The sequence below is a fragment of the Metopolophium dirhodum genome, chromosome 5 (assembly GCF_019925205.1).
Source record: "Metopolophium dirhodum isolate CAU chromosome 5, ASM1992520v1, whole genome shotgun sequence".
NCBI classification, from domain to species: Eukaryota; Metazoa; Arthropoda; class Insecta; order Hemiptera; family Aphididae; genus Metopolophium; species Metopolophium dirhodum.
Genome location: NC_083564.1, coordinates 15,317,889 through 15,438,522, shown reverse-complemented (window position 1 = coordinate 15,438,522; position 120,634 = coordinate 15,317,889). Strand labels below are relative to the sequence as shown.

The 120,634-nt window shown below is 28.8% G+C and overlaps 7 protein-coding genes across 9 annotated transcripts in view; 1 reads left to right on the top strand and 6 right to left on the bottom strand.

The window, feature by feature from the left end:
* The first annotated feature begins 18,140 nt into the window (after positions 1 to 18,140).
* Positions 18,141 to 38,268, top strand: LOC132945082 (uncharacterized). Of its 2 annotated transcripts, none has more exons than XM_061014706.1 (5): positions 18,141 to 18,342; positions 31,932 to 32,183; positions 35,125 to 35,687; positions 36,633 to 36,769; positions 37,524 to 38,268. In XM_061014706.1, exons 2-5 carry the CDS (start codon positions 32,096 to 32,098, stop codon positions 38,047 to 38,049), a joined length of 1,314 nt encoding a protein of 437 aa, XP_060870689.1. In that variant the 5' UTR covers positions 18,141 to 18,342; positions 31,932 to 32,095; the 3' UTR covers positions 38,050 to 38,268. The 2 variants fall into 2 exon arrangements, with proteins under 2 accessions (XP_060870689.1, XP_060870690.1); XM_061014707.1 differs by lacking the exon at positions 18,141 to 18,342 and adding an exon at positions 30,848 to 30,871.
* A 2,148-nt stretch (positions 38,269 to 40,416) lies between these two features.
* Positions 40,417 to 44,406, bottom strand: LOC132945442 (1,5-anhydro-D-fructose reductase-like). The gene is made up of 6 exons (XM_061015186.1): positions 43,852 to 44,406; positions 43,457 to 43,645; positions 42,512 to 42,628; positions 42,254 to 42,442; positions 41,080 to 41,283; positions 40,417 to 40,759 (listed from the first exon to the last, which is right to left on the bottom strand). Exons 1-6 carry the CDS (start codon positions 43,930 to 43,932, stop codon positions 40,601 to 40,603), a joined length of 939 nt encoding a protein of 312 aa, XP_060871169.1. The 5' UTR covers positions 43,933 to 44,406; the 3' UTR covers positions 40,417 to 40,600.
* A 1,148-nt stretch (positions 44,407 to 45,554) lies between these two features.
* On the bottom strand, positions 45,555 to 56,154 carry LOC132945546 (uncharacterized). The gene is made up of 13 exons (XM_061015323.1): positions 55,799 to 56,154; positions 54,798 to 54,965; positions 54,625 to 54,741; positions 54,332 to 54,535; positions 53,897 to 54,256; positions 47,745 to 47,907; positions 47,580 to 47,671; positions 47,317 to 47,499; positions 46,714 to 46,830; positions 46,442 to 46,630; positions 46,014 to 46,220; positions 45,801 to 45,949; positions 45,555 to 45,713 (listed from the first exon to the last, which is right to left on the bottom strand). Exons 1-13 carry the CDS (start codon positions 55,871 to 55,873, stop codon positions 45,671 to 45,673), a joined length of 2,067 nt encoding a protein of 688 aa, XP_060871306.1. The 5' UTR covers positions 55,874 to 56,154; the 3' UTR covers positions 45,555 to 45,670.
* A 5,314-nt stretch (positions 56,155 to 61,468) lies between these two features.
* Positions 61,469 to 64,651, bottom strand: LOC132944925 (aldo-keto reductase family 1 member B1-like). The gene is made up of 6 exons (XM_061014481.1): positions 64,512 to 64,651; positions 62,772 to 62,939; positions 62,584 to 62,700; positions 62,294 to 62,497; positions 61,868 to 62,223; positions 61,469 to 61,775 (listed from the first exon to the last, which is right to left on the bottom strand). The coding sequence occupies exons 1-6, from the start codon at positions 64,584 to 64,586 to the stop codon at positions 61,733 to 61,735; spliced, it is 963 nt and encodes a 320-aa protein (XP_060870464.1). The 5' UTR covers positions 64,587 to 64,651; the 3' UTR covers positions 61,469 to 61,732.
* A 1,155-nt stretch (positions 64,652 to 65,806) lies between these two features.
* Positions 65,807 to 87,697, bottom strand: LOC132945844 (proclotting enzyme-like). Of its 2 annotated transcripts, none has more exons than XM_061015635.1 (9): positions 87,337 to 87,697; positions 77,214 to 77,279; positions 71,633 to 72,003; positions 70,765 to 71,045; positions 68,685 to 68,881; positions 67,194 to 67,386; positions 66,808 to 67,085; positions 66,602 to 66,741; positions 65,807 to 66,542 (listed from the first exon to the last, which is right to left on the bottom strand). In XM_061015635.1, exons 1-9 carry the CDS (start codon positions 87,362 to 87,364, stop codon positions 66,387 to 66,389), a joined length of 1,710 nt encoding a protein of 569 aa, XP_060871618.1. In that variant the 5' UTR covers positions 87,365 to 87,697; the 3' UTR covers positions 65,807 to 66,386. The 2 variants fall into 2 exon arrangements, with proteins under 2 accessions (XP_060871618.1, XP_060871617.1); XM_061015634.1 differs by having other exon boundaries at positions 65,808 to 66,542; positions 70,765 to 71,053; positions 71,629 to 72,003; positions 87,337 to 87,695.
* A 2,747-nt stretch (positions 87,698 to 90,444) lies between these two features.
* Positions 90,445 to 98,126, bottom strand: LOC132945845 (uncharacterized). The gene is made up of 8 exons (XM_061015636.1): positions 98,022 to 98,126; positions 96,238 to 96,326; positions 94,891 to 95,677; positions 93,727 to 93,866; positions 93,532 to 93,660; positions 93,379 to 93,470; positions 91,922 to 92,052; positions 90,445 to 91,481 (listed from the first exon to the last, which is right to left on the bottom strand). The coding sequence occupies exons 1-8, from the start codon at positions 98,036 to 98,038 to the stop codon at positions 91,463 to 91,465; spliced, it is 1,404 nt and encodes a 467-aa protein (XP_060871619.1). The 5' UTR covers positions 98,039 to 98,126; the 3' UTR covers positions 90,445 to 91,462.
* Positions 98,127 to 112,711: 14,585 nt separating this feature from the next.
* The window catches only part of LOC132945843 (protein masquerade), a 12,972-nt gene continuing 5,049 nt past the window's right edge, over positions 112,712 to 120,634 (bottom strand). The window contains exons 2-8 of the mRNA XM_061015633.1: positions 119,922 to 120,154; positions 119,176 to 119,236; positions 117,785 to 118,573; positions 117,345 to 117,578; positions 115,314 to 115,575; positions 113,789 to 114,221; positions 112,712 to 113,443 (exon numbers count right to left, since the gene is read on the bottom strand). Of these exons, the coding sequence (XP_060871616.1) occupies positions 113,276 to 113,443; positions 113,789 to 114,221; positions 115,314 to 115,575; positions 117,345 to 117,578; positions 117,785 to 118,573; positions 119,176 to 119,236; positions 119,922 to 120,154 (2,180 nt within the window). The 3' untranslated portion in view covers positions 112,712 to 113,275. The remainder of the gene's footprint in view (positions 113,444 to 113,788; positions 114,222 to 115,313; positions 115,576 to 117,344; positions 117,579 to 117,784; positions 118,574 to 119,175; positions 119,237 to 119,921; positions 120,155 to 120,634) is intronic.

Below are 120,634 nucleotides of genomic sequence, written 5' to 3'. Positions count from 1 at the left end.
GTGTAAAACATACAATATTACACTGTCGATCGGTGCCGCATTTATTTACCATAATGTATCATTAAACCGTCCAAGATGTTAAAACGAGTTTGTGAAGGCTTATTAAATACGCGCACAAGTACAAAAATGGTTGTTGAATTTGGTAAATTATTATCATCGGACACTTTTTAGTTTTTCCCACAACAATTAAACGTTATTAAAACTGTTCCACAATCAATCGTGTCTTACTGCATTATATATTATAATGTCTATACACTTGTTTATTTGTATTCCGATTTAAGGTAAGATTAAACAAAATATTTGACGTGTAAAAATACGCAACATGTGTTTGTCAGTGATGTATTATCAGTTAATCGGAAAAATTGACGGGATACTATTTTTTCCAAAAGCTTTAAATATGTCTTTAATTAAAAAAAAATAAATATATTTTATAATCATCATTATCAGATCTCCCGCCACAAAAATGTTCGGTTTATGTCACAAGGGGAAAAAATTTAACTTTAGAAATGTTTTTTTCTTAGTGATTATTATTAAAAGTAAACCATTTAAACTATTATTCAAAAAACCTAAGATAATAGTTTGATAATTGTGTAAGGGCTAAATATAACTCAATATATTATTAGGATTAAGGATATAAGCTTCAGGTGGGTTCGATTTTATTAAAAAAAAAATTATAAAATTATATCCCGTAGGCCATAATTGTTTTGTTTGACGTATGACGTATATACGATATACACATTTAATAAACATAATTTTTTTTTTCTTATAATATATTATTATTATTCTTATGTATAAAAACTCATTTTTCCAGTTTTCTGTTGAACATCAAACATTTTTTAATACTTATGAATTATGATGTATTATCATTCCAACCTTTTCTCACCCCACTGTTTAAAATACATGATTTTTCAACCGGTTTCATTGAAACATAAAATAGGTAGGTATACCTATACATCAGATATTTAAAAAATATGGATGCACGAAACGTTTTTTAACATGGTAGGTTGAGGTCCATTATATATTTATATATTATACATTTATTTTAAAATTTAAATTAAATAAACCTACGTTGAAGAAAACACAATACCTACATATACCCTATATATAGCATATACCTCTTCGTGTTAACTGGTCCTGGGGTGAGACCTGTTACATTAATCCATTTAAAAGAATAATAATTGATCGTTCTCGACTAGATATCGTTTTTTTCAAATATATATATATATATATATATATATATATATTATTATATGCGTACGCATTTCTTGTGTGTTCTTGTTAGGACATTATTCCTTTCCTTTTACATGATATTATTAGACCGATAAAAGGAAATTTATACACGTAAACGCGCGAGAAAAAACACAGCGCGTTATCGTAACGAATACATCAGTTGTTCAAGGTGGGACTAATTTTTTGTCTCCGAGTAGGTACCGAGACTGACTACCCGAGGTACAAACTACTATATATAACACTCGACATTTGCGAGCCCGGCCTACACGATCTAGTTTGAGGCTGTCATTATTATATTACTATTGGTCAATATATAATAATAATATATACTACCCGCCGCCGCAGTCCCGGTCGGTATACCACTTTTGTGCCTCTCCAACTACGTCCCGCACTGCAATATAGGTAGGTAGGTAGTAGCTATATAGTCGATAAAACATATTATTATTATTATTATTATTATTATAAAATCTGCTGCCGCAGTTAGCACTAAGTGCTCATAATATAGTAATTGATAGCTGCGGTGATGAATTCGCATACGGTTTCTCCGGGGCCCGCTGCAAGATACATCGCGTTGCCATATGGTCAGGACCTCCCATATGTGTGCGCGTGTGTGCAGTATATGTGCGAGAGAGTATGAGTTGATTTATATAAATATGAGTCGTCTGGACTCCGGGCAACAACGACACGGGTTTGTGAGTCGATATTTCACTGAATCTTTGTGTACAGTTTATATTATATATAAACGTATATGCGATATTGTATTGCAAGTGGCGACCGTACAATGTCGAAACCCCCCGGGAGATTTCAATCTGGACACTGATGTCTTGTCCCCTGTAGTTCACTGCTATTTCGCACGTATAATATGCGAAAGTAAATATTATTATTGACACCTCATTTTTCGTTTGCCTTTTATTTGATTCATGATATCAAAGTAAACACGAGATAATATAATAATATACGCGTATTGACTATAAAAATATTGAATAGGTACTGTGTTCTATAATACGGTCACATATTAAATTTGCTGATTTTTTTGGCGAGGGGAGGGTAGCATTATATTATAATTTAAAAAGCAATATTACCGAATAATGTTATTTATACAAAAATGTTCGTAATAAATATTTTATAATGAATAGTGCTTTAAATAATTTATACGGTGTTTATTATATACTACCCACTTATAAAAAAACGTTAAATACAGTAAGAGTATTATATATTTAAGGTTAAATTTAGCTTAGCTGCGTATTTGGGTATCAGTAATCGTAATCAATAATATTCATTATTCACTAAAAATCTAAAACACTTGATATCATTTTCAATTATCTGAAACTCGAATTCCATAATATGCATTTTAGAGTTGAATACAATTATTAAGTATAGGTACTGTTGCAGATTACCTAATAAAGAACTATAAGCTTTTATAATACCTCCTTTACGAAGATATAACGTTTTATGATAATTATTAATTAATAAACAATTAATTAATTTCCCCAACATATTTATAAAGTGTAAAATACGTATATCATTAAGAGTTAATATACAATTATTGATATCGTTATTATGAATTATTTAGTGTTTTTGCCATTTTGCAACACTATTGTGTATTGACGGTAAAAAAATACTTATTACTATAATAATTCGCTTATTAATTTTATTTAGTTTATAATAATAATAATCTTTTAATATTATCGTATTAAAGTTATATTGATGGACTTGCGTTTTAATTTTTAGGTATACCTATTGCAAATGCTGTGTTGGTTATATTAGAAATTGGAAGTATACAAAATAATTACAATTAAAATCAGCAAAAAATATAGTAGATTTATATACTTATTTTATTATGATTAACTTTGAAGTTATAATTTATTATTCAAATACTCATATTAAGCTTTAATTAAAATTATTATTAGGTATTATGTGTTTCCGGTATATGTTACAAAATCTATAGGTTGTAATAAAATTCTGAAAATTGCGTAGCAAAATATTTTCATACCTATTAAAGTTATATTTGGACTATGTTTTTGTATGCTATCTCTACAGACACTAAAGTCATATCAGTACCTATATCAATTGAGTACGTAGTGTTATTACTATCATATGTGATGAATATACATGTATTTTATTTTTATAATTTTTTACATTTATGGTCAATATATTTCAAATAATTTCCATAGTTCTAAAATATGTACAAACAAAATCCGTAAGACTGTTGAAAACTTAATTGAGATAAGATTATGTTTGTACTTTTACATTTATCACTAAGTTCAAATCGATGAATAATTTATTAAATATTGTAACTTTGATGATATATAACATGCAAAATAGTAACATTAGGTAGGTATATCGGGAAATTGTACCTACGTAGTCATAAATTATGTAATAATAATTCACCTATAAGTTTACTACGCATACGTAGTGCAATATACCATAATATATTTTCTATAAATGTGCTTTAAAGGGACTTTAACGCAATGGAGGCTGATTTCTCCGAATTCATAAGCGTTTAACGTTATCTCTCCTGTGGCGACACGAACAACGCGGTTTCAAGACCTCCGCCCGACAACGCCACTCAAGATACCGATCGATTTCACCACGCTGAGCAGCTACTCTCAACTCCTAGCTCCACCTCCCCGGATATGAGGGGCATAGTACGTGCAGTTTGTCGAGAGTACGGTCCAAGGAAGTCATGTAGGCAATGTTATTAAGTTTAATACAAATGTCTAGTTGCCACTCGTTCTGACTACAAACCCTCCATATGCGCAACCACGCATATACTATTATATATTTTTAAAATAAGGTGGTCATGTGATTGTATAAGAGGGCAATTCACCTACTACAATTTTAACTCTATGTGCCGGCGCAGAGTCCCGGCACTTGAATGTAGAGAATTAAAGTTTTTTTGTCATGTGTTCTCCGGTCAAACGAACACCCCCTTTAAAAAGTTACTTCGCTCTAAATATTAATTACAGCTCGTAATAACGACAAACGCACAACAAAACAACAAGCTAAAACGTATAAAAAGAATGACGATTTTTATGGCTAATAAAGTGTACAAATATCGACAAATTAAAAAATGTTCACGATAAAATATTATTAATTAAAACTAATATAATTGTTTACTTACTGCGATGAACTTGACTCGTGTGAAGCGTGGTAACCGTGAAATGTGATATAATTATTTGGTATCTGTTAAATAATAATATTCATTATAATAAATGTATACATAATATAAAAATATGTAGGTTATATTATTATCCTACGATATATGTAGGTGTTGTTTCTTATTTTAATGATTACAAGTCGATAAAATTAAATTTAAATTAAATTTAAAAAATAAATATTTTGTGTTTAAGTTTTAATGAGTATTTTCTTTATTTGAACATTTTTCAAATATTAAGTACCTACGCAATTCCACACCAAAAAATTTTTTTTTAATTACCTATTGACAACTATTTTTTATGGCTCCTGGTTGTTATTTTTTCTGAAAAAGTTAGGTTTGGTCTAATCATCAATTTTAGTTACCTAACTAATTTATTAACTCTCTAAAGTAGAGTAAACTCGTTAATCGTTTTAACTATTTGTTTTTTGTTTGTGATATTAACGTTGATTGAAAAAAAAATTTAATGTTTGTCCCTTAATTTGTTGGTATCCCAGCTAAGTTACATCACAAAAATGAATTAAATGTTTTTTTATTTTATGCTTCTTTAGATTTTCAATTTAAGTTTATAAAAAGATATGAAACTGTATTCAAAGAAAATTAAAATAGTTAAATATTATTTGGCTTTTATAATTTGGTATATTCCAATTATTCTAAATAAAACTATTACGCTATACACCACACCCGCTTATTTTGTTATCTCTGTCTTACCTCTTACAAGTGCGTAACTTAGCAAATTTAGGTTCAGCAGTTCAGTATAGCTTTGTTGGCTTTAAATTAGAATGAATTGACCTATTATAAAACTTAAAGATTACAACTGTTGTCCGTTAAGTGTTTTTTTCGATGTTATAACTTATAACCATGAAAATATTACAATTTAAAAACGCTCATAACTAGATTCAAAATTTAAAACAACGGACTATATGTTATTTTTTAGTACTTGTTAGACGTTGGTAATAGCTCAATTCATTCTAATATTAAAACATATTACAAGCTAAACCTGAACTACTGAACCTTAATTTGCTGAATTACACACTTGTACGACGGAAACAAAAAATACGATTTTGCCGTCCTCCTTAAAAAGTTTGCACTACTTTAGGGTCATAATTATTAAAGCAGCAAGCTAAAATTATTATTTAACCATTAAAATGTTCAGAAAAAACCAATACTTTAATCCGTTGAAAAAAACAATAGTTGTCAATATTTAAAAATAAAATAAAAATAAAGTTGGGTTAATTTTTTGAAATGTCATTCTATCTATGATCGTAATTACTAAAAAAAAACCATCAATATAAGTCAGTTAATAAAGTTCAAGTTCGAAAAACGTAGAAGTTACTAACATTTATTATTGCTAACATTTTCAAGGATTGTTTAACATTGGCTTCAACACTTCGTGAAGCTTAAAAATTAATTTTTAAATGTCACATCGTGAGATATTTTAACTATTGATTATTTACATCAAATAAAATATTCTAGTTTAGCTCGTTTACAATGAACACATAAGGTCATAAAATATCAGAACAAGTGCCAATACAATTCGACATTAGGTTGTATATTAGAGCCATAACACAATGTGGTATATTAGATGCAATGGATAGAAGAAATATGAAATTCTCCCAGTTCGTGATTCAACAAGAAAAAGAGTCATATAGTTATTTATATTTAGAAAAATTAACTATTTTGGTAGGTACTATTTACATTGGAGCAAGTAGAGGGGGTAATCTCTCAACTATGCTAATTCCCCCCCTCCAAAAAAAAAAAATCAAGTCCTTATCAAGTAAAAACAAAGTAAATGTAATTTTTTTCTACAATTTTGAAACTACACACATAAATATTATTGAAAAAAAAACCGATCCAAAATTTTGTTTTTGTATTTCTCAAAGGTGATATATAAACACGGACTATAAGAATTATTGTGTTTTCCATGGAAAATATGGTGAGAATAATATGACCACTGACCAGGCTGCAGGTATAATTGTAATATTTTATAGTCTAAAAATGTTTGACTATTTTTGGCTAAAGGTTAATTAATTAGTATTATACTATAATATTATGTGGTTCAATAATTATTTACAAGTGTAAACTATTTTATATAATATTATAGTTAGCAGTGTGGTTTTGTTTACAATCATTTTTACAGGTCACTTACCTACTATCTTATCTCTGTGGGCAATTTGTATCACCTTAAACAATACGTATCAATGATATGTTTATATGTACCTATTCAAATCATGCCATGTATTTCAATTATAAAATGTTTCATGACTTTTAACTTTAGGTACAAATAAGTTCATACAAAAGAATAAATTACTTACAGCTTTATAACCAGCACAATTTTTAAAAATATAAATTCATAAAAAAACCAACTATTTTTTAATTTTATCTCATAGTAAATAAACATAAAATGCTTATAAGTTAATGAATAGTTATAATAATTATAAACAATTATTAATTACGGTTCACAAATATTGTAAAATGTTTACCAAATGGATAATACCACTGCAGTTTCTATCACAAATTAATAAGGACGGATAGTATCTATATTGGTAACATTGCATAACGTCATTGAATATTACTATGGAGCCAAATATGCGGATAATTGCACTACGAAATCATCTACAAAAACTAGTCCTCACTTAAAACCCCTCACAAATTGATCGTTTTTTCATCAATAAATTGGAGCGTTTAAACGAAACACGCAAATGCAACCACGTCCAATTGCCGTCTCCTATAATACATAACTTGTATAATTACCTACCAAAAGTGTGGGATATAACGCAGATAGTATTAAATAAGTTTAAGAAACTATACCTAGTCAGTAGTCATGAATCATGATGTCCAATTAATTTATAAATTGACAGTGCCTATCAATAGTTTCTTAAAATTGTAGGAACGTGTAATCCGAATTAAATATACGATCATATTATTATAATATTAAATATACAATTTATATACATATAACATATTATTATAATAACTATTACAACAAGACCAGTAATGAACACGTTTTTCAGCCACGGTTTGCGTAACTACAAAATATTTACAAACGGTACTCTTAATCTGTGTACCTATAACACGATAAAGCGTTCACCTTTGATCTACTTGTAATATACGACGGCCAATCACTGAAAAAACACGAACTTTAACGGATCACCACGATGCATTAATTACGCACGAGCCTTCGATTGTACGCAGTTATATATAGGTACAAGAATATAACTCGACATTCAACTCGCAAAAGGAATACAATTTACGGTTACTCATTATAATTTAAAACGTCGTAATTTGGTATTATTATTATTATTGATTTGTTCGCGGTGAAAAGTTCTTACCTCGAAGTCTCAAAGGCCAATAATAAACGGTTAGGTATACATAATATAACAATATAATTTAGGTACTGTTTATAAAATGTTGCGCAATGTGATCGCTGGTATTGTTGTAGATTACCGATTCGCCTAAAATTACGTTTTTATGTACAAATATACTTATGTATAGTGTTTTACGTGGGTCATTTAGACGATTGTTCCTTTATTTTTCCTTGTTAGAATTACCCGACGTTGGTTTTTGTAACAAAAAAAAAATTTTTTAAACAATGAACGCTTCAAAATCGTTTTACACCCAAATAAGTTTCGTCGGGAGTACGTAACCTAGCTTGGTTTTCTGAGGTAAAAATGTAAAACAATCACCATGGCGTGTTATAATTAACTAATGTTCAATCGTCTCTCCGGAGTTTACTGATCTCACTCAAAATGAACTTTTTATAGAATTGCGATTTAAGTTTTTTTTATTGTGAACTACCCGTCGATTATTTTTAAAGCTAATTTTGAAGACATCTTGTTTTTTTCAGACCGGCGAGTGTACCCACAACATAATATATTACTATTATGACGCTAAACGAATTAGTTTGAGTAGAGTAGACATGTGCGCAACTATTATATATTTTGTACATTGACTATTAAATATAAATAATTTAACTGTCAATTGAGACTGTCAGAATATTTATACGATGGAATCGATTTCATTATTTTAAAACATAATCGTTCATAAAAAAAAGAAATAACATAACAAAATTAATGTTAATACGAAAAAATCAAATATAAGATATTTCATTAATTCCATATGCAAATGGCTTTAGGATTGTATTTTATTTTAAATTAGCTTTTTTCTAGTGAGTAGTGGTTCTATAAAGATTTAGAACTCTGCGAACATATACCTATACATTTTAGTGTTATTGGACATAAGATAAATTACAAAATGCATAATTTAATTATGATTGTTGTAATATTATTAGCTTTTTAATAAACCGCCTATATTTATTGAAATGGTATGAATTATTATTTTTCACGGCTATTAATGGTTTTTTTTCAAATTGTAAACGTTGATAATAATACCATAGTTAAATGTATATACCATTTTATATTTTTGACTATCGCTGGTTTAGTACGAGTAGTCTAAAATGGTACCATATATATTATAGATATTAGATACAAACATCATAAGCCGTAAATAAATAACCAACATACGACCAAATCCTCGAGGAAAGATAAAGATGTTTATGACAATGGATATACACAAAGGGGAGAGACAACTTTACAGTCACGCCGTATTAGTATATCCTTATTGTTATAGTATCCTTGACGGCCAAATATGATTATGACCGACTTGTGGGGGGTTAAATGTGTTACAAAAGATTTAGATAACTTGGTAACAAATATGACATTTAATGAATATGAATGAGCTCAACAATAATCCAAGTATATTTTCATACAATATTATATATTTATACAATACTTATTTTTAATATAACTTGGTTTTTATTTTAACATTCATCCTTAAACATATACGAAATGTAATTATAATTGGTTGCATTAAACATTAGTATAAAACTATAAACTAAAAAATGTAATGTCACATGTGAATCTCTTAAAGAAAGCCACCTGGTTGTGGCACTTTGTATATAAATACATATAACTAAAAAAAAAACTAATTCTAATATAATTTTTAAATAAAACATAAGAAATAATAATTATATACTACCTATAATTATACTTTATAATTGAATTTACACTAAAAAAAATTGTCTAGTCGATGTATACAATTACCTACTACCATTCATTCTAACGATACAAATCACAATGATAAGCATGACATAATATATTAATATGTATAATAAACAATAATTGTATGTACCTATATTATAGGACCTATACTCTTACTCAATAGCTTTACGTGGAGAGTGATTGAATTGAACAAATTAATCACATCTATTGTACATTTTTATGTTGCGTGTATGTTATAATATACCTACTTTATAAAAGAGAAAAGATTCATAATAAGACTTAATATAATTATACTATGGGCATGTCAAAATTAATCGGTACGACCAATGATATGTAAGATCGTATTTTTTAATTCCCATTCAACTTCTATTGTTTCTGTGCCGACGACATGGTTTCAAAGGTAATTTGTGACAGGTACAAAGGGTTTTCATACATAATGCAACATATTATTTAAATAAAATGTTACACAGATAATAATCATTAATTTACACATGGAATCCGTATATTCTTAATACCGACATCGTATAATAATCAAATTTGAGTAGGTATAACACAGACATTTTTATTTTTTATCGTCGGTGAACAAAATAATGTTGTAACTATAAATTATAATAAAAGAAAGCAATTTGATATGATTGTTATGAAATCTTTCAATTAAATGTCTATAAATTAATCGAGTCAACCAAATACCCACAAAGGTTGTTATTTAAAATGTTATATCTAAAAATGAATTTCATAAGTATTTAACCACCGTAAGTACCTATTAGCAGTGGTGTATCTGTTTAGGGTTGGTGGAGAAAGAGGAGAAGGATTTAAATTGATAATTATTTAAATTTTTACGCGTTTGAAATTTCATAATTGCCACGTTCAAAAAAAAATTTCATGGAAAATGGTTATATCAAAATACGGAATATTTAAGGTATGTATAACGACATTGTTTGTAAGTATTTTTTTTGTCTTAAACGATAGCTCAATTGTCTAACGTGTGCCTGTCTACAATTATTATTTGATATTTTACAGAAAAAATGTAAGCACACAAATCATTAAACCGGAAATATTAACCAACTCATGTAAATATTCGCAAAAAATGAATTCATTACACAATAAAAAATTGAAAAGGGCAGCTCCATTTTTATTTTTAAATACAGTTCTATTATCGTTGTTGTTGCTGTTGTTCGGTCAATAAACATTCCGAGCCCGGTACATTTTTTATTCGATTAGTACCTACGCACCGTTTTATGCAACGCACAATTTCGTACCGGCTTCAATTTTAGTACAATACGATGTAAGAGGACGAAGGCTATAATACTCTCGTCAGCAACCGCTAACCGCACATACCTGACACACCTCATCGTGTGTGTGCACCACATGTCACAATATTGTAGGTATTTGTGCTTTATATTATTATTATGTGCTACCTACCTACCGAAATGTCGCACACTGCGCCAACAGCACTGCACGCCGTTAAACAACACAATATTCATATTTATAAATGATTATATTATTATTATATAGATTTTATTATTTCAGTAAATCCGAATAAACTAAAAACCAATATAATAATATTGAAACGTAATAATAGATATTATATATATTTAAATGCATTATGCACGTCTTGTATCAATCGCATAACGTAGGTACCTAGATATTACTACGACGATGTGAGAATACCATCTCGGGAATCTGTAAAAACATTACTGTTTAATGAATTATAATATTATTATTAACGTGATGCTGACTGGCCCACACTTCCCATTATGGTGTATTGTGTATGGCGTGGTAGTATAACAATAAAATATTCATTATTTGAGTTGTCTATATATGTCTATCTCTATAATAATATTGTGGAATTGAATATTGGAACGTCCGAATTGCATTCTAAAATATATTCCAAAAACGTTATAAATATTATAATATTATGTTTAATACTTTAATCTTTTATCTAAATCACTCAAGCAGTGAATTTTTACACTGTTTAATATATTTTAGAATTAATAATTATCTTGATTTATTTTTTTGTATATTAAAATAAAAATAATAATATATTTTATCTTAATCCACTGAATGCCATAACTATTCAGTGAATGTATATATATATATATTTATAATTATGTCACAGCAAGAACCATTATTTTGATATTTTAAATAAATAAATGCGATAGTGAAATGATGGTAAGTAATCATTTTCTGAGAACATGGTCATTTCCAAATGTTGTCGGGGATGTAACTAGAAATCATCTGCATTTTCCTCCTTAACAGACAGCCACCGTATTCCGAAAACCTTAAAATTGTGTGAAAATTGTAATTCAACTACAATGTCGTCTACATTATAAGAATAAAATATATTAGTTTGTTCTTGTTTTTGCAATCTTTGATGAATTCTGAATTCTGATTATTGATAACCTACTGGCTACTATAACCATATTTGCCAATTATATTATGTATCTTGTATTTATTCAAAACATAAAATATCATTTTTTACTTCGATGAAGTATATCTATTATAATTTGCAGCACATCTTTAATACATTATATATTATATTATAAAAAAAATTTACAATTCGAGATTATAGTTTTATTATTTTGAAAAAGACTGTGATAGTAATAACGATCAATACCAAACACACAAATTAAGAGGGTAGCTGTACTTATGTGGAATCATTTGGGCTCGTATATAGGAAAAACGTTTACAGAAAACGTTAATAGATTATCATCATAGCCAATATTATTTGTGTCATGAATCTTAAACCTTAATCATCTGTAAGACCTATACGCGTATAAAGTAGCTGTTCGATAAATCAATTTGCAATTCCTTCAGCCCCTTAAAAATATACTACCATTTTTTAGTTGTGTGGGATCGAAGGTATTGGCTCACATTAGTATTAAAAATGATAGCCCCCCACCATTGTAATTTTAATGGATTTCCATAAATGCGCTGATCCTTGTACCTAGGCATAAGGTGTCACTTCGTTATACGTTGTTCAAAAGCGAAAAAAAGTATGCTTAGGTCGTGTAACGGCGCCACTGGGATAACGCGTGTTAGGGGTGTGGTTTTCATGTAAGTATCCTCAAGTGGTGGCTATAATTGCAGAATTTTTATCGCTGTTTTTATCGAAAACAACATTTTTTTTATTGCATTGCAACTGTGTTATGTTTTTTTTTGTTATGCTGTATAATATTTTATTCATGAAAACAAAAGTATAATGCTTTGGAAGTACAATAGGTACCTACCTAATGGAATTTTGTTCCCAAAATGTTCTGATAATTTTAAATAAATCAAAGGAGTAATAATATGTTCTATCAAGGCGTCGAAATAATATTATTGTATTGAAACATAATATATTAATATTAACTTTAATTAATAATTATTTTGATCATTTTAAGTATAAGAGTTTTTAAACTTATTTTTCATTAAATTCAAATATGTATTATACCACCAAATTGAAAGAATTTAAACTCTCTTGCTTTTTTAAATAATTGGATTTTTTTTTCAATATCATAAATTAGACCCCTGGACACAAGAGACAAATACAATTGAATTTCATATTTTTTACACAAAATAATATAATACTATATGATGAAACAATAGTAGGTATATATTAGAAGAAAAAAACTAAACTTTTTATTAACCAGTGATCTGGGGAGAGTGTACGAGTATATATGACCACTGGATGGAAAAATCTAAAAATAGTTATATATTTAAGCCTTAAGGCCTAAAGTGTAATAGACACATTGTCAGCTGCTGCGCGGGTTGTGCAGTGCTGACAGAATACCTATATAATTATTGTAAGTCGTATTTCTGAACTAGGGCACGAGAATCTTGTGATTTCATCGTAACTTCTGTCCCTACACATTATTATATATTATAACACGTACATTATCATTACGTGTATTATATTATATACGTATCATTCTGAACATTGTTAGTGATAAATTCTTAACTATACTTGCACTTTACAGGTATTATGTCACCGTTTAATACTTTTTAACTGTATAACGTCTTAGTGTGTTACTCAGTGATAACTCATCAAGACATCGAATTATTACTAATAATACATTAAATATAAACCATCAATTATTATTTTCAATGGCTACTAGCTGTCGACAATATTGTTTTATTTTCTATTATTTAAGTATAGTTATTTTGATTCAATTAAATCAAACACAAATTTTTATAATATGAGGTATCTTATTATAGAGCGCAATACCTAATTGTCAAGTATATATTATCAATATAGGCACAATGTATCTAAATAATGCATTAATATTTTGTCATTTTAAAGAAATATGAGTATCAATTATAAATTTTGAATTATAATTATAATGCCTATAATATAGCACATTTGCCTCGCATTCGAGAATTAACTTACTAGTGAAACATTTTTTGACGGGAGCTGTTTGGGTTCCACCGATTATAAATTATATTAGTATGTAAAACGTAAAACTGCGGTCTCGCGTTCATTAAATATTCCATAACGGTTGTTGATAAGATGCTATCCAATTTGTATTCTTCATACAATCATAACGCTTATCAGTTATCAATAATTAAGTTCAAAGATTATCACGAACACAGTAACATATTAAATCAGTATGTACACAAATGTAATTTTTGACTTTCATGAAAATAAAATATTCACTATGCGTCATAATATAATGGTGTATAATATTGTATGAGTTAAACACTAAAACATTCTTATTGTTTGTGATTACAAAAATATATTTGACCACAATCATTAACCATGATAAACCTAATAAAAAAAATTGTTTTATATTACCCAACCAAACTTGAAAAGTTGAAACTAATATAAGTGCCTAAATTTATAGTTGATATTTGTATTAAATCAAAATCAGAAAACAACTATTCAAGAATACTTATAATTATAAAGTCATAAATTATAATGTAATATTGTTCTTTTATACGCATACGTTTCAATCAAGATAATATAAGATTATAATTTATAGTAAATAAATTTAACTTCATATTTTTTTAACGTATAGGTACCCTGGCACCCATACATAATATCAACTTATTTAACGTAAGCAAATGCATGGTAAATATGGTCATAACAATTAAAGGGCATTAAATATAATATTTTGTATTAATACTTAATATACAAATAAATTCTTACAGTTGTACAGTAAATAGATGTATACAACATATTTTCCATTAAATTCAGTTTTAAAAAGTACCTACCTGATAGATCATGAGAACATTTTAATCCTAGAATTAATCAAATAATTGTGGTTAAACAAAGTTCATTATTTTTATAAACTAAAACTTTAGGGCCTCGGGAGATGATCAAAGCAAAAAAATTAATACATTTATCTTAGATGGAATAATCGCGTGCTTAACACTGATAAATTAATAGTTAGACCTTAGACAGCACATCGATCATAATAAATGTGTGTAAACGATAATATGCTTTCCTCACAAAATATGTAACACGTATTTCGTAAAGTGACTTAGCATAAAAACATTCAATGGATATTTTATATTATTTATTGAGTGTGTTTCTCGAACCTCCTCGTCAATTTATTATTTCTATTCAAACTATTGAATTAATGTAATGATACTATGGCATGACTGCAGTCTATAATTAAACTTAATTTTTTTAAGTATCTCATTTTATCTATTTGATTAAGGTGTTAACAAAAAATATAAGTATAACTACCCAAAAATAATATAATAAATAATAATATAACCCAGACTGTATAATGTCATGAACAATCATGATGTTATATGAGGTTGTTTTAATAAGATGTTATTTAATTAATTGTATCCAACAAAGACTACAAAATTATGCAATGTCAAAAGTTAATAGTAGGTAGTCTTTTAAGTTTATAATCTATAAATATAAAATAAGGACAACGTGAATTTTTATGTGTGTCCACACTTTTAAGAACTGTTAAAATGCTTAAATTTTTAACTTCAATATCTTTTATGGTAGGAAAGTGAATCTTAATGGTACTATACAACAGACATTTGACATTTTCTAATTATTTTTGTTTTTAATTTTTTTTTAATATGTTGATAAAAATGTTTAGACTTATTAGGTAATAAACGTAAGGCTTGAATAATAATAAATACATAGATTAATAATCCTCAGTAGGACTTAAGTAAGTAATATTTCATTAACTTATACTTCCTACCTAGTGGCTAGATAAACCCAATAGCCAATAACCATTTATTTTACTTAAAAAAACTACAATGTTATTTAAATTAATCATCGAAATTTTAATAAAACAGTTAGACAACAAGACGTATAGTGTATAATTTTACTTTACTATTCTGTTGCAAGTTGACCTCATTATTTCAAAATTTAAATAATATGTATAACATGACAATAATTATAATTTGAGTGTAACCATTTATATACATTCAATTTTACAAAATATTGTATTACAATTTAAAATATGTAATACTTAAAAAGTTAAAACTAATTTTACTATAGGTATTAACATAATATGATTTAATTAATTGTATCCAACAAAGACGATAAAATTATGCAATGTCAACAGTATTAATGATCGTTTATCTATCCATTGTATAATTTTGAGTACAAACTGTGATTAACGTTTCTTGGAGAACTTGTGTGTTAGAACGATATTTTGACAAACCAATATCTACTCTAAATTTGTAGTAAGTAGTCCAAAATACTTACAAAGAATAAATTGGCCAAAGATAACAGGAAAAAAATATATATCATGGTAAGTACAATATTGTTAAGTGTTAAACACGTCTTTTAATAAACATACCTACTATTTTATTGTTACTTGAATTTATTACTTTAAATGTAGATATTACTAATCTAAATTATTTACAGTTTATATCCACATAAATTGTGGTAGCATTGGTTCTAAACCTATTGTTATATCATTAAAATTACGTGTTGGTAATAAATTATAATAATATAACACAACATCGGTATAATTATATGTATATTGTATATTTTCATATAATACAATCATAATATTATTTTTATGTATTGAAATAAATAATACCTTTATTTTTTAAAAACGTTTAAAATAATAATTGGCTGCGTGTGAGAAATCATCGAATCTCGAAATTGGACAGAAATAGGACGGCTTCTGTAGTAACATCAGAGTTAAATGCAGTTTTGTCAGTGAACTAACCATCTAGTGAACGCACTGCAGTATATTACTGCTGTAAGGCCATTATTGCATTTTTTTCACAAAATAACATACAGTTTCCATGACAAGAGAATTTTGAAATGCAGACGCATACACATATATCATTGGTTTATTAGGCAAAAAAATTAAATTAATTGTTTCACCTAAAAGAGACCGCCCAAATTCGCAGGCGCAATTATTAATAAAAACAGAAATATCAACCGACGTTTAATTGCAGTTTAATTAGCCGTATCTCAAGTGCTGTTGCCGACCACCATGAAAGGAATCCCATTAAGGCATTAAACATCTCTCCAGCATGTCGCGAAAATGATTGCCACCGGCTGTTAAATTGCCTTTCCTTTTCGTCCAATCGTTTAACCTCCAAAGCTATACACACCAAAACAGTAGCGCCGCCATAGACAACCTATTGATAGCGTATATGATATGACAATTTATTGTTTGGCGCACAATGACGTATCCAAGTGAAATCGCACTGGTTTCCCTATAACGACACGGTCGCTTTACTATTATAAGCATTGTCATCAACAAATCGCTGAGGGCTGATGCTCAATATCGGTTGGATTGTAAACCGATCAACGAATGCAACTGCACTGTTTACAATATATTATATTATGTTTTCAACTGGCATCATCGCTCGTGTGATTGTATAACAGTACTGTTTGTTAGACAGCACCTTGTGAATACATGCGTGACTATATCCTTGGTGTTATTGAATTAGAATAAAATATGTATTATAATATTATGATTTATTGATTAATGCTCAACTGCCTCAACAACTGTACCCAGTCCACTGTATTATTATAAGAGAACGGAGGATACCTACGCAATATTGTGCCGCGTATTATGCGACTGCTGCAACTTTGCATTTGAAAAACACTACGAAAATAGGCCGAACGAATCGGTGACGGATTATTGTCAAAATATATTTTAAAAGCCCAGGCCCCGTCCAGCCTATTTTCTAAATGTTCTATTTGGTAAATAAAAAGTTAAGCTAGATTGCTAGGTATGTAGTGAGGTAATACTTTTACAATGTTATTTCAAGTACAAGTCTTACAATACTATCACGATTGTTACAATATTTCATTTACATTTTTAATTCGCTTAATATGGCATATCATTTTTGATTGTAGTTTTTGAAATTTATCAAAACAGTAAATACAGTTACCGACTTAATAGGTACATGTAATTGTATGAATATCAATACATGTTTAAAATTAGTCATATCTTATTTATTATAGGTAACCATTATTCACTATTTATTGTTAATGACTACCATTAGGTATAGTACAAAATAATGCAAAAAAAATTCAATACAATGACAAATATTTTCATAGTACATATAGAGATGCATACCAATTACCATGTCTCTAATGCAATAAAAAAATTATTCAAACATTCCAAAATATATGTAATGAGCTATGAGCAAATACATTCTAAGTACATAATATGTTTTATACTACATCTACACTAGCTGTAAATTAAATAAAATGTATAAATAGGTAACGTAATTTGAATATAGTACATTGCACAAGTTCCAACTTGAATTTATTCTTACCTACTTATACTATCGTGTTCAATTAAATTTTTTTTAGTTTTCACTTAGTTTTGTGACATTTTACATTAAGATCCTGCTTCGTTGATCGCCTTCATTTGTAGTAAATGTAGAAGACAAGTTTCTCTCTATACATATAAAATTAAATTTCAATTATTACTTGGATTTAACAACATTTTATCCTGCGCCTAGGTAAGTGAAACTAAAAGTCGAAGTGACAGCTATTTTTTTTAAAACAATTACAAAAAATAATAGATCTGCCAATATTTTGATTTGATAAAATTGTGTAACAATATTGTTATGTGATTTCAATAAAAATACTTTTATACTTAATAGGTAGTACAAACAAATAGTTGTTTCGTCATTAAAAAAATGTATAAATAATTAAAATACCGAGATATTTGAAAGATGATAAGTGGATCCCTTATGAAATTGAAATGAGGGAGATATTTAATTTAAAGATAAAACTGAATGATATTGTTAGAGTGAAACACTAAGTTGTACTAAATTATAAAAGATGGACGTATAGTATTGTAATATTATGAATAGTAGCAGACGAAAATGTGGTTACACCTACTAAAAATGTTTGTTGATCATCAGAAATTAATAACCACGGGACGAGAAATTTTCACTTTATATTAAAACGAGTATTTTCTAGAAATGGTAAGTATATATTTATAAATCAGTCATTTAAAAATATTATTGGCTCTCTTTTAGTTGTCTTTTTATAAAGATTTGAAATTTTCGAAATGTGCTGATAAAATTTTCATTTTTAATACCTACCTAAGACTTAACATTTAATACAAGGTTCCTCATAAGTTATTTTTACAGTAAGCTACAAATATCAGAAATATAAACAATAATAAGTACGATTTTTTTATAGCCTTTGAAGTTTACATTTTGATGAAATAAGATATTTAAACAAAAAAATAACAATTTTAGTTATTTTTTTGCAGCTCAAAAAATAATAACCGTTGAGGCTTCACACTTTTCACCATTATGCATACTATTATTTTCAGTACACAATGAAATTTCCAAAATATTTAAATCAATTTATAACATAAACCTGTTCACACGGTACGTCATCTGCAGTAAGACGGTATAATACTTATAAGTTAACAACAATAATAATACGTGATATATTGATAATATAATATTACCGATAATAATATAATACAATACATTATTATGTGATGTTTTTGCAAAAATTAGTTCAACTTAGATACCGTACATTAGTATTACTACCTAATAGTAATATAAATATAATATTATAATAAAATATCCTTACAAATATACGCTGACACACTGTCTCCGCACAAAATCGATTTTCGTGTACAATAATTCATAATTTAAATAAAATTTAACACATCCACTATAGTGACCTACTCAATGACAAGATACACCCCGTTGTTTCCTAACCTATTTTTTTTATCCACCCTACCTTGAAAAGGTTTAAAAAAATTGTATGGAACATTATGTTTATAATATAAAATTAAATGTTAGTATTGTTTTGCTAGTTGGTGGTTGTTTTAATTGTAAGGGTCAAATCTCAGACCCCCCCCCCCACTTAAGATGTATGCACTCATTCACTGCCAGTTGGAAAACATAATGACTCTAAACATACTGTCCTCCTGTTGTACTGTATATGTACAACTAATTCCCAATTTTGTTTTTTTGTTTGATTAAACAATTATTCGAATAATCTAGTATAGGTAGGTTACTATTCGCATTGAATAATATAATATATTTTAATAAAATTATAGTTTTTGATATTATGTGCATCTAATCATATACACGACGTTGGTAATACTAAAACATACAAATTTACGAAACCAACGCGAATTATGTGATAATATCCAGATTCGATGGACCTACTGCAAAGCATAAGAAATTCTTAAACGATATCTGATCAAAAATCGAAAAAGACACTAATTAATCCGATAAATTGATAAATAGGTGGTAATGTGGTATGTCAATTGCGTATTTTCTCTCAAAAATAGTGGTCAGAATTTTGGATCAATGAATAATTGATCAGCGTGTATTTTATATTTAAATATCCAGTCTCCTACGAATGAAAGATTAAATGACTTAATGAGTTATAAATAAACATGATTGTAAACTTCAATGCTTATAATCGTGTAATATGTGGTTTTAAAGCCTTCTGTTGCAAATATCAATAAACTACATTGCAAACAATAAATTACAAACATTGAATAATCATACTACTCTTTCCAAACCTATGCAGCACGTGTTTTTCTCTTGCATTATTTTTTTTAAAACATTTATTACATTAACATTTGTTTATGTTTTCATTAATACGACTAGATGTTTGTCTAGTTATTCTAATTTATGATAGTATGTGGAGTTTGAAACGGGCAAAATTGACTTGATTTAAAGAAATAAACTTGTAAGTTTCGAACAGAACTTGTTTCCGGCGCATAAAAATATACATTTATTTCCAGTTACCTACATGAATATTTTTTATTCATACAATTATTTCAAACGATACCCAGGGATAATAATAAAAATAAAAATAAACTGCGCCCGAGAATTAAGTTTCTCATTCAATTATTTTAGATATTACGATAATCTCATATTCTCATTTAATAATAATATAAATTATACAATATATGTTTATTAAAATTTATTGCGTCGAAATGTTGTTTCTTATATATAATACGAGGACATGTTTTCTATATTTTTCTCGTTAAGAGTACGTCGTACGCGCTTGTGTGTTGTCTCCGTCCAACTATAATGTGAAACATAGCAAATTTTACGTTCAGAAGAATCCATTTTACTCTGTAATTTTTAACATTAGAGCAAATTGAGCTATTATTAAATTGAAGAGTAAAAATATTATCCAGGGCTCCACGAAAAAGCTTTTGATGATATTTTAATATTTTGAAGCAAATTATGAACATTTTGAATTGCAAATGTTTTTGTACATTTTATCTTAATAACTCGTAATTTCAAAATTAAAATATCATAGAAAAACCTATAAGTGGCCTTGGGCAACATATTTTTACCTTTAAATTCGATAATTCGCTCTAACATCGAAAATAATATAGAGTAAAATTAATTTTTCTGAACGTAAGATTTCTATGCTATGCATTTTAGTTAGACGAAGGCATCGGTACACGATCCGTGGTGGATAAAAAAAACTTTCAAGGTCATTGATCGATTTCTCTCATCACTAAAATAATGTCAGTGTAACTTCTCTCCAGAATTTCAACTAACTGCTTTAGTACTGCTGCAACACTGCAACAGGTACCTATGTTTTTTATTGTTTTATTTTTGTATTATCCTTCTTACGCACGTCTCCGTATTATATATTATTATTATTATTATTTATTATTACTATTTGTTATTAATACGAAGTACTCCGAGACATGACGCAGAGAAAGTTTATAAACGGGGATGTTATAAGGACAATTAGTACTTATACCACGGAGTGTTCAGTAGCAGTAGAATCGACTGAGATCCGGTATCTGCGTACATCAATATTATATAATATTATGCAGGGTATAATTATTAATCCGAGATTTAATTACAATGTTTAATGCTCGAATAAATATATATATATAGTAAAATTATACACGTATACCTATTATAGTTTATTTATACATACAAATCTAGGTACCTGGTTATAAATTTTGAAACGCTTATAAAACATATTATTACTGTACATCAATACGACATATTAATGATACAATGTGTAAATAAAATATAATTTGTAGAACGAAGATGAGATAAAATTTTGAATTCATACAAGCTAAAACAAAGTATAAAAGCCGTTTCCATGTCGGTCGATAATTTATTGTCTTGACCATAATACATGACGTGTATTCACGATTAGATAGGTATCGGTAAACTTTGTAAATTATATTTTATTTCATCAGAACATATTTCGTTTTTAAAAAGGCACAAAATATGTTGTGGCTGAGACCACGCGTCGGTCTCAGTCAATAGTCTTCCTCCTCACATCTTGGCGCCAGAAAAGCATGTAACAATATTATTATTATTACTATTACACGCTTGAAAGTAACAATTAACAATAAGTCCTCACACAAAAAAAATTAAATATTTCTATCGTAGCTTGCGGTCAGTATACAGCGTCCAGCCGAGATTTCTTTGATATCTGTCGTCGGTTATCGGTTTGGTTTTTCCGCAATAAAGATAACGACATCTTTGAACTATAACAGTTGCAACTAGAGCTTTTTTGCTGTTCAATTCAATGTAGGTAACAGAAAAAATTACGTAAAATTGGAAATCCCTTCTACAGGTTCACTCAAAGCGATGTTTAATTTCCCGAAGGTTAAAAAAAACCCCGTTCAGTACTTTGATAAATCTTTTCAGTTTATCGTTAATTATTTTATTTTATCAATATTTCTTTAAATATGTATTATCGTAAGATTGTTGTCATGATAATATAATAAACATAATAAATTATGTTATTATTTACTTATTACCGAGTTATTAGTTATTACTTATTATCAATCTTTACCGTGGCTAATTTTGTGTTTATATTAACTCTCTAACTAAACTGTAATAATTGCAGCTGCAGTGCTTGTTAACAATTTGCTTACGCAGAAAGCTGATAGAAAAAAAATGTAAAACCTTAACATTCCTACGCAGTTTCTTTACTCAGGCCTACAACTGTAACAACCAAAATGTATACCTATTAATTTTATATTTCAAACAAATCACTGTACAGATATGACTGTCGACCCACTCAATCAGCTAACTATACATAATATTATTATTATTAATTTGGGTAGAGGTATTTATTATTTTTTATTTCGGAACACTCATTAAAAAAGTGTTCTCGACTACATGATAAGAATATTATTATCTACATACCAAATTACAGTTATTATTATTACTATATTAAACACACACGTATGATATTACGTCAACATTTCAATCATATTGGCGATACGCACACGCGCGGTATATTCAATATTGCTTATTCTTTATATATGTATAGATACTCGTTGCGAACGCCGTCCATTATCGCTCGTCGGTCAAACATTTTTCTACAGCTATACAGCAGCCAGAAGGTAAACTCTTTTTCAATATTTTTTGTGCAAAATAAATTAATTAATAATGTCGTTACGATGACAAAAAAAAAAACAAAAAAACTTTGCACCAAGCAATAATTGAATAATTATATTTCGCTCCCGATAGTGCTCGACACGATCACTGCAGACAATCATATGTAATTAAATATCCAAATACGGATTTTCACAGTACCTTTCGCGTCATGATGCGATACGATTTTTTCATCATCCCCCGTACCCCGCGCAACACTCCTTACTTGTGGGCGCACCCGTCCAGACTATAGTCTATATAACATCATAATAATCACCGAAGGGGCTTTTTTCATGTCTGTTTTTAATTTTGTTCGTTCACGTAGTCTGTATTTTTGGGAACGGTTAGTAGTTACTAATTATACATGTTATAGGTGTAGGTATGTGTGTGTGTGCGTGTGTGTGTGTGTGTGTGTGTGTGTGTGTGTGTGTGTGTGTGTGTGTGTGTGTGTGTGTGTGTGTGTGTGTGTGCCTATAAAATATATATAATGTATAATGGTCTGGTGAATAGAGACATAATTTGTCCGGCACGCACGCGATGCTATTTGCCGACTGCGGTTGTCGCGCAATTAATTGCGCTGTTCGCATCTGTCTCGCGCCTTGATATCGCAGAGAATTCCGTCTGAGAGAAGCGCCACCGCACTATCGTCTTGAGGCCGAGGCAGAGCAATAATGTGTGTGTGTCTACAGGCCGTTTCATCGCTTTTGACTTTGTAAATAAATTGTTTACTACAAACTCAAATTTATGAATGGTCAATGGTCAAAATATGATCTGCAGTCTTCAACTAAAAAAATAATAGTATTTGAGTCTCAATTCTTAACTTAAACATGTGAAAACTCAAAAAACCTCTTCAACAACAATGGGAAATTAATTTACTCGTTCATTTTTTTAGACGAACTTGAGACCTTTGATGGCATCTCATAGTATTGTGAATTTTCACGTAAAGTAAATTCTTTGATGGGACGATCACGGCAAGACATCCTGTATTGGATGTATACATAGTCAGGGCCGGATCTTAGCTTTTTAACACCCGGGGAAACTAAAAAAATACGCCAATCTCAGGGAGATTACCAGAATTAGTATTTTTTTTTACGGAAAATCAAGCACACTCACACAGTACAGCAATATACTGGACCAATAATTTATTTACCACAAATAATTTAAACGATTTTAAACTAATCAAGTAATAGTTTAGAAGCACTTCTTATAATGGTGTATTTAAAGCTAAAACATGTGGAAAATATTTCCAAGTTTCAGGCTTAGAATAAAAATAAAATTGATAATAATAACATGTATAAATTATTTATTAACAAATCTAAATTAGGTATCCATTGCTTACTTTTAATATAAAAAGCTTTATGTAAAAGAACAATATTTAATTTGCAACATAACAATGTTATACATTTTTCATTTTTAATATTTGTTACAATCAAAACTTAATATTATGTACCTAAATACGGAAAAAATACAATGAAACAAAAATATGATGTACTGTAAATTGTAATATAATGATTATAACATGAAATTTACTTTATCATGGATTATAACTTATCGATAAAATGTATATGTGACACTCGAATTGCCTCCTAAACTTAGGTAGGTGACCTTTTTTTACTTGAATTGCCTCCCGGCGTTTTCGGAGGCAATATTCGAGTATACCCAAATGGTCTACTCGAATTGCCTCACATGACACACCTGGAATATTAATTAATATATCGATAGTTGTACGTGTATTATCGATTATTATATTATTCCGTAATGGTCAAAAATAAAATGTTTAAGACAGTATAATTTACCAGACAGATTAATTTTTCGAATGCAATAATCTTATCTGCGATTAGTGATTAGTCTATCATCACCAGTTCAACACAATCAGTTTCGTTTTCGCAACCACGATAAATAACACGTTATTATATAGTATAATACATTTTTATAAAAATGAACGTGATAAGCGAGATCAGCGAAAAGGGTAAAACCATTATAATATGTGCCTAATATACCTAACCTAACCATTATAATATGTGATGGTTTTAAGTTTGGATACAAAAAATAATTAGCTATTGACATTAAACGGTGAACAAGTACGAAAAAATTGTACAGCCTATTTGAAAACCGATCAACGCAATAAAATCCAGTTCGAAAATAGTAAACTTAATCACGATTGTGCGAAAGACTCGGAGCAAAAAATTAACAGACAGATACTCAGCAACAAATTGAAACGAAAAGCTTTAGAACAGATCTCTGAACGACCAGCAAAATTATTTTTAATATCATCAATTATTACTGCTGTGTCCGTCTATTTATTACAATATGTATTTGTTAATTTTATTTATTTTTTTTTTTTGTTTATTTTATTTTATACTGTTTATATTATTTTACACTATACAACTTATATCATTATTATTATTACTGTTATACTATGCACCTGACACGAATAAAAAACAACATTTATTTTATACAAACTTAAGTTTTTGACTGTATGACAGAATGATATTTCATCTAAATTATGTTTGATATATTTTTTTATAAATCGATTAATTATAGCTATCGCAGGCGATTACAGTACAATAGTAGGTAGTGACCCTCTTAGGAAGCAATTCGAGTGAATAATATTTTTGAAATCGGCCCAAGTAACAATGAAATGTTTTTTACACGTTTAATAAATATTAAAACATTTCAAAAATAATGTTTTTAAAATATATATTTTTTTTATATTAAAAAAATGTTAGATTTAAAAGATTTTTAATAAAAGATAAATTACATATCAAAGTAATGTGTATTATTCAATATGTATTTCTATACATTTTAAAATTATTAATTAATAAGTTTCTTTTTTTTAATATTTTAGCGCATATTTATGCAATTTTAAGTGCTATAAAATCCCAACCCTGATAATTAATAATAAGAATAGGAAAAATATTTCATTAAAAGTTTCCTAAAGTATCATGGCTTTTACTTTGCCTTTTATTATTTAAGGTTTATACAATAACACGACTAATTGGGGGGGGGGGGGGGCTGTATCTAGTATCTACATAATATATTATATGCAAGAAAACGATGTAATTGACCATACTTTAATATGTCACTAATCGGAGAGTTTAACTAAGTGTAATCTATGAATCTATGATAGACTAAGGCGTGTCACTCTCGCGCGCTGACAGTTGCGGACGGGTATTTCCACGACACTGCGTATACCTATTTCATATTTGTCCTTTTTAATTTTTAAATCAATGTTATTAGATATAACTTAACTCGATTAAAAATAAAATTATTTTATTTTATTCGCATATCGGCCAATATTACACATTTTCTGTAAAATATTATTTGAACCAAGTTTTGACTTTTGTTTTATAGTCAATTTTAAAATTTCAATTTACAAATTTCAAACCTTAAAAATACGCCCACGAAAATTATACGCCCGGGGATAAATCCCTGACTTCCCCCCCCCCTAGATCCGGCCCTGTACATAGTATAGTATTATTACCTATGTACAAGGGGGGAAAGTCGAACTGGTCGATGGACGGATTTGACGGAGAACAAAAAAAAAAAACCAGTCGCCACACATTGCAACTCCGACTTCCGAGAACGTATATATTATTATATTATTGAGTATAGTCCGACGGGATTATTATTATTACCTATCGTAAGCGTGCGTTGTATACAAATGGAGTTTATTCGTCCGGTCGGCTGATAGTCGCATCGATCACAGTGATAGAGACTTGAACGCACGCGGTGATAAACGTACCCCGGCATGAACGAGCAGCGACGACGTGACGACTGACCATCAAAAAACTTACTTAATTATCAATACCCACAAAACCTTCTTAAATCAAAAACAATACTTATTTCATATTTACATACTACATAATATTATATACATTTACATACGATTTTATTATTGTTTGGGGTGGAAATATATCGTGGATAAAAGTCGTAGAAAGAGAGGTACGTAAAAAATATTTTTAAATGCCATTGAAAAATAAATAAACATTGAAAGTTAGACTTAACGAGTGTCTAATGAGTGTCTTACATCAAATCAATATCTATGTAATGCATGTATCATTTATCTTTTCATGTATAATAACTCTTTCGGTTCAATTATTGATAGGATTTTCGGTAGAATTTAAAGAATATACGTACTCAATGTTAACGAATCATTATTATTTAACTACCCGATGTTGTGCGTATTGAAACAACATATTTGGGCTAATATTTGAGCTTTTAACTTTAAAGTAAAAATAATAATATCATTCCTGATTTATAAATAAGATATAACCATATTTATAAGTACACACACATGTGTATATACATATATAAAATACCTTTGACTAAAATATATATACCTAATCTATGAATTATGATATAATATATCCAATGGAATTTTTATATTACAACATTAACTATTTATTATGTTATTGATCAATTCGGTAAAGATGTTTAGTTAAACTTTTATTTTTATATTTTAAAATACATATTATTTTATAAATAAATAATGGTGGTTATCAAATACAGTGTAACTATGTTTCAATAATATTTAATCACTAAATCCTATTGACTCACATTATATTATATTCATAATTTTCGTAACATCTATATTTTTTTATTATTTAATTGATTTATTATTATATGATAATTACCAAAAATAATATGCTAAACTATAATAAACATGTAAATTGCCGTTTGTAAATTCATATCATAACATCAAAATTAAATTGGTAACAACATGAATATATTCTTCTGGAGTTGAATCAAATCAATGTATAATGTGCAGTATTCTATTGAACACATCTTTTATCACCTTGGTACGCAATTTATTTCATCAATATTAATTCAATATAATATAATACTGTGGTATATTATTACGACATGCCATCAATATACCAAAACATAAAACAATTTGCCTACACGAATATTGTTCAAGGCGCTCGGCCTTCGTTTATTATTGAAAGCAATGTTTCGATTTCATGCATATATTTTTTTTTCAAAAAGATAATGGTTCCCACTTCCCACCATGATCTTAGATGATGATCTCTACTGAATATGTCCGTGTACTATACATAAGTATCCGTAAGTATTTTAAGCACTTTTTTTTTTGTTCTGTGCAGGCCCATCCAAATAGTTTTAAAATTAAAATATGTAAGTGTTGGAAATAAATCGTCACAATAGGCAATTACGTATTATTTCGATACGTAAACATAATATATAGGAATTTATTAGAGGTTAATCTTAATGTATCGTTGTTATTCAATGTTATTCAGAATTTACCACTTTTTGTTTTCTAACTGTATGCAAGTACCTACATAATAAAAGTAACTTTTTTATTTATTTATAATGCACGAACCCGTCGCATTCTGTCGAATATAACAACATTGAAATATATATGGAATTAAATCACGGAGAACGCTTGAAAAATATGATTGATTATAATATTATTGTTTTAATATTATCATTGTACGACCTGCAGCATTTTAAGGAGTTTTAAATAGGCAATTTTGTTGTTCTTTTAATAACAAAAAAAATGTCAATCTAAGTAAAGTGACGGTCTAGTACCCCTGCTCTGCAGACTTCTGAATATTGTAATGGGTACGCATTCGAAAGCCGACTGATGTGACAATAGTGAATAGTGTGCCTATTAGCTATATCAGCACGACGTTACGTAAACGGTTTTTACATTTATTTGCGAAAACGCAATGTTTTCACTTACTTAGTTACCTGTACCTACAACTCTACATATCATTATTATAAATTATAATAATATAATGATGTTATCGAGTGACTTCGAGCGTCAGTGGCATCAAACAAATCAAAAATAACCGATAATAATATGTACCTATATATAGTATGATATATCACAATACTGCTGTTAGGGCCGGCGTAGGGGTTAGGTGATCGTCTAAGGGGCCATTGCCAATGGACGCCAAAATGTCTATTTAAAATTTTATTTTTAAATAATATTGAAAATCTAGATTTAAATTATGTTCAATTACATCATTTCTATAATTAGTAATAAGAAAATACTTTTTTATTTATGTAAGAAAATATGTAAAATAATTATCTTTATTTTGACTTGCGTCGTCTTTTTAAAACTCTAATTTTAGTTAACTTTTCAAAAATGTGTTATTTTATCATTATTATAATATAACGTATAACCTATACTATACCTTTTTGCTTATATATATATTTCACAATAAATAATAGAATATTGACGTATAAAAAAAAGGCGCCCACATAACGGTTGGCCTAGGGCGTTATTATTATACCTCACGCCCGTCAACGACTGCTGTGACTGTTCGAATTTCCACACAACGTCTATTACAAGCGTAATATTATAATATTTTTCACAAGCTCTTGACGACGTCTTCGTCGTTGAGTTGCGTAGATTCGACACTGTAGCACGTGCGTCAATTTCACTCTTTTATTCTTACGTTATAAAAAAAAAGCCCCAGCTGGACACTTACCGCGGTATATTATGGTAATAATATACTAATATGTGTTTTTATTACGCATACACTGCTGACTGCAGGTGTGCATATTAATTATAGTATGGAGAAAATGCACATTACGACAACATATTTTGTTTTCCCTTCTTTTTCGATGAAATAATCTGAAAAATGTTCACTCGCCGCTGCTATATAACCGCGACAATGCGGTACAACGGTACGCTTCGGTATCCGCTCAAATACATTATTATCGTTTATTGAATATTATAGTTGCTCGACGTAGTCAACCAGTTCCGTTTTCACTCATTTCGATCGATCGTCGAAACCATCGCTGGTACACGCTGAAATACGGAGTTATATTATTATATACCGCGCATACCGCAGGATAGGTACCTACCTGTTCGATTTCGTCCGCGTGGTTGCCAAACAGTTCGTGACAATGATAATATTATTATTCTGTTACCCGCGACCAGTTTTATTAACTCGTTGATAAATTATTTTGCGTTTTTATAATAATATTATACCGTTCCGTTTTTCGTTTTTACGATTCACCTAACACATTAGCACGATATTATTATACCTAAATTTAATATAATATAATATTATGATCTTTGAGGCCGTACAACTGCATCGTTTTTATGGTCATGTAGTAAGTACAGCAAGTTTATGTTTATTCAAATACTGTCGTCCGTATATACATGTATACAATTATAACACGTCATCTGTCAGTGGTAGCAGGTACACTCATTTCTGCATCATAACATAATAACCGTAAACAAACCCGTTATTTCGAACAGAGCGCCGTGGACACGTTTTCCTAAAAAATATTGTTGTATACGGAAATACTATTTTATAGAGTGTGTCCGTATTGAAAACCTCTTATTGGTCGTATTATTGATCACGGCGGTTGTATTTTGAATGTCTATCTATTCGACAGCTAAACCCGACGTCGCCGTCGTGCAATCGATGCAGGTATCTGTCGCCGAGACGGCATCACATTTTTTTAAGTAAAAAACAATGTTTTAGAGTATACTTGATTACACTGCCGTGATAATATCCGTGATAATATTTCGGATTAATTATTATATACAAATATAATAGTATACAGAGTGCGTGTGTTCGTTTCACTTGTTATGGTTCTAATCTCTTCAATCGATTATTCAAATGACTCTATTTATTGTATACGATGGGTAAATATTAAATATAAAAAATAATAATATATAGTTATAGCTTACTGGAAAACATATAGATAATATTTATATACACTGTGCCATTCGGTATTTCTCTATTCTAACGATAAAACTAGATATTGAGCTGACGAACTTACATCACAAAAATAATTTATAAATCCACTAAAATTTAAATAAGACCTACCTATAATACATGTATGTTATGGTTCCCGGTATTCCGATATAATATTATAATTTATAATCTAACATTAAAGTATTACTAATATTGAAGTATCGGTATTGCTGAATTGAATTCATCGTCGTTGACACATTTTAAAATGTATCTTTATTTAATTAATACAATTATAAAACAAAAAGTCTTGGCATAATTTATTGAAAAAATTGTACATTTTTATGAAGATGCAAAATATAATAAACAATGTAACTGAGTATATAACTTTAGTTAGAACGCGTCGTACGATTACATAATAGTATGATCAGACTTTAATAAATTTTATAACGTAAAGGTACTTGACTCTATATTCAATTATTGGAGTATTTTGAGATGCAGTTAATTGTTTTAATATGTTCGATTAATTAATTATACACACTTATATTCGCTCAAATTAAAAACAATAAATACTGTTATATGTATTTATTCGTACAATTTATTTAACACATTTCTCGAGATATCCATTATCGGTTTATAAACATTAAAAAAGTTAATTAGTGAATACGCTCTGGAATAATTATTCAGGTAATTAGGTGCCTGACTAAAATGTTAGCACTTGTACATTTTTTAAATTATAGTTATAACCACTTAAAAGCGTGGCAGTTATAATATAAAATATACAATTAGAGCCACTTCTTGCACACGCATTGCTACAAAAGTGAATTGTTTCGATAATAGCACATCATATTTGCCAAATCACTTATGCCATAATTTATTTGAGTATCGTTGATTAGATTGAAAACGGTATGTGTACTTTGTTAATTATACATTACTCAATTTGAGTAGGCATAAGCACTTATAATTTCACATCAAACGCATACTATTATTTTACTCGCTCGTTGTCTGCAGTAAGGTTCAGTAGCTGTTCCAAGTGACTGCGGGAGACGAGACACGGATTGCACCGAGCAGAGGACTACAGAGGAGTATAGCCATAATAATATTACAAGGAGCAAACCCGAGGACTGTATTCAGACGTGTTGAATCATAAGACCTAATAACGTACACGCGCGAAAATGTATTCAACTGCATTTACTGCAGTATGTTTAGTCATTTGTTCATGTCTTCTTCCGACCATCTATGCCAAGAAAATCAATCGATCTGGTAAAGTACATTGTATACACATCACATTATAATATTATTAATTATAACACATTCCGAGCAGTGCCGGATTAACGTAAACAAACAATTTCCTAGAGTGCCAAATCTTTTAAATTCAATATTGATTTAATCTTTAATGTATATAATATATATACAGGTAGATAGGTACCTATATACTTGACAATTGCTTGTCGAAATAAACTATAAATTTGCATTTGTACGTGCTTATGCGCCTCATTTGAAAAAGGTACATATAAGTAGTTACTACACTTTTACTTCTTGGGTTAACTGATATGTCATATTATTATAATATCTAGATAATACTTTTGATGTATACTTAGGTACATTGAATTAGTTTCAATTTTAAAACTTTTCTGACTTTTTGAACTGTTTCAGCAGCTCTGGTTTTCCCACAACATAATATTACTCATGATATTCCGAATAAGTGATTTTTAAATTAAATTCACTTTGAACGATACTTTCTATTAATTTCTATATTATACTCTATTACTACTTGAATACGATTTTGTTCTTTGGTCCACTGACCAGTGAAAATATCCTTTCAACATTAACGTTATGCCCAGCAATGGCATAAATAAGTACTGAGTCACATTAAAATTAAACTACGTTTTCTATTCAATAACTATATTATATATTCAGTGGCGTATTTACAAGGAGGATCTTAGTGTACTTCTCCAGTACTCCAGGACGCCGAACCCCTGCCCCTCCAAGAACCCAAAAAGGAAACATCACAAAAGATATTGAAATATATGTCGGGTTATATTATGATGTAGTTAATAATCAATAGTTATACAAAAGACCCGTATTAGCTACGAGTACTGAAGTACAAAATAATATAGGTACCAGGTACCTAAGTAAGTATATTATAATGTATAGGAATATAGGCATAATACATGCATAACATCCTATATGTTTAATGCTTAATACCAGTTTTAATCGGTCATATAAACGGGGAAAATTCTATTTAAGATTTCGATTATATGTTATAATATTGTCTAATTGTGACGACCGTGGAATTTAATGTGTTAGAATAAAAATAATTGTTATGTTTTAGGTTTTCGTCCGTTGTTTAGAAATAAATAGATACCTATATGTATAAAAGATGAATGCATAATAGGTATCCAACTTGCTTTGTTGTACCTATACTTGCAATTCTTACGCACAGATTTCACATCGGTTACAACAATATGAACATTAAACGCGTTACCTTTCTAGCACCTGCTCGTCGATTATAATATAAGATGACCTTAAATAATATATAACATAACATTGCATCATATTATAAATAGGTAACGGCGGTTTCCAACAAAGGCTCGGCAATTGAACCGAGCCCAGCGGGTTAGGTTAGGTTAGGTTAGGTTAGTGATTAAAAGCTCTATTAACCCGTTTACTAATAGTGCCGCCGCGACACCGGTTCATAATAATATAATAAATGTAATATTAATGATATATTTATTATTGTTGTACTTACTGTTTTCTAAAACGTTAGAATGATTCACCCGATACGCGTATAGTATACCTAGAAATACATTTTAATATTCGATATGAGTAATTTAAACCGTAATTCCTCGATAATCGCATAATATTATAATATGTGTACCTTAGCTATATCATAAATTCGTAACATAATTATATATGTTCGTATATTATAATGTATATGCGGTGCGTTAGTGTATTGTCGAAATGAATAAGTTCCTGTTGAACGCGTTTCTTTATAGATAAGATGTCTTTCTGGAATTGTTTTTACGCATTAAAAAACACGCGGCATTATAACATACGCAATCTAAATTTCTGAAAACACGAAAAACATCGATATAGGTACATAATATTATACGTTTGAAATATAATAACTACAGAGGAGTCGGTGTTTGACCATTACCGCGATTATACGTTAAAATGTATTAACACTAAACAATATACCGAGAACCGTGTAGTTATACTATAGATGTTTACACGTATACGCGATAAATACCAAATATTACATTAAAGTTACCGTAACCAAAACTGTGGGCATACCGGTAATCGGTATAGTGCGGCGATTACCGATCAGTTTTTCGATACAACAAAAATATCATCACCCACCAACTCAGCGGAACGACCGTGTAAAAATAAATGTAGGTATTATTATTTTTAATTCGTACTACGCTTTTTTGACGATACAAGGACGTGAAATACCCAGCACACACTTTTTCGTGCCACTTCTAAATCGTATTATAATCAGAAAAAAATTGTCTACGATTTTTATGTAAGACAGGTGTTTAAAGTATTTTTTGCCAAATTTTAGTTTGGCGGTTGTTTAATTTTTATTTTTCATACTTAGGAAATATATACTCATGGCATACAATATAACAATTAACAGATACTCGATTTTATGTAGGGATATCTGATCAAAAACCTAATATCGATCCTATACTCAACTTTTCGTTATCGTTCTTGCTCAGGCATTCAAATTCAGGGCGTCATTTGGGTTTGCGGCCACTTTCACCACATTATATTTTAGTATTTACAACAGAGCGCATAATATAATATTATCATAATATGTGGCATGTGTGTAACACTATCTTCTAACATAATATAAACCAGAGATAGGTATTCAAACTGAGCGTCGTGGCCCCAAATGGGCGCTGCGAGTATTAATATTGTCAGAAGAGTTGTGGCACAGATGAAAAAAAAAATAATGACGATAACGATGAAAACGATTAATATAATATTATTTTATTCTACAACATATTCAATTTCAATTTTCAATACATAATTTCACATTAAAACATTTTCTATATGTGTATTTGAGAGCCACCGAAATGTTGTGAAGAGACGCGAAGGAGCCGTGAAATGAAAACGTTTAAATGGGTACCTCCGATATAAACAAATAAACTACCTATAATGTTATTTATACGATAGGTACATTATTATAATATTATAGTTAGAAACGAGGACGACTGTTCGTTATGGGTGGCCGAAAAAGTCGAGCCCAAAATGCCCATACCGTTCACGAGCAACGGCAAGCGGTACGCGATCATCTATCCGAACGCCAAGGGCCGGCTGGACGTGAAGAAAGGCCGTAGTTTCAAGCTGTCGTGCGCCACAGCCAAGTTCGCGTCGAGCGAACTGCAGCGGAACGGCACCTCCGATGCGTTGGTCACATGCGTCGGCAGCGACGTGCTCGAGTACCGTGGCCGGACGTACCGGTACGAGGACTTCCAGTGCGACGGCATGCCCAAGTCGGAGCTTCGAGTCACCGACGACCGGTGCCAGCCGGCCAACTACACCGTGGCCGTGGTCGGTTTCCAGACGGACCGCGCGTTCCTCCGGCTGTACGGCATGTGCTTCGACAAGTCCACTAAGAACAGTCTGTACACTTGGTACGACGCCCGGGCGCCGTACTACGACAACCACCAGAAGTACAGCAAGCGACCGGCGTTCATCAAGTCCAAAGAGCTGTACGGCAACACGGACGTGAACAGGAAATACACTTTCAAAGAACAGGTAAGATCTTCTGCGGCTGCAGGAATGCAGGATATCGTCCAGTCTTAAGCAGTTTTAAATCTAAAACATAATCAAAATCAGACTATTCTACGAGAGGAATGATCGTTTTCTCTGTAAGTTCATTTTTGATCGTTGAAATGATCTGATTTCGATTTTTCGTAGGCCTATAGGTTGTAATACATTACATGGTCACCGTGCTACGTACGTGTACGTAAATAGCAATTTCCAGCATTTATGTGCCTCTTAATAAATATCTGACTCCAAAACCATTAAGCCATTATCAGCCTAAAATAAACGATAACGATCGGCAGAATAAATTTAACAGTATTACGATATTGTATACAATAGACGATAAATATTTTATAATTTGCTGTTAATGCCATTTGAATATGTTTTATATCAAATCGATACAAATATGACAAGAACACAATTTTATTTGTAAGTATATAGGTAACTATAATATTATTTAAAAACTTGATACCATTATCCAAGCATTTTTAAGCATATCGCCTATTATGCCTGTTATACATTTTTGATACATATTCTTACTATGAATTTGTTTCTAAACGTTCTGGGCATAAGGATAATATGCATATTCTACAAAACATATTTTGCATAAAAAACCAGGTCCTGCAGGTTAATAGTAATTTCGACGATGATTTAATCAGATAATAGATCGACCGGCACCGGCTTCCTAAGCTGTAAGTCGTGGAGTGTATAAAAGTATAATCTTCTCAAGGTTAGATGATAATTGTATAAATGTATAATACTATGCTATGTTATGGGCTAATGGCATACCTGATATAGCCTGATAGTTGATTTAAGTCACCAACAATTATCCTAATCAATGCTTATTATTATTACTATTATTCAAACAAATATTTAAAAACCATTATAATTGAACTATAAAAATAATACTTACCATAAAAAAAAATGTTGGCTTAGAAAAAAACGGTGGCGAAAATACTCAGATCGGACGAACTTGCGGATAAGTACATAAGGAATGATAACCAACACTCGCTGTCCCGGGGCCATTACGCAGCCAAAGCAGACTTCTTCTTTGATTACGAACAGACTTCAACGTAAGTGATACACCGTCGCTACTTGCCTACTTAACTATAGATACAGCTGCGATACTATACGGCATATAGATACGCGTAGGTAGGTAATTACAGAGTTACGGCCAGTGGCGTGCAGATGAATTTTTAAGAGTACATGCAGTCAACAAAAATACCCACTAGGCACCTACCCTTTTTTATAATGTTATATGTAAAAACAAATTTCATTACAATTCTAGTAAACAAATTTACAATTTAGTGACGTTCTTTTTCTACCTTGAGCAAAATTAAAACATAGCTCATAATAGTCCCTATAAAAACAAACCGAGATAGGATTTATCAATATGTAATTATTGAATGGGGATAGCAAAGTTGCTCATCGTGTACTTACTCAATTACTTAACAAACTAACTGAAAAGAAAAACAAAAATAAATCATGTACCCAGCCCAAACACATACTACGTATGTTAAATACATAAGGATCATACCAATTAGCACAGGAATTGACTGGGGATACGGATCGGCCCAGAGCGATTCAATAAATAAGTATTTTTGAATAGACGAATACGTGTAATTAAGCTCTAATAAACTTCAGTCTAATACAATTTTTAAAAACAGTCAACAAAAAACTTAACCCCTCCTCTCCCACCATAATTATTTCTGAAATGATGTAATTTTTTGATCGGTTCAGGACACCCAATATTTTACCTACCTATTATTGTTCATATTTATAATATATAGTATTTTCCTATTATACGTGTATTTTGCGCACATGTAGGTTTTACTATGCGAACGTAGCCCCACAGTGGCAGATATTCAACGGCGACATGTGGGCCGATCTAGAGCAGTCGACCCGGACAAAGTTAAGCAGAAAAAACGGCACGTCCACACAAGTGATCGTCACCGGCACGTACGACACGTGCACGCTGGCCGACGTGGACGATGTCCAACAACCACTGTACCTCGACCTGCCTGGTGCCATACGAGTGCCGCTGTTCTACTGGAAGCTGCACTACGATGTGGACGCGGCGGACGGCATCGTGTACATCGGTCTCAACAACCCGTACAAGGAGATCGACGATAGCGTGTACATATGTCCTAACATATGCCCGGACGGTTACCACGGTCGCGGTTACCAGGGCCGCGATCACCGAAATAATAAGACAGAGACCGAACCCGGCCGCGGTGATCGGAACGACCCCGAACCCGACGCCAACGACGGGCTCATCTACTGCTGTACAAAAAAGTCGTTCGAAGAGGCTTACGGCGAGCTGGACCCAATCGTGTACAAACAGCTGATGTGAACACAAAAAAAGTCAAATTCCTAACTACAGCACCCCATGCTATATAGTTACCTAACTACCTATACTTACATTATTCGTTGGCTATGACGAACGACGTAATCCTAGATTCCTAGCTACATTCATTACCCGTCGGCACAAATAGAATATGTTAATAATAGCAATTATATTGTATACCATTAAATAATAAATTAATAAAATATATTTTGATATTATATAATATGTACCGACCATTTATTATAAAAATGATTGTGCGTTTGTTGGTATCCCGTAATCTTGGAAAGTACGGAACCAATTATTGGTACTACATTTTGAGACTAGGGGAGTGTTTATAGCTTCGTTTTTCCACCCATATAGAGTGGCTCACGAAAATCGAATATTTTTTAGTTATAGAGACATAGAGTTGAACTGGTACCTAACAGAAATAAAAGATACTTTTATATGCTCTTTATAATATTATGGATAAAAAAAAGTGGAAAGGCGGGTACCGATGTGCAGTATATGTCTAAACTCTAAAGGCGGTGCTACAACGGATGGGTTTAATTTTAATTCAGTGATATAAATCATTGTATATGTGACATGTGAGGTAAACAAAGTGGGTTTGAACAGTGTAAAACGATGAACAAGTACGATGGCCATAGGGGTGCAACGCTTGGATTTGTGGTAGATGGGCAACCTATGATACGTGCCTCTAACCTAACGTCCTAAACTTTTATGCCCCTGGAGTTGAATGGGTAGGCAATCTAACTACCCACGTAGGACAGGATTTGCATCCAGACATGCTAGAAATGTTTGATTCAAACTTCAAAACTTCGACTGGTGTCAGGTTCTATAGCAAATATTTTGCTATTACTACTCTCACATCAAAATTAGCGTTAGTAGTTGTTATGGACTCCGAGAGAGTATTGTTTTCGAGTAACACTTGTGAGGTAATGAATTCTGTACTAAATCTGTTCTATGTTAAATGTTTTAATAAATGCTCAGTGTGTGATTTTTTTAAGTAAAATTACCTACAGCATTCTCCTTCAGCACAATAATAAGCATCAAATTAAACTTTTCGCATAATTACAAGCGAGTCTCACGGGCAACCCGCGGGATAGCTTTACTATAATATAATCGACCGTGTCCGGAACCCTGACGGGCGTTATGAAACTCCACCAGAATACCGGTTGGATAAAAAGGTAATAAAAAGGTCTAATGGAAACTTCGCCAGTTTTAATAGCAAAGGAGGGGAGGATATGAGAAAGAACACGGACGACGACTACGGCAACACGGCGGCTAGAAGAGGTATCGGCGCGGGTGACGATTCCGCCCCGACGATACCAATGGTGACGACGGCGATGGTGACTCGATACGACTGCAGCGGCGGGGACGTATCTTTGGCACGGGGTGAGTGGTAGAGATGAGTGCTGGGAACACAGATGTCAGCGGTGACGGACCCGCGGAAACTTAACCGTTTCAGGGTCTGGCGGCGCGCGACTCCACAGCGATGGTCATTGGACGAAAACGCGGCTGAAGGGACACGGCGAAAATAATTACCGAGAGACGATAGTTGAGGACCGCGATGCGTCGCGCTGCGGTCCACTAACATTCGACCCGCGGTAATCCCACATCGGCCGGGTCGCTTGTCCGCGGTCACCGCAGATTCCACAGCACCAAATCTTGCTTCACTCGCTCTGTGTCCATTGGTAGCCATTGTCCGTCATCGTCAACGCGCACGACATCACGTACTAGCCGCCGCTCGTCGCCGTCAACCATCGCTCTCGGTCTAGACTCACCGGCCGGGCAAGGTAGTCACGCGTCCGAGCAAACCAGCCCGTGACACTCGTCAATCCACGGGACAGGTCGCGAGAACGTAGCAAAGGTGACCATTGGCCTAAGTGCCTTTACACTTATAGCATATCAGCACCCATCCCTCCACTCCTGGTTTATTGTGTCTCCTGTCTGACGTATTTTGTTTCCTTTAATTACTTCTTAAATTTTTCACTTTGCTTTATTATTTTATAATTAATTCTTTGTTCCAATTTTGTGTGAATATAAAATATTATTTTTCCCCTTTACGTATTGTTTTTGTTCAATAAATAATAAAAATATTTTTGTGAACACAAAAAACTATTGTTTCTTCTTTTTTTTTATATTGTCGAGTGTATAAATCAATTGTTTATCGACTAAAAATTGTTGAAACATATTTTCAACAAAAGACTAGTTGGTAAAATAAGGGGTGTGTCCCGTTTTAATTTTTACCTTTTTTATAGCCCGAGTGCGTCCTCAGTCCACAGCTGCTATAGGTACATATTTAAGATAAACTAATCGAATAAAAACTTTTAAAATGAATCTACTATTCGATTGTCAAACATGTAAAAAGAAAAATTCAATTCAATTTTATATTTCTTATTTCAAATATAACAGTATCAAAGGTCTGTTTTTATCTGTGTAGTTATGGTTCTTCATTAAATGGATAGTCTTTCAAGTGCATTGCTCTAAAAAAAATTATTAAAATTTAAATATTTGAAAAATTTAAAACATAAGTCATACAATTATGTTATTCATTACTTCAACTTACGGTTTTGAAAAGAACATAACGTAGATTTTTGTTCAATGACTCCAGTAAATCTATTTCCTCCTTGCTAATTTCAAAATCCCAGACATCAAAGTTCTCTTTTTGTCTTTCTGGATTAGATGATTTTGGTATAACTATAACACCTCTTTGAACCTTAATTTAACAATACAAGAAAGTTTAATAAAAGGATCTGTGAATTAAAAACATTAATTTATGCTGGCATAAATTAGTGTTTATTAAACATCAGTTGGCAACACTCATTCAACATCATTGGAACTGATATTAATAAGATACTCCTCTATTTGCAATATTTATCAAATATGTGACAACCATAGACTTTAAACAACACAGCTTGCCATATATGATATAGCAGGGACACATAATTAAGTTTTCTAACAATTTATGATAGAAATACAAATAATACAGATACAAATCTATACAAATCTTTAAAAAAAAACTCAGTATATCATTACCTGAAAACGTATTAATACTTGAGCATTGGTCTTCTCATACTTGTCGGCAATTTTTTTAATAATTGGTTCATCTAAAAGTACTAATCCTTCTGAGTTTGCACCTCTGTAAGGTGATCCTAAAGGTCCATAAGCAGTTAATAGAATTCCATTACTCTCACAAACCTCTTTAAGTTTATTTTGAGTTAAATAAGGATGATTTTCGACCTAAAACACAATAGTTATTAAATACAGCAAAACTTTCATATAATGAACTTCCCATTATTAACAAAATTTTGTGTTAAAAAAATATTAATTTACTCCTATTTAAAGAAATTCTCTAAAATATAAATTTTTTTTATTGCCTATAAGTCTTTATAATATGGAAGTTTTACTGTATATTATAATTTATAATGCATTACAATTTTAAAGGTATAAACACTAATATTATTTAATTTATTATTATACAAATTTATTTACTTAGCCAATATTAATTTCTAATTATTTGTTAGCAAAATGAAATTAAAGCAAAACATTGTTAATTTATAAAAGATTTTTTTTTTTAGTTTTTTTTAAACTTTTCAGTTACCAATCCTTTAAATCAATCACTACCTAATCAGTGGCTGTACAAGGTTTTTTTTTTGAGGAATAATGCTTAAAGTACTCAAAACTAATTACGGTTGATGGGCAGGTATGCAGTATAGACACAAACGAACCTTTTTGGGACAATTTATCCAGACAAAAAATTGGTGAGTGGATGGGTAGGTGGGTTGACATGTACTACCTTTTGTTGCAGTTGTCAGTTGTCGCAGTTTGACTTTTGGGTATAATATTTCAATATCAGTATTTTAGGACTAGGTGCCAGGTGGGTTGAACAATTTTTTGTGCCGTGAATAATAATTGTTTAGCTCTTATTATAGGCGCCTGCCTAGGAAATTAAAAGTTGTTACCTAGTACCTACCGAGATTCTTTCAACGGACGTCCCTGATGTAAAGTAAATAATTTAATTACTAGTTAATTATACAATAATCAGTTTGAGGCTACTAATAATAATTAAGCAGCATAATACAGTGACAATGTATGCTACATTAATAATTATTGTTTCAAATACTTTTGACAATTTTGGTTAAACTGTTCTGTATTAAAAACAATTTTTAAATGTTATGATTTGACCAGTAGTCTTAGTCTTAGTTATTACCTGATTAACAACTGGTTTTATTGTTGCTATTTCCAAAATTTCTTTCGTTTGTTTAATATTAAAATTTGAAATTCCTATTGATTTTGTGAGTCCTGATAGGACACATTGTTCCATAGCTTTCCATGTGTCTAAATAAGAATCATCAGTGCCAATGAATCTTCCTTCACTATCTTTCGCAATCGGATGTTCCTAAAAATTATAAAAAATGAATTACAATGTAACTGCTATACCTACAATAGTCAAAATTAAATTATTCACAGTAGTCGCAACTGGCCAATGAATAAGGTATAAATCTAGGTAATCCAAACCCAATAACTTCAAACTATTCTTCAATGTAACTTCCACGTCTTGGGGTTTATGGTTGTTATTCCATAGCTAAACAAATAACAATTTTAATACTAAACACATTCATGTAATATTTTAAATTATGTACAATAATTAATAATGATAAAAAATTATTTGTGTAAAAAATTATATTAACTTTACAAAAGTTAAATGAATTCATAAAATAAGAATTATTAAGAGGAATGTTCACATAAACGATAAGACAATAATCTAAAACTACATCATACATGCCATACTTGTTAAATAGTGAATTAATTGTCTATATGACCTAAATAATTGACATCTGGGTCAATATTAAAATTATCAATTAATTACCCTATTATTAGATGAGCAAATGATCTGTGATTCAAGCATTATTTTCTTGGTTTTTTTTTATGTACAACACTCAGCAGCAAATTAGCATAATAATTGTAAATGTACTTAAAAATGTACCTAATATACTAATATGTATATTATATACTGTATAGTGTACCAGGTACCTATACATTATATTATTTAAGTACAAAAACATATTATAATTATTCATGTCAAACAAGTGCGCTGCTTTTTATTTATAATATTGTAGCCTGTAGGTAGCAAAAAATGTTTAATTTGGTGGTGACTGAAATACCTTGTTTAATAATTGATATTATAATTTTCTAGACCAACATTTCCCAAACTATTCCTCCGCCAAACTCCTTAAAATATAGTAAATATTATTGCGAAAAATAACTGAAAGTAACCTAACCTAACAATAATAAATAATAATAATTTGCGGACCCCCCGCGTAACACAGTTTGCAAAAGCTGTTTTAGAGGATGTATATGGTATCTATACTAATGCTGTATTATTTTCTGGTAATAAGTTTTAAGTACATACCTTACTAGTAATATATAATTCTTCTCTTTTAATGACTCCTTCTTTAATTTTTTCAGCAATAGCCTTTCCTATGGAATTTTCATTATTGTAAAAAGCTGCACAATCAAAATGACGATATCCTATATCAATTGCACTTTTTACTGCATCGTAAATCTCTGTTTGTTCAGATTCTTTTAATTCAGGTGTGGTCTAAAATGTAATAAAATATGCATATAGGTATAATAAACATAGGCAACAAATATTTTCAAATAGATAGGTACGTACAAAAATTTAAATAGTTTTTCTCAAATAAGAACTTAAATAAAACGTGACTATAATTTATTATGATTTTTGTTGAATTAATTAATAGAAATAAAATATATATATATAAATAGTTTAACAGCATTTTATATTACCTGCCAAGTGCCCAAACCTAAGATTGGATACTGTTGGCCATTGTTGAACTTCACCATTTTCACTGATGTGGACGACGACATATCTAGTATAATTTATAATCAATGCTAGTATATAAAAATCACTAAATCGCAAGAAACGAGCGTGAAAGGTGATATAAAAATTAAAAAATAATGTAAACTTTTTTTAAAATAATATAATCACTACGAAGGCTAGACTATAATGAACAAATGTACAAATGGACGTCTATTATAATATAAGTAGTATCATGCTATAACAATTTTTTTTTTCAATGTTATATCATGGGTAGTATACTAAAAGTAGTATATTATAGAACTCTAGAATAACTAAAAAGTTGTGTAAGCACTGCGTTAGACTCTTCAGTCTTCACTCTACGAGAGTACAACGAGCTAAACACTCTTTTTATCTATGGTATGGTCTAATGTTGATTTAAAATGTTTAGTTATTGCAGTATGTCTAACGTCTGTACTCACTACTCACTACTCTGTGTAAATAATTCACGAACATAGTAAATTAGTAATTACTAATAATTTTGCCATATTTTATCAATTCTGATAAGGCAACTGACAAGTAACCGCAATAATCCATATTCTATTGCCTATGCATATCTTAAAAGGGGTTTTAAATGTTTTAATAAACATATTTATTTTTCAGACACAATTATTCAAGATTCAATATGGATTAATAATAAATTTTAATGTTTATTGAGATTATACATTTATACTATCAAATTTTAATTATTTCAGTAATATTAGAATAAGTTATTAAATTAATTTTCTAGATGATTTTTCATTTATCTTGAAGATAATCTTCTTCTAGATTAGGTAAGGCGACAATTTGATCTGTTTTTTCATTGGATACCTACTTATATTATGGTCTGTTTTGTAAAAAAATTAATTTTCATTAAGATCTTTTAAATATTTTGCTTTGTATCACAATGGTGTATAATTGTACAACTGTTTATTAGTAGACATAATATAATATAATATATATTTTAAACCTATTTTTGAACAAAAAAATATAATTGTGGTGCAGTGGCATATATAGGGGAAGATCCCCTGGGCCAGGGCCCATAATGAAATTTATTTTCAATTAACATAATATTGTATACATAACCATATCCCATGGCCTGTACGTACTTTTTATGTCATACCTTAGGTTTTTGATTTTTGTCTATATGAATTATGAAAATTGGAATTTAAATTGTGTACTTACTCGAAATAACTTGCCAATTTAAATTTTAAATTGGCATCAACGAGATTTTTATATGAATTTATACATGTCTATATTACTTCTGTCATCTTATTTGTGTGTGTTTGTATTTTTTATATGTATATTAGGTAGGTAAGTGGGCCTCAAAGTTTTTTTTTTACATACTTATTGGTCTACAAAACTATTAAGGGTTGGGAATCTCTGAAATAGGGTATACGCTAAATCAGTAAACTGGTGCTAAAGTACATCCCTGTATACCCTCACATCAATGGGTTCACACAGAAGACGGAACGCGATATAACTGACATTAGTTCTCATTACACACCAAATATTTAATTTATACTGCAATAAATAAATATATCCGATTTTAAAAATGTAGGAAAAGAAAACGAGACTTGTTCAGTAAAATTTTAGTTTTGAGATAGAATATATGGAGCAAAAAAATACAATTTACAAAACCAGAGTGTAGAAGTAAACTTGAACATTTTTAAATTTATTAATAAACAATATTACATTTTTAATATATTTATAAGCAGTATAGTATTAATTTTAGCCAAAATGTTAAATGTTTATCTCCAAAGGTTCAAATTAGGCTTCATCAAGGAATGGGTGGTCTTTCAAATGTTTTGCACTAAAAAAAGAAACAGGGTTCATAAGTCTTATAAATATTGTGTTAAAATATGTTATTTAAGAATGCAAAATCATATATTCAATTTACGTGTTGAATTCAAAATAACGAGCATTTTTGTTCAAGGATTCGAGTAGATCTATATCTTGTGTAGTTAACTCAAAATCCCAGACATCAAAATTTTCTTTCTGCCTCTCTGAATTGGATGACTTTGGAATGACTATAACACCTCTTTGGATCTAATTTTTTCAACACAATTCAAGTTAGAAACAAATTTAAATAAATAATTAGTACAATTATTACTTGGAACTTAATTAATATTTGTGCATTGGTTTTCTTATACTTATCAGCTAATTGTTTTACAATAGGTTCGTCTAAAATAGCATCTTCTTCAGGTCCTGCCCATGATCTTTTTGCTGATCCTAATGGTGCATAACCAGTTAGTAGTATACCATTACTTTCACAAAACTCCTTCAGTTTATTTTGTGTTAAATAAGGATGGCACTCAACCTAAAATAACAAACAATTCTATAATTGTTAATTAAATCAATTGTTTACATGTTTATTATTATTTTAAAACTTGTACATATATGAACATAATAAATATTTATGGACTAAAATAAAGTAAGACCCAGCTACAATAACTATTAAAAAAAATACAGTTTATGTAAAAGTATCTAACTTAAAACATAATTAAAATATAATATTTCCATGGTTTAACACTATTTTACCTGATTAACAACTGGTTTAATAGTAGCTATTTCTAAAATATCTTTTAACTGTTTAATATTAAAATTTGACACTCCAATTGATTTTGTGAGACCTTTTTGAACACATGCTTCCATAGCTTTCCAAGTTTCTAAATAAGAGATACCAGAACTTAATAACCGGCCTTCGCTATCAGTAGCATTAGAATCTTCCTAAAATATAAAACATGTTAATAATATTATAGGTAAACAAGTTTTGATTTTAAGTTTTGTATATTTTTAAAAATATTATTTACACTAGTTCCAAAAGGCCAATGGATAAGATATAAATCTACATAACTCAAACATAAATCATTCAAAGTATTCTTCAATGCTTCTTCTACCAGCTCAGATCTATGCTTATCATTCCAAAGCTTAAACAAATCAAATACATAAGTAGATAATATCTAAGAATAACAAATTCATTATATTATATGATTAAGCACAATTCAAATTTAAATTTTACAATTTACTAATAAGTCATTATTAAATATCTTTTGTAATGTTTTTTAACAGAATTTTAAGTTTGATTCATTTCTTAATTAGTATGTAGTATTTCTTAATCATAATATTATCAGAATTATAACCTATGTCATTTTTTCATCAAGATATTTGCAATATCTTATTTGTATCTTAACATTATATAATTAATGTATTTAGTGCTTTCAAAATGTTATCTCTAATTTTACCAATAATTGTATCAAATGTATTAGCTAAAATTAGTAATTATTTTAAACAAGATCTAAATCTTAGTCAAGTTATTTAAAATATTAAATTTATAAACATTGACTGATAATTATCTGATTCATATAAAAATAATTATAACTTATATTTTTTATGAATGTAGTCCCAAGACATACCTTACTAGTGATGAATAGTTCATCTCTTTTAATAACACCTTCTAAAATTTTATCATTTATAGCCTTTCCCAACAATTTTTCATTGTTATAAATGGCAGCACAGTCAAAATGACGATATCCTATGTCAATTGCATTTTTTATAGAATTGATGAGTTGTTGAGAGTCATCAATGATTGCTGATGCCTGGAAAAATGAATATTTTTAAAATGGCATGATAACAAGTAATAACTAAAAAACAGATATTTGTAAATATAATATATTACCTGCCAAGTTCCCAAACCTAAGATGGGATATAATTGACCGTTATTGAACTTTACCATTTTCATCAAATTTGATGCCATATTTAAGTATCTATCTGCATAAATGGTAATTATAAAAAATTACTTTTCAAAACAAAAATGTGGCAGAACAATTATTGTAAGACTTACTAGTTACTGTAACAAAAAAGAATAATATTTTAGCTGATGTAGTAGTTAGTGGCACTAGACTGGTTACTGCAGTTTTATACTTTTGAGTTATTTTATGTAAGACTGGCGTCTGGCAATATTCAATACTCCAGACGTATTTAATGATTTGTAATTTAGTAGTTCTCTAATAAATAATTGATATTAATTATAGTGATAAATGATAATTCATAATTGATAAGCCAGTCAACACGATTTAAGATAGTGCTATCTATCTATAATACCACAGAACAATTATTATCTACACCCATTAGAGTAATAGAGTATATTAGAGTAAGGGCTAAGGACAGTAAGGACTAGTTTAGGTTAGGTTTAGACGTTTAGTTATGGTTTAGTTTAGTTAAGGCTTAGTTTTAGATATCTTAGTCCGTGATTTGAGTATATTATTATTATAGAGCATAGAGTATACTCTATGACAAAGAATTATGATCATACTCTAAAATTGTGTTGCGTACAGCATTCTGCTGATATATATTTTAGCCTGTGGTACATTTAGAATATATGCTGCGTCCGGGGCAAAATAATTTCATTGCCCCCCCCCCCCCACACAAACAATTCACTACTCATTACAACCTTAGACCATGAAGACTAGAATAATATTCTAGGCTTCATAGTTCATGATACAGACTACCTACGTCATATTATTTTAACTTTAAAAAAGTCTAAACACTTAAGAAAAATTCTGATTCCACTAACGTTTTCAGTACCTACATAACAACACACCACATACGTAGGTACAAGGTACAACAAAAATTCGAAATATAGACGTACTTTAAACTTTAAAGATAGGTAAATAATTATTGACTATTGTGTGAACTGTGAAGCGAGTAACATTTACGCGTATAAGATATAGGCAATATTACCGCGAAACTAGCCTAGAAATGACGTCACACGATTTTTTCAATTCCACATAATTCATTGAATAATGTGAGTAGAAACGTTAAATCTATAACAATATACCATTAATCTTGAAATTGAACATTATTAGAAATTAAAAAAACCTTATTTTTTGTGTTGTGTGCTCCTTGGAAACTGGCAGTTCAAATAGTTTGACGCCAGTGAATAGTTCTATATGTCTATATGATTGCATTTGAGAAACTTCTCAAAGACTTAAGTGTTACCCACTGGTCACTGGTGGATCTTGAGCCAAAACTTTTGAAAGGCCAATAAGCGCCTAGTTGTTAAAAATAAATTTGTTCAATTAAATTCATAATATACATATAGGTATTATTTATTATTGTTTCTTTACCTAGGTAGGTACCTATATAATTTTTTTAATTATATTCTTATTATAAACAATCATTATTAAAGTAGGTTAACCTAGGTACCTATTTTGGTTTTTTTAGAACTATTATTTTTGGGTTGGTTCATTACATAATTTTGTACTACCTAACTATTAACTAACTACTCGTTTGATATTCAATCTTTATACATCAAAGTAGGTACTTAAGTACCTAAACAGAAAAATATTTTCTTCAGAATATGAAATTAAAATTGTAGATAGATGTAGATAGACATATTCATTCAAAAAATTCAAAACTTAAAATATGATAATGATGCCGATAAAAAATAGTAGAAATAATATAATTTTTTTAAATTTTTGTTTTGTGATGAATTCAAATCATGTAAAAAAATATTATTAAGACCGTTATTAATACTTCTCAAGAACCAAGATTGTGAATTTGTGAGTGTTTACTGTTGAATTAATCGCCCTGTTTGTGTATTGTGTATAATATTGTATTCAGTATTTCAGTGGTATATATAGTATGGCTACATATTAAATACAATTATAAAAAATATGAGTTTTTAATGATTTATTAGTTTCTTACAATTTTTAAGTAACTACATCCTATTAATTATTGTGGCTATTAGTACCTATACAAGTTATCAATATCATGAAATATTATAGATAAAAAATAATATGAGTAATTATTGTTTCATTTAACACAATAACACGTCACAACAATTTTACAATTTTACAGAATACTACCAATTAATTTTACCTACTGAATTGTTATTATATTTTAATGAATGCATTTCAACTTTCAAGGACTCTCAAGATTCATATTTAGAATGTATAATATGTATAATTAGTATGTATAATTATAACCTTTAGTTAGGTCGCAGGTAGATTCCTATTTTCTATACTAGGTATCTTATAATTATTTCCATATATTAATTATTAATATAAATATATGGGCGAATATAATAGTTCCCATATATGCTAGACCTAGCAGGTAAAAATACATATCTTAATATCGACGGTGTAGAATAAATAATATAATATATACAAGTTATTAGTTAATAGTTATTACACAGATGGAGATGTTTAACTATGAATGTTATGATACAAACTTATGCAACTGTCTTAAAAAATTATCAAAGATGTAAAAAGTTACTACATATATTATTAGATATAAATGTTCAGTTTTAAAATTCAGTACCTACCTAGGTACCTAAAAATAGAATTTTGTGATTATTTTATATTTAATTGGTAGACAATTATTTTTCCGCCATGTATGAACTAATATACCCGTATGTAATTTATTAATATGTAGGTACTGTACTATAGATACAATATTGTAAAAACTTATACATCTTATTTGTAGGAATAATAATTATTAACGTATATACTATGTAATTTTTTCCTATTACTCTCGTGTAGTCGTGTAGAAACTTTCTATTCCCCAAATATATAATACAACATAAAATAATAAAATAATATTATTTGGTATCGACACAAAAATAATTTTGAACATAGCTAACAATACTTTTGAATTTAATATATTATTATGCATAACTATTTCAATTTGATAAGTAATTAATGTTGTCAAAATTCGAACTTTTAATATTTAAAAAAAAAGTCGTGCCTGTGATGGATCTATTTATTATTTCTCAACTGCTATTATAATATAACTACTTATGAGGACTGTTGTGTTTTCCAAGTTTTTTGACCGAGCAAACATTTTTATTGACAATAATAATTTAAAAAACTCAAAATTTTCTTCTGCCTATAAATAGCTCAAAAATAGTCGCAGAAATTAGTATAAATAATATAAACATTAAATAAAAATGTCATGTATCTACGGTAACTTTTTTTAGAGTTATCTATACTAAATAACAAAATTGTTTTTTTTTCAAAAACTGGTTTTGCTTAAAAATCTCAGTTTTTCCTGACGCTTTTAAAAACTATTTTTAATTTTTTACTTTTGACCCTCCAAAGTACCAACTAGATTCACTTTCCTACCAGAAAAGGCGGTGCTGTTGATGAAAATCAAAGCATTTTTAATTGGCCCCAAAAGGTATTAACAATTTAAAAAACAAAACACACATTATTGTAAAGTCAATGAATGTATTGCTCCGCTCGGAATCTATAAAATGTATGATAATATTGATAACATTCAAAAAGGAAAAAACTTAAAAAAATATAACGATAAAAAATAGTAAAAATAATATATTCTTTCAGAAATGTTGTTTTTAAATGACTTCAAATTATGTAAAACAATTTTTTTTGAAATCATTAGTGTAGGCCATGAGCGGATAGGCCATTTTGGCCTACGGGGAAATTATTAAAAGGGGTCCCCCACATGAAAAAAAATTTTAAATCGTTGTAAATGAGAAATAAAACCAATTCGTTATATTCTATTTCTTATAAAAAATAATTTTTATGTAAAACGTTTTCAATATTTTTAGAGTAGTCCGCTGGTCAAAATATTTAATTTACGCTTAATACATATTAATATGTAGAAATGAACATGAATAAAACATATAATTATCATTGAATTATATGCATATAGCATATAATATAATGATTAGTGATTAGTGATAACTAAATAGTTACACGAAATACCAATTAATATGATTTGTAGGCTGTAGCCATTATTTAAATACAATTAAAAAAATATATTAATATAAATACTAAAGTACTATAATACTATAGCCGATAAAATACCCAACCGTCTTTAAAATATATCTCCTACTATTTATTTTAATTAGTTATTGATAATTCTACATTTAACATTTATATGAATAAAATAATATGAAGATTATATTGATTCTAGTTAGAATATTTAGCCTTGAATGTGTAATCTAGGTTTCGTGATTTCCAATCTGAGGACATAATGTATAATAGTTTCCATTATTAAAATTTAATTTTTTTTAACCTTGACAAAAGTTTTATTGTACCTTTATCAGCTGTATAATTTTTGAACATATTTTATGGTATGGGTTAGAATGGCCCTAGAATCAATTTGTTCAGCTTTATTAAGTGCTATATATATGTCATATTATGTATGAGGAGGTATATGACATACTATGTTAGGTTCAAACTTCAAAAGTTAAGTCCTAAAAAAAACATTTATGTACAACAATAGCATCATATGGACACACCCTCATGACCTGGCACTTTCCTTAAAGAGTACTAGACAGTAGACACTTAGTCTAGTAGGCATGATACTATGATAGAAATGCTAGTAGGTATGATGTGTCTGCCCGGCTAGGAGGGCTTACATTTCAAAGATACGATACTTAAGTCGACCCCTTGAGGCATTGCTGCTACCTGGGTTTCTCGGCCCAAATTAAATACTTATACCAGCGACTATACCTAACTGCATAAGAAATAAGAATAGAAAAACAATGTTATAAGCCAATATAACATGTTCAAATTGTGTAAGTATACCAACTCGCCAACTATTTGTGTGCAAGTATGCTAACCTAGCTACTTTTAAAGTAGCCAGTAGATACTAGATACTTATATAATAATACAAGGATAAAGCATAAAAATATAAGTATAAATTCAAAATAGGTAACTGTAAAATTAGTTCCTCAACATTAATAAGTTTGGGAATTTGGGTATTCACTTTAAACCATAAGCATTGATTTTACAAAGTTATATATAATCCACAAAGAATAGAATTTCTAAATTAAATTCTAGTCTTTATGTTATAACCAATACTATAACATTAAACTTTTTAAATTAAATAAGCTCTTAATAAACATATGATAGTAAACTCTTTAACTCTTCTTAAATCTATAGAAGTACTGAAAAATAAGTATTTAAATGCAATACAATATGCATAAACTTTCCAAATGTTCCTTTTATAAAATCTTAAATTAGTTGTATCATTCGACATTCATTAATAATATGCTAATGTTTTCACCTTATCATCACATCTTGCTTCCTTCTAAAAACTCAAAAATTTGTAAAAATCAAAATATAAAAAGAAGTTTCCAAAATATAGAGAGCCATTTAGATTAAAAGTAAAAGTAAAATATATTTTTAATTTTAGCTACTTAAATCATGGTTATACTTTACGAGATGACTTAGTCTCGAAGTTAAATTTTAATAATTGATTAAATAAGAACTGCAAATGTTATAAGTATTTGAAAGGTATACAATATGTATGTTTTAATTAGTGATTAATGATGATTATGTTAGGTTTGTGTGAATGGTTGTAAATGTACATCTTTGCAGTTTGAACCTATTTAATTGATATAACTTTCCGATTATTTTACATGTCATTCTGTTTAAATTATAATAATTAATAAATTATATATTTTACCATAGTTTTAAAATACACGCATAAGAATAGAACATAACAAAACTAAAATAATTACCATTTAGTTTTCTTACGCTAATTAAAATATTTTAATAGTGACTTCTGAATTGGTGTTATTTAAAAAACATATTATATATATATATATATTTAGTTTTCCTGACATTAAGGTTATATACATTTAAATCAATGAACTAAAATAATATATCATGAAAATAAATTTACTAATTTTTTTTTTTTTAATAATACGGTTTATTAAATAAATTAAATAACTATTGAAAATCAATTAGTTTTTACAAAAATATTACACATTATGTGTATTTTGAAAAAATCCATTAAATTGATTATGCAATTAAAATATGCTGTACGTTTGAATAGTATATTAAAAAAATTAAAAATTATTAGTTATATTGCAGAAACATTATTAATTAATATTAATATTCATCGTGGAATGGATAATCCTTGAAATGACTATTCCTGTAAAAAAAAAGGTATATGGTTGATTAAAACAATAAATAATAAAACCAGTTTAATATTTTTAAACAAATATTAACTATTAACATACCAGTTAAGATGAAGAACTCTGCCATTACAATCAAAAGTATCAATCGCATCAATATCACCTTGTTCTAATACAAAGTCCCATATATCAAAATTGGATTCAATGCGACTCTTGGTCACAGATTTTGGAATGACAATGATGCCTCTTTGTACTTGATATTTAATCAAAACTTGAGCAGCAGTTTTACCATATTTTTTTGCAATTGCTACAATTTTTGGGTCTTCCAAGAGTGACGGATCTTCTGGCTTAGCCCAAGGCCTGTCTGGAGATCCTAAAGGACTGTATGCAGTTACAAATATATTATTTTGTTCACAAAATTCTTTTAATTTTTTTTGATTCAAGTATGGATGGCATTCAATCTAAATATAAACAAATATAAAGTATTTTCATTATATTTTTAATTTTATATAATACAATTAATATTAAATTCATACTTGATTAACAACTGGCTTTATGGTAGCTATACTTAGAATGTTTTCTATTTGTTTCTTATTAAAGTTTGATATACCAATTGACTTGACAAGACCTTTTGTAACCAAGTTTTCCATTGCTTTCCATGTTTCTATATAAGAACCATTTCCTTCGAGTGTGACTCCATCAGCATCCTTTGGGAACCATTCATCTTCCAATTTACCTTCCTAGTATAATTATAATTTATAAATAATTAATTATTATAGATATTCAGTGGTCATGAACTATTTTTAGCTAATATATAAAACATAGGTACCTTAAAAGCCATAGGCCAGTGAATTAAGTATAGATCCAAATATTCAATTTGCAAATTAGATAATGTTTTTTTTAATACTGTTTCAACATAATCGGGTTGATGAAAAGTATTCCACAGCTAAAAATATAGTGTTTTAATTATTTTAATTCATAAAAATTAGTAAATATTCTTACTTTGCTAGTAATGAATAAATCTTCACGTTTAACAACACCTTCATCAATTTTTTGCTTTATAGCTTTCCCTATTTCATTTTCATTATCATAAACCATAGCACAATCAATATGTCTATATCCTGTATCTATGGCAACTTTGACTGCTTCTTCAACTTCACCAGGCTTTGACTGTAAATATAAAATAAAATTAGTTAAACATTTTATATTTTTACTTCTTAGTAATCATTAGTATAGTATCATTAGTAAGTGTTTTATTATTTAGTTGAATAGTTGATATATTATCGCCTCTCGATATTATAGCTCAACGAGTATACGGTATAATTTTATTGTTGTAAGTACCTATATATATGGGAATACCAGACTATATTTATAAAAGTTTAATATTTTAATTATATAATTTATTGTTTAGCATCTAGATAGGCGTGTCAAGACCTTTTGTGCTGGTTGTACAAGCTATATGATATGAACGAGAAACTGGATAAGTTAGTAAGTTAGTTTGACCTCTGAATTTTTAAAAAAATATAAAATTAAATCACTAAGAGGTATTATTATTTTCAATTTTCAGTATTGAAAACTGGCAATAATATAGGTACCTATATATAAGTAAATGGTATCATAATAACTTATAGGTAACTATTTAAAGTAATCTGTGCATTCAGGTGCTTAATTTAAAACATAAAAATAGGACTTACCTACCCATGGCTAAATATATAAATTTGGCCATGTACCTACCTATTACTTTGTACAGTATACAATAATTATCTAATATAATATTTATTTTTTATAGTTGAGAATAAAATTAAAATGTAATAACTAGGTAAAATGTTTGAAAAAGTTGAATACCGATTACTTCAACTTAAGTACCTAGGTATCTACACCTAATTTAAAATAACTTCATAACTTGTATATAATTAAAATTAGGTAACTTAAATTAAATTAAAATGTAGGCAAATACTACCTACCTACTTTTAATTAATTTAATATTATTTAGTAATATTTACCTTCCAAGTGCCAAATCCTACAACTGGATACTTCTGACCGTTATTAAATGTGATGAATTGATTTTTTGATGCCATTGTATTTGAAATTTATTTACTTTTAGTTATTATAAAATTATAAAGTGAATCAACAACGAAATATTTGTAGGTAGTAGGTAGACCGTAGGACAGAGTAAATTATAAAGTGGTAGTAAACCGCTGTTGCGCTATACTATATAGTAGTGTAGTAGTGTAACAATCACCGAGGTTAGATACTCAGATAAGATTATATTATTATAAGAATTTAATATTATACTATAATAGTTGATTTGTACTCTGTAGTCTGACGTAGTGACGTGTAGTCGTAGTGCATCAGTGCGGTGTGCGGACTCGATAACAAAAACGAGCCGGCTTACCCCCACTCCTGTTACTAAAGCAGTTGGTAAACTGTTGTAGTCGGTAATTTACTCATAAATCATAAAAATACTATAATAGCCATTTTGATAATATTATTAATATTCATTGGGACCCTCAGTATTAACATACCTATTTACTATTTATTTATTTAATATTATTTACCTTTTAGTTTTTACCACGACAGCAAACAACGAAACAAAGATATGTTTTGTCATGTTATTTACATTCCGTTCATCGACCATCGTTGTTACCTACCTTTTATACATTTATACAGTTATATAGTGTTACACAGTTAGGTAGTATTGTAAGTAGTATTTATAATCAATGGTAGTAGGTTCTAACTGCGTGACAGCATTTATTTTGTAGTAGTTACTAAAATAAGCTACCCACCTACCCATACAATTATATTATGCACTTAAGACTTAAGAGGACGTCGTACCCCTCATATTATGATGTTGTCTCCGTCTTACATGCGTACGACATTGCAAATTTTCGTTCACCAGTATCAATAGTGTCCTGTTAGTTTTGATATTAGAGTGAACTATTATACAATTTAAAGGTAAGATTATTATTTGGAGTACAACTAAGGCTTTTATTGATATTATTATTTTTAAGTAAGTTATGATCATTTTAAAATTTAAAGTGTTAAAAAGGTCATAACTTACTTAAAATAAATAAATAAATAATATCAATAAAATCCTACTTCGTGTCCTAGATAATAGTCTTACCTTCAAATTTTATAATAGGTCAATATTCAATCCACTCCAATATCAAAACTAAACAGCACACTGTTGAAACTGGTGAACGAGAATTTAATATGTCGTACGTGTGTTAGACAACTTAGACGCATTGGCGAAACTAGGGGGAGGGGAGCTAGAGGGGCTTAGCCCCCCTGACTAAGATTTAGCCCCTCCAAAAATATCCCTTATTGATTTAGATATAAGCCTCCTATAGGTTATTTTTAATAAATAGTTTTGTTAGCCCCCCCCCCCCCCCCCAGAATTTTAACCCTAGTTGCGCCTATGGTTAGACGGAGACAAGTAGACAACACATGCGCGTACGACGTCCCTTGAAGCCCACAAACATTTAAATACCAATCAGTAATCACAAATTGTTCACTTCGTTGTCAATAATTTTTCTCTAAAGATATGCCAAATTGTGAAGTCACTATACTGACTACTGGGACACTCAGGTCCTACTCACTAATCATCTCATGTTAATCTAATAATCTCAATAAACTCAATATCAATATAACAATATCTTAGAATTGTTCGATCTTTGATCTTTTGCCATATAGTGGCTACTGTGAAATTAGCCACCAACATAAAAAATATTTTCTTGGAAAATTAAATTGGTATGTCTATATTATGAAAATTAAATAGCAAACTATAGCAAATTAATTGCAAAAGTCTGGTTTCTGTAGCTTGAAGTTGGGGGCCCAACCATTTTATTAGTTTTCTATAGGCCCAACTTCAAGTGTCAGTTTTTGTTCATTATAATTTATGATCATAGAACATGGCGAGCTGGGAGCTTATAGTCGCTCCACTATTATAAATATTCATTATTGAAATAATCAAATAAATTACATATTATAATAATTATTTGTATACTTTACTTTACTTTTTTTTCGTTAATTTATTCTTGAGTACCTATTAGGTACTTAAAATAATTTATGGAGCAAAAGTTTTTATAATTTTTTTTTGTAAATTTAGTCAATATGAGCTATTATATTAAATGTATTTATTATAATAATAAGCTATCATATCACATATATTGTTCTGTGTTTCTGGTTTCTATTAAACCTATATACGACAATAAAATAATTATGATAATATTGACAATGTTTACAAAATGTCATGTAAGTCACAATGGTCTTATCGGTATTAACTTTAAATAAACAAAGTAACTACATGATAAAACAATTTATTACTACTTACAAGTTATATTAAAACAATTTTTAAATTATTGATGACCGAAAAATGTTCTTTATTTAGGAACGAGGAAAGGAACTAGTTCTTTTATTTAAGCCAGTGACGAGAAACGATTTAGTTCCTTTTTAACAAGATGAACGCGAACGTGAAGTAATTCTTTTTTTTAAAAGAACTTTCCAAGCACTGCATGTTTATGAATTTTATTATTTCTATTATAATATCATGCTATTGGCTATTATTCATATCTCTACTTCAGTGGTAACAATACGAACAATGAATATTATTAAAATCAAGTGGTAACGAGTAATACGATGAGTGATCTGCAAGAGTAATAATATTATAATATATGAAATACCAGTTACAAAATGGTTGTTATAAAATAACTCGTAGTCGTTTAAAATAATTCAAATAATTGTTGCCTGCAGGGCGTGGGCTGCGGCCGGATAGTAATGCGAATGCCGGCCGGTGGCGGCGGTCGCCGGCCGCATTCATCTCTAAACTATACGGTTGCCAACTTGGCGGATGCCGTTGCGGCGTTGCCAAGTACGAAGCGCCGGTAACCGGATAATAATTGCCATAGCCATGGCTAAAATTTAGCCGCTAAATAGTAAAATATAGCATGACAAAATAAATTATTAATTAATAAATAATTGTAATTATTTATGGTAAATGGTTAGTGTTTAGCCATCACTCATGGAGCCAGACTGCCTTATAGAGTTCTACACTATAAAAAATAAAGACAGTACTACAGAGTACACTATACAGTTGTAGTACTCTGTACACTAGTACTATAGTACAGCGAGTACGTGGTACGCCAATACTGCGGGCTGCGTGATTCTCTAATGCACGATGTAGAAAAGATCTATCTTCTCTACATCGTGGACCGTGGTCTAATGTCTGTAAAAAAAAACATTGTACTGCAAGCAATGCAAGCTGCCGTAACTCAGTGGCTGTCATTATATCATTGAACAGTAAACAATTATTAAATCAATGTTACCAAAGTTAAAATGTAAGTTTTGTTGTTTCTGATTAACAATAACAAACTATGCAACTAAGTCACATCTACGATTTACATCGATGCAATACGCCTTGACTCGACTTGACTGTTGAGACTCAAGTACATTATTATGCCTTTATGCGCCAAGGTGAATTGATCTACCTCGCATGCCTCCTTACACTATATAACTACTATAGACAATAATCATAATATTAGTAAATAATAAATATTAATTAACAATTTACTTTAACTTGGTCAATTTTGTAATGAGAAAAAAACGATTGTATTAGTTTTCTAATCGATTTCTGCCTAAGCTAAAATATTTTGTGATGTCCAAGTGATTAAGTCCAAGTTGACTGCTTTAAGGGACGATACATATTTAGAAATCGATTTTCGATTTAACGAATTAGAAACAAAGACTAACCATGGCGAGAATGGTTGTGTATATTTTGTAGCCTATCTACAACGCCGTATGATCATAATTTTACACAATGCTTTAAAAAAAACATAATCAGTTATCAGATTATAAGATTCAGAAACCATTAGTGGAGTTTGTACCCATTGCAGATACAAACACACAGAGATCGAAGACGTATTTAGAATTTTCACGTCCCAGCGCTGAAATATTATGAATGAACATAATATTATTTAAAAAAAAATTAATTTTTTACAATTTATCGTATATTTGAAACGAAAATACGAATTCAATAAATAAAAAGGTTTTTTTACAACATAAAATACAAAAAATTACTACCCAGATCCTTATGTAAATACATCTCTTTGCAAATCCCTGTGTACAATACATCATTTCAGATTTCCTAATTAACTTATTAACTTATTAGGTAACTAGTTTAATTGACCGTTGAAATAACTAAGCTTTTTGCAGTTGATTTAAGAGTAATCCATCAAGTTCAAATTAAATGTTTGATTTTATACATTGATTATTACTGTTCTGTTATTAATTACTATTGTTCTGTGTTATAACTGTACACGGTTTTAAATACAAATAATCTAATATACCTAGTAATATTTTCTTAATATTATAATAATAGTATTATCAATTCTATACCTAATTTATGTTCTGTTTCTTGATAAAATAATATCATATATAGATAGATACAATAAACACGCTTTATGTGATCTGTGTACTAATTTATAAATTAAATTAACTTTTTTTAAATTGAGTTATTAAGTTAGCATTTTTTTCCATATTAATTTTAAACTTCTTATTATTCTTTCAGCATTCACATCCCATTTAGGCTCTAACCTTTGCTGCTTCAAATACTTCTTGCCATCTTTCTCTATCTTTGCACTCTCCTCTAGTCTTGATCATGGAGCACAATTATGTAGGTCTGATTAGGCTGTATCTATCCACCTCTGCCTAGGTCTAAGTCTATGTCTTTCCCCATTAAACTTGGTGAGTTAAATTTTATATTTGTTAACATTAACTTAACTTGAGTTAATTATACTAATTAGGTACTTGCCCACCTTTGCCAAACACCGATAATTCGGAAGAGCCGTAGAGGGATATCTTAATGGATTAGTTAATATTTCATCTATTGTAAACTCTATTCACCTAAATAGGCTAAATATTTGGAAACTTATAAGAGCTCAACAAAAATAAGTAAAGCTAAATCATCTAAAAATGATTCAATGATGTACTAGAGCAGAAACCCCTAGAAAGTGGAAGAAAGAATATAACGACACCGCTGATAGAATCTCCAAAATATACCGATCATTTAATAGAAGAACATATGATGAATATAACAATATGTCAGAGGTAGCTCATAAAGTCATAACTTATAATAATTATTTTTTCGTAATAATTTATGTATTATTTTTATCATATATTTATATTTTATATAAATTTGCAATATTGTATTACACCATAATAATTGTGTGTGTTTTGTATATGTATGTAGTTACTTATATTAAAATATTAATATAAATATGTATCTAGGTCCTATAGGTACCTATGTCCTATAATGTATTACTTCTTTATTTGATGAACTTTACCAAACAGCCAATTTCAGGCAACTAATTTCCCAAATAGTAAATTATTCACTGTACCTTAGCCTTGTCGAACGCCCCTTAGTGGCCTAGCAACCTTAAATATGTCTCTGCCATACCTTAATAATAAAATAACTAAAAATCGTAGTAACATCGAAAGCATGCAGATAGCACTAGAGTCAAGAGCATAAAATTTGTCTTGATTAGGCACATTTATCGGATTGTATTAAAAATTTAGACGGCTAAGAAAATATTGATTTCTATAATATAACACAATATGTTTTATTTTTTGAAAATACATTATATTTCAATATATTAATTTAATTTAAAGTACTCATATTATAGTATTATACCAACTACTTAGCATACATTTTATATAGATGCTTAAAAAAAAAAACAAAATATTTTTTAAAAATGTACTAGGTAGGTAGGAATGTTGTTTATTTTATTTATAGGAGTATATCAAGTAAAATTATATTAGAAAGTATTTAAATACATTATTAATTATGTTTATATGGTGATAAAATGTATTCATGTCCATTATACATTTAATAAAATGTAGATTAACTAAAAAGTAACGCTTTTCAACTACATATATTTAATTCAATATTCATCATTGAATGGATAATCCTTAAAATGCATGTTCCTAAAAAATATATAAGTATAATCATTTTAAATATTATTGGTGAATACATTTGAAAATATACTTAAAAGTAGTAAATAATATTATATAGATACCCCTTCATGTGCACAAAACGACCATTGCAATCGAATGTATCAATTTGATCGATATCCTCTTGTTCAAGTTCAAAATCCCATACATCAAAGTTGGATTCAATACGACTCTTAGTTACAGATTTTGGAATAACCATAATTCCTCTTTGAATTTGGTATTTTATTAATATCTGAGCTGAAGTCTTATTATATTTGTCTGCGATTTCCATAATTTTCGGATCTTCTAAGAGAGTCGGGTCTTCAGGTTTTTTCCATGGGTTATCTGGACTTCCTAGTGGACTATATGCAGTTAATATTATATCGTGTTCGTCACAAAACTCTTTTAATTTTTTTTGGGTTAAATAAGGATGGCATTCAACCTATAAAGAACAAACAATTATTGATACGAACATTACTAATTCCAGATGAAATATAAGTTTATATAGTTACTTGATTGTTTACAGGTTTCACGGTAGCTACGTCTAATATTTCTTGAATTTGTCTTTTATTAAAATTTGAAACACCTATTGATTTCGTTAGGCCATTTTCTACCAATTCTTCCATTGCTTTCCATGTATCAATATATGAACCATTACCTTCAATTGTGGCACCATCATCGTCTTTTGGAATGAAATCATCATTTAATCCGCCCTCCTAATATGTTACAGTATTTTTACTATAGGTAGGTACGTATTTATTGGTACAAATATTTTTGGCGTTTTTAGACATAATATACGTACTTTGAAAGCCATAGGCCAGTGAATCAAATATAAATCTAAATATTCAACTTGTAAATCTGATAAAGTTTTTTTTAATACACTTTCGACAATATCAGGTTGATGAAAAATATTCCATAACTGAATACAGGAATAAAATTTGTAATTGTATAAATGTTTCTATATTTCTTTAAAATTTAAATTGTAATTACTTTACTAGTAATGAACAAATCTTCACGAACTACTACACCTTCATCAATTTTCTGATTAATAGCATCTCCTATTTCTTTTTCATTTCCATAAAACATTGCACAATCAAAATGTCTGTAACCTGTATCAATTGCAACTTTCACTGCTTCTTCAACGTCTCCAGGTTTCGACTAGGTACATTATAAAATTATAATATACATATAAATATATAATTCACATTTCATATAATATGTTAACCAATAGTACAATATAAATCATGAAACATTTATTAATCCTATGTGATACGTTTATTTTTTCTTATTGCTGATCTAAATAAAAATAATTATATGTTATACCAAAAATTACGTTATATCTGATTCACAGCCCACATGTGATACGTTATTCACCGGTTATTAACATTATTTGGCTACAAATGTGGTAATCATCGCGATATTTTAGTGAATCACGTTAAAACTGTAAGAAATGAGAAATGTTGATAATAATAATAAAGTTAATTAGATACGTGATATTTATAGGAATTACGATTTTAGTTTGTCTGTAACTGAACGAATCCAGTTTTTCATGTTATGTCTACACTGGTTAAATAAATAACTAAAAATACCTAATAGCTTTTCAAATTATATGAAGATTTTAATATTTAGGATATCTAGATATTGACTACAGTTCGTTATAGAATAAAACATATACATTTTATAAATATATAAATACATAATACTCTCACTCATAATACATTTTATTTGAAAAAAACTTTTTAAGCCACACACACCAGAATTTTTAAAATCTTCACCTCCAAATTTTGCTAACGGTATCTTTCTCGATTTCATCCATAGCACTCTAATTTTAATCTGTACCGATGATTTTGTTTCTGTTTTATCAGGTGGGTTTTCCTTTTAAATCGTCAAATTTCACATTTATTTGTCTAATATCCTACCACTCATTGCATATCCTTACATTTCCGAAAGAGCATTTTAAAATGTACAAACTATTTACAATTTTAAAAGTCTCATAAACACTTGAAAATTAAAAATATATATAAAAAACCTAAGAGATTCACTAGATAATATTCTTTCTTTTACATTTGATAATAGGTCATTTTGCCCAGCCTTCCAATATATTAATAAAAAATAACTAATTTTTTTAATATTAACTAAAGCTTTGATAACAACGGGTTTTAGCATTGTTTAAATTATATTAGTACAATATTTAAGTTAAAATTTACATTAACATTTACATATGAAATTTAAATTTGTTGGGTATTTTTACTCAATGAGAATGTTTAATTTTAAATTATTAAAGTCTGATCGAAAAAATAAACCAAAACTCATAGTTATCACATTGACGGACAGTGTGGATTATAAGTAACTATAAAAAGCATGCCTAAATTAATCAATTTTATTAATCGATTTAATAAAAAAAATAATCAATATTTTTTTAAAATTATATTTGCTTTATTTTGTCAGTGACCAATGTCACTTTATGATGTATATGGACAAGTTTACTTGGTCTCTCATAAGATACCATTGAAAAAAACCACTGCTGTAGCAGTAGTGTCCATTTTTGGTCGGTTTTTGAGAACTGCTTAGCAGTACTATTACATATGAATTCAAAAGTGTCCCCTGACATCACCAAACAAACATACTGCTACAGCAGTACTTTTTTATGATTGTCCGTCAGTGTGTTAAGTAATTGTTTTAAAATAATAATAAATATATTTAAATAATTTAATATAATAATATAATTACCTTCCATGTTCCAAATCCTAAAATTGGATACTCTTGACCATTATTAAATGTTACAAATTGATTATTTGATGCCATGTTGTTCAATACCAATGTTGAAAGTAACTATACAGTTTTCAACGAGTTCACAAAGTGTAATGTTGAATTAATGCAACGTAAATAACAGTGAAATGTAAAAGCTTTGATTTAGAGTGATGATAAATTGAACAATGAAGAGTGAATAGAGGCATTTTTATTGTTGCCATTATTCATTTTACAATAGGGGTGGAGCAATAAATGTCAAGTCTTATTAATATTATGCTGTATAACTGATATAATATATTACAATTTTTAATTTATACAAGATAAATATTAGAATTTGATATCTACTTATACAGAATAATGTTTTATATTTGCAGGTTTAGTCTTTGAAATAGATTTAATATCAACAATAATAATTTTAAGATAATTTATTTTAGGTGGAAAAAATAAAAGAGGGTTGTTAACAATTTAATACTATCGTCTACGGTAATTTTAAAAAGTATCAACTTAGCAACAGTATGTCAGTACTCAGTACCTATAACAACTATTAACATAGCTTGAACTAATGGTAGTAGAAATATTTATAATTAATACATAAACACGCCGAGAAGAAGGCCAATAACTTAATTGTATACTGTAATTTATTAATATTTGTAAAAAAAAATATTAGGTAATTTAATGATATTTATATTTTATTGTTGAATACGTCTGTATTCCAACATGAAGTTTTTTTAGCCACTTCTTCTATAGATTGATTAATAATTTAAAATACATCATATAGTGCAGTTCCATTTTATTAAGTGTGGCGGAAAATAAAAATATTTATGTATAATTTGTTTACAAGAGCATGTAATACGTTAGATTATTTTGCGTGGTTAATTTTAACTTTTCTAATTTTCTAATATTCATATAAAATATAATAATATGTTCTTAATGAAAGAATTTCCATTATGTTTCCATTATTATTTCCATTATGTTCTAGGAAAACATGGGGTTCTATTTAAATATTTTAATTTAAATATTCAGTTCAGTATTTCGATGTATTATGTAGGACGTAGGTATACTCTGTATGAAGGTATAGGTAGGTTGATTTCTTTATACTATGCGATTCTTTTCTTTTCTTCAATATTAAAATACTGAAACTAATTTAAATACTCATTTACCCACTTTTTACAAAAATAACATAAGAGAGGATTATATAATATTTTATTCAGTGATTTACTTAAATTTGTATATTATATAATATTACATGATAATATAAGTACACGTTTTATGAATAAATTTAATTTTTTTAAACGGTAAGGTAAATGTTTATTTAAAAAATGTAAATACATTTCGAAACTAAATTTTATATATAACTTACTATAAATAATTCAGTATAATATACAAATATAATTTATTATTCTATTAAATTATACATTATACAAGTGTAAGCAATTGTCTTATAATTTATAAAATATATTTTTAAATGTAATCGGGTAAATGTATAATATTTTACAACTCATAATATTATATAGATTTTAGACTACCTACTTATATGTCTAATAGTCTTGGTTACGATTCAATAAATAAATAGTTAATATTAAATATTTCTTTGAGAATTTAAGAACTTAAATCATGAGGGATTCTATTCATATATTTTATTTACAAAACGATTAACATTTAAAATAATTTTTAAATTTACTAACGACGAGAATGTCGATGGTGAAGAAAAATATTAGGTAGATATATTATGAATCTTGTAATATCTCTATTTAAAATATATGTATAAATATAGGTACATAAGTTTGGCATTTACGCTTACGTTAATTACTTTACATATTTTATCGTTGATGCTTTTTAGTTTTCAAAATATGATTAATTAATATTATCATTAATCCAATCCAAGTATCGAGTGACCCTTGTATACACACCCGGATAGCCAGGTTCACCACATTTGTTACCAAATGATACAATACCAATTTGTATCCATCTACCATCCTTTTTTAGCATTAACGGACCTCCAGAATCTCCCTGAAATAATATATTTTTTATAATACACTTTCTTAAAATACTTTCAGATTAAGATTTACCTGACAAGCATCTTTTCCTCCTTCTTTCAATCCTGCACAAATAAAGTCTTCATTGATTGGTTGGAAGTAAGTTCTGTCACAGTCGTTATTATTCCATACAGGAAGATCGACTTGTCTTTGTACAGTACTCTCTTTACCACCTGTATTATAATTAATTTTAATTAAATTGTATTATATTAATTACAATTATTTCAAATTCAATTTACCATAGTACGTAGTACCCCATCCTACAACTGTTGGACTCTGTCCAACAAAAGTATCTGACTTAGAACTTTTAGGAGGTAAACACAAAGGTATTGTGTACTTGCTCCTTTTGACAGGTCTATCTAATACGAGGATTGCAATATCATTATAAAAACCAACTCTGGAGAATTTATTATGTCCACGAACTTCGACAACATAATATGTTTCGGGAGACGAAGGCTCATCATCCCTGCGTAAGTCTACGTCACCCAGTCGAACTGTAAATTGTCTGGCATTAAAACTGAAAAAAAAAAATTATTTTAATCTTTCAATGAATTTTTTTTTTATTAATATAAAGTTTTCCCGACATGGTCATCTAAACTTAATTCTATCAACGAATAAAACATACGGCATTTGTCTATTATCTCGTGTGCAATGCGCAGCAGTGAGAATATGTCTAGGTCCAATTAATGAGCCTCCACACCAAAATTCAGTTCTCCTGGGACCATGTAAGAATATAGCAGCCATCCATGGCCATCGACCTGGTAAAGCTTCATCTCCTCCGACTACTCGGAACTTTGGTACTTCAGGTCGTCCACAGTCTAATTTTAAATTTAACAGGTATATAAGTAATCCATTCAAAAATTACATGAAATTATTATGATTGAATTTTATAGTTTTTTTGAAGTAAGTTATGCGACGATCATATTATTTATAATTTCAACTTATTGTTATATAATATTATTAATTAGTTATTCTTTTTTTACAATAAACACATCAACAATAAAATAAACCAAAATTATTTATTTGTTTGTTAATCTATTTGAGTTTATGTACCTATATGCTAGCATAATTCAGGTAAATAAAATATTAAATAATACAATAGTAGTTTTCTTAAATCTCGTGGAAATGTCAACATAACAGATATTATCACTGGAAAATATAGATTTAATCTATTTTTTTAGTTCTTATAGAATATAATTCAAAAATCATAAACTCAAAACCAACATTATATGGTCATTAATCATTATTTTAACTATGTATTTTTATTATATGCAGTTTTTTAAATGTTATGTTATATATTATTAGGTATTAGGTATGTCATCAGAAATGCTGGAGTTTGTTACAATTGTTTCTTATAACTTTATAACTTATAAAGTTATAAGATCATTTTAAAACTAAAATAATTGGAATACAATTTGAAGGCAAGTTTACAGCTAAGTTGATTGTCGTAGATAAAAACCGGTTGTAAATACTTAATATATCATCAAGGTATGCATGAAATAAACAAATTTACTGAAGCGTGACATTGTGATAAAAAAATATCAAAAATATCAACTAGGTACTACTAATTACTACATATATGAGGTTTAAAGGTTAATTGTTTTAAGTCCATACTAAATCTGAGTCTAATTCTATCACACACGTAGAAGTACCAATTGCTACCTATATAATAATATATATAGCGCATAAGTGCAGCATTTTATTTTGAATTATTTTGATATCAATTGTTTATAACTATAGTACCTATATCATGTATAAATAGTTTTATCGTATTATTAAGGAATGCAAAAACTAATTATCTTTTAATAACAATATGATATTGATTTTTAAGTATGCATTATCTATATAATAATTGTATTATAAATGTTGATTTTACACAGATCAGTTTATAATAAAAATTATAATGTAGGTATATATAAACGTATAAATGAATTATGCATTATTATAATCTTTAAATCATTTAATCATCAAACATAGATCAAATAAAACTCCCCATCAAAGCTATGCTTATAAATCGTTTTATTATTATTACATTATAATTCAAATGTGTAGTGTTTTGTCTTGCTAAGTATATTTTATTATTAATATTATTATAATATTTATTAATAGTTTATACCTTCATCAATAGTATTAGAAGATACCAAACTTGTAGTTGGTTTGGTTGCTACTTGTATTGGTGCTTTAGTAGACAACGTGATGATATTAGCCGGTGGTGGTCGAGTGGCCGATGGTGGCCGAGTATTTATCGGCGGCCTAGTGACTGCAGTTTGAGTCACAAAGTGTTCAGGTTTTGAAGGTTTTTCAGGAACAAGTCTACAAGAGAATAGAAAATATAGTTAAACAAATTATTATATTTTTTCCTATTATTATGATATTAAAAAGTATATAAACATTTTAATTGTTATTAAAATAATAAATATCTGTTGAACAAAGATTTGGTCAAATTGCAATTTACATGTGTTACATCGGATATAGGCATATAATATATTTTAAAATTAATGTTCTATGATAATTATTAATTACAAATTAGTGATGTTCTACTTAGACAAACGGAAAAATTCTTAATTTATTTTAAACGTATACAAAATATTAAATTTAATACGGTAATAGGGTGGATAAGATGAATAACATATTGTGCTTAAAAACACAGAAATAGAAAGTTTAAAAATTGATCATGCTTAAAATAATAAACGAAATAAAAATTGAACAACTATTATTAAAAATATTTAAAAGTACTTTTATTCGAAAATTGTTTGATAAATATCTTTAATTACGGTAGCTGTAAAATGAATCGTTGAATTGACCACATATTCGTGCTTTCATAAAATTCGATTGTTATAATATGCACCTAATACAGTGACCGCATAAAATGTTGAAACTGAAAACGCTATTACCGCAAACAATTTCTCTAAATTGAATACATTTTTGCTTGAATTATAATTAATAAACTACATTGGGGTACTTATATTAATTTTTGACCACGTACTAATTTCCGTCATTTACCTATTAAATATTGAAAATGAAAAATATTGTTCGTCGACACAATTACATTATCTAATATACTATATTTAAGAGTGAAAATGAAAATCATGTCAAACTCGATAATAATAACCACGGAAGTGTTTGCACAACAGAGGGTTTCAACACATACGTTACATATGCAGACTATATGAGAATTTCGTAATTTATATTCTAATACATTTTCACTGTAATTAACCCCTTTTATATGTGAATAAATAGTATATTTTTGTGACGTGAAAATGAAAAGTGAAAATCAATGTTTGATTAGATAGTCAAACACGCATAGACAGGCGTGTTAATAAACAAATGAAATTTATAGTAAGCGCGTTAAATAGAGCGCAATAGCGGTTACAAATCGAATAGCCGCGTATTGTTTTTTTGTCCTTTCTTTATCCTTTCGGTAATGTTCGGCATGTCGTGCATAGACGCGACTGTTCACTTGTATGTATCGTAATCGCAAGAAAGCGCGCGTGCGTGAGGACACGGTGAATGTGGTGGGCAAGGTCATCGGCAATTAAGTTTTACGCATGAATAAGACAAACGGACGAGATAATGGTCTAAAGAAGAATAATATATAGTGTATGTATGTATATATTATTAAAAATCGTTTTTCCCTTCCAATTGGATTACTTTCTACTCGTATGCTGTGTTAAAACAAAAAATGTCCATTGACGATTTCCAAAAAAAAAAAAAATAAATAACGTATAAGGTTATGTGCAAATATTATGAATTGTAATATAATACATATTTTACATGAAATAAATTATAAATAGCTTAGAAAATCAATTAAGAAGACAAAGTAAAGGCTGATTATATATATATGTATACCTTAAACCTAATCATCTGTAGAAATAGTTTAGGTCAATACATTTTATTTAACTATGATTAAGAAAGTATTGGAGGAATGACGTATTAAAATTAAGAAATGTATTAAGTCCAAATGTTCAATAATTGTGTTCAATAAAAAATTTTTAGGAGAGTGAACATTAATTTGTGTGTATCAATATTTTTTTATATTTATTTCAACTATCGTATACGTTTAATATTTTATGACTTCTAAAATCTTCTTTACATTGAGCATAGTTAAGTATCTCAAACATTTTTATTTTAGTTGTTCGTTTTTTAGTCCTTCTGATTAAGTTATTGATACTTACTAGTAAATAGTAGATACTTACGGTTCAGATGTCTTTTTTGGGCAACACACGCCTGGCACGAACAGATTCTTAAAGCATATAGATTGTCTAAGATGCCCTAAGTTGAGCAACAGCTGCGGGCAGTTGCTAAGGTCTTCGCAGTTTCCCTGAGAACCATCCGGTGTAGAGCATGGTCTATTGTCCTGCGACACCACCTTGCCTGAACCCAGACTCACTAGTGGCTTTACCACCATGTCAGTCATATTTCGACCAAGCACGTTCTTGCTGATAGTGAATATTGCAGTTGGCAGGTCACCTGGTTTCTGCAAACCTTCTCCTACATCAGTATTCGTCAACCAAATTCAGCTGACCCATCCGGTTTAATACGGAAGTCAATTTATTTATGTATGTTTATTAGTTACCTATTTATTTATGTTACGTTTAATTTGATAAATTATTGAATTAACCCCCTAAACTGTATATGCCAAATGTGTAACTGAGAAATAAGTTATATTAATGACTGTTTGAATGTTCATCATTGAGTTTTGAATAATTATAGGTAATTAAAATTTTTTTTTTTATTTTTAAATTCTTATAACAATATATATTTTTTCTTATCTCAAATGTGTAATAATTTACAATCTGTACCCTGGGACACAATAAGAATATTTGGTAATTTAATGTAAGATAGTGAAAAAGAACAATATCAATGTGAAAACCCATTTTCCTATTTGTTTATATGAAAAAAAAGACTGTGGTCAAAAAATATCTAGATAATCTATATAATATTTGCATAAGTTAATTCAAAATATTGTTAAAAAGTTTGATACATTATGCATGTATACCATATTAATTATATTATATTACGTGAGGTTATTGCTTTATTCTCTATAAAGATATACTTACTTACTGGATAACTCTGTGGGCTGTCAAGTCTGTCATCTGTGGTTCCCCTTGTATAATTAACTAGGTACCTTCCTACAGTGTTGATAGCGCCAAGAGTTTCTGAAATTTTGGCTATGGCTTGTGGAGATAAATACCGAGCTTCTTCCGAACCGACAGGTGGATATTCAGTCTGTTCCTCAGGTAGAGGTCCTTGGAACTCGGTTGGTAATTTGGCACGTCTACCTGATTTAGCGCTTCTACCTTCTTCTGGGTATGTAACATCGCTATACCCCGCATGATCCTGACTATCACTTGCAGGAAAGTGAAAAGATTCTCGGACAGTTTGTCTAGGTGGTCGATTTATATGATACTGATGTCTACCAGTAAAATCGTAAGCTGTCATAAAATATATAAAATATTAATAGGTAAATTACAAGCAATTCACAATATTAAACTGACAATGGAAAATGTATAGTTATTTAAGTCTTATATGTATTAAAAATCATAGAAGAATGTTATACAGTTGTAGGGGGAGGGCTGACTCTAAATAATGAGTGTAACATTTAAATATAAATATGGAATCATTAAATATTTTTTAAAACAACCAAAAATAAATATGTTTAAAAACTATATTGTCTTAGTTATATTGTAATATTAATGTGGAGAAATAACAGGGTGAGGTATTAAAAAAATTGTTTTCATTAAAAAAAATTTCAAATTATACCTCGATAAATAAACTTATCTGTATAGACGTTTAGTGTTTACTAATATGGTATGTATCAAAAACATACTATTGTTAGATCGCCCAAGACAAACATCATTAACTATAATAATGAAATCAAATCAACTTCTTAGTTCCCACCAAGAATCTGATGTACCTAACTAAATGTATTATTTGTAATTGGTAAATGGTAATTATAACAACTACCCATATAGTAAAGTTGGGAGCCAATGGCGAAGAGGAAGAAGAAGAATTGGTAATTCTACAAGATAATTAATAATTACCACGATTGTTTTATTAAAAATATTATTATTTGAATGAGCAATAATAACTATTATGATAACAATTCATATAAATGATTCACCATTTATCACTTTCTCCTCACGATGGTACCCAGTACCGACTAGTGACTACTATTATAATACTACAGTCTACAATACTACAATAGACATAACATTGGGACATGACATACGAAAATAAGTTTTATAGTATATGTATTTATAATAACTAATAAGACAGTTGGTTCATTAGGTTAAAAGATAAATACATTGCCACATTGGCCAGTTTATAGTCAGTCAAACTTGCAACAAGTAAGATATATTTAATTTAATAGAAATTAAAACCTTAATGGGAAATACAATTTTATATTGTAAATTGTATTTAATTATTCAAGTAAAAGTAGTGTTATATTCTTATATTTTTACACGAGTCTTATATCTGTTTTGACTGTCATATACCTAGGTAATTAATCACGGGTTATTTGTAAGACCTATACACTCTGCAATCTATACATGCTACTAAAGTAACCAACGGAGATCCCCTGGCCAGTTATTGTAGTAGGAATTAGTTAGATGATCGTGACCTAACCTAACATAACCGTAACGCGAACACTCCTTCTAATTCAGTTGATTTTTATTTTAATAAAAAATTCAAATTTTAATAAAATTGTCTTAAGTTAAAATTACTAAAAAAAATAATTACAAAATCCAAAAAAATTATATACCTACTACCTAGGTAACTTATACATATTTTTATTACTCTGTATAAATTATTATTTGATTTATAAATGTTTGATCAATAGTTATTTATTGTTCGCATGAAAGCCTTACAGCCTGCTGAAAGAATAGTTTTAATTAATCATACAAGTTATTTTGTACTGTAGAATTATAAATAGTTTCAGTAGGTGCTTCAATGCATCATTAAACATTTATTAATGATACGAATTTACATCATAATAACGATTAACGATTAAATGTAAATAATATATGTTGTTTATATAATGATAAGATAATATCATACCTAACGTTTAAATTTTAGTGAGAGCTACTTTTTTTGTTCAGATTTGGTGTACTGCTAATTATATGTATGTACGTAGGCGCTGCGCCTATGGTTATAAATTTGCGATCAGTTTAGGTAAGGTACAACAAGAATAAAAAAAGATAATAATAATCATAAATAAAAATAAATTCAAATAACTAAGTATTATACTTGACACATATAGAAAGTTATCTGTTTTTGTGCCCCCCACACACTTGCATAGGTATCATTATACAATTTTGGACGCCCTATAGTGTTGCAACCGCAAAACTAACGAAGAATGGGAAAAATTAGATGGAAATCTATAGTGTGAGAGTGAATTTAATAGTCGATAAGATAACGTCGGCCTACTTTGATATTAGAAGTAAATTAGCAAGACTATAGCAGGATACCTAACTAACTAACTAAACACCGACCAGTTCTCTGGACGGTTCCATGAAACGGAGTTGCATTTGTTATCCAAATATAGCTAGGCGCCCTCTAGTTTATTTATCAGCAATGTAACTTTCATGTGATAATTATTGTGATAGCCGATAAGAAATATGTGTTTGTTTAATCAGTGGGTGAAATAAGAAAACGGTTTTACACAAAAGTTTTCTGTGCGTTTTATCACAGTTTAAATCTATATTTATTACATACAAGAAACTGAGACATGTAAAGGACTTTTAAATACATATACTATAGTCTATAGGTACCTATCTCCTTATCAGTTTCAATTCTGATTTCACTTTAATGGGCACTTTTATATTGTAATAGATAGGGTATACAATTTTAATTGAAGTATAATATGTCAATGATAAAAAATATAACTTTCGCATTATTAACACTCATTGGTATAGTTTAGTTCATGTATACAAACAGTGGAGAAGTTAAAATTTGTAATATATATTACTATAAATTTATACATTGATTTAAATATTTAATCATATGTACGATACTATATTCAATCATTTTAGAACTACCTAATCATTATAATTTAAAAGCTTAAAATTATTGGTTTTTGTACGATACACATGTTCATTATCTAACATTTTTACATATCTTATTTATTGTATTTTATAATACAATAAATAAGATATAAAATAAAATAAATATAAAATAAATATACCTAAATATCTAGAACTAAATATTATAGTTTAACGTAGTTAATTCATTACCAGTTTTTAGGTAAACAAATTTTAACAGAATGGTAATAAACAATATAAGAAGTATTAAATAATATCTAATATTAATAAGCTTTAATTTATAGTAGTATTTATAGTAGTGATAGTGAAATAATGACTTGCAACTACTTATATAAGAAGTTTATTTTTAGAAATAGTAAATTTTGATTTTATGCGTACGACTGGAATAAATATTGCTCAGAAATAAACGATATTTACACCTGAAAAACTTTCACTCGTTTGGTTGCATCTGCAGAGGCGTGGTGTATATTTTCTTTTTAAAAAACAACAACAACCCACACTAATTAGTAGCCAGTTACATTATATTCTCACAAATTACTATAAATATTATATTACAAAAAAAAAAAAAACCCGTAAGCTAACTTTAAGTAATATTAAATTGTCCATTATATACTTGGGAGGGTATATTTACTAAGTACTTTTGGAAATTAAATTTCTTCTTCGTATTTAAAGTGGTTATTATTTTTTATAAAAAATATTTTATCTAATACTGCAAACATTCAAAGAGTCGACATTATTGTTAACGAGCTAATCAATCATTTATTTAAATGCGTCCTATCTGGTGATCATTCATTGCTACTGTTTACGCTTATAAATAGAATGTTACAAGCTAACATTAATCATGGCACAGTTTGACTCTGTAAATAACGTTGGTACGAATCGTACGAGTGTTTTGTATTTTTATTTCTATATAAAAAAGTCCTAATCGTTTTCGAGGAGTGTGATCCTATGCAATAAGTTTTACGCTTAAGATTAATAGAGTATATTTTAAATCATTTATAATTAGAAATTATTTTAAAAGGATTGAGTATTGAATACAAATTATATTATTATGATTCATTATAAAATAGTAGTCTTAAAAAAAAAATGGTTTCATAAGAATGACATATAATGGCTAAATGTGACAAGTTAACTAAAACTGAATTGTCTCATAGAATGTGGTTGATCAGTATCTGTATTAAAAATGTTCCGATTTATTCTATGTATAATATTATTTTTTAATGTATAATATCTAGATGTTTACCTGCAGCGTACCAATTAAATTAAATTAACTATATTAAATTGTATTTTAAAGTTATTTTCATTTACCTATAGTGATATTTAGAAATGTAAAGCACTCATACCATTATTATAGTTAATTTGTAGGTATGTTATTATATTATTATTATAGGTAACTAGGTATGAATTTAAGCTTAAAATGATGTTACTTTCTAGTACAGTGACTATATAATAATTTAAAAGAATAAAAATTACAAATGAACGTGTAGGTTAAAAATGTTTAGACACTAAACCTACGTACCTATATATATTGTATCAATACAAATAAACTTGGTTTAAAAATGTTATTCGTAGGTTGTTCAAAGTGAAAATTATGTACGACCAATTGAACTTGCCGAGCGTGTGGCAAACAGTGGACTTGTAACCTTTCTGAACATATACATACAAAATTAATATTATATTTCACCGACCCGACAAAACAGACTGCGTATAATATGTAAATCGGCGTGTTTTTAAAGAAAATATATTACGCCGCCCACACTCGTTTACTTTCCATTTTATGCACGATATCCGGGTGCTTTACCGTCAGATGTTCAAAACAGCTCAAGGTCTTTTGTTTTGTCAAAATGTAATACATAAACAAATAGTACCTATATAAGCTGCAAATGTAATAATAACAATATAATAATACACCGCAGCCAATAATGTTATTCTTTTGCCTTTTGCTAGAGGCTAATTTTTAATAGAAAAAAAATTAAAGAATAACTATAGGATAACAACGATTAAAATTGAACTACCGTGTTATATAAAAATCAAAAATTGCTTGGACACAAAAATTAATTCCTATGGGACATCAGAGAAAGTGCGACCACATAAAAATCGGAAATGCAGTTCCCGTATATCAATATAATAATATGTAATAGTACCTATATGTTCGGCCAAAATAAACATAATTGTTTTTCCTCTCACACGCATGTTGCTTTTTACTTTTCTCTCATCCAATACATCCGTTACATAATGTCACACATGTCACACACACACACACACACACACACACACACACACCGGTTGTGCAACTATTTGTGACTTCTTAGAAAAAAAAAACGCATACAGGACAATCGTGATAGGTGTGGAGAAAAAAAATCGTAGGTAACCACCTCATAGGTTTTTCTACCAAAACATTTTTGGTTGGAGAAAGTGCTGGAGGTCAATATAATATTACGCAACTATTATTTTTTTTTTGAATTACTGTCAGGGTGATAATGACCTAGATGGATGATGTATATTACATAGTCCATACTATTATTATTATATATATAGGTACCTATTATATGGATTATTTATGTACAATATACACGTATTAGGATATGAATCATCGGAATTACCTTGTGAATAACTGTTTTCAAAATGACGAACTGCAACACCAGCTTTTACGGTTAAGTAACATATCCCTGAAAAAAAAATTGTCATTGATATACATTTTTTAAAACTTTTTGGTTATTATCATCAATAATTATTAAAAATTATGATTGACGAAAAGATATAATTATGCTCTAATATGTTAGAGTACTAATTAATGTAATAAATAAAACATATACCTAAATAGTATATATAATATCATGTTTTATTTGACATATAAAACAACACATGCTTTATAATATGATATGATATTATGATAATAGAAAATGTTAAAATAATTAAATGTTTTTTAGCAAATTTTAAAATTTGTACTCTTATTTAAAGTAAATTGAGTATACCTATTACATTTTTTTAAATGTAGGGTAATTTACCAAGAGTTCTCAGAACTAGTCCCATTTTATCTTATAATAATATATTTATTCAAATTTAATAATTGTATTCCTTAAAATAGTTTTACATAAACTGTTGGTTGTAATTTTATTATTATAGTACTTATTATAGTGCCTATTATACTCATGACAATAGTCTATAATACAATGTTAATAGAAATCTATATAAGTACCTAAAATTTTTAAACTATCGTAAATCGTAATATTTAATAAATTTGCAATTATGGACTATTACATCAGCATATTTATTACAGATAGTCATAATTTTCAGTATAATTCCGAAAACTACTATCGTTTGAATAAAGACATAATAATGTCATAATGTCGAAATACATTATAAATAAAATAATCGGCTTAACAATTTACAGAAATATTGAGGGGAATGGGTTCACATTTGAAAAAAAAACTATTCAGAAATTTATACCGTCACAAAACATTCTTTTAATAGTACCTTTTAAAAAAAAATACTTGGAAGTACCAACCTATTTATTTAAAAATATAGTTTTATAAATATATATCTAGTTAAAAGTTCCAAAAATCAAAATTTAAATAAACGCACTATTAAAGAATGAAATTAGGATAAGTTAATTCATATTATAAATAATAATATTACTGTTTGGCTTAGATGCATTCATATGAATTATTTATCAACTACCTACTACTTAATAAATCGTACATAATATAGGTACGTGATTACTTTAATAAATGTATATAGTATACTGATGTAGTGATGTTATGTTGTATCTAATTGTTATATAGTAAAGTAAAAAGGAAATTAATAATAATTTAATAATCTCTTTAATATACATAATTATTAAAGGAATTTCAACTAATGGTGGTGAATTTACGAGTCTTAATAAATTATATATAGGTATATACTCGTTAGTTATTATATTATAATAGGAACCTAAACTATAATATAGCTTGAAGCATTTTAATTTAAGCTGCATAATAATTGCCATAATCATATACATAAGTACAAATTTAATTAAAGTGGGCATTGATCGTAAAGTCCACTTACTTAAGGGTAAAATAAAATGTTTATAAGGTAAATAATTGTGATCTCGCTTCAGTCTTGTAATTCATATAAAAAACGTGAAATATTAGATGAAATCAAATAATATGTGTGTTTTGTGGAATTTAATTTACGGAGCAGAGAAAATGATCAAAAATCCAGTATGAATATTGAATACATTATAATAGATGATGAATGACATGTAAATGTAAAATTGGAATATAGAATGACTTACCGAAAATCCATGTGCACAAGTTATTCATAAAAAAATTATCATTTTAATACAATCAGAAATATTGTATACGTGTATCCAACTTTGTTACTGTAACATAATATGGAATATGGCAACAAAGTAGGAAACAGTTTACTGAAATCGTATTACGGAACGTATAAGTTACTACTTATTACTTTATTAGTTTGGTGTTTTGATATTTTAAGACAATACGTTATGTATATGTGTCAAATATAAATATTATAATCCCACCCATGTTATTCATTGTGTAGGCATAACGTGTTGATCCTGTATGGCTGCATGTGTATTAAACTATTAACGAATGATTTACTATTGAGTATTGACTCATAGATATTTTTTTACATACAACTTTGATTTAAATTTAAATAATTATAGGTATTCAACTGATTCAATTGTATCTTCTTTTTGGGAATTCATTAATTAGGTAATACGAATTTGTTAAGGTTTATATAACTAAATAAAATATTCAAAACAGGTATCTTTATAATAATATTAGTATCTTTAAAATTAACGAAATTATTATTATAAAGTACCTAATAAACTAAAGGTAGGTAGGCATCATTATAATATTTCCAAGTAGGTATGAATGTATTTGGTTTAGTTATCATTATTTATAATTATGTTGTTTTAAATTATGATGTTATAAATTATGAAGTATAGAATGAATTACCTACATAATTACATAAAGATTATGATAAATTAGACCAATAAAAAAATTCAGTAAATAATGATATAAAAAGTTTAAAAAGTAGATACCTAATTGATTTATAGTATGATTTTTACAATTTACTTCAATATTATGTCTTACTATTATTTCTTTATAGAAACATATAGACATTAAATTAAGTGATTGTTTAAATTGCCCAAAATAAAAGTATTGGTATTTAATAAAGGTAATATCTAATAATAAATCTAGCTTATAAGATGGTGATTTCATAATGTTAATTATATCACTAATAATCACTATATAACATGGTCTATTACTCTTGTTATGTTATACCATGAATCATGATTATGGACGAATAATGGTTTTCATATAACAAAGTTACGTGTTTAATAATTGAAATTCGACTGAATATTGATAATATAAAAGCTTATTGTTAATTCACCTGACACTTGAGTATGACGACATCTCAATTGTACAAAAAAAAAAACCATTTGACGGTTTGAAATATATTTTGACCGAAAGTGATGTTATCGTTGAAACGGCTGGTGAAAACGAGATTGTCTGAAAGTCGAAGTAAACAATATCCGGGAGATACATCCGCCCACGAAATGGCGTTTTTGCAGCAGTGTAACGCTATACTCATCAATTGTCTTCTCTCTCTGTCTCAAATATTTACGTGTAAGCACACACACATATACATATATTTTGCGTATATATACTATAATACAATATATTATCTGTGAGTGTGCAGCTTATATCGGTTTTGTAGACACGAAAAAGAAAACTAGTATCAACAGGTCGTCGTGTGCCTATATTTTTTCTCTCACTCGAATAATATCGGCCCAACAAGGCCGTTCACGGATACTCGAAGGTCGTGACCAAGATACACATATACGCAACTATATACGCCGTATGCGCCCCGCGCGCGGACGTGAATAATCGCGGTGAACAAATTATTAATTAGAGGTTATAAACAATAATAACACGTTTCTTGTTGTGTTTCTTCTTCTCGCGGACGTTTCCTTCCGCGCGCGCGCCAGTGAAAATATCCCTCGGGTGACGTCGTCGCCGTAACAGAGCGGTCTTTATCGCGCGCTGCACCGTCGGCGCCGGGCGTTCCGCGAGCACGCGCGCGCGAGTTCGCTCGCACGGACCCGGCGACGGCAGCGTCGTCGTCGGTTTCTATATGACCGCTCGAGGCGCGGCCGCGGCCGAGTCGTCGTCGTGTTTCGGGCCGAAAACAAACGAATGTATAATATTATGGAGGCACACGCATAGAATTAAATATAATTCATATAATATTATTACGACGACGACCAATGCGGCGGCGGCGGTGCCTGTCGCGTTTCCGTATGAGATTCGGCCTATGACGTTCAAATGGGGGAAAAAAAATAGTGTAGAGAATATTTTTATTTTTCTGCATCCAACTATAATATGTTTAGATTATATACCTATTTTAATAGTAGGTATATGCAGATACGAATATATTTTAATACATTATCGTTTGCGTCTATTTTTTTATTTTACATATCGCTTTCTCCGATGCGTACCACCGTTGACACAAACAAAGTCGATGGTTATAATATGGGTGTTGTTATATGAAAAAAAAAGACGGACCGGAAAACCTCGAATATTTTTTTTTGCTTTAAGTGCACGACGCAACTACGCAAGTGTGCATATATATATAGTCATGGTTCAGTAATTTTTTTAATGAATACCTAATTTTTTTTACACTGTGGTTTCTAAATGTGGGTGTATTGATATCTTGGATATCGTCAAAATTGTAGGAAGGTATACTATATATTATACTAATAACATATTGTAGTGACTACTTCAAAAGGAAATCTATTAACATTACTTGATGGACGACAAAAAATTTTCATTTATTCATATATAATATATTATATTCTTATACCTAAAGATATACGATAGTACGATACTTGGATCCATGGTTGAAATATACAGGTTATTGCATATTGAATAGGATCATCAGAAACAAAATGGCTGCGCAAAGGGATATCACAAATATAAATTTTTCTTATCATCAAAAACACGCTGACAAAAGCTAAAAAATTCAAAATTCCCGCGCATGTATACTTGATTATTTCTGGCTCCCTTTACGCTGCTATTTTTGTTTTTATTATCAAATATTTGATTGAGAAAGGGTGTAAATGCAATAACCTTGTATATTTCAATTATACTTGGATCATTATAAGATTAATTTTTTATATGATCAACGAATTGTTAACTAGTTGAGCTTACAATTTTGATAACAGCTAAAAGGTATATTTTAAAAATAAAACCATGATAGTAAGAAGGAAGATCTTATAAAAAAAATTGTATATATTTAATTAAAATAGGTAGATACAATTTAAGGTTTATAATTATTTATAGCAATCTACTGGTGAAATGGTGTTGGTTTGTTTTTAATATTCGTAAAAAAACATATTTCTAATAATGTTGGTAAAAATGTTCATAGTGAAGACAGGTAATCAAAATAGAAATTTATTTTATAAAATAAGTAGATTATTATTTCATGAAAAAAAAAACCATTCTTATGAAAAAAAAAATATAATAATAACAATTTTTGAATAACTACAGTTACTTGTCACATGGTTTTAGAACAACGGTATATTTGAATTATTTCCTTTAACTAACATTTAAAAAAAAATAATATTTATCAATCTTATTATAAATCAATGTTTCCTTGGTTCAACTATGAATAATTTAAAGCCTTACATATTTTACAGCTATTACAGTACATAAGAATATTATTTTTTAAGATGATGAAAAAGTATTTACTACAATATACAGTTTTCAAATGTATAGTACGTATATAGGTACGTATAGTTTTGTTTAAAGTTTATTTGATGATGTTAACTAATTATGATACTCTCAATTGAATACATAATATAGTAATATACATATACCTAATGTCTTAATTTATATTCAATTCAATGTTGATTGTTATAAACGATTTTATTAAAAATATTACTTAATAAATACTAACTATAGTGATAAAGTAATACCTACTAAAGGTTTCTTAATCGATAATGCTTAGTGGATTAATCAAAAAAACCCAAAAGTGAGTAGGTATGAGTAATAAGTTTATCATAAATACCTTATTTAAATTCTAACGTTAGAAGATAAAGAACAAGAAACTCCAGTTCATGAAATATGAGATATATTAACAGTTTAGGTATACCTACTAACTGGTTATTCAAACTAACGTGTTTCTTTTCGTTTTCTAAATTCGATTTTATTGATTTTTAGCAAAATTTAAGTAGTTGGACACTTTTAGCATTTGATACTATTATTACTTAATGCAATTTATTTAGTTTTTAAAATCAATATAATACATTTCGTAGTTAATAACTAGTAATAATTTGTGTTGTAATTATTGCAATTCGATTGTTGGACGTTATAAATATAAGTATTACCAATAGATATTTTTAAAATTAAAATAATATTTAAATTTGAATTGAAAAATGTACGAATACAATAGTGTAAATTTAATATATTGTAAATACAATGTTTGACAAATACATTTCCCTTGAAATTATTAAAATGAAGGACTTATCGTTTTTTCGACGTCACTCCTTTTACTGACTCATTTCGTCGGTGTTACACTATTGTGTAATGATTCGGAAAAAAACATATACAATAATGCATGATGGTTTCACCCATGACACAACTTTGAGGAATCAGGTCAAGTTGATTTGACATATCACATATACCTACCAGTTATTACCAATTCCATAGTGTTGCATTCATTGTTGTTCCTCTTGTAATTATAATAATTAAAAACTTGAGATTTTTATTTTAGATCCCTGTTAATTGGTCGCGTGTGGTTCATGTAGGTACTCGCCGTGTTATTATATGGCCTCTGTTTGGACGACAGGCAACCAGAGCACAAGAGCTTGATGTCATAAATTCAGATTTATTGTCTCGTCTGGCTTTCGCTTCAGCCCGAAACAAAAGGGCAACCATTAAAAAACATAAAAGGAGTAAAAAACCACGACAAGTGGGTCAATTATTATTGTTTGAGTATTTGAATACGCACGTCTGCCGGTCGTTAAATATTTCCGGGTGTTCCAGACATTTAGTTAAATAGTGTATCCTAAGGAGTATCGACTGTTCCAAAATCCAAAGGGACTGCTTCTGACTTACTGAAGAGTCCTTATATTATTAATTTATTTATCAATGTTGCAGGCTGTGCAAATAATAATACACATTTTTTTATTTTTTCCCTTTTTACTTATCAAACATGCCATTTAGTCAAAATTGGGTTGCATATATTTTTAGTATAGAAGTTATAACATAATTTATGTTTATTAATATTTTTATAAAAAAAATAAACTAAAATAATTAGTTTCTTAAAAATGTAATGCTATAATTAAAATGTCCATAAATATTTATATAAATCGTTATTATATTATGGCAGATATATTCAGGTGAATATTATAATTTGCATGTAAAATGTTCATATTACAATTTGGTGAAGTAATGATATAAAATAATTAAAAAATACGTTACCTAATGTTTTTATATTGAAAATTAATTTTTATGATTTGGATAAAGTGTGGGGCGTATGTTCAAATTTAAATGGTTAAATCAACAAAAACAAATTTGAATTATAAATAAATAGGAACGTATTATACCTTGTCTAGGTACACTAAATAAATTAAAAACATGTCTTATTTCCATGTTATGAAAATAATAATTTGATTATTTTTCTGTAGTTATTTGTATTAAATACAATAAGTTATTTTATTTTATTTTAATTTAATAACAACATATGAATTACATTTTTAATAATTTTAAAACTGTCTACTTTGTATCTTAAAATATTGCTTAAGGTCGTTCAATTTTGTGGTTAATTTGTTAAAAAACTAAAAAAATATAACTGTATAAAAATGACCTAGTGTCCCCAAGTGTAAGAAAATCAATATATCACTTGAAACAATGTGCCAATACATTTCTGTTAAACGAATCATTACCCCTGTGGACTGTGAGAATCTTTGATACGTTATTACGTTGGACATGATAGACCATTGTTTTTGAATGTGCAACTGCTAAAAAAATATACATACCGCCACTCGTCTCCCTCGAATGCGTTCAATCATAATGAATCAGTTGAAGACGACTCGCCGCCCAGTATGAGTACAGTTTTACATAACGGGCCATATTTTTTATAATTTATTTTTTTATTTTTGCGTGCTCTTTTAACGGGAAGTCCGCATCATGACCGGAAGACAATTTAATGGACCAAATCATAACGTTCTGTTGAAGGATGTAAAACCATAATGGGCGAAATTAGTACTGGACTTTGTTATGTTGTCACTTGTCAGATAATACAACTAGAGAAATGCGCCAAGCATACTACAATAATCTGTAATCTTTATTGGTCCTCAACGAAACGAATTGCATTTTCGTTATACAATTATACTCGGCTATCGAGACTACATTCTATAATGAAGTTTAATTGATATTCAAATATGCCAAGCCTACTTATAAGTTCAAGAATATAATTTTATCAATTAAATATAATCAATTATTTAGAATTTTATTTTTTGAAAAATTTAATTTTATATTCTTAAATGTTTTCATATATTTTTTCAAATTCGTTACATAAAGTGATACAAATAATAAGAGAACCGTATCCAATATTTAAGATTTGGAGAGCGAAATTCATCGAGAATAATTATATTTTGACGAATAAGGAATAATGATTGGGTTTATTCAATTGAGTATTATACTAAAAACTGGCACCACCTACCTATATGTATAATTTATTATGTACACAATTTAAAATATTTTGTATACAAATTTGAATTAATGAACTCAATTTGTGATGCTCCAAAAAGACTCACGCGGTTGAATGCACCACTTGCTTATAATTCTAGATTATTGAAAAAACGTAAACATTGTTAGTCTGCATACTAGGTATTCTGATAAAATATAAGCAATAACTTTTTAGCTTTTTATGGATTATGAATAAGCACCAACCGGATTCAGATAGAAATGTATTATTATTATTATTATTATTACCTATTATTTATTTTGGATGATCGTACGTGTTAACGACTCAAATAATATGCATTAATTTTAAATAACAAGTACGTATCAAAATCAAAAGTAAGTTCTGAAATTAAATACAAATTATGAATACAATTATGCTGTATTTTATCCGATTAATAATTTTTTAAATTTTTATCTAAAATACAAATAAACATTTATTATATAGTTTATAATTAATGCGTATATTTACGTATAATATGTTAGTGATTTGTAGTATTAAATAATTTATATAATAGACCTATTATGGAACTTTTGACTTTTGTTGTCAAAATCAAACTTTTTTTTAGTTGCATTGGGATTAATTATAAATAGCGCGTGCAATGTGATAGTTGAAATATGAAAAATGATTAATAAATTAATATTCAAATTATACTATTATTTTAACAATTATTACAAAAATATTTTAATTTTAAAATGTATTACAAAATAAAACAATTTGAATTTAAATTAAAGTAAGTATTTATCAAATTTATTGTCATTAGTGTTAAAAATTAATATGATTTTTATATTTTAATTTACTGTAATTGATTTCATTGTATACCGCAAACCTTTCAACCGGAGTGTGGTGGTAAAAAAATAATTTTAAAGGGTAAAGTATATCACTGCAGTGTCATCACAACACAAAAGTCCCCCATTCACAAAAATGTATTTCTAACAAACTAAATTGTATAAGAAACAAAACAAAACAACACTATTCGTCAATACGTATCAACCTAAGTTAAATTATACAAATTATAAGTTATTTGTCTAAGAGTGGCGTAGTCTATCAAGGCTTAACAAACCTTTTTTAAATTATTATTGTGATGTTCTAACTCTTTAACTTGCTTTTCTGGATGACTATAGAAATCCGTTCATAAATTCTCTTGGAATAGTCATAGTTGTTATACCTGCCTAATTTTACACCATACGTATTACGCTATTACGCTCTTTACCTATAATGTCGTATCATGCAGCGATAAATGAGTAGAACAGAGCAAAATTCTTAGATTTTCGGTTTCTTATTTATAATAAACCAAAAAAAAAAAAATTATTTTATGATCCTATTAACTTAATAGTTTAGTACATTTCTTTTTTTTTGTTAGCCATTCGATGATTTTTTAAAAAAAATGTATGTTTCTGTGTACAACATACCGAGAAAAGAATAATATGTAATAACAACACGCAAATTGGCAATGTGGTCACTGCTATTATTATTTTTTTTTTTTTTTACTGATCGGATCTATCAGGTCCGTTTAAAAAAATTTAAAGTTAAATTTATTTATTTAGGTACGTCAAGTTTAAACGAATGGATAATATTTAGCCAAAAATAGTAACTATAGTGCCAATTTAATCGAAGGGCGGTATACTGGGGTAGGTAATCTTATAATAGTAATATTATATCAGTAAAATAAATATAAAAATTGTTGGTCTTGATTTTAAGTACCACCCTCAGTGCTTGCTGCTGTGCACGCTGCAGTGACCGTTCAGTCATCTGTCATCCGTTTTGGCTCTTCGAAGATGACTCGATCGACCAGAATACACGACAATATACACGAATTTTCCACCCCCGTTTATATGATGATATCATATTATACGACTGGCGACACGGACAATAGTACGATATCAACAATAACGACATATTATCATTATTATAATTATAACTTTATTTTACATTATTTCATATTATTATTATGATCCGACTAACCTAATATCAGGACGCATCTCGACCACATGTTCCAAGCGTGTCGTCCCTGGCAGAGTAGTGCTGGTGGCGGTGCGGACGATTAACGCACATAACAGACGCGAACCAGAGCGGACCGTAAGTATTTCGGGGCCCGCGGATACTGCGGCACTGCGTCGCGTCGTCGCGCGGGATCTCTTCTAGCCGTCGCCGCCGCAAATCGTGGGAGTAAACGCCGCCCGCCCCCGCCCGCCGTGCCGGTCCGCTGGGTTTCCAGTGCGTCCGATGACCGCGCGCTTGGTATAAGGTAGGTATAATATTATACTATCGCTCCGGCGGACGTGAGTGGCGGTGGCGCGGTCGGCGAGAAGGAGAGAGAGTCGCGGCCGATCTCGGGCGTGTGCGCGTCGCCGCTGTCGCTTGTGTCTGTGAGCCGGTGGCTCGAAAGAAAGTGAATCCCCCGGACGACCGTGGGCAAGGACGCCGAAGGTGACGTCACACACCACACGAACCGTACATGTTGTTATTATCATAATAACAATATGGTTATGATATCATATTATTATTATTTCAGAAGAATATGACAATAAATATGATAATAATAACAGTAATACAAAAATATAATATATATTATAGACGTAGAAGGCAGCGGCGTCGTAAGGTCGACACGACGTCGATGGTTTTGGTGGAAAGTCAGTATTAGTAACTTACTAGCATTGCATACAACTGCAGCCTCAGCAGATATATGTAGGTAGGTATTTGCGATTTAAAATTCTCGATGTAGTATTCTAGTTTCAAAGTTCTGGGTGGTATTCGAGTTTCTAAGTTTTCGGTGGTATTGCGAGAAACGGTGCGATAACAATTTACTATGGGCAAGCGTTGCACTTAGGTCTTGGACTGTTTTTATGTCACTGATTTCTGCAGTTGTAAGTGCATTTAAGAACCGTCGGTATTTGGTCGAATGCAATGACTTTAATTAACGTACAAATATGACACATCACCAGGTCTGATAAGTGATTGTGAAGTAATAGGTACTTCATGTTTATAATTTTATTTTAAATTTTGAATTTCGTAAAATGTATAATACATTAATACCTATCAATCCGGTAAATAGTTATGAGTAATAATAAATTACAACAAATCAATGTTCACGGTTCGCGGAAAATTACTACGATCTTCTAATTATTTTCAACCGTTGAACCGAATGTACGTATAACCATATTTTTAATGGGAGATGTTAACTTCACAAACGCATATATAATATTTTACAGAAAATAGATATAAGTAACAAAATTATTCTGGTACAGTTAATTTCTGTATAATATCTCTACTATTAAAGTCGGTTAATGAGTGACGGAGTGATCGCAGTTGGAGTGGTCTATTCTTATGACTTATGCTTATGACTAACATAAATTACACTTAAGAATACATGTTCACTTTCCATATTTACTGTGCACGTTATACGCATATATGTATATTACATCGATTATTATTTTATTATTGTATATACCTAGGCACATTATTAAAACAAATATAACTTTCTTTTTCCTTCTTAGGTAATATTCATTGAGTAACATTTGGAAACAAGCATAGGTACTTAATACTTGTAGTTTACATTTATAATACATACATTAAATGTACGCGATCAATACTTAATTTAGTATAATATGTATATATTATATATTTAAATTAATTATTATAAACACGTTTAAAGACTTTGATAGTTTTTAATTGTATTGTGTAAGTATATGTAATCTAACCTAACTATTAGGATATTTTAAATTGATTGCAAATTAACTCAAATTTTCGAACTAGGAAACATAAAACAAAAAATAGAAAATTTAATTTTAGCTAAAATGTAATAGTACGAATTACGAATACGGAGTAAGGTAGTAATAATAACAACCGTTCTTTTTTAAATTAAACTAACATTATTTTAAATTTTGAATTATGTCAATATAATATAATTATTAGTAGGTAGGTAGATACATTTCTGTCAGATGCTAAGTTAGCTTTAGTTTAATACTCACAACTCCTGCCATGTCCAAGTAATTCGGTGTTAGTGTTAATGAAATGTAAAATATAATGATTTAAAGTTGAAATAAATAAATTAGATTTATTTGTTTTCATACTATAAATATAAAAATATAGGTATTGGATACATGCACGAGAGTTACCAATGTACAATCAGTTGCTTTTATTTGATGATTTAATGAGAAATAAAAAAGTACACATTAGATACCTACCTACATAAAATATAAATTAAAATTAGCTGGTAGATTATATAAAATAATAAGTTTTTTTTTATTGATCATGAAGCCCGGCAACTATGGTCATTAGCTGTTTGGTTTTGTTTGTAGGGGAGGAGAATTGTAGGTTAGTAAACACGTGTGTTTTTGGTTTGGCAGATTTTTTAGTGGGCACCCTTAGGTATCATCCATGCCCAGGGGGGGATGGCGGCACTTCTCTCCGAACACCGTGACTTGCCCGAAGAAAAATGCCGCCCGCGGCCGAGGTTTCGAACTTGCGTCGGTGCGATATAAAATGTCTTATTTATTGTCGTTATATTTTACATAATTATTTTACCTTCTACTCTGGCTTTTCTAATTACCTACACTACTGTATGTATGATAGATATATTCTGTAAATAGTTTCACTGTCACGTTTTAATAAGCATCTTAACATATTCTAATCTAAAGGACATGGAAAAAATAGTATACTGACAATCAACCAAGGTAGATTTTAAATAATATAAGTATAGTAATTTCTTTATAGTAAGACATTTCAAAATACATTCTATAATAAAAAAAAAATTTAATTTGATCAAAACAAATTATTTAGAATTCTAAGACAAAAATCTGAATATAATTTACACGCGTTGATATATTTGTATACCTACATTATATTTATTTTAAAATTATAAATAGATCGGTACATTTGCTTGATCAAATTTACGCATCTTATTAATTTGTACATTGCTAAAGATATAAAATTAAACCAGTATTATAATTTGAAATTTAAAAAAGAGTAGGCGCCTATATACACTTATGGTTATTCTTCAAATATAATATGTATTACTAAAGAATTTGAATAATATGAAATATTCATTAAATAATTCATTAAACAATAAAGTATCGACATAAATATTTTTGTTTTAATTTAAAAAATAAATAAATTTAAATAATTTTAGTTGGTTAAACAAAAGCTTAAATTGTAATTATTTTATAAATTAAAAAAATGAAATTAAATATTATATAAATATTTTTTCATACAGCCATGGCCATTTATATTATTTATATAAAATAAAATAAAAAAAACATATTCTATTAAAATTATAAATACAAATATACACTATATACTTCGTAGGATGCAATTACACATTTTATAATCAATGAAAACAATTCTGACAGTGACCCGGAGTAATTGTATAAAAAATACAAATGTTAGGTTGCAACTGTACAAAAGATTGGAACTGTGAAAATACAACTTGATTATAACTGGATAAATACTAAAATATAATTTTAGGTCGGTTTATTTATGGTTATTATTTTTGTAAGCTATTAACGTGAAGTTTTATACAACGAAAAGAATATAATTTCATATTATAAAATAATTATATGAAAATATAATTTTATATACATCATTATAACGACATAAGGCTGTCAGAACGTTCGTTATTCCCTCAGTTAGTGACCTTGTATCCAACCCCGTAATATTCTTTGCCAGGTAATAAAACCAATGTTGTACAGAACAAAAACATCTCTGATAATTTAAACCAGCCAGGTGTAATATACCTACCAGTTATTAAAAAAAAAAGAAGATCTATTATTGTGTAGACAGGTTATAACACTTAAAACCATCTTACCCCTTATGATAGAAATAATCTTTTGTTAGTTTTGACGCGTTAAAAATAATTCTAAAAATCCCCCAGCAACGGAAAGTGGAGTTAAATTCGATAAAAAATTGTTTTGTTTTGGATGTTTAATGTCTTAAAATTAATTCATAAAATTACATACGATTATAATAAATTATTACAATCTAAAAACTTATCAATAATTACGTAAGTAAAATAGATATGAAATTAATTTAATATTTTAATAATTGCACAGTCTTTTAATACACAAGATCTTCATCTGATGAATTTGTTTGTTCATCTTCTTTCTTCAATCCTGAAAAATGTATATGTGTGAAAATGGAGGATTTGTTGATTTTTTTCTTTGGAGTAAGACGTAATACAGGTATAAAATGTATATTTTTGAGTAAATGTATTTTCATCTAACCTATACTTAACGTGGTATAATACTACTTTCATTTCATGAGATTAAAATGTTTGTGTATCTAAAATGTTCAGTTTGAAATTAGTGATATCAAATAAATTATTCATCCTTATGATATTCTTGTCTAATCAGACATCTTGGTATTTTTATCTTACGACTTATAGCATTGGATGTATGCAAATAAAACTTATAAAATCAAGTTTAATATGCTATTTCAATTCAAGCTTATAGCAGTGTTTATAATATGACATGTGTAATTCTGATACGTATGATATTGCGATTTTTCCATCCCAAGCTTATTTGCTACCCGGAAATCAACAACAAGTTTTTACCTCTTGTTATCGGATATCCACATGGCGTACTCATTCACTGGCGTATAAATCAACGACCCTACGCCAACGCCAGTTTGGACACCAGCCAGTTTACCGTCACACCACAGGCTGCTTCCCAGTCGCCCTTCTTGCTGCAAAAGTCAAACACAGTTTCATTTTAGCTATAAGGTAGTAAGAAGAAAAATAATTTAATGTTTATTCTAGTGCATGTTTCAGAACAAAAATATCGATTAATGTAATAATAAAAGTACCTATTTATTATTCTTTATTTGTGCTATAATACATAATTGTACGGACATCGCTTTATACTCTAGGACCTAGGTAGATCGTTCTGTTTATCAATGTTTACAATCCATTATTTATTCACTATTTAGTATTATTTTATAATTCTTATAACTCTAAACATAAAAATGTAATATATTTTTCTTATGGTAAATATTACCATACATCGTTAAACATTTTCATTATTAGTATTCTACATAAAGACATAAAATAACACAATATCTGGATTTGTCCCGATTTAATTTTTTTTATAAATATCTAATCAACGATTCATTTTTAAATTGTTTTTATTTTGACATATAAAATGATTGACTCTTAAATTATTCCTCTTCAGCTTATCAAATTAGATTATTATTGAAAATATAATTAATTTTAATATCCTATATAGGTATCTACTAGATATAGGTACACTCATAATAATTATTTCCTTTCATTCCAATTTATTTTACACTGCACCCCTGTATAATATTTTGTTAAATATTGCATTAATAAAGATATACGTTTTAAATAATACGCTTTTATGAATATTTTTCTATTACAATATTTTGTACTGCTTGTCACTTTCTCTACTTCATTTTATGACTAGAAGTACGAAAACTCATACACCTATAGTACTTTTCTCATTAAACTTACATGGATTCAAAACATTGTATAGGTACCTACCAAATAAATTAAAAGTAACCATTTCAGTTTATTTTATGTCAAAGTATGGTAGGTAATTAATCTTATATTTTCACCTTTTTTTTCTTTGACTACTGTATAATTTTTTTGTACAATTAAGGTTTTATAGTTAAATTTTACAGTTTTTTTGAATTAATTTACTGGAGTGATAAATGTTTAATCGAGTTCAAATAATCTAATCGCTACAAAAGTATTTTACATTTTAATTTCAAAATTCTTACAATTTCTTCAATAATACTATAACAGTATATAACAAAATCTGCAGTGTTTTAAAGAATATTAATCGTATTTTTTGTGCGATATTATTCATCTATTTATTACCTTATTAAAATGTACAATGATACATGTGTAACGTGTATATCATACATATATCATTATTTTAACATCATACTTTTGATCACAAGAGGGATAATCAATATTGTTTAACCAACTGTTACTCTTTAAACGAACAAAAAAATGTGACGCCTCGCGTGGCTAAATGCACGTATACTCACATTGTATTGCATCCTCCAGTGATTGCACGGCAGTATTATGTATGGATTGCTAATCAACTTTCGTAGTTGTACACGACCTTCACAGTTTTCGGCTGAAATCAAATTGTTGATATGGTCACAATGTTTCCTTTTAATATTTAAATGTATACGAACATGATTTCACTGTATTCTTAAAATTCGGGTTTTGAGAAGTCTTGCATACTTCATTCGTTACGGTATTTTTTTGGCTGAAACATGGAGTACATGCTTGACTCTCGAGTGGAACAGTCAAACTAGCTAGTGCTAAATAATATTTCAGGTAAATTTAGATAAATGTTGATGAACACATTTTAATATAATACTATTTACCTAAATCATTGTTTTCTGGTGCGCTTTTAGAAACGGGTGATTTGAAATTCTCGTGCACTAATATGTTCGAAATGCTCAATGTCGGTCCCACTAAGTCTTTTCGACTTACTGTCACTTTCCTTATACCAGATTTATTCAACCTGAATTTAAAATAATTATAGATAAGAAAAATGTAAGACATAAAAAATATATGGAATTATCTATATAAGTTTTGAATTTTTGACATTTTATTTATATGCTTATTGAAATATTTCTAAATATTATACTTTTATGAGGAATTATTAAGTTTTAAAAATTGTATATACAAATAAAAAGTAGAGACCTAAAGTCTAAATTTAAGTCTAATTTAATTTTTTTGCGTGGTTTTAAAATTTAAGTTATGGAAAGAAATTTGTGATTAAATGTTAATAAGGCGAGGATAGTTTGTATTAATTTTTCATGATTTTACCTATTAAAATTTTAAAAAATGTTCTTATTAAAAGTTTAAAAATTAAAAAAATAAAAATGTAAAGATATATTAAATAAGTAATTAAATGTTTTTTTGTATTTTATATTCCTAAAAAGTATTCTTTCTCTCTTCTGGAAAAACTAAAAGATGCTTATTAAAAGTATAATTTTTAATGTATTTTATAAATGAAGTTAAAAACTAAAGATTTAATTTTTTGAAAATTTAGTACAGTTATAGGTAGAAATAAAAATGTGACCTATAGTAATAAATAATATGTTTTAAACATTATTTTATAAGATTTAAAAAAATATTTTTTCAACAGAATATTATTCTATAACTTGAATAATATTTGTATACCGTTATGGGTAATTTATACCACCAATCTTGACAAAAATTATAAAATTTGCTCAACAGTTTTTATTCTTTTGAACAAAGGTTTATTCATTTTTAACTATCATTGTTATTAAATTACTTGCATTATGCTGGGATTTACATAATATATTTTGATGCCTAGCTTGCTATTTTAATTACATTTAAGTATTATATTCATTCTCAACAGTTTGTCTTTATATGCGTCAAATGCATAGCTCTGGTTATGACTATTAATTTAGGTGGATATTTTTCAAATTTTCTAGTTTGGCTGATAATTAATTATAATACATTGTATTAAATTTATTTTCATGATATTAAGGTTCTGATATTTTGTGTTTCTTTACCTGGAAGCGCATGTGGCAGAAGTAAGTATCCATATGTCATCTAAAAGTGTTCCATAACACATTGGTTTTTTATCAACCAAAAAAATAATTTCACTTTTACAAGATTTTTGACAAATACGTTTTTCAGCTTTAAATTCGTCATCAATGCTTGGTTCTTCCGTCTCTGATTCAGTTGTGTCAAGTGTGTCAGGTGTAATAGTTTCATTGTCTTTTTTGTTCTCTAGAGGTATTTCTTTTTTCCCATATCCTTCGTCTAATGTTTCTTCTGGATTTGTGAAAGGATCTACAGTAGTATCTTTTATTTCAATAATGTCGTTCATTGTTGGTTTTTCATCATTTATACTATTTCTAATCGTATTTTCTTCCTTTTTTGTTTCAGTATTTAATATGGTTTCTTCTGCTTTAATATTATTTGCAGTTTCATTTATTAGTTGTTCGACAATTTTTTTGACCACTAACTCAATTTCGTTTAGTTTTGCCAATTGATCACTATCCATTTGTGAGGAATCTATATTTTCCCTTGTGTTTCTTCCCAATTTATCTTTAGGTACAGTGTTAGCTGCCTTTTTGGTACCTTTAGATTCTATCATCGGTGTCCCGGATTGAGGCGATCTTTGGTTAAACTTACAGCAGGCAAAAGGAGCACTCGGAGTGAATGCACGTTTCAAACCATCACAGTTACCAGTTGGATCTGGCAAAAAATCATCGTCCATGGTGCAATCACTACCCAAAAGACAATAACCGAAAGTGTTTCCACATGTTTTGACGCCTGATATTACAAAGAGCCCTTTAAATAAAATAATAATTATAATAAACATCAAAAAGTAAGATAATAAAATTATACAATTTAATGTACATCAATATATTTATATGATACACAATATACATATATTTAATATTTATATAATATAGATATGTTGGTAAAATTATTTTTTTGGTTTATATATTAAATTTCAATGAAATCCTTGAGTGTAACACTAAATTTTAATAATAATAATAATAATAATACTTTACTGCAATATGAAAACATAAATAAACTGAAAAACTGACTCTGGTAAAACAATTTGAGTCCATATGACTTGTTAAATGTAATTTTTATAAAAAAAAAATTAATACATAATATATTGATAAATTAGTTGTTCCATTTCAGGTATTTAATTTAAATAACTAAGATTCAGTTTTTAATCACCAAAGGTTTGATTTATTTGATAGTTTTTAATTTAAGAATAATATTTCAATGTTTCATACTTCAGATTGAGTTAGGTCAGGTTTTCTAAATGCTAATATTGAGTATTTACAATTTTATTTGAAAACATTCAAAAATTATTATAAGTGTGATCGGCTTACCTGGGTCTACTAGTGGCATGTTCATTGAGGCCGGCAACGAGGTCACGATGCATATAATGGTTATAAGGAATAACATGACGATGACGGGCCTAAAACAGAAAAACAAGTCTACCCGTGAGTTCAATGCGGAAGTAACTAGTCGCTAGACGTTCGACGACAAAGTGTTTGGCCGTTTCACAGTCTCGCGTCTTCGTGAGATATTGGTACATATAGGATATATATGAGTCACTATTTGGACTCTGTTCTTTCAGTGTCAAAAAAAAAAAAAATAATAATAAGTAAATTCGCCCAAGACACGCCTGCTCTGGTTGACATACATTAGTATTCATGATATACAGTGCAATTCGTACGGACACGTACTTGGAGTACCGTAAGTTTAATTGTGAAGAACAAAATATATATACACGCATGGTAAAGTTCTATGACCTGAAACTGAACTGACCTACAAAGTATTTGCGAATTATAGGACATCGCTGTTTACCATTATTCTACTCATATGTTGATAAACTTCCCCAAAGATGTCCAGTATTCGATAGTAATATTTTAGTGTCATAATTTGTTTAAGACGGACAAAAAATCAATTCAAAAGTATAAATTATTATTATTTAGTATGGGTATCATATTATCATTGTAAAAACATTGTATCTAATATTAAATACATTTTTTTGAATATTAACTTAAGGATAATTTATTATGAAGGTGTACTTCAGTGAAATAGTATTATCACAAAATATGAATCTATTTATAGCCTAATAATTTATGTTACTTTTTCTACCGCTATAATTACGTTAAATTTTATAAAACTAAATTTAAAATGCGTAAGTTCATCACTTTCCCTGTAATTTATTAAGAGTAAAAAAAAGTAGTTAAGTAGTCCTAAATAGTATAATAATATGGTATATAATATAAATGAAGAGAAATAGAAATTGTATAAGTAGTTCCCATAACTGAGTAGAATTTTAAATAATCTTCTTATTCTCTAAACAGTCTAAACTAAAATAGAATACTCTTTATATTTGGGACCATTAACTTCTAAACTGTGATGAATACAAAATTATTTCCTACTAAGATTCAAGACCATACATTGCAGGTCAAGGCCTTCTAAAAACATACCTGAAATTTCAATCGATCTTTTTGACTATAGAAGCCTGTACAATTCATACAACTATTTATGTTCTAAACTTGACATATTTTATTTGTCGACTGTAAAAAAATGTTCTTTTATCATATTAGGTTACTAAGCAAGCGATAATATAAAATAAGAACATTTTCTGAGTACCTACCTATGCGTAGCACTTTCATTGTAATATTATTAAAATTAAATAAGTCCATATTATGTACTGCCTAAGCTATATATTATACATTTATCATCATAGTTAATCTTTAGTTAAAATATTGAATGTAAACAAAAATATACATTCATAGGTAGTGTTATATTCTCAATTTATAACTAAAATAAAATATATTAAATTACATGTATTCTAATAATAATATTACTCATGCGATTCAACTAAATATGAAGTACCTACTTACAGTAATTTTAAACAATAATTTTAATAATAGGTACCTAATAGTTGGTTGTATAATATGCTATCGGAAAATAAGAATTGATTTAATAATTTTTTAACTAATATTAAATAAAATCACTTACTTATGTAATATAAAATAAAAAAAAAAATTTTAAAATACTTGAATAAAGTTGTTATATTATCATACGATTACTTAATAATGTATTAAAATATTGTTTTAATTGTGTGTAGGCGTCTACTGCCTTGATTATTTACCTTGTATTATGTGCCATTCTGAGAGACTTGAACGATTGGTTATTTAATATTTAACCGACTACCGTGATAACGAACAATGTCTATCCACAGACTACTTGTTATTTTATAATGAACTGTTCTTCTTTCTACGATTCCCCCCGCCAATATTTGTTAATCAATCAAAGTTTCATCGTTGTATTTTATAGGTTGATAAAATTAATGGTATTCGACTCAAATATTATTTATCTTAAATAATTTGTATCTTGTCAAACGAGTTCGAGAATATTGAATGCCTCTGGTTATTTAATGGAATATATTTTTAAATGGAGTATACATAAAATAAATAAAATAAGGTTTTAATGAGATCGTAAAATATATTATAGGTATTAGGTATTTAGGTATAATATAATCTGAATTAAATATTTTTGAATTAATAAACTAGTATTTGTTTTTGAACAAAACGCGTTTTTAACTTTATTTGTAGCACCTATAATAAGACAATTGTTTGATGATTAAATTTAAATAATTTCCATCATAACTATTTTAATTTCATAAAAAATAAATTTATGTTTATCACATATTTTCTTTTAATAATCAAAACACTATAGGTACCTATAATATACTAGATAACTTAAATCCATATACCTAAACTATATAGGTAACTATGAAAGTATTACGATACATTGTATGTATACATTTTTACATTGCAGTGTACGAGATTCTAATTTCTATAATGAATGATACTCATATTAGATACATGTTATATGTTTAATTGGCTGACTGATTAAATATTGTGATATGTTTTTAAATACGATGTACTTTATAATAAGTAACTAAATAAAATATAATTCACTGCGCCTCATCCACATTTGTATAAATCTGTATAAATCTTATAGTTCATGATAATTTTAGTTGGAAATAAATTGTCTTAATTAAATTTACAGTTTGACAAAAATTTGTTTTAAGGTTTTATTTTAAATAACAATCAAACTTAACATATCAAAAAAAAAAAAAAATGCAAAAATATTATTAGACTTATAGAGGTTATTATTTAACAGATAAATTGAATAGAAATGTGTTATATGATATTGTAATTTTTAAGCATAATAATATATGCCAAGGCATAGTTTTTTTGAAAGTTATTGTAAAATTGATTTTATTTGGTTACATATCTATAATCATAATATGTAATTCAGTATATATAGGTTAAATGTGCAAAAGCAAATATTTATTAGTGCTTATTTCCTATTTCATACCTATTTATTATATTATTTTTACTTTGATTGTAACGCCCGCGAGGGCTTAGTATGTACAACTTAGAGAAATAAACTAAAAAACAAGTAACATTTTTTTGCAACTTACAGGCTACGGATATCAAAGAAAAAAAAGTGGGCAAGTGGGTGTTACTCTACTGTACAGTAGGTTAAAAGGTGATGAAAAAAAAATTTAAAAAAAAAAACACACATGATTGTAAAATCAATACATTTATAGTTCCACTCAGAATCTAAAAATCAAAGTCAGATGGTTATTTGTTATTATAATGGAAAATTCTATTGATGGGACTATGAAAAACAAAATTACGGTAAGGTACGGTAACTATTGGTGAAAAATAAAATATGGTACCTATTATGTCTAGTATTAATTGTAGGGGCCTTCAGTTAATAAGACTCAACTACTCAAGGGATTAGGGCAGTTACATATTATTATTCATTCAATAAAAATAAAAATAAAAATTCAGTATATAGCCTTGTACCTATACCTTAAATACCTACATTTTTTTTAATCATATAATATCTTAAGTTTAAAGTTTTAATCATTTGAGATTATTATACATCTATACTATTTTTGTCTTAACAGATAAATTACAATAACAAAATAACAAAAATAAAGGAGGCTTAAAAATAATTCAAGTTTGTTCTATTTTATGGAATTATTTGTTAGTTTGTACTTAAACGTGTATTCATATTTTAGTAATAATGTTGTGTTCATTTTACATACAGTTATTATAGTAATGAGGTAAGAGGTTGCTTATGTAAAGATATGTTGCCAAGTGTCTAACTATTTTACGACCATACATTGTCCATGCTTTCTGCAATAAATATAATGCATTAGTGGTAGATTACTGGTAAATTGAATTTTATGTGTATAATAATAATAAAATATATATTTACAAGGTTTTATCATAAAATCGAATAAAAGTTTTCGTGAAATGGTAAACTCGTTTATTCCAAACAAATATGTAAATACCCTGTGTAAAAAGTAACACGAATAAAATATATATTGTAACATTTATTACATTATATATTATCCGTTGTTACTTGTTAAACCACTTTCTTCTGTTAGGAATTTTACAACAATAGATGATATTATTATTATAGCAAAACGATTTACCGTTGCAAATAATCATTTCTACTTCTATAAATAAATGTAATTTAAATTGTTGGAAAAAACTCAATGTTATTAGTATTTATTACCTATTTATTTCTCAGAACGTTTAGTTTTTTTTGGATTTTTTAACTATGATTGCTTTAGTAATTGCCTATATATCTTAATAGGTAGCCTATATGAATGTATGAATGTATGTGTATAATATATAATATGTATGTTTGTAGGGTTATGACTTATGAGTACCTATGAAATATATACTTTTAACATTTTAGATTCTGAGCGAAGCGATGAATGTATTGATTTTACAATGATGTGTGTTTTTTTTTAAAAAGTAAAAATTTCCCATTAGTTTTCAAAAACGACATGAAAAACAAAAGAAAAATTAAGGAAAAACGGGAATTTTTACGCAAAATCTGTTTTCGAGAAAATCGAATTTGGTTTTTGGTGTAACTCTAAAAAAAATGACCGTAGGGTCATGAAATTTTGACTGAATGTTTATATTAGCATTTTCTATACACCATAAAATTTACAAAATATTTTGACTCTTTTTGAGCTGTTTACGGACATTGTCAGTCTTCAATTTTTTTAGTTTTTTTTTTCTACAAATATCAATAAAATTTTATCTGTTGAGTAAAAAAGCTTGAAAATTTCATAGAAGGCTCCTAGGTTATTTTTTCATAGGCAGATGAAAAAAATTAAAAATCCTTAGTCACAGTTTTTATTTATAAGCATTTTAAGTTCAAATTTTGACAAAATACGGAAAAATCACGAAAATTAGCAAACTATTTTGAGTTGAGAATTCATAAAAAATTTTCTTTTTAAATCTAAGATTTGAAAATGTAATATAAGATTACTCATAAGTTTGTCTACCTTTATCAAAAAAAAAATGTCTACAAGAAACTTAAATTAAATTTTTATGAGCGTCTGAAATTTATATTTTTACAACATTTGATATTCACTTGATTTCTCATGTAACAATTTTCTTATTTTATTGTAATTGAAAAACGAATGACTGTAGATACTTGAAAATTTCACTGAATGTTTATATTAGCATTTTCTATACACCATGAAATTTCGAAAATATTTTGACTCTTTTTGAGCGGTTTACGGACATTGTCAGTTTTCAATTTTTTTAGTTTTTTTTTTTATAAATATCAATAAAGATTTTTTTGTTGGGTAAAAAAGCGTTAAAATTTAATATAAGGCTCCTGATATATCGTCCTAATAGCAGTTGAAAAATATTAAAAATACATAGGCACAATTTTTTTTTATAAGCATTTAAAGTTCAAATTTTTACAACATTTATCAAATTTATAATTTATTAATTATTTTGTAGTTAAAAATGTATAAAATGTTTAACTTTTATGGCTAAGGATTGAAAATTAAAAACAAGGCTCCACGTTAATAGGTTATATATAAATTACTTTATTCACAATAATATCATCAAATATACTTGGTAATATCATAGGCTGACTGACCGTTTTCGCTCAGAATTGTTTTTCTTATACAATGATATTATATCATTGAATTCAAATTTAACACCATCCATTACAGAGACCCACTTGTAACCTACTGTACAGCAAAGCGACATCCACTTATCCACCTTTTTTTTAACTGTGATTTTTTGTATGTTTCATAAAATCATCACTAGATAGTCACATTGATTTCATACTTAATTACTGATTATCAATATTTAATTTCCGAACACGATGTAAAGAAGATTTATCTATAAGATAGATCATTATTATGTAATTAGTATAATCTAAGAAATATTTCTATAACATTTTTCACTCAACACTTAAATAAGTAGAGGTGTTTACTGTATTTCCTATTATAGTTTTAAATTAAAATTTGATTTTTTTATCTTTCATTATAATATAAAATATAAAAAAAATTAATTTCATGACATTTTAGAATCCTATTTGTATCTACGTATGTATTATGTATACATGTATTGATGCATGTATGAATGTATTATGAACGTATAATGACGAATGATGCTACTTTATTATGTATTTTATTGGTTGGATAGATGTGTATAGTGCATGCATAGGAAGAAATGTTTCATGTTATGTTAAGGCTAAGGTTAGGTTTTATACTTAGTAAATCGGTTAATATTAAGTTCAACTTTAACATAATAATATACATTATGTAGTAGTTTCAATATTGCAATGAGTCTGGCAATACAATAGATATACAGTCCTACAAATTGTGTACAATAATTAGCAGATTAAAAAAAACCTGTATAAACTGTTTATTTTAGTTTCAGTCAATAACTGGTTGCAAATTTTAATATGCATTGATGGATTGACAGAGAACGGTACTTCTATTTTTATCGTATTATTACCAAATGACTAAGTACCGTTTACCACTTCAAACAATTGTCTTATAATTATCATTTGAATACCAGAATACAGCAGAATTAGTATTTAAAATGTTTTATTTTTGTGCATATTTATACTGCTCAAACATATTATATGAGTATTGAGTACCTATGTAAATCAATAAGTTATAGTAATGTTAGGTATATCAGTTACTAAAAAAATTTTCTTTTTTTAGTTCTCTAAAAATTATTTAATTCATTTTAATTTAATTTGATTATAGTATATTAATTATTGTAAATATTTAATTTTTATTATTATTTTAATTTATAGTAAGTAGAATGATTTTACAATATTTTTTACGGCTTAAGCTTTAAGTTAATATAAGCTATATTACATATTTTCCTAACGTGTGTTGAGAAATCAGAATCCTAGTGGTTACTTGGTTTTGAAAAATTAAGTCTTGCTTAGTTTTTAATTTGTACCTATACCCTTATAACTTCTTTAGGATTCTAAACACATATTAGAAAAATAATATATAATAAGAAAATGTACAAAGATTACTAACTTGATTTATTTCAAATTATATATTATGTTATTTTTTGTAAATTCTTAGTAATAATTGTTTTAATGAATTGTATCTTAAAAAAAATATTTTTTTTTTATAAATGGGTTAAAAAATATTAGAAAGAAAAGACATCCATAGGACATTATTATGCCTTACGTCAATGTTCAGTCAAAATGCATACCTATGCTCTAATACCTAGTTAAAAAATAAAATATATCTTGAATATATTTAATATATGGTTCTTCAAAAGTTGTTACTTGTTATAATTCCTAGCTATATAAAAATATTTAAGATACATAGGTACGATTTTTTTATAAGCACATGAAATTAGGTTACCTAACAAAGTGTATACTTAAAGGCTAACTTCACACTAGTTTAAAGTTTTGAATACTCAAAAATATTTTTCACGAAGATTTAAAATTTGTTGGTACATTATTATATTTTATGAACACAAAGACTTTTTTAAAACATTTAGAATAATATTGTACTATATTTCCTGTTTGTTCCACGAATCTATATTAACACCGTCGTGCGGTAAGTCAGTATTGATTCAAAATAACGATAATATATATAGGTACTATTATAATAATTATTAAATATTATTTATTGATAAAATATTTAATAAATTCAATATTTTCGGTTGAAATGAATGCAACTTACCGTATTATGGTAATGTCCAATAGTAATATCAATTATTATAATAGCAATATAATAAATTAATATATCATAAAATGAACTTAGTAATACAAGCTGACAGACCGTTTTCGCTCAGAATCGTTTTTCGTATGCAATGATTTATCATATTGAATTCAAATTTATTACATATATTACGGTGACTTATACTCAATGACGACGTACACTCGACACCTACAACTGTACAGCAGAGTGGTTACCTACTTGTCAACTTTTTACTTATGAACATATTATACTCTCGAGCAATATATATTTGTGAAATGTAAAATATAATTATATCTATAAGTGACTATGATTTATGATTTATTATTTATAATATACATCGATCAACGATCATAATTAATTGTAAATGTCTTAAATGTATTTTTTAGTTGATTTTTATCTTGCATTCCTATAGTATTTATAGGTTAAACTTTTATCAATATCTATTTAAATATTTAAACGCATAATATTGATTTATGCTACGACGCTATATTAAATGAAATACTATTATTTCATTAGCATAATAAATTTACTGTCAAATTAATAATGCTAGTGTATCGTTTGTAAAATGTTATTTATCTAACTTTGATATTTATATGTGTGATGTAAATAATATTATAGACCCACCGGCCACTGGTCAATTATTTCTAAGGCTATAAAATATGGTAATCGAAAATTGAAAACTAATTTACATACATCCATTATATAGATAGATACTTAAATAATGACATAATATAATATTAGTTAGAAAGTTTGAAAAGTCTACTGTATTAATAGATATAGGTAATGAAAGTACAAACTGTTTTGTATTTTATATTATTATTTTATTATTATATTTTTATCATTTAAAAATCATTTATAAAAGTTGTTTAACTCGTTAAAAGTATAAAAAGTTTTTTTTTTTATGACAGAAAACAAAAAAAAATAATCTCATACCTACGAAGATCTATCTCATATTAAGTTTCACTGTATCTAATCATTAGTGAGAAAAGATAGTTTTATGTTTTATTGTATACAAAACATACATTTAGTTATTAAGTTATGAGTTAGAAAACTGACAATCAGTGCAAAACAGTGATAAAAAAAATATAGGTACCAAAGACAGTAGTACCTACGTAGGAAGAATGAAACGAATGCTAATAAAATACATTCGTAGGTATTTCAGTAAGACAATTCGTGGGATGTATGTTTCTTAATTTGTTTAAATGTATTAAATCTTTGATAGGTTAGAAAGTGATAATATTGATTAATTGATATAATAGTAATTAGTGAATATTTTTAAAAGACTATTAGTTTATCTCAATAAAATAAATTAGTATTTATTTGTATGTCATTTTTTAGTTTGTTTTATTTTTAAAAGTATTATTGGTACCCAATCATAATATTTTGTTTGATTTATTCATAATGATAATAAATATAATTTCTAATAGGTACCTCCTATATAATATTATTAGTATGTATATTGTACATAGTACATGCATACGAGTAATTATTATTTAACAAAATTAAACTTCAATCGTGTGTTTATGTGTATACATGTATAATAATTGATTTACCTGCTATATGTCTGCCTATATAATCCAATATAATATATTTGTTTCACTTATAGAACGAAAATAATGATTACCCACCTCTGGTTGTGTGCATAAATCAACTTAAATTTGTTGATGCACAACTACTGGTTGTATAAGAAGCAAAAACGTGTCAATTACAGCTAATCCTCTGGACTTGAATATGTTTAAAAAAAAGACAAGCGATCTGAGGAGGCGTAACGACCACCAAGATGAGCGAGTCTTGCGAGAAAAACACCGATTTTTACTCCTCTAAATTGCCCGGTAACGTGCTCGTAAATATATAATTTAATGCTTAATCGTGTATTTGACTTTCACTAAATTATGATGTACAACACTGTTGTTAAGATCCGTATGAAAGTTCTATACGGCGCGTAGATGACACATGGCCTTATTGAAACATGTATAGACGTCACCTATTGAGTTCAAAATGATTAATTTTGGTCGCCCGCGGCGATTCATTGAATCAGATCACTATAGCGAGACATCGCACGTTTATGCATTTCGGTATACACAACAGCCGTACAGACAACATTTTATTGGACGATTCGTATGGGTAATATTTTATCACTAAACATTTCATTGTATCCATTGTAAAATATATGGTTTTAAAATCGCCAAATTATGTGAAAGCACTGCAAGCGAGCTAAAAGTTTACACGAAACTAAGCTTTTAATTTTTAGTCAATAACCAATGGGATACCTTCATTTATTAGTTCATAATCCACTTCCAATAAATCTTTATGCGTAATTATAATATTATATGATTATAGAATAAATTAGTGAAAAATAATTTGGGACCCACCAGATTTTGGCAACTATTTTTGTTCTTTGAATGAAATTCTGGTATAGCAAATAGGAAATTTAAGGCGGGTGTCATCGATTAAAATGATTGAAATATAATATGTTATCAAATAAAAATCACAGTGCTAATCTCATAACGCCATCAACAAGAAACAAAAATAAATATTTCAACTGCTATAGGTACTCATATTTTTCTCATTTTTGAACTTAAATTAAAATAATACAAGTTGAAACTGCTATAAAACTTAAAATTTATTACTATAAATTACAGTAAGTTATATTGTAATCAGTGTATTAGATACCAATAGCCTATAGGTAGTATCCTAGTAATTAGTGTAGGTACCTACTTACTTACGGTCATATCTTATCGCCATACAGTAAATAATTATATTTTGGTTTCACTTAGATTTAAACAGTTTTCTATTTATTTACTAATTTATGCGGCTATTTATTTTAAATCATTTTGAAGATAAATGTAACACGTTTAACATTGACCTATAGACATAAATTTTTTTCAAAGAATTGTGTTGTTGATAAATTATGCAGACAGTAAACATATATGCCACTATGGCACTATACTTTATGTTTATGCTAATATACAATCTTATTTTCATTTTTCTTTATTCATTGCGTTCTCCCATCATGAAGTCATACAAATAAATACATTTTGACGAAGAAAGTATTTATTTATATGTATTTAAATTTAATATAGGTAATCTTAGACATTGGAGGAATAAAGTATGAACATACATTTTACTTAAATTATACATAAACACATAACTTATGAGTTATGAACCGCAAATTTTATTGGTCAATAGGTTAATATTAGTCATGTTAATATTTAAACTTAAATTTAACAAATTGTAGATGTTATTTTTTAAAATAATATAGGAATGTCTCTAAAAAATATTAAATAACACTAATAAAAAAAATAAAAAAAAAAAAAAAAAAAATTGTTTATACATTTTATAAACAATTATTAGTGTTATCGCTGTACGAAAAAATATAGTTTAAAGGTTTGGCTAGTTTCAAAGAAGTGTGATGTGATATAGGTATATGTTTTACCAGGTAATAAACATGTATTCAAACCATGTGACTACAATGATTTTCATAAAACATATTTTGATATAGGTACCTATGATCTATACCTACTCGTTGACGCAGGGTTCCATACAAGAGTAATATTAGTATTAGTACTGATTTTTATCTGTAGGTATGGAAAGTTTTTAATTTAAATTAAATTATAGATAGGAAATAAATACATAAATAGAATAATAGGCAATAATGACATTATTATAATTTAAAATGTATAAAGTGTTCATTGTATTTTGTATGATTTTTAATTAATTCATTATTTAGTTAAAACAGTATATAAAAACTGTATAGGTACCTACATCATTTACTATTAGATATTATATTTGTTTAAAACACTAAATAATAATTCGTTAGTATATTGGTAATGACTAATGATCATTGATCCGTAATTCACCAATATCTATTAAAAATCCTCCAAAACGCATAAAATATAAAATTAAAATGATTTGTGTTTGAATGATATCTACAATAGTACACTACAGTACTACAGTCAAGAGACAACGTATTGATCAACGTTAGGCTATATTTATTATTATTATTATTATTATTACTATAATTATTGATCGCAGTGAACGGTATAGTAGGTCTATACGTTTAGTTTAATAATTAATATACCTAATTTAATACTTATAATAACTAAAAAGGACACGAAACTATTTAGGTCGTGGACATTCTAGAGACAAAGAGCAATCCTATACTAATATTATAGCGACTGCATCGATTAATTTTCACGGGCCAAATACGTGAATATTTTATATTATTATTTATTATGAATGGTAACAAAAACAGTTAATCGGTAAGTATACAGCAAGCGAAATAGATATATTAAACTCGGATTGATCGGTTTTATATTGTCTGTTCTCACTTAACGCCAGTAAATATTTATAAAGATAATAAAGTTGTAGGTAAATAAAAATAATTTTAACTTTCCGCTGTATGCATAACATCAATGTAATACATTCGTTTTATTAAAAATAATATGCAATGAGAGTTAATTATTTTATTTATTTATTTTAACAACCTATATTAAAAGTACAGGCTGGTAGTTCAATGGTTAAATAACTTACAATATTACTATTTAGAAATAAACATATTTTTGAAATATTAATTATCACGAAAAATGGACAGTGTACAAGAAAGTTTATTATAGTATAATGTTATGAAGAAGAGAACGATCGTTCTAAATTGACAATCTGCATCATCCTTGCAAGAAACTCATTAGCAGCAAAGTTTTTGGTACATATTGGAACATAGAACTCACAGTTATGACGTGTATGTTTCGTAATTAATAAACAAGGCACTTTGCAACGGCACTTTCAATGGTGAATTTAGTTTTAAATTTTAGTAGATGTATCTTAAATCATCATATAATATAGGATACACGTCAAGGCAATATGTCACCATCGTCCATCATTGCGTAACAAAACCTTTGGGCTTCTCAAAAGTTGAACAAGTTAGATATGTATATTATTGAGAAAGGATATTTTGTATAGTAGTCTTTAACAGGTATCAAACTCGATAATATTTTGAAACTATAAATCAAAAATTCTTTATCTGTACATATTAGATACAAACTATTGTGTGAGAATAGAAGTATCTAAGATACTTTTTAAAATACAATTATATACTATATTAATTTAACAAAAATATTATACTGAGTATGTGCATCTTTCAGGTAGAGTCTATCAGTGGTGTGCTCAGGGAGGTGGGGGGGAGTTAGGGTTTATATCCCATTGTTTTTTTACCGACCTACAGAAAACAACTTATTAGTTGTTACAGCTGTTAAGAGTCATTCATTTTTCTAAATTATTAATTTATTCGTCAAGTCAACAAGCTTGAAATTTAATTCGAGGCTCCTAGTATATTCTTGCAATGGCAGTTGAAAAATATAAAAAAAAGTCACAATTTTTTTTATTAGCATTTAGTTAGAATTTTGATAAATTAACGCATCACGAAAATGTGTAAATTATTTTGAGTTAGAAATTCATAAAATTTTTTATCTAACTATCTAACTATCTACGATTTGATAATTTAATACAAGATTCTTCATAAGTTTGTCTACCTTTATCAAAAAAAAAAATGTTTATCGGAAAGTCAAATTAAATTTAACTCGATTTCTCATGTAGCGGTTTTCTTATATTGAATTTTTTTTTTTATATAATATGTATGGTATAATCATAAATTTTTATTTGATTGGTCAAAAATTGTGAAAATATAATACACGGCTCCTAAAAAATGTTAACAATAGCAATTGAAAAATATTAAAAACACATATTTATATGTACAATTTTTTTTTAAATATTTAAAATTTTAATTTCGACAAAATTTATTAAACTTAAAATTTAAAAATCGGGTAAGTGGATGTCACTTTGCTGTACAGTAGGTTACAAGTGGGTTAATGTATAATAGATTGTATTTAACTTGAATTCAATGATATAATATCTTTGTATAAGAAAAATGATTCTGACGGAGACTGTTTGTCAGTCTGGATATTTTATATTGTTATTATTTATTACTTATAGCCTTTAAGTTGAATTAATATTATAATATTATTATTTTTTATTCGTTTCTATGGTGATGAATAGGGCTCGGATTTTAAAACAAATGCATCTTTTTATATATATATAATAGAAATCTAATTTTTACACATACATTTGTTTCACGTAATTCTGATTCCAAAAAAACCATTTTTTTTTTTGCTTTTTTTTTGTGTAAATGCTTTTTTTTTTGCTTTTTTTTTGCTTTTTTATCGCTTTTTTCAGTTATTCTAACTGTGGAATTCGAAGTGAGAGGTTTCACTTAAAAAAATGTTTGTTTAATTAAGAAGAAATGTGAAAACCCGGAATACGGACTAAATGGTTGTATTGGATTATTATAGTTTTTGTTATCGGGTTGATTTTATATCTATGTATAATATAAATATAGATTTTATTGTAGATTATCGCATACAGCATATAGCCTGTAGAACCTACGCTCAGTACATAGATAACATCGTTATCGACCAGTTCAAAATTTAAGTTTTATAGTGTTGTAATTTATAAAAATACCTAAAGTTAAAACAAATTAATTTTTAAAAAAATTAGTGTTAGAAGTTGATAAAGAATTTTATCAAGATTTTATACTGCAAACTTTGTGAAATAAAAGTGTTATATGAAAAATAATATAATGTACAACAGCATGTACCTACGGAGAGAAAAACATGTGCAAGCTGTTAAAAGACACGAACATATTGTCAGATACATAGTAGTGAATTCTTTTTTTTAATTTAAATTAATTTTTCAATTTTTATTCAGTGTTATAACTAATTAATGTTAACTTTTGGTCATGCTTCAAATATGCTTCATTTTTGCTTTTTTAAAACAATTTTGTGCTTTTTTTGTTATTTAATATGCTTTAAAATCCGAGCCCTAGTGATGAACAAAGCATTAGAAATTAAAATCATGTTTTTAGCGGTTTTTCGTAATTTGTCGGTGGTTTTTTCCGTGGCATTAAGTTACTATTGAGTAAATTGAAAAATTACCTCTTTAAAGTACCATCTTGATCCAATTCGCTAAAATATAAGATACTATATGTTGTAATCAAAACACTCCCTTTGGTAGAAATTTTGTATCCAGGATAAAAAAAAAAATAAATAAATAAATGCCACATTGTAAAACCACAAGCTTCTAAAATGATTTTTGTAGTTAAAAATGTATATAATATATATTAATAATAACAATATAAGTATAATATAAAATATCCTAGGCTGCCAAACCGTCTCTGCTCAGAACCGTTTTTTGCACACATGATATAAATAATTGAATTAAAATTTACAGTCACCCACTTGTAGCCTACTGTACAGTAGAGCGACTTACACTTACCTGCTTTTTTTTTTGTTTATTTAAAAAAAAAATGTAGTCCCCCCCATTTTAAACTCCTGGGCACGCCACAGGAGTCTATACACCTATAACGTCTTACATAAAAATTATTGTATTTTAAATGATGTATTATTTGTTTTACTTTAATTTGGCGACTGTATATTTGTATAACATTTTTATGAAGAAAATAGTTTGTTTTGTTAAATAAGTACCTACATCTTATGATACTCAGATACTCTAAAGATACTTGTATCTTTATCTAGATAATTTAAAGTACCTATATAATTACATCAGTACAGCAAAAATGTCAACGATTATGACGAGTATTCACAATTTATATACCTACCGTAGTTATTTGAATATGAGTGTGGCACAAGTATGTATTTATTTTTCGTTGATAAAATGAGTTATAGATTTATAGCTATGAGTTTTTTTCCAGTAGTTTTCCCAAGCTCAAACAAAAATATACTGATAACTTGTGAAAACTTGAGATTGTTTTCAAATGCAATGATTTGTCATGATTTAAAATTATATTTATATTTATACTCCAGTGCGACGTCTATTCTGCCACTGAGGTGAATGTTTTTTCATTACTATATACTTTTTAGTTTTTACTAGAACTTAAAATCTTAATTTAAGATTAAATCTACCTATTATATTCTAACTACCTACTATTATTAAATATCAAACATTATAATTCTAGTTTTATTTTTTTTATTAAAGTTAACAAAAAATATCCTATTGTGATTCTTTCAGAATTGATTTCTAAATTCTATGATTTAACTTTGCTTTAAAATGTGTGTTATAAATTATAGTACCTAATACAAAATTACCATTGCTGTCTTATTTTGTTATTTTGAGGTTTGTAATATAGTTTTAAATTTAAATACAATAACTTAAAACAAACTCTAAATATGGATAGTATATCATGTAAATTCATATAATGCTATAATGAGTATTTTATATTTTAGTTACAATAATAGAAACGTTTTTAAACATCATGTAATTCAAAATATAAAACGCCAAATACAGATAATAGGAAATCGAATTACGAGTATGGAAGGGCGTAGCCAAGGGTGGCAGGGAGGGCAATCTCTTTCCAACCATACCTAAAAAATATATTAACGTTCAACGACATTTTAAATTCATCTAAAAATTCAAATACACTTCGTTCCCCTCTCCCCACACTCACAACCACACTGATGACATTTCTATAAGCCCTTGCGAGTAGCTAATAAACAATAATATTGTTTAATTCGTTGCATGACATTTAAATAAATGTTATTTCATTATTTCAATAGCAATATGACTCTGTGTATTATTTTATAGAACCGTACATTTTAATTTTTTACCATGTAAAAACCTACTTTGAACATCAACATTTTAATTTTACTATAATACTTATACTTAGTTTAAAATGCATTAATTAACACTTTTTATACTTTTCAATAAATGCAGTAATATATTTGTTTTTATAAATTCTTGATAGAAATAAAAAATTCAGTTTCAACTTAATATCTCTTAATGTATAAAACATATAATTATATAAAATTATTACTCATTTTTAAATTCAACATATCTAATTCAATGATTTATTTATTTTAATATAAAACATTAATAGATATAATAAAAATGATTTGTGATAAATGTAATTTTTTGAACATATATTTTTTAACGGACCAATATTTTTTTACAGCTAATAATTAATATTGGCAAAATATTTGTGTTAGGCACAATACGTCACCGATGTCAATTTTATACTTACTTAATACGCAAATTACGGTTTTATTTTATATTTACAAATTGCGTAAATATTATGATTATACAAGAATGTATATAATATATTATTTTATGTCATTTTATAAAATAAAAATAATTTTTAGGGTTTATATACAAAATAAATAATAAATAATAAAATTATTGATGAATTTAACCTAATTTAAACAATGTTCGACTTTAATTTGAACTAATGTAAACTAACGTTTGAATGTTTAAAATTACAAATTGTTTACACTTATAATTTGATTGATCCAACCAATAAACGACGAAACCTTAACGTATACACCTGGTACGTCTATTCTGCCGCATCCAAAGCCCCAAGACACCAATCCAGCCAATTCGAAAAATCCGTCGTCTTGGCACACAAGGGGTCCACCACCATCTCCCTATAATCGAAATGTTAGCATTAATAAAAAAAATAATACATTAAATCCTTAGTTTTAGTCATATATAATATTATGTAAGTGCGTATTTGTAGATTCACAAATCCAACGCCTTAGAGTATCCATGTGTACTGTGCAGGTTTGACATTTTTATATTTTTAAAAATTGCGATTTTTTGACATTTTTCTAAATATAAAATGCATATTTCAATGCTTTTATTGGAATTTTAAGTGCATTTTTTGGGATTCAAAATGCATTTTTTGCGCTATATATTGTATTGAATTCACAGTTCTAATTGGTATAGTATTATAATATACAACCAGCCGGATCAAAATCCACGCAGCTCACCTGACAGGCATCGTTTCCGGCCTCACCACCGGCGCAAAAGCTGCTGGCCGGAAGTATGAATATCTTCTCGGTGACCGCGTTTATCTTACGAATGCACTCCGTGTCGCTGACCACCGGGATCTCGGCCTCGCGGATGCGCAACGGGATCGGGCCTGCTTCGCCCATATATCCGTATCCGGTGACCGTGCATCGTTTTCCGGCCGCGTGGCTGACGCCCCTTGCTGGCAGGCACACCAGGCACACGCCATCTTTGAGCTCGGCCTGACCGTGGAGCTTGAGCAGGGCGATGTCGTTGTCCAACGTCTGCGAATTGTGGTTGTGGTGGATGTACGTGGTGGCCACCCTGAGTGTCTGTGCACCCGGGCTCCCGTACTTTCGGGTCAGGTCATGGTCGCCCACGCGCACGTAGATCGCGTCACCGGACCTCACAATGCTGAAAAATCAAGCGGCGTAAACGTTACATTCATTGTCGATTTAAGTTGGTGACGACGAATTTTACACTAGGCTAATAGTATGCTATGAGAAATATAGTTTTGAAATTAAAACTATAGACCAATGTTAATCTCGTGAAATTGTGTATTAATAAATTGTGTTGTTGAAATAATAGAAAAAACCATACATATTATATGTCTTAGAGTAATTCAGGTAACAGTTAAAAAATAAATAAATATATTTCAGTTGCACGTAAAAAAATAATATGGGTATACCTACTTTAAAATAAATTGGAATGTTGTTTTAAAACGCGTTACGTATTACACTAATAATACACAGTTAGGAATAGGACAGTAGTAATTGAGATAGTGCAATTTAAACACAGACGTAACTTATAATTGGTGTATATTTTTTTATGTAATTAACATCTTGCAATAAATTACAATATTGTTATTTAACTGTAATTGATACATTTTTCTGTATACCATAATACTAGTTCCCACGTTATTGTATCCCGAACTAGCTTGTAACCGTTATAAATCCCGTGTCAGTACTAGCAGTTACATATCATCTAGAATTTTACCGTTATCTATACATAATATTTTTAAAACACATTATGCATTAAATATATTTTGTAATAATAATTTTAAAAGAATATTGCATTATTCGGATGAAGATTATTAGTTCAAAATATGGGTTTAAACAGGACTTAAGTGTTTAAAACAATAAATATCTATGTGTTAAAAATTAAAATGATACTCCTCGAAAGCTTGGAAAATACATTTGACGAAGAAAAGAACATTGTTAAAAGTTTTAATGTCTTCTATAGCACACATGTCCAGTCCATTATCTTCTTAAATAGGTAATTATAATAATAATAAAAAAAAATACATAAAAATTATTATGTTTTTTAATAATTTAATATAATTAACCGTAGGCACTATTATTGGATTATATTCTGTAATTTGTGTGGCTAAATGCTTTTTTTATTTTAATGTATTTCGTCCATCTCACGATCGCATTAACAAGTACCTACCACTATAGTCATGATACAGTTATGAACCACTGATGTAGATCAAGTAGAACCACTCACTTTGTAACGCAATGCGCAGCAGTTAACACCCATTGAGTGCCGATCAATGCTCCTCCGCACAGATATTGGTTTAAGGAGTTGATCAACGCCACTTGCCAACACCACTCGGCCGCGTCAGCGTCTTCACCGCCGACTACTCTCGACGTCCTCGTCCTAGACGTTCCCTTTACGCCGCACACGTACTTGCTGTACGTCGACGGTTTGGCAGGTACAGGATTTGACGTGGTCAACGTGGACACTGTAGGATTCGCCGAATAATCGACTGAGAAAAAATACGTAATAATTACAAAAATAATAAAATAATTAGAAAAATTTTATGTCATTAATATGTCCGGCACTTGACTCATTGGGAGCAAACTCGCGTATAATATGCATTGCGCGTATTATACAATACTTTAATTAAAGATCAATTTATATTACGTCGATACAATATTAGATAAGTAGACTGTAGAGTACTATACAACTACACTATCGCGTTTCAAAAATCTAGTCGGAGTAAAACTCGCGGCACCTACCCCGGGAAAACGTACGAATGCTCTATTACCTATTAGGATTGTTAAAAAAAATTGGCGTACTTCCTGATTTTTATTTTTGTTTTTTGCTTTTAAATCGTTGAGAATTTGGTATACAACACGATAACTTTATCGCATTCCATCTTTATTATTGTATCAATGTTATAGGTTTCCGTATGTAATATTTTATTGTATCAAACGATGCGCATGCCTATAAAAAAAAAAATGAAACGATAACACAACCCGACAACCGTATGACCTATTAACACGCGCAATCTCAAATGCATGGCGACAGTGTTAAACGATTTAATTGGGCATTGGTAGCTGTATTCTTATTTAATCTAAAAATAAATTATATTATTAATCGTACATTTTATTCTACATTTCATCTAGAAATCAGAATCTTCGATTTTCATGTGTATCCTAGCAACCACGTGTTCACGTCATTATGTACCCACAAGGTACCCCACTTTGAACTAGGTTCCTTAAGTAATAATTTTAATTCTTAACCTGCACAGCCATTACGGTGAAGCCGGTTTGACGTGTGCGAGATGTCCCATGTCCATTACAATAATTTACTAAAAATTAGGTGCATGTAGTACCATTAAAATAAATTAAATAAAAACATTTTAATGTAAATACTTATGGCTTATAGCTTATAGAAGATTGTCAGGAAAACATTAATTGTAATTTATATTTTACAGTTAAGGCTCGACACGTATAAGTATTAACGTTATGTAAGTAAGTTGTAAGTAGTACGTATAGGAATAGTAGTTTACTTATGTTACAAAGTTGAGTTTGAAATATTTTGTACGCAAACAATTTTACAACTGATTTATATTTTTGTACTAATAGTTATAGATTCATAAATATATTTATAACTATTTAAAATAATGTTTTTTAAATTCCCGATTTTAATGACCAAGTTGCTTTCTTAACTTGGCTTATATACATTTTTAAATATTATTAATTGTTTTTAGTAAGTAGGGGTGTTCAATTTAATACATTTCATATAATTTTAAGCAAACGATTACATTTATTTTGTATGGAAAATAGTTGGAGAACTTTGGGGCAACATTTCCTTTCTCTATTACGTCTTACTGTGTATCACACATTTTTTTAAATATACATTAAACATGTAGGTAATAAAATTATAGATAAAAAAACTGTAGTTGTGATTGGATACACGTGAGTAGATTGGGTAGGATTCTTTAGAATTTGATACAATTTCAAAAAAAAGACTGTGCTCGTGAATCTCTATCTACCAAAAAATGACCAATATTTGTCTAAGACTTTTGAAGACTTTATGCTTTGTGAACAATATTCACTAAAAAATCAAACAAATGATTTCAGTAAAATCATGGGCGTACACTATTCATGTAGACCGTTTGGTGGTATAAACTTTCAATCTAGTGGGTCACGCGAAACTTTTTAGTGACTTTTACCTATATTATAATATTATTACTATCTTCGTGAAAAACTTTGTAATACAGTATTGAAGTTATACATCTTAACTGACCTGGTGACGGGGTGTACACTTGCAACGAACTCGGCACGTGCGGCCTAAACGGCGGTACAGTGTCGTTTCTGTGCGTAAACCCACCGTAGGTTTGCGGCGTGGATTGCGGTGGATTGGCCCCGTAGTTGACGACACCAGTCTTCTGTTCAACGACTTCGCGAATTTGTGTTTTCGAAGCGCAACACTGCGTCCCTGGTTTTCGGCATTTGAATACGTCTGTCATTTCAGCATTTCCTTAAGACCAACAAAAAACCAGTTACTTCACGTGAATTTTAAAAATATGTGTTTTTTTAAGTAACTATATAGAGGGAAATATCGACGATTATAAAAGTATATTTTGTTACCTATATGTATACTGTATAGGTTAGGTTAGGTTAGGTAAACGAAACCCAACACGACCCGAAGCAGTATGAAGCTGACTTATATAAAAAAATACTTACTGAAACATGTGAACGACAAGTAAGGGACGATGCACGATCCCGGGCACTCTGGCCGGCCGTCAGGCGGTGCGGGTGGTGTGGCCACCGTGGTGGTGGTCGGCGCGGGCGGCCGGGGTTTGGGTTTTTGCGTGGCGTGCGCGGTCGACGGTGCGGCCGCCTTGGTGTTGTCGCAGCACACCGAACCTTGTTTACACGTGGACGTGTATGATACCAGCACGGACGGCCGTTCGCAGAACGCGGCCATCAGGTTGAGCAGACAGAAGCCTGGGCACTTGGGTAACGGCCGGCCCGTGGTGGTGGCCGGTGGTTGCTTGGACGACGATTGTTTGGACGGCTGGGTGGGACGCGGTGGTGGCGGCGGAGGCTGCTGCTGCTGGCCCGACTGTCCGTCGGCGGGCGCGGTGACGCAACAACTGCTGTCGTCGCCCGGACAGTACGCTTCGGCGTCTACGTCGTCGCAGAACAGCGCAAACAGCCCGCTAACGCACTCGCCGCGACATTGTTTGCTGCCCACTGGCGGCGGGGGCGCGGCCGCCGAGGTGTCCGCGGCCGCTGTCGTCGTCGCCGCCGTTGTCGTGGTGGACGACGGTGGTGGCGGCCGGTGTGGTGCGTTGTTCAGGCTGATCCTGGTCGAGTTCCTGTCCAGCACGACCAGGTGTTCGGCGCCGGCGAACGCATCCTTGGACACGCAACACCGCAGACCCGTCTTGCACATCTCCGTCACGTTCAGAACGGCTTCACAGTAGTCGGCTATCCTCTCGGCCACGCACACTCCCGGACACACGATGCCTTCGAGATGAAATCATACGATAACCATTATATGACGATATTGTTATAAAAGGACACCTAACCTAATCGCTTGTAACACAGATTCGCTACATATAAATTCTAACAAGTGTTCTTTTTAAATTCTTATGAAAAGCTATTTTTGGGATATTTTTTTTGGTACCGTGAAAACATAGTTGAAATTGGTGTATGAATTTTCTTACTAACGTTATTACGAATGATCTATTAGTTTCTCGGGTCTATACAGTTAAAATGTCAAGTAAATAATAATATTAAATTAATAAACAACTGTATAACCATGTGTTCCGAGCATAGAGCTCGAAAAAAAAATTAAATATTAAACAAAACTACTGGAAAACTGCTCTCTAAATCAGAAAAAAGTGAGTGTTTAGTCCGTACCACTGAGTACTATAAAAAAAAACACAATAATATGTACAATACACATTGTAATATAGGAACCCAAAATCAATTAATATTGCTCATTTTGATTAAAATCTTATCACCGAGTCGTTGTACTAGTCTTGTTAGTCGTTTCTCTTTAAAGCGTGAGTACACGTTCCCGTGTCAAAAAATTGCCCGTTTACTATTTCAGTTTACCTTCTTACCAGGATTGTCCGCGGACGAAGAATTGACGGCCGGCCTCTGCTGTTGGCTGCTAGAGGAGACCTGAGTGAAAACAAAATCATAACAGTTTTATCAATAATAGTTTAATTTTTCCCAGTGATGAGTGAGATCAGTGTGGTCAACTCTTTTTCCGGACTTGGATATACGCTAAGAATAGTCAACTTTTGTATAATTACAATACAATCCGCGGTTATTAGTATTCAATTCCGGCGAAAAATGTCAATATTACACCAGTGAAAATATATTTTAAGGGATAAATATAATATGTACCTATGCCATGTAAATTTATTGCAGTGGTGAATATTTTCGGTAAATGAAATAAAAATAATATAGGTAGTGGATTGCACTGTTGTGTATTTTATTGAAAGTAAAAAAAAAGGAATTCGATGGTGAAAATTTTACTTTTAATTCTATATCTCGGTGACGTACAGCGTTGGCTTATCTTTTATCTTGTATCATACAAGATACAACACAAAATAACAATCCTACTCGCTCGTTGATCGGTACGATATAGCAGATAGATAGGTACTTAACCATTAGAACTTTAATAATACAATCTTTATACACATAATAATATTGTCGTGAAAATATTCGACGGCGCGATAGTCACGGTGCCTAACATAATATACAACATTATTCACGAAAACATTTCAAGCGCAACCAGCTAACACCATTCTTATAATAATATAGTCATGATGATACAGTGGCAAACAAGCATTTCACTCACCGCTTGCGGCCGGGCGCTGGACCCCGCAGTCGGGGTGGTTTGGACCACCTTGTTAACGGCGGCCGCCGTGCCGTTGGCCGGCAGCGGAGGAGGTTCCACGCAGCACCGCATCGTCGGGCTGGGACACTTGACGTTCTCCAGCACCTCGTAGCATATGAGCGTGGCCAACGTGTGCACGCAAACGCCCGGGCAGTCCTTGCTGTCCGCCGTACTGGTGATGGTGTCCAGCAAACCTGCGCCCAACAAAATCCATGGTAAATCATAAATAATAATAATATTATATTATTATGGAAGCTATAGTGAATAATGAATTTGACGTGTTTAATATCACTGGGACTTGTACTATAATGCATTGTACGAGAGTTTAATTGATAGAAGAACCCACGGGGTAGGAAATGGTATTTATTTATTTATTTTATTATAGTTAAACGAACGGAAAGCCCAGTTACATTAATATGTAGTGTATTTGGTGTTTACATTTTGGATAAAAGAATATTAATCCAAAAGTAAAAGATTATAGTTGGGATGCAACCAAAGAGGTCGTTTTTGTCGAGCGGGAGAGGGCTCGCACGGTTAGATGCATAATTCATTATGATGTCCACTGGCGGACCTTCTACTCAAGATCGAAACATCCAAAACAACAGCGAAAAGATAGCTACAATAATATAGCGTAGTTACAATGATCACAAAACTTTTTGTCCAATAACAATAAT

Bases quoted from the DNA above. Each gene is read 5' to 3' on its own strand.
- LOC132945082 (XM_061014706.1), top strand. From the start codon at position 32,096: ATGTATTCAACTGCATTTACTGCAGTATGTTTAGTCATTTGTTCATGT. The intron at 32,184-35,124 runs GTAAAGTACATT...ATAATATTATAG, and splicing joins CAAGAAAATCAATCGATCTG to TTAGAAACGAGGACGACTGT. The intron at 35,688-36,632 runs GTAAGATCTTCT...ATGTTGGCTTAG, and splicing joins AATACACTTTCAAAGAACAG to AAAAAAACGGTGGCGAAAAT.
- LOC132945442 (XM_061015186.1), bottom strand. From the start codon at position 43,932: ATGTCGTCGTCCACATCAGTGAAAATGGTGAAGTTCAACAATGGCCAA. The intron at 43,646-43,851 runs GTAATATAAAAT...ATTACATTTTAG, and splicing joins TAGGTTTGGGCACTTGGCAG to ACCACACCTGAATTAAAAGA. The intron at 42,629-43,456 runs GTATGTACTTAA...TTATTTGTTTAG, and splicing joins AATTATATATTACTAGTAAG to CTATGGAATAACAACCATAA.
- LOC132945546 (XM_061015323.1), bottom strand. From the start codon at position 55,873: ATGGCATCAAAAAATCAATTCATCACATTTAATAACGGTCAGAAGTAT. The intron at 54,536-54,624 runs GTACCTATGTTT...TAATTATACTAG, and splicing joins ACTGGCCTATGGCTTTTAAG to GAAGGTAAATTGGAAGATGA. The intron at 45,950-46,013 runs GTAATAATTGTA...TGAAAAAATTAG, and splicing joins AAATATTAATTAAGTTCCAA to ATCCAAAGAGGTGTTATAGT.
- LOC132944925 (XM_061014481.1), bottom strand. From the start codon at position 64,586: ATGGCATCAAATAATCAATTTGTAACATTTAATAATGGTCAAGAGTAT. The intron at 62,940-64,511 runs GTAATTATATTA...TAATGTACCTAG, and splicing joins TAGGATTTGGAACATGGAAG to TCGAAACCTGGAGACGTTGA. The intron at 62,701-62,771 runs GTAATTACAATT...TCCTGTATTCAG, and splicing joins ATTTGTTCATTACTAGTAAA to TTATGGAATATTTTTCATCA.
- LOC132945844 (XM_061015634.1), bottom strand. From the start codon at position 87,364: ATGTGGTCGAGATGCGTCCTGATATTAG. The intron at 67,086-67,193 runs GTATGTTTTATT...TTTTTTTTTCAG, and splicing joins CGAGATAATAGACAAATGCC to TTTTAATGCCAGACAATTTA. The intron at 66,742-66,807 runs GTAAATTGAATT...ATTATAATACAG, and splicing joins ATGGGGTACTACGTACTATG to GTGGTAAAGAGAGTACTGTA.
- LOC132945845 (XM_061015636.1), bottom strand. The intron at 95,678-96,237 runs GTAAGCCGATCA...TTTTATTTAAAG, and splicing joins CATGCCACTAGTAGACCCAG to GGCTCTTTGTAATATCAGGC. The intron at 93,867-94,890 runs GTAAAGAAACAC...TTTTAAATTCAG, and splicing joins TCTGCCACATGCGCTTCCAG to GTTGAATAAATCTGGTATAA.